This window comes from Aphidius gifuensis, linkage group LG4 (genome assembly GCF_014905175.1).
Source record: "Aphidius gifuensis isolate YNYX2018 linkage group LG4, ASM1490517v1, whole genome shotgun sequence".
NCBI lineage: Eukaryota > Metazoa > Arthropoda > Insecta > Hymenoptera > Braconidae > Aphidius > Aphidius gifuensis.
The window spans coordinates 10,482,310-10,626,488 of NC_057791.1; the positions used below are offsets into that span (position 1 = coordinate 10,482,310).

The 144,179-nt window shown below is 30.1% G+C and overlaps 1 protein-coding gene, 1 non-coding gene and 1 pseudogene across 2 annotated transcripts; all 3 read left to right on the top strand.

Annotated features, from left to right (window-relative positions):
- The first annotated feature begins 6,468 nt into the window (after positions 1-6,468).
- Positions 6,469-21,514, top strand: LOC122853845 (annotated as a pseudogene).
- Positions 21,515-22,188: 674 nt separating this feature from the next.
- Positions 22,189-22,262, top strand: Trnat-agu. The gene has a single exon. It is a non-coding gene; the product is annotated as a tRNA-Thr (tRNA).
- Positions 22,263-23,613: 1,351 nt separating this feature from the next.
- LOC122853846 lies at positions 23,614-113,412 on the top strand. Its single transcript, XM_044154260.1, has 4 exons — positions 23,614-23,727; positions 23,811-23,959; positions 71,190-71,419; positions 113,246-113,412. Exons 1-4 carry the CDS (start codon positions 23,659-23,661, stop codon positions 113,410-113,412), a joined length of 615 nt encoding a protein of 204 aa, XP_044010195.1. The 5' UTR covers positions 23,614-23,658.
- Positions 113,413-144,179: the final 30,767 nt, after the last annotated feature.

Sequence of the window (144,179 nt, forward strand, 5' to 3'; positions counted from 1 at the left end):
TAATATCTAAATTCAAATCAAATAAATATATAATTATGAATATTTTTTATATAAAAACATAATAATATATATATATATTCCCAAAAGCACAATAAATACGAAAAGATATATAAACAAAAGGTTACGCTCATCAGGAAACATGTGTATGTTGTATATATTAGCATAATTAGCATGACAGGATTTGCAGGTATGTGAAGTTAGCACATACATCATAGCACAATCAAACCGGACTATATCAGGAGTTACGTGCGAATTATATGCGTTTTTTGTGCGGAATCCGCAATTTTTGTGCGTTTTTTTTGTTTTTTATAGTCTGGTTTGATTGTGCTATAAATGTATGGGCTAACTTTACAGACCTGGGATTCGCGCCTATATCCCAACAACATATGGCGCACGCACCATCGATGCGATATTAAATACTATACTGACATATATAAAGGATTTTTTACACCATCTAAATAAGTTAGTTTTTTTGCTCTATAGACAGATGCTTTTAGCAGCTGATTTTGATATTGAAAAATAAATCCTTTCGTAAATAATTTCGTAAATAAAAATATTTTATATTTCTATTTACATATCCTGTAAAAAAAAAAACTCATTAAACTTGACGGAAAGAAAAATAAACAATAACAACATGAGACTTGGGAACATAGGTTGAAGTATCATTATTTGATTCGCGCCATCGATGCGATATTGAATACTATACTGACATATATAAAGGTTTTTTCACACCATCTAAATATGTTAGCTTTCTTGCTCTATAGACCGATGCTTCTGGCAGCTGATTTAGATAATCGAAAATAAATCCTTTCGTAAATAAAAATATTTTATATTTTTGTTTACACATGATGTAAAAAAAAAAACTCATTAAACTTAATGGAAAAAAAAATAAACAATAACATGTGACTTGGGAACATAGCTTAAAGTATCATTATTTAATTTGCGCCATCGATGCGATATTGGATACTGTGGTAAGAAAAACGCAATTTCTAAAAATGATTTCAAAGTTTAAAAAAAAGGTATAGGGGAAAGCGGGGCAAATTAGTTTTTCTCACTTATTAATAAAAAAAACATAAATAATTTTTAAAAATTAAAAAAAAAATTATTATTATAAATTTTCTTTATTGTTGTTTAATAAAATGTGATATTAATCACAAAAAATAATTTTTTTTTATTTCTCTTCATGTATAATTACGAACAATTGCTTTTAAAGCAATTTATCACCATTTTTCTCGACGAACAAAAAAAAAAATATAAAAAATGATTTTCTTTGTTCTTAAAAAAAATGCTCAAAAAATTTTCAAAAAATTTTTTTTTTTATTGCATCTATTTTCTTCCGGCTTTTTTAATCGAAGAGTGACGAAAAAATGAAAAAAAATATGAGTCAAAATATTTTTTTGGGTGTTCCATTGTGCCCCGCCGTTCCATTGTGCCCCGCTTTCCCCTACATCTCAAAAATCTGTTTTTATTTTTATTAAAAATATTCAATTAATTTATAATATGATCAGAAGACAGAATATTTTTCACATCAATCAAATAATATATTCCAAAAGGCACAAGAAACAAAGGCACGATAAAGACAAAAGGATCTACAAACAAAAGGTTACGTTTATCAGCAAGCATGTGTATGTTACATATTAGTACATTAGCACACCTGATGAGCAGGATTCGCGCCCATATCCCAACGGCATATGGCGGAGGCACCATCGCTGCGATATTGAATACTGTACTGTACTGATATAAATAAAGGTTCTCTCACACCATTCTACTATTATTGCTCAATTTTATTTTATAAGGTTGTCGAATTGCTCTGGACTTAGAAGCCATAATGCTTTGATTTAATTTTGGTTTTTAATGTTTGTCAGAGTGCCCTGAGTTTTTAAGATAATATCAAGAAAAACGCAATTTCTGAAATTGATTTTGAAGTTTAAAAAAAAAGTATACATCTAAAAATTCTGTTTTTTTTTTAAAAAAAAGTGTGATATTTAATAAAATGATCAGAAGACATAATATATTTATCTGATCAATCATATTTTAAAATAATTTCCCGAGGAATTGAAGGGTTAAGGTTAGCTCTATGCCGATAATATATAGGCACGGTAGTTAATCTCGTTTCTCCCACTTTTTTTTTTTTCTCATACTTGACGCGAGGCACTACCGTGCCTTTTGATATTAAAATTGTATTATTTACTATATAGTATATTATATTATTACCTTGACAGTTGTTATCCAATTTACACCAAATAAATATATAATTATCTAATATTTTTCACATCAATCGAATAATATATTCCAAAAGGCACAAGAAACAAGGGCACGATAAAGACAAAAGGATGTATAAACAAAAGGTTACGTTTATCAGTAAGCATGTGTATGTTGTATATTAGCACACATTAGCACTCCTGATGAGTAGAATTCGCGCCTATATCCCAACGGCATATGGCGCGCGCACCATCGCTGCGATATTGAATACTGTAGCACCAACGATGCGATATTGAATACTGTATATGATATAAATAAAGGTTCTTTCACACCATTCTACTATTATTGCTCAATTTTTATTTTATAAGGTTGTGAATTGCTCTGGACTTGGCAGCCATAATGCTTTGATCTGATTTTGGTTTTATAATGTTTGTCAGAGTGCGGTAAGGTTTTATAAGAATTTCAAGAAAAGCGCAATTTCTGAAAATGATTTTGAAGTTTAAAAGAAAAGTATACTTCTAAAAAATCTGTTTTTTTTTTTATAAAAAAGTGTGATATTGATTTAATAAAATGATCAGAAGACATAATATATTTATCTGATCAATCATATTTTAAAATAATTTTCCGAGGAATTGGAGGGTTAGGGTTAGCTTTGTGTCGATAATATATAGGCACGGTAGTTAAATCTCGTTTCTCCCACTTTTTTTTTTTTTCTCATACTTGACGCGAGGCACTACCGTGCCTCTTGACTCAAAGAAAAATAATGATAAGTAAGCTTTGTAAAATCAAATATTTCCCTCCTTATTGTATTACACCAGTACTAGCAACATTAAATGAAAAATCGTTACTTATAATTAACAACTTCCTTCTCCAATGTAAAATAAGTATATAAAAGGGAAAAAAAAAAAAAAAACAAGAAAAAGTATACTTATCAAGAGGCACGGTAGTGCCTCGAGTCAAGTATGAGAAAGAAAGTATGTGTGTTGATGAGAATATGTGTGAGATGAGATTTTAACTACTACTACCGTGCCTTATTATACATCAAATATTTTGTCCCCTTCCGTCGCGAATCTATTAGAAATTTAATTAAAATATGATAGAGTTAAATGAGGATGCTGAGGTTTGGTAATGATCCCATAAATCGATGTCGAGCTTTTTTTTTTAAAAAAAATCAGATTTTTCCGTTGCTTAATTATATTTGAAGCATAATTTTGATATTTACGGTCTTTTCATTTTTCTCAAATCGACCAGATTTCTTCCGTTCAGTTGGTAATGGTAAACTTTGCAATTATTTCTTTTCTTTTTTTTTGTGTTGCTATATTGGCTGCACTGCATAATTTTATTATTATTTTATTTATATTCATTCATAACATAACCTCCAGAATATGTTGACTCTCACGTCAAATGCAGTTTAATGTAAGAAAAAAAATAAACAACATAAACAACATAAATATATAAATAAATAATATAAATGAATATTGTTTATGATGAGCTCATAGTTCAGTAAAAAAAATCCCAAAATGCACTCATGATTCTTGACAGCATATAAAAAACATTCAAGAGTTGCTTGTCAATATGGTCCTGAAAAATGTCATCAAGAAATTCAGCATCTCATGACAAATATATTTTATTTTATATATACATACAAAACATCCACCGAAAATATTTAAGGTATTGTTACGTCTTGGTATAAATAATAATTAATAATCAATAATAAATAATAAATTAACAAATTCAATAGATGTCGAGCAAGCAATAAAATTTTTCTTTTTAATAATAAATTATTTATTTTTATTTTCACACGGAATAAAAATCCATATTTTGCATTTTTTATAAAACAATTTATTTTTATAATTTTTACATAAATTTTGGGTAAGCAGTTTTCAAAGTCACCTCTGCAACGCGAGATGCCACATCCGTTGGAGTTGCTAAATTATTATTTATTAAATGTTTAAACAATTACAATATGCTGACTACTATGGGAACCATTGCATTTCATTGGTGCAAGAAATGGCACCACTTTTCATCCCTACCTAATAATTAAATTTTATGGGAATAATTCTATTTTTAATTTTAAGGAGCGTCACTCTCGCGATGACTTCAATCTGAACAACATCTAATTAAAATTTTAATTCAATTTAATTCGAAACAAATACTTAATAAAATTTCATAAATATATTTTAAATTATTGATCATTTTAAATTGATAAGAATTTAAACAAAATTAATTTAATCCTTTGAAGAAGTTAATAATAAACAAATAATATTATCAGTGCTTAAAAAAATTTAATTAAATAACTGTGTAAAATAATTATTCCTACAAAATATACCCTTCCTAAATCCTAACATTGATTGTGAATTTCTCCGGGGTGTTGTTTTCTGTGCTACGAGTTGTGTTCCCTATTGGATTATTCGAAAATTTTCATCATCAGGCGACCATTCGGATTGACACGCTCTCTATAAATTATTTTTGGATAACCAACAACAACAAGGTAGAATCTACAAAATTTACACATTCCCTCCTAACCCGTTACCCTGTAGGGAATAACAAAACACGAGGATTTTACAAAAAACGTTAAATATCAAGTTGATTGAATTAAATTAGTCCTAATAAATTATATTATTATTTTTCAAGTTAAATATTCTTCTTTTCTTTTGTTATTTCATAGACTAATTTAATTAAATCAATCTGGTACGTAACAAAATTGGTGTCAGAAGTGGGATATTCGTAATGTGTAGGGTAGATTCTTAAACTCAGTGCAGAAAAAATTTGTTTTTTTTTGGGGTAGTAATATTTTCAGTACATTATACACACAAATGACACAAATATTCATATATATATATTTGCTATTTTAATAAATTTAAATTCTGTCGCGAGAGTCACAAATAAAGTTAAAATTAATAATTTTTTTTATGAACAAAATGTACCTTTTATATTTTAAATTTTATGTGAACAAACAAACTTAAAATTTTCTATAAATTAATCTTATTTTTATTGCGCTAAATTTTTTTATGAAGATAAATTCTCAAAATAAATTTTTTTTTTGTGTGTGTTTAAAATTTAAAAATTTTTCCGTGTTAATTAATTTGTCCGCCGGAGAAATACTTAGCGAAAATGTCATCATCTAGGTCGGGGGCCGGATCGCCCTTCACTCCTATATATGAGGAGATAGACCTACACGCTGAAGCAATGCGGGGGAGAAAAATTGACGGGGAAAACTTAAAAATTTTACTTACCGAAATACGATCATGCGCTAACGAATTTTTAGGAATAATTCCTACATTAGAAATATTTGATGTAGAAAAAAATTCAGATGGAATTGAATATACTAATACTAGAGAAACTATTGAAAAAATAAAGCAACATGCTGAATGGGGAGATAACATGGTTAATACGGTTGATAAAATCAAAGTCGCTGCTGATCTTGTTATTACCGATAATGAAAAAATGTCAAATGAAATTTTAAATTTAACAAAATTAATTTAATTCTTTGAAGAAGTTAATTACAAACAAATAATATTATCAGTGCATAAAAAAATTTAATTAAATAACTGTGTAAAATAATTATTCCTACAAAATATACCCTTCCTAAATCCTAACATTGATTGTTAATTTCTCCGGGGTGTTGTTTTCTGTGCTACGAGTTGTGTTACCTATTGGATTATTCGAAAATTTTCAACATCATCAGGCGACCATTCGGATTGACACGCTCTCTATAAATTATTTTTGGATAACCAACAACAACAAGGTAGAATCTACAAAATTTACACATTCCCTCCTAACCCGTTACCCTGTAGGGAATAACAAAATACGAGGATTTTACAAAAAACGTTAAATATCAAGTTGATTGAATTAAATTAGTCCTACTAAATTATATTATTATTTTTCAAGTTAAATATTCTTCTTTTCTTTTGTTATTTCATAGACTAATTTAATTAAATCAACCTGGTACGTAACAGTATGTATCATTTGTTCATTTATTTATTTATTATTTTACAAATTATCATTTTATAAATTTACAAGGATGAAAGTGTATTTTCATTTGATACACCGGTAAAATAATTGTTTAAAAATAATGAATTTATAAATACTTCTAAACATGAAAAAAAAAAAAATTTATAAATTATTTAATTTATACTTCTAAACATGAAAAAAAAACATTTATAAATTATTTAATTTATATTATTCAAGGAATCACCAAATGGATTATTCATCAGTTTGAAAACATTTCTTGTTTTTAGTCGTGACTTTGTTAAATATGATTAAACTTATGAAATAATAATATTACCAAATTTTACAAGTATGATATATCCATCAGTTGATTTACCAGAACAGGTATAAATAAATAACGCTAATAATAATATACAAATTGAAATATAAATAAACATATCAAAATTAATTTTACAGATAATAAAATCGATTACTGGAATATTAGAAGCTGAATCAGCAATTAAAATTGCTGAAAGAGAAGCATTAGCTGGTACATGGGATGGTAAAGCAAGAATAATAACAAAGTAATTATACAAAAAAATAATAATAAGTTTAAGTATAAATATTTATTTGTTTTTTTGAATTTTTAGACATGCAACAACATTGCCACAATTAAATAATGGTAAAAAAATACCACCAAGTAATTAGAAATGTGAAAAATGTGATTTAACACAAAATTTATGGTTAAATTTAACTGATGGTAGTATATTATGTGGACGTAAATTTTTTAATGGTACTGGTGGTAATGATTAATGATCATGTAATTAAGCATTATCGTACAACTGGTTATCCACTTGTTGTTAAATTAGGTACAATAACAAAAAAAGGTAATGGTGATGTTTATTCATATGATGAAAATGATATGGTTGATGATCCAAATTTAATAATACATTTATCACATTAGGGTATCAATATTTCAAATATGGAAAAAACTGAAAAATCAATGGTTGAACTTGAGCTTGATTTAAATCAAAAATTTGGTGAATGGGTTGCATTACAAGAAGCATCAAGTAAATTAATACCAATTTATGGTGCTGGTTATACTGGTTTAAATAATCTTGGTAATTCATGTTATTTAAATTGTGTTATGCAAACATTATTTATAATACCAGATTTTATTAAAAAATAAGTTGATGAATCAGTTAATATATTTAATGATAATTATAATGATCCAGCAAATAATTTCGATACACAAATATCAAAACTTGGTTGTGGTTTATTATCTGGTAAATATTCAATCGAACCAAATAATAATAAATTAAATTAAATAATAAAGATTATAATCGTCAAGGTATATCACCAAGAATGTTTGAAAATTTAATATCACATGGACACCCTGGTTTTTCATCAAATCGTCAACAATTGATTGTTTTAAATTTAAAGTTGAAGAATATAGTAGTTCTGGTAAAGTAAAATATTCATATAGACCAGAATATTCATTACCATTACCAATACCACTTAATTGTGCAATTAATAAAGATGAAGTTAATACATATGAAAATGATAAAAAAGCAGCTGAACTAAATGGACAATCATTTGATAGAAATAATACAATTATTAGACCACATATTAAACTATCATCATGTTTAGAATCATGTTTATATTTATTAAAAAAACAACACTCACACTTTTTTTACAACAATAAACCTAGATGGCATAAAAATCAACGTGTGAAAGAAAAAAAAAAAAAAAAATACTAATTTCACGTGATAACTATTGTTCAGTTGAGGAACAACAATCAGTAGATGTTTGTATATACTTTTTTTAAGAAAAAAGAAAATTGGGGAATCAAAAATTGACAATAAATAAATTGTAAAAAAAATTTCTTTTGGTTTTGTTTTAATACAAATTATCTTTATTTAGTTTTAGTTGAGTCTTAATTTTTTTTTAATATTTAAAAGGTTATTTTTTTTTAGTTTTTCAGTATGTTTGTTTACTTATTTATCAAGAGGCACGGTAGTGCCTTGAGTCAAGTATGAGAAAGAAACGTATTCGCGTTGATGAGAATATGTGTGATTATGAGAGTTACCCTGGTGGAAATATTACTCCGGCATTATTCTGGCATTTCTCTGTTTTTGGCCCATTTCCGGAGAAATTACTCCGGCATGAGGTTGATGGCGGAGAAATTATTCCGGTATAAAAGTAGTGGCAGATTTATTTTTCCGACATTAATCTCATGCCCGAGTAATTTCTCCGGAAATGGGCCAAAAACGGAGTAATGCCGAAGAAAGCCGGAGTAATGGCGGAGAAATATTTCTACCAGGGTAACTACTACCGTGTCTTATTATACATCAAATATTTTGTCCCCTTCTGTCTCTAATCTTTTAGAAATTTAATTAAAATATGATAGAGTTGAATGAGGATGCTGAAGTTTAGTAATGATCCCATAGATCAATGTCGAGCTTTTTTTTTAAAAAAAATCAGGTTTTTTCGTTGCGGTAATATATATTTAAAGCATAATTGATATTTACGGTCTTTGCGTTTTTATCAGTTTTCATCAAATCGACCAGATTTCTTCCGTTCAGTTGGTATAAAACTTTACAATTATTTTTCTTCTCTCTCCTAGACGTCTCTCTTTTTTTTTTTAGTGTTTATATTTTGGCTGCACTGCCAATATTAATTTAAAGTGGACATTTAGCTTTCTGAAATTTTTTTTTTCAAAAAGACTTTTGCTATTTATATTTATACTTCTTTAATAATTTATCTTCATATGTGCATCTATTTTTTTATTATTTTTTTTTCTTGTAAATAATGCTAAAATGGCTACGTGCAATAGAACTCACATTTTCTTGATTTTTTTTTAACAGATTCTGCCAGATTATTTTTACCAGGGATAGGTTAAAACAAATCAATTACAAAGAATAATAAGAACGAGGGTGCTATTCTTGGTCCCGTATTGCGGGAATTATTGCGAGTCTTGCAATAACGATTCGCCGACAAGAAATATTAGTCTTGATAGAAAAACATGAAGGTGCTTTTTGTTGCTTTCATGTAAATTTTACCTTATTTTTGCATTTGCATACCACAATGGCAGCTTCACATGAAAGCAACAACAAGCGCCTTCATGTTTTTCTATATCTTCAGATAAAAAATATTTTTTGTATGAGGTAGTCTAAAATAGACAAGCTTTGAACACCTTGTTTATTTTGATGATCAGGACGTATGATATGTTGTTATTTTTAATTGTAAACGATCAAAAGACTTTACAAAAAGATATGATATCAAACAAAAAACAAAAATAAATTTTTGTACAAAAAGGAGAGTCAAGTATTCGAAATTATTATTTTTTTTTTTTTAAACATACACTGAGAGAAATATTAACTAAGATCTACAAATGTAAAAGAAAAAATTACAAAATAAATAGTAAAAACTGCGTTCCCCCGTCATTTATAAGAATTATTCGTATATTGATAGATAATTTTTACAATAGAATTATGTAAAAAATCTGGCCATTGACTATATACACTACTAAGCCATAAAATTTACATAATTTTATTGTAATTTCTGTTTAAAAAAATGACTAAATTCACGACACTCACAAGTAAATTCTAGCAGACTGAGAATTTACCCACTACCGGTTTTAGAATTTACTAAATTTTATTATAAATTTTATTTAAAAGTTGGACATTTTTTGTGTTAAGTTCGGCAGTTTGTGCTAGATTCACGGAGAATAGAAATCAATTCCCGGCAACATTTTTTCTTTTCTGTTTACACGCTCAAAACTCGAAAACTAATTGTTAAATAGAAAAAAGTTATTCTTGATAAATTGTTTAGAAATAAATAACTAATAATAAACCTCGCTTAACCCCATACCTAGCTTCAACAGATAAGGCTGTAGAAATGCTTGAAATTACATGACAGTTCAATCATTTGTTCAATCGGTCGGCCATCTTTGTGTTATTTCGCCCCACAAACAGAATTTTTACAAAGCTATATAGTAAAAAATATTTAAGTCTATGCTAACTTTTATATGTCTACATGATAATTTTTATTATATGTATAAGAATATTTATTAAATTGTGCAGTATTTTTCATTCAAACATATAATAATTTTTATTGTTTTCACTAAACATGTATATTCTTTATTTAATTAACTCATAACTCATAATCCAAGAGATTAATCAAAAAAAGTAATTCTTCATAAATTGTTTGGAATTGAATTTTCAATAATAAACTTCACTCAACCCTATGTCTATCTGCAATGGATAACGATGTATAGAGGCTTGAAGTAACCTAGCAATTTTTTGACATTTTACACATTTTACATAATTTTATTGTAGAATTCCAACTCTCGCGGCCAGTCCCAGAATTAAAACAAAAATTACAAAGTACTATAGTAATTTCTATTCAACCATGATTTTAATTTTTAGTTAAAATTTCTCTCAGTGTACAAAAAAAGAGAATATCAAAAAAGTCAAGTACAAAAGTACTAATTTCTTTAAAAATCATTGACCCATATGAATGGTCTTAACTTTTGACAAAATTTTATACTTGACCCCGCCCGGTTCCTTTCAAATAAAATTTTGAGTCTTTCACACAAATTTAGACTCATCAATAAGAAGTGAAAAGCAGAAGCACTTCATCTGTATCAAATTAATTAATACGAATATGAAACATAATACGTATGTAATACTGAACTATCATACTTAGCCAACCACTCGTGAAAATATTTCTCCGCGATTACTTTGTATTTCTCCACGATTAGTCTGAATTTCTTTAAAATTAACCCATACGGAGAAATGTGTGAAAAAATTTTTTCAAATTTTTCTGAAATCGTTGTTAAGCGGCAAAATATGACGTCAGTAATATAGTTCGAAAAGTAAAATGTAGGGGCGCTTTTAATCTATAATGCATAAAGTCGGTATAAGCTTATCCCCCTTCTCATAATGCATATTGCATGATATATGAAACTAAAGATGTACATATGTATAAATAGATATCCGTCGTCAATATTATAAACAATTATAAAAGTGTGTAGGCTTGAAACTTTATTTGGGAAGAACCGGGCGGAGTCAAGTATAAAATTTTGTCAAAAGTTAAGACCATTCATATGGGTCAATGATTTTTAAAGAAATTAGTACTTTTGTACTTGACTTTTTTGATATTCTCTTTTTTGGTATGTTTAAAAAAAAAAAAAATAATAATTTCGAATACTTGACTCTCCTTTTTGTACAAAAATTTATTTTTGTTTTTTGTTTGATATTATTAAAGTTACACAATGTATATAAAATGATTGTAAGCTTGTTTAAAATTAATGAAAAGACTAAAAAATGTAAACTATGTATATAAATGTAAAATATATATATGATATCTAATGTATGGCCAAATGGATCACTAGGTGTGTGATCTCAATAAAGCCTTAATATAATAAAAAAAAAAAAAAAATATAAATTTTTAGGTTTGTTTGTTCATAGAAAATTTAAAATATAGAAGGTACATTTTTGTTCATAAAAAAAAAAAATAATTAATTTAATTTATTTGTGACTCTCGCGACAGAATTTAACTTTAATAAAATAGCAATTATATATATATGAATATTTGTGTAATTTGTGTGTGTAATGTACGGAAAATATTACTACCCAAAAAAAAATTTCTTTCTGCACTGAGTTTATGAATCTACCCTACACATTACGATTATCCCACTTCTGACACCAATTTTGTTACGTACCAGGCTAATTAATTTGTATTATTTATGAAATAACAAAAAAAAGAAAGAATGTTAAACAACAATAATAATAGAATAACAATTTAGCAATAATACAAATGAATGAGCCTAATATTTAACGTAATTTTTATGATCCTCTTGTTTTGTTATTCCCTACTGGGTAACGGGTTAGGAGGGAATGTGTGATTATGTAGATTCTACCTTGATGTTGTGGTTTATCCAAAATTTTATCGAAGAGAGCGTGTCAATCCGGATGGTCGCCTGATGATGTTGATAATTAAAGATAATCCAATTGGTAACACAAAACACATTTCTTGAGCCAATCAAATTAAATGGTTCCCATAGTAGTCAGCATTATTCTAATTGTTTAAACATTTAAAAAAAAATAATTTAATAATTTCAACGGATGTAGTATCTCGCGTTGCAAAGGTGACTTTGAAAGCTGCTTACAAAAATTTGTATAGAAATAAATTGTTTTGTAAAAAATGCAAAATGTAGATTTTATTTCCTGTGAATAAAAAATAAAAAAAAAAATAATTTATTATAAAAAAAGAAAATTTTTATTGCTTGTTCGGCATTATTGTATCTGTTGAATTTATCAAATTATTATTTATTATTGATTTTTAATTCTAAATTATACCAAGACGTGACACAGTAATTATTGAAACAGAAAAAAAATATAAATTTTTTCTATTTTTTTTTGTAAAATTAATAGAAATTTTTTATTATTTTTTTAGTAAAATATTGTAATAAAATATGTATCGTGTGAAGAAAAGTTCACGTAAATAATAAAAACTTGTTTTTTTTTTATAATATATTGCAAACTTTTTTTATTTGATTTTTTTGATATTTTTATGGTTTATTAATCATAATTAATTCAATAAAATAAAAAATAATCACGTCATAAAAAAATATATATATATAAAATTTAAAGCTGTTTTTGCAAGCTTCAAAATAAGTCCTCATTCAAGTATTTATTTTGAAAATTGGAAAAAGTATCATAATTTCAAATTTTAAAAAGATAAAATTACATTATTATCATTACAATTTCGAGAATAAAAAAAAACTAATCATGTGATCAAAAATGTTCATATATGAAATTGAAAGCTCTTTTCATAAGCTTTAAAATGAGCCCTGACTTAAGTATTTATCTTGAAAAATAAAAAAGTTAAAACAGTTTCAATAATTTGTAGACAGTGATCACATGTTAATCAAATGGGAATTGTTTATTGATGGGACGCTTTAAAAAAAATCAAAAAAAAAAATCCTTTATAGAAATTGTTAGTTTTGACTAAAACAACAATTTAATGGGATGGGAAGCAAAAAAAAAATAATAATAATAATTTTGACTAGGTCTAATGGTTATATACAAACATATATGGACATTTATAAAATTATATATAATTTTACAACTCAGTAGCACATTGAAGACTGACCAACCTATGACTTGCCATTCATCGATTATTATTCGGGTCACTAAGACTGATTTTTTTAATCTTTCCATGTATATAAAAATATATTAAGAACCGCTATTATGTATTTAATATTGAAAGGGTGTTTGTTTAATAATATATAACAGCTACTTATTTTTTTTTACGAAACGAAAATTTCAGGGATAAAAAATTTTTTTCATAAATTATGACAATACATTCCGGGGTATACGAAACAAATGAAATTCATATATCGGCCCAGTGTTAGTTGATCCTTGGATTGCTATAATTATAATGAATATTTAAGTAGAACAAATTTTCCTAATTTTCAATTGTAGCTGCCGTGGTTAGGTAAGTAAGGCTCTGGAGTCTCAACTAGAAGATACCGTGTTCAAGTCGTGGTAATGTCAAGTATTTATGGTCTAATTTTTTCGGTCAAATAAATCATCAAATGTATAAACAAAAAAATTAAATTGTTTAAATAATTATTAATTTTTTTTTTTATAATATTAATAAATTTTTGAAAGTCACGGCATATAAACTTGTATACAACTGTCTATGTTTGTATACAACCATTCTTGAATTTGATATATAAATTCCATATATGGTTTTATACAATTGTATACAACTTTATAAATTTGTATACAGAAAATGGCGATATACAACTGTATGAGTTTGTATACAATCATATATGGTTGTATATGGTTGTATACAAACCGTTTTTCTCGGGTTTCTTTCTATAGACAAAGTAGAATCAAAAATGAATATTTTTTTAGAATCTTTCGTTAGGCAAGCAAACCATCTTTCTTCGACAGGGGTCACGTGGAAGTTGGGCAACAAAGAAATAACAAGTAAAATGATTCCTCTGGCATGTTCAGTAAATACTCCTGTTAGATGCAAAATGTTAAATATGAAACAATATAATGGTTATTTTGGATGCACATTCTGCATGCATCCTGCTGAATCAGTTGACGATCAAAGAAAGTATGACAGTCCCACCACTTCGCACTGACGCATCTATAAAATTGTTAATGCTGGAAGCGTCTGATCTCAGAAGATTGCGGACTGATAATTTCGGTGTATGGGGAACGAGTAGTTTCATGAATCTTAATCATTTTGATCTTGTAGAGGGAATGAACGTTGATCATTTGCTTCTAGGGGCAGTTCGTCAATGGACTGATACTGTTTTGTCGTCAACCAATAAAAATTATTATCTATTCTTAATAAACGTTTGTTGTCTACTTCACCACCAGCTGTGATAACACGTACACCCAGAAGTCTGAACGAAAGAACACTTTGGAAGGGAACTGAACGGCAAGATTGGTTGATTATGTATTCACTTATTTTTTTAGATGGAATATTGAAAAAGAAATACTTAGAGCATGGGGCATTGTTTGTCGCAGCGATGAATATTTTACTTCACTCATTTATTTATTTATTTATTACACTAGAATCATTGAACGAAGCCGAAATACTTATGATCAAGTTCATGACTATGTACACTGAGAGAAAAAGTTGCTAAAATATAGCAAAATTTTGCTTGAGGTTTTAGGCTTTGATTTAAAAAAAAAATGTATTAATTTGAACAAAATATTTTTTAATTAAAGCAATTTATTTGCTTTAATTTAAGACAGTTTTTTTTTTATTTAAGAGAAAAGAGAATTAATTTAAGAGAAACTTTGCTAAAAAGGAAGCAAAAATATCCTTTAAATCAAGCGAATAAGCGGTCTAGTTAAGACAAAAGTTGCTAAAATTAAATGACATTTGATTTTATTTAATGGGTAAATCGTTTAATTTAAGGATAATATTGATTGAATTAATAGAAAATTGTTTTTATACAAATGATAAATGAATTAATTTAAAAAAATTATGAATCAATTCAAGACAAAAAGCGATCTAGTTAAGACACAAGTTGCTAAAATTGAGCGACATTTCATTTAATTTAATGGGTAAGTCGTTTAACTTGAGGAAATTATCGATTAATTTGAAAAAATTATGAATCAATTTAAAGCAGAAAAGCGATCTAATCAAGACGAAAGTTGCTAAAATTGAGCGACATTTCTTTTAATTTAATGGTTAAGTCGTTTAATTTGAGGATATTGATTGTTAATAGAAAATTGTTTTATAACAAAGAAAAATGAATTAATTTAAAAATTATGAATCAAAACGAGCGATCTGTTAAATTGCTAAACATTTGATTTATTCAATGGCCGTCGTTTAACGAGAAAATTATCGATTAATTTAAAATGGCCTACAGCATCTAACAAAATTGCTTTATCATTTAATTTGTTGTTGTCGTTTAATTTAAGCGTTATAGATAAATTAATAGAAAATTTTTTATTTTCGATTGAAATGAAAAAAATTATTTTTATTATTTTCAGTGATTTATTTTATTTTACACTTTTGAAGTTGTTAGAACCTTCGCTTGCCTAAACTCCATCTCCTATACTTTGTTTCCCACATGCGCGTTCGTATCGTTATCAGGTGAGTGCCTCTGAATGTCATTGTTATCACTATTACGGGTTGTTTGTTGCTTTTTTAGTTATTAATACATCTTTCTGTCACTTTATTTAACTAGCTTAAAGAAAAACAAAAAAAATACCTATCTCACTATAGGCACTTAGTTATTTTATTTTAGATGTCTTCTTAAAATATTTTATACATATATTGTAAAAATTTTTTCTTTTTCAAAATCAGTTGAATATTCATTTCTAATTATTTCGAGAAGACATCTAAAATAAAATAACTAAGTGCCTATAGTGAGATAGGTATTTTTTTTGTTTTTCTTTAAGCTAGTTAAATAAAGTGACAGAAAGATGTATTAATAAAAATTTAAACAATTACATGTAAAAAAAATAAAACCAACCAGCCTATCGGGATGTGATGAAACTTTTGATTCAAGGGCCTCATACTTATGTCTCTGATACGTTAACGCGCGATGGTTCAGGGGGTAACGCACTGGCTTTTAAAAGTATAGGTTTAGATAGGTTTAGATTAGGCAGAGGTTCGAGGCTCGGCTAGGACAAAAAAAAAAAAAAAAAAAAAAAAAAATTAAATCTTCAAGTGTAAAATAAAATAAGTCCTGAAAAAAAAAAATAATAAAAAAATAATTTTTTTTTTTTTTTTCATTTCTTTTAATCAAAAATAAAAAAAATTTTCTATTAATTTAATCTATAACTTGCTTAAATTAAACGACTTAACCATTAAATTAAATGAAATGTCGCTCAATTTTAGCAACTTCTGTCTTGATTAGATCGCTTTTCTGCTTTAAATTGATTCAGAATTTTTTTAAATTAATCGATAATTTCCTCTAGTTAAACGACTTGGCCATTGAATTAAATCAAATGTTGCTTAATTTTAGCAACTTGTGTCTTAACTAGATCGCTTTTTGTCTTGAATTGATTCATAATTTTTTTAAATTAATTCATTTATCATTTGTATAAAAACAATTTTCTATTAATTCAATCAATATTATCCTTAAATTAAACGATTTACCCATTAAATAAAATCAAATGTCATTTAATTTTAGCAACTTTTGGCTTAACTAGACCGCTTATTCGCTTGATTGAAAGGATATTTTTGCTTCCTTTTTAGCAAAGTTTCTTTTAAATTAATTCTCTTTTCTCTTAAATAAAAAAAAAACTGTCTTAAATTAAAGCAAATAAATTGCTTTAATTAAAAAATATTTTGTTCAAATTAATACATTTTTTTTTTAAATCAAAGCCTAAAACTTTCAAGCAAAATTTTGCTATATTTTAGCAACTTTTTCTCTCAGTGTAACTAATAAGAGTGAGTGAGTGAGTGGCTACGAGCGAGAAAAAAGATATGCTTTGAATGAATGCAAATGAATGTGTATGTGCGTTGCCAATAGTGTAGCTGATCGGTTCGCAGCGCTTATGAAAAGAATGAATCAAAAAATTATAAATGAATACATATACTCAATTGAAAATTATTATTAGTATATTTATGTTATTGATATTATTATTATAATTATTATTTTATTATTAATATCGATATTATTATTATGGATATAATGAATACCAATGATATTATTACTATTATTAAATTGATATTATTATTCTTCATAATATTATTGAAATTATTATTTTTTATAATGATATTATTGATGTCTATAACAATAGCATAAATAACAATAACAACAATAATTTCAATAATATCAATATAATATTAGTAATAATATCAATGGTATGAATCATATTAATAATAATAATAATATCGATATAATATTGATAATGATAAGATCAATACTGACATCAATATTCAAGTATAAATATTAATAATTATTAGTATTTATATTTCAAATATTATTATTATAAATGTTGATAAATATAATTAATATTATTTATATTATGACTATAGTCATTCCTAATTCCTATAATTCCTATTCCTAATTTATAATGTTATCAAAATTATTATTGACATTTGTATTCTGTATAATATTATTGAAATAATTGTTATTAATAATATTCAAATATAAATATTAGTAATTATTAGTATTTGTATTTCAAATATTATTATTATAGATATTGTTATTAATATCAATAAGATTGTTAATAAATGATAATATTATTGAAATTATTGTTCTTATTATCATTTATATATATTCATAGTATCAATAATAATAATAATAATAACGATAATTATATGAATAATAATAATATTGATAATAATTTTAATAATATCAATGGTATTAATAATAATAATAATATCAATAACGATATAATATTGATAATATTATCAATAACGATATAATATTGATAATATTATCAATATTTATAGTTTGGATATTATCGCAATATGATCGATATTATTATTATAAATATCATATTGATATCATTTATACTATAATATGGTTCTTCGATTCTTAGAAAAGGAATCGATCTTCAAGAATCGAATTTGTAAGAATCGGGTAGCCGATATATCGCCACAAAAAGTACTCGATTCATAAAGAATCGATTAAGAAATCGTGTTTTTATAATTATTTTTTTATTAATTTTCTTAATCATACATTATTTTTTATGTATACACAATATTAATATAAAAAAAAACGAATGAAATTGAATGAAAAATATGATGTTAAAAAAGAGAATATTATAAATATTAATAATAAATGATTAAATATTATTATTATTCATTAAATATTAAATAATAAATAATATTCATATTTATATTAATATTTATTATTTAATATTAATATTTATTATTTATATGAGAACTGTCAGAAGCCAATCCCCAATCATCAAGTGTCAACGAACTTTGTTGTTTCTTTCTAATTTTTTTTCTTTTTTTATTTTATATTAAAAAATAGTTTAAAATAAATACAAATGATGGCCTAGGTATAAAACCTAAAACAATGCGCTTTGTAAGGGAGAAAAACAAGACCGATTCTTTTGGCGATATTCGGTGAAAAAAAATCGTGAATCGATTAATCGGCTCTGAAAAGAATCGGATACTTGTACTCGATATGATTCGATCCAGTACTCGAGAACTTAAAAAATCGCCGAGAATCAAAGACCCTTACACTATAAACATTATCAATATTATTAATATCATCAATAATATCATCATTTATTAATTGATTGTCAATATTATTAAAGTCGTTACGAATATCTTGACGAACTGCGAAAGAAGTTTCACTTCCCTCGCGCGTACTGCTAACACACACAAATTTTTTTGTTTATAATTTTTAAATTAATTGTTAATAACAATTGCATGTGAAAAACAAAATAAAACAGTATAATTAAGCATTTAAAGATTAAACAATCGAAAAAATAACTTTTTTTAAATTTTATAGCGCTATATACCCATTGACTTTGTCTCGACACCGTTTTGATCGCGTTTCGACAGCATTTCGACCGCCTTTCGACACCGAATTGAGAGGTGTCTAATTGATTCATTTTTCATTGTTTTAAATTGTTTAAACATCATGAAGGGCTTTAGTAATGATAAATTTGCATTGTTTTTATGAAAAAATAAATTAGATCTTGCTGCATTTTCAATACGATTAGATCTGATTATATCTACTTAGATCTGATGAGATCTAGTCAGATCTAATTAGATCGAATTATATACAAGCATATATAATTCGATCTCGACGCATTTTCGATAAGATTAGATCTGATTATCAAGAGACTCGGTAGAGTCTCGCCTCAATTTTTAAAAAAGCGAGACTCTTTACCAGGCACAAGTATTTTAAGTCAGTGGTCCGTGACGTCGTCGTTTTTAATTTATCAAATGTCGTTCTAATTATTTGTTAAAAAAAATAAATAAAAATAGTTTCATTATGTATATCGATGCCTCTCTTTCCAATGAGCCTACTCTTGATTTTTTCCAACAAATTATAAAAAAGATATAAGAGTCAGTAAAAGCCAGGTATTAAATCTTACTAAAAAATAAATTTTCAAGCTGAAATGTCTAATTTCTTCGGATACGTTGCGCATACCCCGCGCCTATCCCTACTCCTGAATTTTTTTTTCATGCATATATGCGTGTGTATGCAGCCGCATGTGTTAGTTATTTATCATTGATGGTACAGTATAATCTCTCTATAGTGACATTCTCTATAGTGACATCGAGCGTCAGCGTAGAATTTTTTCCCTCACTCCAGAATGTCCCTACTTGTGTTAGTGTTTCGGTGTGTGACGTAGTATATTCTTTCTCATTTTATTATTCTATCCGTCGCGCTCACTCAATTCCCCTCGACGCTAGAGTGGGAGACGCTCTCTATAATAAATTCCGAGAATTTGAGCCCCGACGATGTCACTATAGAGAGATTATACTGTATAGCAGAATTTGTTTTCTTTTTCCTTTTATTCAAAGCGTACATATAAATAATATATATACACTAGATCTGTCCAAAAAAAAAGAATTTTTTTTTTTGTACCTTCCTAAGGTCTAAATTTGTTCTTTATGATGACACAAAAAAAAAATAAAAAAATTTTTTTTTTAGGATTTTTTTTGAGCCTGCTCATCGAGTTTTTGTATTTCCCATTTGATTAACACGCGCGCGTATGGCTGTATATCTTTGACTTTGCATAACTCAGTCAGTTTTAATCCTAGAAAGTTGATATTAGTCTCATTTTGTAGCTTATGAAAATACCCTCAAATTGTCACTGTACATTTTTTTTGTACTGTTTTTTTTTTTCGTCTCAAAAAAAGCTTGAAAATCATGATTTGCAATTTAACTGCTAAACATATTTTATTTAACATAAAAATTTTTTTTTTTATCAAGCTCAACAATTTTATACTTTCGAATAATAATACTTATCCTACTAATAATAATAATAAAATTCGTTTACAAGTTAAATTGCATATACCTATAAAGTCATGGTTTTTGAGGTTTTCTTGAAACAAAACTATTAACAGTACAAAAAAAATGTACAGTGACAATTTAAAGGTATTTTCATGAGCTAAAAAATGAGACTAATATCAACTCTCTAGGATCAAAACTGACTGAGTTATGTTAAGTCAAAGATATACAGCCATACGCGCGCGTGTTAATCAAATGGGAAATACAAAAACCAGATGAGCAGGCTCAAAAAAAATCCTAAAAAAAAAATTTTTTTATTTTTTTTTTTGTGTCATCATAAAATACAAATTTAGACCTCAGGAGGGTACAAAAAAAAAAATTCTTTTTTTTTGGACAGGTCTAATATACACGTTTTAATTTTTTTATTCTAGAAAATTAGTATTCGATTATTATTTATTATTTATTATGGTATTCACGGTCAATTTAATGTAAACGAATTACAAATATAATTTATTATTAATTTAAACAAAATAAGTGAAATAAAAACAAAACATAAATTTACAATTAATGTCGCCAAAAAGCCTCAATTTTTAAACACCTGTCTATTTATCGTACCTTTAATAATCAAAAGACGTAAAATATCCAAAAGAATGTCAAAATTTTGAAGTATAAAGTTGAATAATTTGCTGGATAAAAAAAAAATTAGGCGCTATTTCGATACATGGTATAATAATAATATAATAATAAAAACTGCAGTGCCTAATTTTTTTTTTAATTTTTTTTTATCCAGCAAACTATTCAACTTTAGACGTCAAAATTTTGACATTCTTTTGGATATTTTACGTCTTTTGATTATTAAAGGTATGATAAATAGACAGGGGTTAAAAAATTGAGGCTTTTTGGCGACATTAATTGTAAATTTATGTTTTATTTTTATATCTAATTAGATCTTATTAGATCTAATTAGATCTTATTAGATCTAATTAGATCTTATTAGATCTAGTTAGATCTAATTTGATCGAAGTAGATCTATGCGATTTTTTTGTGGGAATTAATTATTAATAATAAAAACAATAAACCAATATAAATAAATAAATTGTTATAGAAAAACTAATATTCGATTCACACATATAAAACTTGATTCGAAAAAAAGATTTTAATAATAAATTAATATTGAAAATGAAAACTAATATCGATTTTTAGGGCTGATTCTGGATCATTCAATTTGTACGCGGGTTTTCTTTTTCGACTCATTTTTTGAATGGAATAGTTATCTACACTATGAATTTTTTTTAATTTTTTGTCCTCTAGACTTTTTTAGATAATAAGTGTCAAAATTGACATTTTTTATACACAGGGATAAGTGACACTTCAAACTTTTATTATTATTCTTTTTCTACGAAATTTTTTTACAGATACTATAAAAATGTAGTACTCAAAAAGACGAATACGCTATAAAAATTTGATTTTTCTTTCTTCGGATTTTAAAAGATAGTTAACTTTCAAGCAGAAAAATTTTTTTGCTTTTCTCGTGCAAAATTTGTTTTTTTTTTTTTTTCTTTTTTTTCAAAAGTGAATTGACGAATAGAAGGACGTCGCAGTTACCTTGATGAAACTTAGAAAAAATAAGAAGCCCTGTGGTCTAGTGGTCAAGGCATTTGCCCAGTAAGCAAAAGACCCGGGTTCGATTCCCGGCGGGGAACTTCTTTATTTTTTCTAAGTTTCTGGTTTTTTTCAAGTTTAAAAATTTTGCTTGTTAGTGTGTATACTTGACATGCATAATACTAAAGAACGTGTTTTTTTAACTACTAGCACCACTAAATTTTCAGGGTCTGGGGCTAAATTCTTGACGTGATCGGACAGAAAAATCCTCTTACGACTGTTGGTCCTAAAACGATCGATTACGCAGATTGATTAACATAACTTTACATAACTCGACATTGCTTTACAATCCAGTTGCTCTTTATTAGGGTTACACATCATTTAATTAGCCGAGTCGTTTTGCTCATAAATTTTAGTACTGTTTCCGTAATAACCACGTGATGAGAATTCTCTCTCTTTTGTACCGACGAATCGGCCTTTCTTATCAAATCAAATATCGATAGATTGATAGTGTTTAATCGAACGATAATATTTGTAACTTTGTTAATAATAATTTGAACGAAAAATCAGCGAATGCTTATTAATAAATTACCTACGACGGTAAATAATTAAAATTTTGTGTTTGTTTCAAGTTTTTTTCTGAATCATTTTTATAATTAAATTGTGTATTAATTGCACGTCCATTTTCAGCTGCCGATTACCTTCTTAAATCACGTTCTTAACTGTCCTACCTTCCTATTGTTTTTCTTAAGTGAGCAGGGTAAACAGGGCTAATTAAAATTATATCTAATAGTCAGAGCCGGGAAGTTCGTCTGTTATTTCAGCTTGCCGTAAATACCATGGCAACATGGTGAAATATAGTTTAAAAAAAAGACGATCTGAACCTCGTACATGGAAAAAATGGCCTCAAAAAATGGCCTTTTTTTTTTTGGCCTCTTAAAAATGGCCCTTTAAAATGGCCTTATATTTTTGGCCTCTTAAAAATGGCCTTAAAAAATGGCCTTATTTTCTTTGGCCTCTTAAAAATGGCCTCAAAAATGGCATTATTTTTTTTTTTGGCTTCTTAAAAATGGCTTTAAAAAATGGCCTTATGTTTTTGGCCTCTTTTGGCCATTTTTTGAGGCCATTTTTAAGAGGCCAAAAAAAATAAGGCCATTTTTTAAGGCCATTTTTAAGAGGCCAAAAATATAAGGCCATTTTAAAGGGCCATTTTTAAGAGGCCAAAAAATAAGTTGTCATGATGCTTATCTATTACACGATCTCTTTTTATTTATAGATTTTTTTTAATAGATTGTCCAATTTACTCAAATATATTTTAATTGATATTAACTAAATGATTGTCATAATTTCGTTCTGCCAGTATCACCATATGTACTTGTTGTTCTAAAATATGTTTTTTTTTTTCAATTAATTAAATTTCATATTCCAGAGTCGTAAATATATATGCTCGGATGGTAATATTACATGGCGTTCTTCCACTACAACCTTTTTCTATCAAGATGTATTCGAACGATGCTCTATCAATGTTGAAACCATTGAAAAAAATTTCGATTTATCGTATATTACAGGTGTGGAATCGTGAGGCAAACTTTATGTAAGGTTTAGAAAGTTATAATAACAAAGTTGTTAATTAATTTTTTTTGGTTTTCAGATAATAGCTAAAGATGAAGTCGAAAAAAATTGTCATGAATTTATCAATTGTTTTCTCAAAAACTATCAACTAACTGAAGACAATCAACTTAAATCACCGAAATCTTGGAACATCGAAATATCAGAAAATTCAAGTATAGAAATTTATCGGTTGGTGTTTCATTTATATACCTTGGACCCAATTTTTTTTTTTTTTTTTCATCAATAAATAATCCTTAAAATATAAGAAATTTTTGAGCAAATTATAGATTTAGCGTTTTCATAACTTTTTGAGATACAAAGAGTGAAAAACACGGTCCGCGTGCTATCTCTCATGAGAGTGTATATCTATATATAGTCGAGCGGCACAGGAGACCGCATTCTTCACTCTTTATTTATTTGTATCTCAAGAAGTTATGAAAATGGTAAACCTATAAGTTGCTCAAAAACTTCTTGAATTTTAAAGATTATTTATTGATGAAATAAAAAAAAAAGAAGTGGGTCCAAGTTTGAGAAAAATCGATTTCAATTGTTTATTTAACAAATAATGGTGGGAAATTGTTTAAACAATTTTTCAAAGTTTTTTTTTGTAAACTACACTGAGAAAAAAAATTGCTACAGTTTAGCAAATTTTTTCTTGGAACTTTTTTGTCTTAAGTTGAAAAAAAAAATAATTAATTCGAGAAAAAATGTCTTGTTTTGAGAAAATATTTTTTTTCAATTTGAGACAAATTATTTTTTTTTTTTTAAAATATCGAATTAATTTAAGAAAACTTGTGATAAACTTAAGGATATTTTGTCTTTTGATTTGAGGAAAAATTTGCAAAAAAAAAATGACATATACCTAAATTTGAAAGACAAGTCATTCTATTTAAGGCAACAAGCGTTCAAGTTGAGAGAAAATTTGCTAAAAAAAATCATATATGGCTCAATTCAAAACAGTATTGATTTTTTTTATGTAAAATATTTGTTAATTAAAATCACTTGAGAATTAAATCAAAGCAACAAACAATCAATTTGAGAAAAAATTTGCTAAAATAAAATGACATATACCTTAATTTGAAAGACGAGTCATTCAATTTGAAGCAGCGAGTGATCAAGTTGAGAGAAAATTTGCTAAAATAAAATCAAAATTTGCTCTATTTATATCATTATTCACTCAACTTAAATATGTTCTTTTCTCAACTTAAATGATTTTTGTCTCAACTTCAATTAATCAATAATCAAAAGTTGAAAAAATACATTTTTTAATTAAAAAAAAAAAAAAATTATTATTTTTCGCTCACTGAGAACTTCATTTCGTTTTTTATTTGTATCATAGTTTTTTTTTTTTGTAAATTAATTTTTTGTCCCGAGCGCGATTCGAACCTATCTCCCTAAAAACCCCAAAAAACCTAATAAATTAGTTGAATCTATATATTTATGTAGTAAAAAAAGGAATATATGATTGACTTTGTTAACTTATTCAAATTAGAGTATGTATTTTATAATAAATTAAATTACATCACCACTTAACTTTTTTTTGTTATTTGTCTAAAAAAAAAAAAATAAAATAAACTTTATTCAAATAAATGTATTATAAGACGTCAAGTTTATTATATATTTAATAAATAATATATGTGAAAGAAAGTCATTCTTAATGAGGATGAAAATTTTCGGTCTTTCAAGTTAACGTGCGATGGCTTCGTGGATAACACACTGGCGTTTGGAATAAAGGTTTAGATAGATTTTTAGGGAGATAGGTTCGAATCGCGCTCGGGACAAAAAATTAATTTACAAAAAAAAAAAACTATGATACAAATAAAAAACGAAATGAAGTTCTCAGTGAGCGAAAAATAATAATTTTTTTTTTTTTTTTAACTAAAAAATGTATTTTTTCAACTTTTGATTATTGATTAATTTAAGTTGAGACAAAAATCATTTAAGTTGAGGAAAAAACATATTTAAGTTGAGTGAATTATGATATAAATAGAGCAAATTTTGATTTTATTTTAGCAAATTTTCTCTCAACTTGATCACTTGCTGTTTCAAATTGAATGACTCGTCTTTCAAATTAAGGTATATGTCATTTTATTTTAGCAAATTTTTTCTCAAATTGATTGTTTGTTGCTTTTATTCAATTCTCAAGTGATTTTAATTAACAAATATTTTACATAAAAAAAATCAATACTGTTTTGAATTGAGGCATATATTATTTATTTTAGCAAATTTTCTCTCAACTTGATCGCTCGTTGCTTTAAATTGAATGACTCTTCTTTCAAATTGAGGGTTATGTCATTTCATTTCAGCAAATTTTTTCTCAAATTGATCGCTTGTTGCTTTAATTTAATTCTCAAGTTATTTTAATTAATAAATATTTTACATAAAAAAAAATCAATATTGTTTTGATTTATATATTATTGAGGTATATATTATTTTATTTCAGCAAATTTTCTCTCAACTTGATCGCTTGTTGCCTTAAATCGAATGACTTGTCTTCCAAATTGAGGTATATGTCATTTTTTTTTTCCAATTTTTTCCTCAAATCAAAAGACAAAATATCCTTAAGTTCATCACAAGTTTTCTTAAATTAATTCTATAATTAAAAAAAAAAAAAAATAATTTGTCTCAAATTGAAAAAAAATATTTTCTCAAAACAAGACATTTTTTCTTGAATTAATTATTTTTTTTTTCAACTTAAGACAAAAAAGTTCCAAGAAAAAATTTGCTAATATGAAGAAAATTTTTTTTCAATAACAGCAATTTTTTTTCTCAGTGTATAAATAGAATTCAAACTTTTTTGTCTCTATAAATTTTTCAATGATGTCAATAGTTTTTGAGTTAAAAGGATGCAAAAGCTGGTACATTTCTTAAAAAATCCTTAAAAATTAAAACTAAAAAAAATCACAAGTCAAAATTTTTTGCTCTAGAACAATAAAGAAAATATTTCAAGTGAATTCAATTTTAGGACTTAAAATTCACGTGGATCTAGCCATATATTTTATGGATTCGAGATGTGGCAAAGCCACGTCATGAATATTTGTTGAGCAGTGTATTTTTCGCTCGCACATATTCGCTTGGTGGCTGGACTCGAAGTGAATTTTATATTCTACATATTAAGTCATAAAACAGCACCACATTGACTACGTCATACGATAGATAAATGTGGTGGGAGCATCGAAATATGCGCCGGTGCATTCCATCTCGTTACAAGCTCATTTTTTCGATGTTACGTTGGATTTCACCTTGATCATATACATACACCATACATGACCATTTATGAACAACATAGGTGTGCTTAATATGTCATTTTACTTATCTCATTCAAATTTACTATGAATGCTGTTGGAGCTCACTTTCCTGGTGAAAATAATTTTGACAAAATTCGTCTCATTTTGGCAAATTTTGTCAAATTTTTTTTGTCAATTTTAATAAATTTTTTCTTTTGATAAATTTTGGAAACATTTGACAATATTTGTCAAATTTTGTCTAATGTTGACAAATTTTGGCAATATTTGTTAAATTTTGTCGATTTAATAATTTTTTTTTTGATAAATTTTGAAAACATTGAACAATATTAGTCAAATTTTGTCTAATTTTGACAAATGTTGTCAATTGTAATAATTTTTTTTTGACAAATTTTGGCAATATGTGTCAAATTTTGTCAATTATTATAATTTTTTTTTTTTGATAAATTTTGGCAATATTTGTCAAATTTTTTCAATTATAATAATTTATTTTTTTTTGATGAATTTTGAATACATTCGACAAAATTTGGCAGAATTAGACAAATTTTCACAAACTTTGCCAAATTTTTTTTAAACTGTTAATTTAGAAGAAGCTATATGAATTTGATAATTCTTTAAAATTTATCTATAAACTGAAAGATATCGTCGAATTGTTACCATCTTTGCTAGTGATGATATCAATCAATCCTTTATAAAAAAGGACAAGACACTTTCAGTTAACTTCACGTAGCAACGTTTATTCGTCATTCTATTGGCTGACGCTATCGACACATCTATTTTCATTAGTTCTCACACACACATACACGTTATACGTTCGATACATTCAATAAATCGATATATTTAAAATAGTGGCTAAGTTAATTTAATATGCAATTTAATAGTTATAAACACTATTAAGTACACTGTAAACAGAATAATAGAAAAATACTTTGCCTCATAGACACAGATGCAATAATGTCAAGTATATTTTATTTATTTATAAAATATTTTCAATAAAAGTGCCACTGGAGTATGTTATTAAAACATTAACCAGATGCAACAATTAAATCAATGTCAAGTGTCATTGTATTCGGTGTTAACATGTTGTTCCAACTATTAACACATCAACAACAGCATATACAACATTAAAATTGTCAAAACTTAATCGGAAATATTATTAAATCAAATTCCTTTGATAAATAATTTAGTGAACTTAAAGCAACGTTTGGTATACCTATCAGTAATGCCATCAGTTAATAAAAAATTAAGATAAATTATAATTTGTCGAAAAAAATGAATGAGAAAGTAATAAATATTTACACACATACATTGAGTAAAATGGAGCCAAAATAATGGTCAAATTGTATTGATTGATTCGATAATCATTGAATAACACTATCAGCATCAATAATACAATTTGGAACAAAAAAAGCTGGGATCCACATAATAGTTTTTTAAAAAAAACGAATAATATAAAGTCGAAGTTGAGTGCCCGAAGAGCACGATCTACACGTCATTTTTTGATTTTCCTTTAACATCACATGTTGATCAACATTACAATTATTGAAATTATCTATTGAAATAAAACTTTATAGATATTAATGGTTTAAGTGAAAGATAAAAAACTGTTAGTCATTTAGAATTTATATTAATGAATTTGATATAAAATATTCGCACTGAATATCGGAATATTCATCATATTTGTTTTTGTTTATTTATTTTTATATTGTACAGTTTAATGAAAAAGGCTACTGATACAATAACAAACTTAAAATATGTAAATGCATATCTAATTATTATATGCATATAAAAAAACATACGAAAAAACGTAACTATTCCCAAACATATGACATCGACATTCAAGTTAAATAAAAACGACCGCGCAAGCGGGCGCTCAGTCTCGTCAGAAGAAAATAAAGAATAATATATTGATCAATGTTTCTCGAATGCAGCAGTCCAATTCACAGGGCAAGAAAAATTTTACACTTTCCCAGGTAGGAATTCTCGGGCTTGACGACCATGTCAGGCTTGTGCAAGGGCTGTGTATCAAGCCTCAGTAGCACAGGCTTGATACAAGCTTGTCCCCGTTGATTTTACCCGATCTCACACGGGCCTTGGTAACTCAGTCTTGTGTAAGGCCTGTTTTTTTCGCTTTTGCCCGGCCTCACACGAGCCTTGGTAACTCAGTCTTGTGTCAAGCCTGTATTTTTTTATTTTACCCGGTCTCACACGGGCCTTAGTAACTCAGTCTTGTGTCAAGCCTGTGTTTTTTGCTTTTACCCGGCCTCACACGGGCCTTGGTAACTCAGTCTTGTGTTTTTTGATTTTACCCGGTCTTACACGAGCCTTGAAACACAGCCTTGTGTCAAGCTGGTGCCCATCGTTTCACCAAGCCTCACACGAGACTTGACTTGTGCATATATTTAATAAAAAAAAAAAAAAAAAATAGTCATTAGTTGTATAAATGTTATATAAATTTTAAAGAGAAATTATCAGGCTTTGACTATTGTGTCAGGCTTTTGCGAGGACTGTGTATTGAGTCTCAGTAGAGTTTATTCATATAAAAAAGTTTCACTACATCTTACATCAATACCCCGACGGTTGACTTGATAGCGCGTTCGACTTCTACGTGAGAGACCCCGGATCGATCCCACGTCACCTCCATTTGTTTTCGTTTAATTAATGTCGTTTATTCAAAATAAAACTATCTTTCTTCTTTATATATCTATCGCGTTCACGCAGGGGAGCGTTGGGTGGGGATTCGTGAGGGGTAACTCGCTGATCAAAAAATACAAAACTTCGAAAATTAATTACGCGAAAACGAGTGGTGATAAAGAAAAACTTATGAGAACTGCCCCTCTCTAAAATATTATTTTATGTCACAAGGGCAGTGGGAATAGTGTCGGAGGGGTAGTGCGTTTTTTGGAAATTCACAAATTATTATCACTGTCCCTAGTAACATAAAATATAGTTCGATACATGTGCCCAATCAAAGAGCCCGCTCACAACTCATTTGGAGGGGAAACACTCGCCAAGGCTCGTGCTTGCCCCTCCAAATTCGTTGTGAGCACACACTCTGCCTGGGCACTTGTAACGAAATATACTATTCTACAACTTTTATTTGAATTATTTTACTCTAAAGCTAACGGGAAACGCGGCATTGATTTTTTTATTTTGAATTATTTTTTTTCAACCTTTTTTCCGGGGAATAGAAATTTTTTATTATTAAATATGAAAATGGGAGGTCATAAAATATTTATACTATTTTTCCGGCTTTCGAGGTAAAAATTTTTGAAATATGCGGACCTTTTACAAATATAGCCTGGATCATTGTGCATGTTCTGCACTTCAATTCTGAAAGAAACTTTAAAGTTTACGGTTTGCGGCCGATGTGGGCGTTAAAAAAAAAATTATGGCAATTCTATGTTGAATTTATTTTATGACAAGAGAGCTCATTTTTACATTTGAAAGCTAAAGTTAAAATCGATGACTCCAAACGGGGTCCGCGAATTAATTTGACCGATTTTGTTTATCACAGGGTGTCCTCGAATTAATTGAGGCGGTATCACCACAGGGGGTCCACTAGTTGGCTTGACTCTTTTTAATCACCCAGGAGGTCCCGAAATCTTGCCACAATATTGTTTTCTTGAAAGTTGCCATATTGGATTTTTTTTATTGACGTCTTTGATTTTCGAAAGATGCTATCTTGTGTCACTCTGTTTACAATTGTTTACCGAGCCATACTTCTCCTCAGAAGTTTCTACAAGATTTCTCCTTTTCATTTTTGCGTCAATCATAGGTGTCGACTTTTGTAATGCGTTCAAACTGTTCCCAATTTCTATTATAGCCTAGAAAAACTATTGAAAACCTGGGTAGTACAGTCGGATTGCGCTTACCACTCGGCGTCGGTGGTCGGGATCGAACCCATGACCCTCATGTCACAAAGCTCAAACCTTAACTGCCGTGCCATATCGTTGGTTATACAAAAAGAGTATAGTGACTTAAAAGTCTTTTATATTAATGAGAATAGTTGTCTTTTATTCCCTTGGTTGCCAAAACGCATCAGGTCAAAAACTCATTTCATTGAGATACCATTACGTTTATCAATTATTTTATAAATAAATAAGCAGGTAGAACGACAGACCTTATTCATACACTGAAAAAACGTTTCCACTGCAGGCATGGTACGTTCCTGCTGCCGGAGCAGTAAAGTAGACTGCACTTTAACATTAAAAGAAATGTTTAATTGAACATTTAAAAATTCTAAATTTTAATCCTAACCTATAAGTGATGTCAAAGTCGTAAATCGTATATGACCGCGCATACAGATGTGCGCATTCAGTTACCACAGCAGTGCTTTGTACTGCTCTCACAGCAGTACAGTTTACCGAGAATATACGAGTGCTTACTGTGGATTTACATGGACATCCTGCTACTGTAGCTGTCTACCATTACCGGTACAATAGACCGTGCCTGCAGCGGGAACGTTTTTTCAGTGTAACTTCAACCATTACAGTTACTGGTAAAAAGTTTGATTGTTTATTATTCTTATTAGATGTAATTGAGAAAGAGAAATTATGTAGCTTGATATTTTTCTCCAGAGTAATAATAATAACATCGACCAGCAATTGTTCACAATCAATCGGTGCCCTCAGTATTTTAATAAAGTGTGAGATAATTGATACACACTTGCAATCCAAGAAAAGTGAGAATAATTTATGATTATTATTAGTAACTGATGGAAGAGAATAAATAACAAATATTTTTAATGTTGACTTATGTGTGGCAATTAGAGCACCAATAAACAACGCTTTTTCAGGGCACATAAAGTACCACTAATACGTAACTTGAGCTGGTGATGTATTTTTGTTCAGCCTCGTTTCAATTAATGAGAAACAATCAAAGTCGGTAGTTGATGAAGAAGAAAATAGTTGTAATTGTTCGTTGTTATTTATGCTCCTTGCATTTTTCTAATTTATATTGTGATGTTGTATATGGTGTTACGTGTGTATGATCAAATACTTCATCAAATTGTGTATCACATGTTAATAAAGCTGGTTTCTAAGTTGGTGCAATATAAGAGTATAATGGTGATGAATTTATTGGTGCTGCGTAACTATTAGACTTTTTGATACAATTTTGAAGTTCCCTTTAATTAACTTGACCACCTTTGTATTGTCTTGAAATGCTTGCACCTGCTGAACAACATCTCCACTCATTGAATTCCTATATGAAATATTTGTTGGAGTAGTTAATCTATTTCTTGAGTTAGAACGACTTCTACTAATTAAATTTCTATCTCAAATATTTGTTGAAAATGACAATTTTTTTTCATTAGATAATATTAAAAGCACCGTCAAATGCAGACAAGCTTTTTTTTCCAAAACCGTTTCACAAGAAATAGATAAATAATATTGATATGTTGTGTGACACTTTCACTTTATTCATTAGCAGTATTAACGATTATTACTAATTTCTGTTTCAACCGCGTCAATACATTTTTATCGATGTCAATTTTATTTTTACTTGACATTTCTAGTTCACATCTTTCTTCATACTGGTATACTTTAATATATTCCAGACGAACTCATTAGCCGATTTTTTCAATTCGATGGAACAGTTGAATTTATGAATTTCGATATGATTTTTCTGGCAGTTCTCAATAAGATTCTTTCCTTTTCCCGAAATTCATCGTTGAAATTTTAGTCGACTCGATAATAACCGTCGATTCTACTTCAATCTGAATGTCCCCAAAACCACCATTTTATGGATTTCATGTCTCCAGTTATTGACAGTTTTGGAGACATTCTGTAAAAATAGAAAATGCACAGAAATATGCAGAAATAGTGTACTCGTTTTTGAGAATCTTTAACGATATCTGTAATCCATTAGACATAACAACAGTTTTTTTCGAAAAACACAAAAGAAAAGTTGTTCATCAAATAATTATTAAATGACCTCGAAAGCACCGTGACATACAATTTTTATAATTGTGGAATGGTTGTTTCGAGGACATATGCTAAAATTTGAATAATATAAACATATTATATTTTTTACGAGTTCTACTCAAACCTTCTTTGTGCCCACGAAACGTGCAGGTTTGGCAATTCCATAGAACCTTTCTGATAATCTCAAACCATACTCAAATTAAAACGGAATTAACGACGTAGCTTTAAAACGTCCCCAAAACCACCATACTACGAAATTTTTTTATTCGTAGAACGGTGGTTTTGAGGACTTGCAGCCTATACCGAAAATTATAAAATTAATCTTTCAAATTTAGAATATAGTCTGCTCAAAAAATCTGGGAGGTCGTCATGGTCGGGGAAAACTGAAAAAAAATATGAGCGGGTCCGTCGGGAGATTAGAAATGGGGTGGTGGGTGGGAAAGTTGCATTAGGTCGCGGGAAAGGGTTAAAAAAAAATAAAAACGTTTTTTTTTTCGGGATATCTCAGAGGGAAAAGGTAATAAGGAAAAAAAGTTCAAATAAAAGTTGTAGGGAAAAAAATTTAGGAAATTTTTGGTATCCATGTTTTTTTTTTTAAATTGAATAGTTTAGGAGTAAATTAAGGTCAAAGTTCAGGAAAGTCATAAAGTAGTGGGGTAAACAGCGGGAAGAGGAGAAATAAGAAAGAAAGAAAACCGTCACGTCTCACGCACTCGTATAGTATATAGCGCGTTTCGGTAGGCTTCGGTCGTTTTCGGAATTCGGTCATACTACTTTAGTGCTGTGTATTGAAGAAGGACAAAGGATGAATCGGCTTTTATTTTTTTTTTTTATTATTATTATTATCTTACTCTCGCGCGCTCACATATATTTCTCGGTTTTTCTTCAACTTCAATCATTTCTAATCAAACGCAAAATAGAAAAATTATAAAATTCATGTAAAATGTCAATCAACTATCAAGAAATATGATGGGTTTTTTCATTTGTCAACCAGAACGTTTGTTTATAAAATATTCAATAGATAAACAATTACGACATAGCAAACATTGGCTATACCGAGGTTGTTCATTTATTTAATATTTTATAAACAAATATTATGGTTAACAAATAAAAATTCTTATTATATTCCTCGATAGTTAATCAATAATTGTGGTAAATTTCATAATTTTCTTATTTTGAATTCTCCCAGAAGTAATTGAAGAAAAACTGAGCAAAAACAATATGCTAAATCACCGACTTACATATATTTCTGGGTTTTTCTTTAATTATTTCTAGGAAAACGCAAATAGGAAAATTATAAAATTTACATTAAATATTTATTAACTATCAAGGAATATGATGGGTATTTTTATTCGTCAACCGGAACGTTTGTTTATGAAATATTAAATAAATAAACAATCTCGGTATTACCAATGTTGAGTATGTCTTAATTGTTTATTTATTTAATATTTTATAAACAAATATTATGGTTGACAATTGAAAATTCTTATCATATTCCTTGACAGTTGATTAATAATTAATGTAAATTTTATAATTTTTTTATTTTTCGTATTCCCGGAAATAATTGAAGGAAAACTGAATAAAAAATATGCTCAATCACCGACTCATATATTTCTGGGTTTTTCTTCAATTATTTCTGGGAAAACGGGAATAGGAAAATTATAAAATTTACAACAATTATTAATTAACTATCAAGGAATATAATGAGAATTTTTTTTTGTCAACCAGAACATTTGTATATGGAATATTAAATAAATTAACATTTATGGGCTCCCTGAAGTTGATGCGCGACTTCAACGTAGAAACTTCTTATAGGCCTCAAAAGAAAGCCCTGAATTTGTAGTATTTTGTAGTGAAAAAATTAGAATTTGTAGTTCAATAGTTTTCCCTGAAAAATAATTTATTTATTAAGGTATTTCAAAAAATTGAAAAAAAACTTTCTGGAGAGAATTTTTTTGCAGGAGATAGGTTTAACTACAAATTATAATTTTTATACTACAAATTGCAGCAAAGCTCTTTGCTTAGAATAGACATTTTTTCTTTTATTTTAAACAATAAATAAAAAGGTTTATTTATAATTATTATGTGATATATTTATAAACAAATGCATAACTTTTTTGTTCATTGTCTAAAATGAAAATTGTAATATTTTTTTAATGCAGAAAGACTTACTGCAATTTGTAGTGCAAAAATTATAATTTGTAGTTTGATAATTTTCACGAAAAATAAACTTGTTTTATAAATACCTTAATATATGAATTATTTTTCAGGGAAAACTATTGAACTACAAATTCTAATTTTTTCACTACAAATTTCTACAAATTTATATATAATCTACAAACAAATTACTACAAATTCTGACAAAGATTTCTGACCCATATACAACGCCTGTATAAGTCGATTTTTGCAGGAAATTGCTTCTAACCCTTTTTTCAACCCTTTTTTTTTTAACTACAAATTCTAATTTTTTTACTACAAGATACTACAAATTCAGGGCTTTCTTTTAAGCCTTATAAAAAGTTCCTACGTTAAAGCTGCGCGCCAATATCACAGAGCCCATAAATGTTTATTTATTTAATATTTCATATACAAATATTCCGGTTGACAAAAAAAAATTCTTATTATATTCTTTGATAGTTAATCAATAATTGTTGTAAATTTTATAATTTTCCTATTTGCGTTTTCCCAGAAATAATTAAAGAAAAACCCAGAAATATATGAGTCGGTGATTGAGCATATTTTTTATTTAGTTTTCCTTCAATTATTACTGAGAAAACGCAAATAGAAAAATTATGAAATTTGCAACAATTAGTAATTAACTATCAAGGAATATAATGGGTATTTTTATTTGTCAACCATAATATTTGTTTATAAAATATTAAATAAATAAACAACCTCGGTATACTGAATCACCCACGCTTGGTTTTTTTTTTCTTTTTCTTTCATTTTTTCCGGGAAAACGAAAAATAGGAAAATTATAAAATTTACATTAATTATTAATCAACTATCAAGGAATATAATAAGAATTTTCAATTGTCAACCATAATATTTGTTTATAAAATATTAAATAAATAAACAATTAAGACATACTCAACATTGGTAATACCAAGGTTGTTTACTTATTTAATATTTCATAAACAAACGTTCCGGTTGACGAATAAAAATACCCTTCATATTCCTTGATAGTTAATAAATAATTAATGTCAATTTTATAATTCTCCTATTTGCGTTTTCCCAGAAATAATTAAAGAAAAACCCAGAAATATATGTGAGTCAGTGATTTAGCATATTGTTTGCTTAGTTTTTATTCAATTATTTCTGGGAGAACGCAAAATGGGAAAATTATGAAATTTACCTTAATAATCAAATAACTATCGAAAAATGTAATGAGAATTTTTATTTGTAAACCATAATATTTGTTTATAAAATAATAAATAAATAAACAACCTCGGTTTTACCAATGTTGAGTATGTCTTAATTGTTTATTTATTTGATATTTTATGAACAAATGTTCCGCTTGACAAACAAAAATTCTCATTATATTCTTTAATAGTTGATTAATAATTAATGTAAATTTCATAATTTTCCTATTTTTCTTTTTTCCAGAAAAAAAGAAAGAAAAAGAAAAAAAAAAAACCACGCGTTCGTGATTGAGTATACCGAGATTGTTTACTAAAGAAGTATGACTGAATCCCGAAAACGACCGAAGCCTACCGAAACGCGCGCTATATACTATACGAGTGCGTGAGACGTGACGGCTTCTTTCCTTCTTATTTCTCCTCTTCCCGCTGTTTACCCCACTACTTTATGACTTTCCTGAACTTTGACCTTAATTTACTCCTAAACTATTCAATTTAAAAAAAAAACATAGATACCAAAAATTTCATAAATTTTTTTCCCTACAACTTTTATTTGAACTTTTTTTCCTTATTACCTTTTCCCTCTGAGATATCCCGAAAAAAAAAACGTTTTTATTTTTTTTTAACCCTTTCCCGCGACCTAATGCAACTTTCCCACCCACCACCCCATTTCTAATCTCCCGACGGACCCGCTCATATTTTTTTTCAGTTTTCCCCGACCATGACGACCTTCCAGATTTTTTGAGCAGACTAATAAGGGCATTCTTCCAGACTGTAGATTGATATAGTTTTAATAATTAATTGGACGAATCGAATCATAAGGACTATCACATGAATCCGGAATATAAGGAAATTCTCCGACGAAAAACCTGTTGACTGGAAAGTCGGTCGTTCTGTTTTTTATTAACATGGAAAATGTAGACAATCTTATCCGGTTTTCCGGAACCTCAGAAATGATTGATCACCTTGAACCAGTTGCCTGAACAACCAGATACTGCCTCAATTTAGTAGCATTAGAAATTTTTGGATACCTTTGGAAAAACCGAAACTGAGTTCGTTTCGATAGCAATAACTACAACAATTTGTTAGACAATATTTGTATTTAGAGAAAGACCGTTTTCTTTATTTACGAGTTGTACTCAAACTTTCTTGGTGTCCACGAAACGTGCAGGTTTAGAAATTACATAGAACCTTTCTGATAATCTCAAACCATACTTAAATCCAAATGGAATTAACGACGTAATTTTAAAACGTCCTTAAAACCACCATACTACGAAATTTTTATAGTCGTAGAACGGTGGTTTTGAGGACTTGCAGCCTATACCGGAAATTATAAAATTAATCTTTCAAACTTAAAACAAGGGCATTCTTCTACACTGTAATTTGTTATAGTTTTAATAATTTATTGAACGAATCTAATCATAACGACTATCACATAAAATCAGAATATAAGGAAATTCTCCGACGAAAAACGCGTTGACTGGAAAGACGGTCGTTCTGTATTTTATTAACATGGAATATATAGACAATCTTATAATAGATATAAGGACTATTGCCACCGTCAAAACAGTCATCGCGTTATTTCAAAAAGATAAGTGAATTTTTAAAAGAAAAGTCCTTGAAACCAGTGCCGTAACAAGGAATTTTTGCGCCCTGGGCAAAATTATATTTTGCGCCCTATTTTTATCGATATAATATATAAAAAAAAATCATTTGTTAGGTGTATTTAACGATAATATATATAACAAGCAAAACCGCCAGAATATACTGAAATTATTTTTTTTTTTAAATAAAAATTGTTGTGGATAATAATATAAAAGTCAAAATATTTTAAAAGTGATATAGATGAAGAATGAATCATTACAAAATCAGAACAGTTTTTGTCTTCTGGCGTTGTCGCTGAAAAATTCATCTATGATGTCATCGAAGTCTATTGAAGATACAATCAATTTGGCAGAATGATTCTATTATAAAAAATATTGCAGAGAAATTGATCTAGAAAATGAAATAATTTATTTGGTTACATCCAATCTTTAGCAACAGTCGCCAATAGCTTTTTGATTGATTAATTATGGCAAATGTATCTAGGGAAAGAATGTAACCAAATATATTAATTCCTAGTCTAAATTAATTCCTTAGCAATATTTCCTATCATAAATTGAAATTATTGTCTAAAATAGCTAAAGAATTCATTTAGACTAGGAAATAATATATTTGGTGATACATTCTTTCCTTAGCAATATTTGGCAATAGCTTTTTTATTAATTAATTATGGCAAATGTTGCTAAGAAAAGGATGTGACCAAATAAATAAATTCGTAATCTGAATTAATTTCTCAGCCATTTGCCATAATCATCTCAATTTATGTCAATTAAAAAAAGAATAGGCAAACCTTTGGCATATAGTCAATACGAGCAGAATAAAAATCGGTCAATGTTAACCTGCGTTAGTGGTTAAGTCGGTTATAGTACGATGTTAGTGATAGGTAGAATTTTAGAGTATAGAGGATCGTGTCTTGGCCGTTGTCAGAAGAAACAAAAAAAAATTTCAATTCAAATTATTAAGTATATTTTTTATTTTACGTCTTATTTTGCATTTTTAATATTGTTTTAAGACGATTGTCTCTAAACGACAAATGACAATAATGAGGACAATTAACTTCAAAATTTAGAAAGACAATCATGTTTATGTAATATCTAAATGATCATAAATGACAGTCGTCAATTTCTTTCCTGAAAATATAATTTTTTTCTTAATTGTTTAAAAAAGAATATTTTTTTTTCTTGTGACGCGCTTCTAAGTGCGCCCCCTTTTACACTGCGCCCTGGGCAGTTGCCCCTCTTGCCCACCCCTTGTTACGGTACTGCTCTGATCTCTTAAATTACAGAAGTCTCAGAGTTCAATACCGATCCAGGGTAATTAGTTCTCGTGTTCAGTACTACAAAAACATACTAGTCAATCAAAATCTTACGCAGACCTGAAGAGAATTAAGGGGTCTTGGTTTACAAAACATCCTTTGTGTTGATATCGAAGAGCTTAATAAATTCTTCACATCTTTCACCTCGACTGCTGTTCAATCAGATTTTCCATCACCAACATCAATTACGTGGGCCACTTTTTACTTTCGGCAACATTAGTCTCATAACTATTGAACTAAACTCTATCAAGAAGCTGTAGCGAGATGGTAACATATGATGGTGCGCCACCTATTATAATGTATGTATGTGTGAGAGTTGATGACGGAAAGATTGGAGTAGTGGAAGGAGGAGTGAAGAGAGAGAGTGGAGTTAACGGAGAGTGTGGGCTTCGTTCACTTAGGCCATTGCTGGCAAGCAATAAAGTTGCACATATAATTTGGCTATGCCAATATTAAGTCCAAGTATAAATCCACAAATTCAAATTGTATATTTTACAACAAATTAATTGTTGCAAGCAACAATCAATAGTATATTGTGAATAATTGCAAACACTGTATTTAAATCAAATATAAATTGTGTGTATAACTGGCAATCTCGAGAAGCCAATTTATCTGGTCATTTGGTATATTGCAACGTGGATCTGGACGGCGTCCTTTTACAAAACCACGCCGCCATTATACCAGAATATCATTTTGAGGCATCCACACTGAGGTTGGAAATAAAACAATATTAATCATTGCAATTATTGGCCAAATATTCAACATCAGTTGGTACATGTACTTGGTCTGATCAACCAAGTTTCCAAGGCCAGCAAACCATCATCAATATCATCAAACCAACACCAAGATCTTCAATCATCATCCAGGTCGTAGTTGTATGGGTATGTGTGTGCTTGTGTGAATGGTTAGGGCATAATGTCTTTAAATAATATAATTAATTTACTATTTAAAATATATAAATTTCGTTTGATCTTTATCTTAAACCCAATCATTTTTCCAGGGTAAATTTAAATTATTAATAATTTGTGTTTTAAATTGAATTTCATTTTATTTTAACTTGATAATCGATAAATTTAAACACGTAAAATTGGTCTTTTAAATAACATATAATAAAATCAAAAACCCAAGTTTACAAAGCATTGAATCAAATTCAATAGGTTATGATCAAATCTTTAGAAAGATGATCTCCCTGCACTGTTACTATCTCTGGGCTCATTGTTCAATAGATCTCTTCAACAGTCAATTTTTCCTGCTATTTGGAAAAAAGTTCTTGAGAATTGTTTATCAACAACTGGTACAACATCGACACCAGCACAAGCTCATTGATGCATTTCAATGTGGGTTTAGAAAAGGTCATAGTACACAAACTGCCCTTGTAGAACTAGTAAATGACATCAGAACGAACATGGACAGCAGGAAAGTAACAATAGTAGTACTCTCTGACTTCTCCAAAGCGTTTGACACAGTTCCTCATGATCTACTCTTCATCAAACTCAAGAAATTCGGACTTTCTGATAGTGTCATCAACTGGTTCAAATCCTACCTTACCGGCAGAACACATGCAAATAAAAGTGATGGCAGTGATGGGTCTTCGGTCGATTTTTGAGTTTAATACATTACGTGTAAATTACTGAAAATTATGTAATCTTTGTAATTTACTTATGACGCCATTTTGAATGCCTATTTTTTACCAACCGTCAATGAAAAACAAGCTGTCACTTGGCTTTGACATAATATTTGAATTTGTTTAAATTTTTATTTTTTTATCGAAATACTATTGGCAAATGTTGCTAAGGGAAGGATGTAACCAAATAAATTAATTCGCAGTGTAGATTATTTTTACAGTTTTTTGACAAAGTAATTTTTTTTTAATAGAAAATAATGCGGTAAAAATAATTTAGACTGCAAATTAATTTATTTGGCAACATCCTTTCCTTAGAAACATTTGCCATAAATAAACACTGGGTGATGGTGATCGTCTTTCAAACTGGCTCTCGATAACCTCTGGTGTGCCTCAGGGTTCAATTCTTGGACCTCTACTGTTTTCAATGTATATCAATGATATTTGTCCTCAAATCGTAAATTGCAAGCGTCTCTTATATGCTGATGGGTTGCAAATCTACAGCAGTTGTTCCATGGCTGATGTAGATGAATGTATACAAAAGATATTGACAAAATTACTGCTTGAGCAAAACGAAATAGACTGTCTCTCAACTTAAAAAAGACGCAGGCAATTATATTTGGAGCTCATCGCTTTATCAACAGCATTGACAGTAAACTCGCCAACCTTGGACTGATTGATGCTCCTATTAAATTTTCATCAACTGTCAAAAATCTCGGAGTCATACTTAATTCTCAACTAACTTTTGCGGAACACATACAACAGATTGAATCTGAAACTAACTCGATCTTCTACCAACTTTACAGCATCGCTAAATACACTGACCAAGAACTTCGTTGTAAACTTCTTCATACATTTGTCATGCCTCATATTAGCTACTGTACAGTGGCTCTTCATGGTCTTGGCGCGTGTCTAGATCTTAAGCTACAATGAATTCTAAATCATGGAGTCAGGGCGGATCAACCTGTATCTGATACCAGGAGAGGACTTGGACTGTTGAGTGTAGAAAACTTGCGCTGCTTGTATACTGCAACTCTTGTATATGGTATTATCAACAACAGTATACCTGAGTATTTATCAGATCTGTTCATTGCTCCTAATACTAATAGACTTGCACGAAACCAAATGAATCAACAGGCCCTACTCATACCTAACTATAGAACTGATATTTTCAAGGGAGCATATGCTGTTACAGCACCATCTATTTGGAACTCAATTCCTTCGTCAATTCGAGATGCTGACAATATCACCACATTCAAAAACAGGCCTAAATCAAAGCTGCTTACAAATGAAACTTAGCTGCACAATCAAACACACACACACACATACACACTGCCAACTTATTCTTAAAATTGATATTGCTAACTACCCCTCAACTACTCACCCTTATTACTCACTCACTTACCGACTGATTGATTTTCATATGTACAATACTCATATATCTCTCACTTTGCATACACGTGTACTTACACACACATATTCACCTAATCAACCAATTTTGTAATTTGTTTAAAATTTAGACAATAAAACATTTATTATCAATCAATCAATCAATCTCTCACACATACACTCTATAACAATTTCGTGGGGGTAAGCGGACTGGGCATACCACTAATTGCTGTTCTGGGGGTTTCTATATATGCCACTGTTTCCAGTTACAAAGCGCAAAAACTAGCTGACTTGTGTCGACTGCGAAGTAAAAATATTGAAAGAATAAATTAATTTTTTACAATATTTCGTTGAAGATAGTATCAGGATAACGGTATTACACCCTTAACATATTCATTTATAATACATAAATATAACGATTTATTTATGTATATTAGGGTGGTTCTTATTTGGGTGATGGCAAAATTTTCATCGTGCCGCCCCCTAATATCGTTGAAAAAAAATTAAAAAAATTTTTTGGCTATGTAAGAAATTTTTATTTTTATCCTAGCTAAGATTATTAAATCATCGAGAATGAAGTCTGCTTTAAGATAAAAAAAGAAAAATTTATATGGGTCATTCCATAATTTTTTTATTACGCTTAAAGTTTGTTCGATTTCGCTAGTTTCCAACGTTTTCAACATAATATGAGTGTTATAACATTATATTTCATATATTTGATGAAAAAAAATTCTAAATAAAAAAATCTATGGGTCATTACACGTAAATTTATGAAATGGGTCATTTTTTTACACACGTTTCATGTATTACAAATTATAAGTTATAAAAGACTACAAATATTGAATTTTCAAATTCGATTGCATGATGTGTATAAACCATGGAGTTGAATAAGAAGTGTAAGCTTTACCTTTTTACTGTGTTGAAGCATAGGCTGTCGCTGAAGCCTAAAATTTCGGAGTAAGTCAGTTCGAAAACTGCCAACTGCAGCGCTGACATCAGCCCTGCACCAAAAAAAAAGACAGAACGAAATATTCTTATTCACTTTAGCCTGTACATCTATGTTTGAATACCTCCTTGGGCTATTCAGGTGCAGTTTAATTATTAATATGGATCAATTGATCGAAATATCCAATAACATCTTATTTTTTCTTATTTTTCAATAAAATTAAAGGTCATCTTATAACTCAAATTGTTCAAGGGATGTCATTTCTTGCAAATCTTTTTATAATTTTTTTAAGTTGAAACAAAAATTTTAATTTTAAGGGATTTTGTCGATTTTTCTCCGAATATGAGAATGCTTCGAAATTTATACAGTAGATTATTGAAGTACTAATACATTCTATGTAATTTTTTGGTAATTGTTTGGATGCTTGTTATTTTTTTATTAATTATCAAAGTTGGCAACTTTTACCATAGGCTATTATGGAGAATGCGACTTTTGTAAAAAAAAAGTCCATTAAAATAGCAATATCTCTAATCGACAATATGACAATGTAAAAAAAAAACTATCGGGTTATAAAATGAGACAAGACAAAACGTATGGACATAAAATAAAAGAGGTTTGGAGCTTAGTTTTTTTACAATTAATAATTCAAGTAAAAAAAAATAGGTTTTGATCAGGAATTATTGAGAAATCACAAGAGACCTTTTGTGGATGACTTAGAAACACAGTATTTCTATGAGTGCCAAAAAGACAAAAAACAGAAGAAAACTGTTGTCTTACTCTCCAATTAAAAAAATCGGCAGAACCTCTTAACGTGTTTTCAATTACACCCTTTTCAAGAATTAAATAGATAAATAAATCAATTAAATATTATACAAAAGTTTCTTTTAAATACAATAATTTCTAGTCTAAATTAATTCCACAGCAAAATATTCTATAATCGATTGAAATATTTGAGGCTAATGGCTGAGGAATTATTTTAGACTACGAATTATTTTATTTAGTCACATCCATTCCTTAGATACATTTGCCAATAGTTTTTTTTATAAATTATCAATGAAAAAGGTTGCTAAGAAAAGAATGTAATCGAATAAACTAATGCGTAGTCTGAATTAATTTCTCGGCCATTTCCCACAATAATTTCAATTTATTATAAAAAATATGGCTACGAAATTAATCTAGACTGTTAATTAATTTATTTGCGGCTTTATTCTTTTCTTAGATACATTTGCCATAAATAATTAATTAAAAAAATATTTGCAAACGTTGCCGAGAAAAAGATGTAACCAAATAAGTTAATTTATAATCTAAATGAACTCTACAGCCATTTGACACGATAATTTCACTTTAATATAGAGAAAATTGCTGTAAAATTAATCTAGACTACGATGTAATTTATTTGGTTACATCCTCTCCTTAGGAACATTTGCTGATAGCTTTTTCATTAATTAATCATGCCAAAAATAGCTGAGGAAAGGGTGTAACCAAATAAATTAATCCAAAGCCTAGATTAACTTTACAGCAATTTTTCCTATATTAAGTTAAAATTATTGTATCAAACGGCTAAAGACTTAATTTAGATTATAAATCAATTTATTCTTTCTTCGTTTTCATATTGATAAAAGATTTTTAGAAGTTGATCGATCTCTATAGTCATAGTGATATCAATTACAAAAGAGGTTTGAAAACAGTGACGGAGATGAGAGCCGTCAATGCTGCTGCTAAACGAGCTGTTTGCCTGTTTGATGAATACAATTCAATAATAACACAAAATGAAGATCAAAAGCGATTTGTCATACAGATTGTGTCAGAATACCGTTTCCTGATGCAAAAAAAAAAAACAACGGTCATGTAGAAATTAAAAAAAAAAAAATAATTCGAAATGTAGAAATTAATGTTTTTTGTTTTTTTCATTCCAAGACAATATTTAATATTTAATAATATTAGAAATAGTTTAGAGTTGAACGAAATTTCGTGGAATGACCCATAGATTCTTTTATTTTAAATTTTTTTCTATCAAATATATAAAGTATAATGTCATAACACTCATATTATATTGAAAACGTTGAAAACTAGTGAAATCGAACAAAAAAAAAAAAATTTTTAGCATAATAAAAAAATTATGGAATGACCCATATAAATTTTTTTTTTTTATCTCAAAGCAGACTTCAGTCTCGATGATTTAATATAATAAAAGATTTTTTCCATGCATAATTGACGCTTTTAGATCGATTCTTACGTCTAAGTAAGAAAACCCGATGTATTTCAAATGGGAAACTTCACCCTCTTACAGGGGGTGGCTAGGATGCAAATAAAAATTTCTTACATAGCCCAAAAATTTTTTAAATTTTTTTTCAACGATATTAGGGGGCGGCACGATGAAAATTTTGCCATCACCCAAATAAGAACCACCCTTATGTATATATACGTATATATATGTAATTATGTATTCAAAAATTGGCTGAATTTCATATTTTTATTGTTATTATGTCTTGATAACTTTTATTCATCTATGTTTTTTGTTTATTTATTTATTAACTCATCCATCTATTAATACATAAGAATAAAAAAATCGTCCCGAGTATCGTTTGTCATTCCGCGTTCGAGGCTTCAAAACCTGGTCACTGTAAATTAATTTATGTCAGGTTTCAGAGCAAAATAATTGGGTTTAGGTTTCGGTTGTTTCCATATCGTAACGTTTATTCATCCGTCACATATTTACCACCATATGTTATGAAAAGAAACATGAAAAAAAGAAAAAATTTTTTTTTCGAAAATGAAAACATGTTTCGTAGTTTATTTCGGATCATGTATCCTGATTAGGATTGAATCCAGATTCCAAATCCATTTTGGATCATGCACCCTTACGTTATCATGAAGACGACATCAGGTACCCTGATCCAATCCGGGTCCGAACCTTACCAAAAAACATTACCATCTTGATCCATTTTGGATCCGGAATGGATTTGAAATCAGGACCTGAGTTGAATTTCTACTCGGGTTGGATTACCAATGATATATGGTATATCAATAAATATACCGTAAATATCAATTATGCTTTAAATAGATATTACCGCAACGAAAAAATCGGATTTTTTTTTCTAAAAAAAGCTCGACATCGATTTATGGGATCATTAGCAAACCTCAGCATCCTCATTCAACTCTATCATATTTTAATTAAATTTCTAAAAGATTAGAGACGGAAGGGGAAAAAATATTTGATGTATAATAAGGCACGGTAGTAGTAGTTAATCTCATCAATACATATATATTTCTTTCTCATACTTGACTCGAGGCACTACCGTGCCTCTTGATGAACGTGCGCAGCGTTGTGCATTTTGGCCAAGTTCTTCATAGTGTTGAAAACTAAATCTTACGTCCATATCATCATATGCAATTGTATGCTATAATATACGACTATATGTTTATGACATGTAAATTACCGCATTTGATGTCTAACCCTGATTTAAAACGGATCAGGTTGCGCTACTCAAAAAATCCTAGAATCTTATTAAGGTAATTGAATCAAATGATTTGTTTTGTTTTCATGATATATTAAACATAAGTAAATTTGTCACATTATATATTTTTTATATCATATCTCAGGTAGGATTATGTTTTAAGGAATAATGTTGCTGAAAATTTTTCAGCTACATCTTTTACTTATTAAATAGATAAAATACATGTTATTTTTTTTTTTTTTAAATAAAAATGTCCGAGGAAAAGCAGTAGCTAAGAAATGTTGCCAAAGAATTGTGTTTTAAAATTATTAAAAGTACTTATAAATAATAAGCGACATTTCAAAATTTTATAAATAATTATTAAAGTTTGAACAAATAGCACCAACTGCAGTACAGCAATTTCAATATATCCATTTAGATCTCATTATATCTAATTAGATCTAGTTATATACGAGTAGACTGCGCCACTTTGCGGATCTGATTATATCTAAAGCAGTAAGATCTAATTTGATCTACGTAGATCTAATTTGATATACTTAGATCTACGCCATTTTTTCCTGAGCAACCATTACAAACGGTTCCTATGATAATCAGTAGTTACATACTGCTGATTTATTTTAGTTTCGTTTTAACGGATTCAAAATATTGTATGTTTTAAAACGAAGAGACAGGAATTTATTAATCTACAATTTGACAGAATGCTGATAAATATTCCCAGGTAGAAAACTTCCGTCGGCCCGACTGTCGGCCGACTGAGTGTCCCGACTTATTAAGTCGGAGAAAAGTCGGGATTTCAGTCGGGCCGACGTCGGATATTCTGTTAAATTCCCTTAAAGTAAAAAATTTAGAATATCGATTGCATTTTCCAAAAGAAACTAAATTGTTGATAGATAGACTATTTATGTTTGTAATTTGTTTCTAATCATTCTAATCATAAATATTTTTCAATAGATTAAGCATAATTTTTTGTTTTACTCGAATTAACATTAAAATGACAGCTTGAGGTTATAGTCGAGATTTTAGACGACATTTATGAGAAAACGGTTCTCATCCAATTACTGTATATCAGAAATACTAAGCCTGCTAAGCCTTTACCGGCAGGCTGCTAGCACATGTAATTTTAAATATGCAACTTTAACAATCATGTTCAAGGTGTTTGATCGGTTTGGATTAAAAAACAACAAGTTTAATAAAATAAAAAATCAGTCTTGAAGATTGTATTAGAATAGCAAATTTACCGCTTTTAAATATCCTTGTATATTGTATTGTTGACTCAGGTATATTACTATTATGATAATTATCATTATCATGTAGGAAATAAGGTAGCTAACAATACTGCTTTTCCTTGGACATTTTTTGTTTATTTTATAAATAAAATACATGTAAATTTATTTATAAAATAAATAAAAATGTCCAAGGAAAAGCAGTAGCTAAGGAAAAGATGTAGCTAAGGAATTAATGTGACTAAGAAATTATTTCCTTGAGACATAATTTTTTGGCAACATTAATTCCTTAGCTTCATCTTTTCCTTAGCCACTGTTTTTCCTTGGACATTTTTATTTTTAAAAAATAAATTTACATGTATTTTATTTATAAAATTAAAAAATGTCCAAGGAAAAGCAGTGGCTAAGGAAAAGATGAAGCTAAGGAATTAATGTGACTAAGGAATTCTTTCCTTGAGACATAATTTTTTGGCAACATTAATTCCTTAGCTACATCTTTTCCTTAGCTACTGCTTTTCCTTGGACATTTGTATTTTTAAAAAATAAATTTACATGTATTTTATTTATAAAATAAATAAAAATGTCCAAGGAAAAGCAGTAGCTAAGGAATTAATGTGACTAGGGAATTATTTCCTTGAGACATAATTTTTTGGCAACATTAATTCCTTAGCTTCATCTTTTCCTTAGCCACTGCTTTTCCTTGGACATTTTTATTTATTTTTTAAATAAAATACTTATAAATTTATTTTTTAAAAATAAAAATGTCCAAGGAAAAGCAGTGGCTAAGAAAAGATGAAGCTAAGAAATAATGTTGCCTAAAATTATGTCTCAAGAATAATTTTTAGTCACATTAATTCCTTAGCTACATCTTTTCCTTAGCTACTGCTTTTCCTTGGACATTTTTTAATTTTATAAATAAAATATATGTAAATTTATTTTTTAAAAATAAAAATGTCCAAGGAAAAACAGTGGCTAAGGAAAAGATGAAGCTAAGAAATAATGTTGCCAAAATTATGTCTCACGAAATAACCTTATACATTAATTATAGCTTACATCTTTTCTTAGCTACTGCTTTTCCTGGACATTTTTATTTATATAAATAAAATACATGTAAATTTATTTTATAAATAAAAAATGTCCAAGGAAAAAGTGGCTAAGGAAAAGATTAAGCTAAATTAATGTTGCCAAAAATTATCTCTCAAGCTTAGTTACATTAATTCATTGCTTCAATTCTTAGCTGCTTTCCTGGACATTTTTTTATTTTATAAATAAAATACATGTAAATTTATTTTTAAAATAAAATGTCCAAGAAACAGTGGCTAAGGGAAAAAGCTAAGGAATTAATGTTGCCAAAATATGTCTCAAGGAAATAATTCTTAGTCACATTAATTCCTTAGCTCATCTTTTCTTAACCACTGCTTTCCTGGACATTTTTTAATTTTATAAATAAAATACATGTATTTATTTTTATAAAAAACAAACAAAAATGTTATATTAGAAAGATGAAGCTAAGGAATTAATGTTGCCAAAATTTGTCTCAGAAATGTTAACAGTCACATTAATTTAACAACTAATTTCATAATACTACTTTTCCTTGGACATTTTTATTTATTTTATAAAATAATTTACATGTATTTGTTATAAAATAAACAAATGTCGGTGGCTATTTAATACCTTATTTACATGACAATGATAATAATCATAATATGTATTATACCTGGTCACAATACAACCAAATGTTAAAACAATCATGTATATTTTACAATATTGAACATTATTTATTTATTAAACTTGTTGTTGCTCAAACTCCCGGCTATGACAGTACGCCATTTCATTAAACTACTTACCGGAAACGCAGAGGCAACATACGGTTTAGATAAATGTCGTCTAAAATCTCGACTATAACCTCAAGCTGTCATTTTAATGTTAATTCGAGTAAAACAAAAAATTATGCTTAATCTATTGAAAAATATTTATGATTAGAATGATTAGAAACAAATTACAAACATCAATAGTCTATCTATCAACAATTTAGTTTCTTTTGGAAAATGCAATCGATATTCTAAATTTTTTACTTTAAGGGAATTTAACAGAATATCCGACGTCGGCCCGACTGAAATCCCGACTTTCCTCCGACTTTATTAAGTCGGGCGCGACACATATTTTTCTACCTGGGTTATTAAATTGAATTTAAAGTATTGGATTTCATCCGGTAAAGTTTGGCTGATGAAGAAAACCGTGATCGTATATGCGCGTACGTCACATTGTTATTTTTAAGAAAGTCTTCTAATTGAGTTGAAGTGTAGTCGAAACATAGTTACGTAGTCGCAAGTTTAACTTTGGTCACTGGTAGTCACTCGTAGTCACAGTTACTTTAATTATGTTCTGAGCTGTGATTTCCATTCATCTTACTTTTTATATTTGAATATTATTTTTGAATTTGTCTTAAAAGAATAACACAAATTTTAACATTTAACAAATTAAAACTATTCTATTATACATATATTCAAATTACAAGACGAGATATTTTAATATTTATACAAGACAAAAATTATCATTTGTGATGTGGCATAGTCAGGTCGCCAATAAAATTCAAAATATAGACTTTACGGACGCACGATTTTATAAATTGATACTGTATTTAACAAGGAATCACCCCATTACTGACGTCACACGACAGGATAATGTAGTGGGAATCGTCGACATATGCGTAGGAGCATTTTTACTTGTTACAACTACACTTTTTTTTGTTTCTTTTAGACATGTTATTGAAAAATAAACAAAACGATAAATTGTAACAACGTTTTGACTAAATTTTGACTGCATTTGTGGTACCACAAAGTGAGGGTATGAATGGATGGTTCGTTGAATTTTTCGTTAAATGTTTTCACAAATTTTAGATTGTTAATTTTACAGTAAAGAAAATATTTACGGATGTGTTAAATTGATAACGAGCTGTTTGTAAAATTCATTCTACAAATTGGAGGCTTGAATCACGCATGTGAGACAAGATATATTATATTCAAAATCGATGATTGTAAAATCCCATCATTTAAATAAATTTACCAAAGTGTAAATTTAGTTGTGAGAACATCATAATTATCTCTGAACGAATATAACAAATAATAATAATAATTAAAATGATAAAAAATAAAAATTGAGTTGCGGAAATTCCATAACCAAATATCAGAATTTGAATAATAATAAAATTGGTATACACGGGGCAACTAAACGTTGTCACAACCGTGCATATTTCATATCATAGTCGTGCATAGTTAATAGGAGAACGAGGATACTCGTACCTCACAGGCTTTATCAAATATCCTCCTATTGCCTACTCACTCTAGTGGATTAAGTAGTCGAACATAAAGTCCATCCGCAGCCACGCTGGTCTTACGACGGACCACTCTATGCATCTGACTACTCGATTATAGGTTATCCTGACAGTAAGTAACCACACTAGAGCGAGAGAGCGAGTGATATACAACGTCCTACCTATGCAGCATCGTAAATCACCCTCGGGAGCATGCACTACGCATCGGGAGCTTGGTTGGACTCATCAGTGACATTAACTAATTCAACCCTAGGACCCAGTCGACATCATCGTCTAAGTCGGCTAACTCCACCAAGGAGTCATGCCAGCTTCACCAGTGATATCAACTAGCTCCTCCATAGGAGCATGTCGACATCACTAAGTCACCAGCCAACTCCACCAAGGAGTCAGTTAGCTTCATCGGAAGCCAACCACGGGCTGTCACCAGTCCCGGTGTCATCAGCTAGCTCCGAGAGCCGGCCGATGACTGGCAGTGAGATGCCAGCGATCACCAGTTTTATGGACTGTCTGTCTCCACTCCCGTTTGACCCAGTCCATACGACCATCTGTGCGCACACCTGATGCGACTCTCCGGTGGGAGTGTTGAAGTAGGGGATACGAATGTGACGTAGCCAGGGGAGGAATTCGGATTATCCGCTCGTGGCGGATGTCTACCAAGTCAACACTGACATTCAAGCGAAAATGGATGTCACTACCGAGTCCACTCACAAACCAGTGGTATTAATTAGCGTCTTAGTCGATAAAACTTTTTAGATCAGACCTCTAATCATTTTCGGGAGCGCGAGATCTGCCAAATCTCGTTACAATATATATATGTGTGTAATATAGAAAAAATCACTTTCTTTTTCTTCTAGTCCGGCCACCAAGCTAAACGGTGCGATCGAAACTATTTATTGAAACTGTATTGGTGACGTGGCTTCGCCACCTTACAACCATTAATATATATATATATTGTATCTTGTTAAAATATCTTATCAAATAGTCTATTTGTTAGATAAATGGTTTTGTTTATTTTTTAATATTAATAATAAAATTTCATGTCTTTATTTTAAAATAATATTTAAAATAAATTGTTTAAATCATAAATGAAAAAGTAAGGTGAGGAAACACCACACCTTACATTATATAAAACACATTTATTATGTATTCTGAGATGATACCTCAAGTATTATACTTCAGGTATAATCTCGGCTCGAAGTTTAGGCGTTACGCTTTTACAGTTAAAACCGAGGAAATAAAAAACAAAATAATTGGTATTATATGAATAAAAAGATTATTTATGGCTACTTTATAATGCTTTTATAGTTTGCTTCTTTTATTCGATTAACAAAAACATGATTCTAAGTTATATTCATTTTTATATTATGATTTTCATCCGAAAATGACACATACAAATTCAAAGTTAGATTTTCAAACACAATGTTACAGTTATTATTTGCCAACAATATCTCTTACTTATAATATTTTTTTTTTTACTTTTCATACACTTTCTTAATATTGGCAAGTCATCAGCCATATTCAATTTATTTTGACGTTGTTGCGTAATTGTTATTTTCATGGATATGTCTTGGGTCATGAAAGTCTATAATATGCTTCTACCATAATCTGGCAGTCATTTATCATCTTTAATTTATTCCATTATGTATTAAAACCACGAGAGTGACAATGAAAATAAAGATAATTTTTCCATTTTTATTCATGATTTACACTATTTATACTTACGAGCACATTGGCGCGCTACGCGTGCCTGTATTCATATTTTTCAACTTATATTTATTGTAATTTACGTGTTACAATCAATTTTCACGATGTGGTTTTAATGATTACTTAGTTATTCTTTATTTCACGAAAAAATTGAAGAACAAATTCTTAATATAATTTTCTCAATTATGAAGATAAATATTATCTAATCAATTTTTGGGTATGTCGAGGATAGGTGTACGTCCTGAGATTTTTCACTGCACCCGTATTCAGAGGATGTTCTCATTAGGGCGTTTTTTTCCGATGGTGGCGTTTGTGAAGCTTTTCTATATGAAATCTATATAAAAAAAATTTTGTCAAGCGCCATCAGCGGAAAAAAAAGCCCTGATGAGAAAAATTTTGCCCCCGTGAATACGGGTGCTGACCACAGGTGATAAATTCTCTTTTAATTCTTCTAATTCTATTCCAGGCTAGCTTGTAATGAATGAAACTAAAGAAAAAAAGCTGTAAGTTAAAGTCAGATGCATTCCTTAAAATTTCGTCCTGCTTATGGCCGATCTATTTCATGTTAATTTTGGAAAAACGATTACACGATTCAGTTGTATTCCTATTGATTCTCTTCCACATTACATATAGCTAATCTATTTTGTTTCCATTTTTTAAAATCATAGAATTTTTTAATTGATTTTTATCGATTTATTTTATTGACATTTAGTCCCTCGAAGATCAATTTTTGTTTATTCGATTCATTTCGTTAGCGACAAAAAAACAAACTACATCTAACTCACTCTTTTTTTGTTTTTTTTGTTGCTAACGAAATAAATAGAAAAATAATAGAAATAAAGAAAAAAAAAAAAGAAAACTATATAAGAGTGAGTGAGAAGAAAAACGACCAATCAAATGTCCGAAAGACCGATGATGTTTGTCTTTTTTATATAAGGACTGTATCTTGATAGCATTTTCTGTATTCTCCCCACGATGTCAATGATTCAAGAATATCAATTGGCAATTGAATATCATGAACTTCTTCAGAACAGGTGACAAGTTTATTTTCGTTGTTTTTGAAATCATCATATTTTTTATCATATTATCTAACCAGTTTAAAAGTTTGATTGATTTTTTGTTTTTCAGCTTTAAGTGTACCACAGTATTTTACAGTATTAAGAACAGTCGATTTGTAAAGGAAAAAATAATAATTTTATCATGAGAATTATTTAATTTAAATTCACTTTAAAAATCTATTTATTTGAAATGTAAAAGTTTAACTGAATTTATTATTTATTTAATTCACTTTGATTTTATGAAAATTTATTTGATTTAATTTATGATTTGAATAGTACGAAAATTGTTGCAAGAGTGCAGCTCTCTAAAATTATAAAATAAAAATTCCCATAAAATTTATAAACTCAAGAAGGGATGATTAAAAGTGGGAACATTTTTGACCAAGTATATTTTACCTGTCCCACGATAGTCAGCATTTAATATTTTACTTGACAATTCTTAGCTTTATTTGTTAAATTCAACGGATGTTTGATATCGAGTTGATACAGTAAAATTGCAACTACGGCATGAGAAAATAAAAATTGAAATCAAAAATAATATAAAAAAAGGTAAAAAATATTTTTAAAATGTCAATGTTGCTAAAAATAGGAGTTGATTAATGAAAAGAAAAAGAGAAAATTTATGTGTTACTCGATATTATACTATATCCCTCAAACTTACCAAATATTATTAATTAATTAATTATTTTTAAATATTGAAAATACCAATACGTAACACTTATTAGATTTTATCTTCCCTTTTTTCACAGAGCCAAAATCAATATTTTGTTATTTTAAGATATTTTCTGAAACGCCGAACCGAATTAGTCGATGTTAAATAAAATTTATGTTTTTATTTTTTCCCAAAAACAATCACTATATTTTTTTTGAAATTCGTAGGCCTTATGAGATTCAAAACAGTTTTGTGTGGATTGTTTTTTTTTATGTTCCAAAAAAATATAAAAAGTAAAAAATACAAATTTGAAATGATATTATTTTTTATTTTTAGTATATGGACATGGTGGAAAATAACATAAAATAAGATTCATGTAACGTAACGGGAGAAATAGCCACAGGTACCTATTCGGTAGCGATCTAACTTAGTAAGAAATGGTAGACGTTCGTGGTCCACCATGTTTAGTTATGAGCGTCACTCGGACGCCATTACCAAAATGTAATGGCCAGAAGCGTAACAATGTAACCTGGCGAGCAGCCGTTATCATCGAGAACAATAACCTTGGAAATGCTAACTCGCATAACCTAAGTCAATGAGAGAACGACGATATTCGTACCCAGCAAGGCTTTACCAATCTTTACGGCTATTCTCTCACTTTAGTGCACCAAGTGGTCAAATGCAAGATCAACCGGTAGCCACGCATGGCTTCACGTCGCATCACCTTGCTCAATACTCATCCAACCACTCAGACATATGTTATCCTGACAGCAGGCAACTACATTAATGCGAGAGAAAGAGTTATATACAATGACCTACCTATAGTAGAGTAGCGACATCGTACATCACCCACGAGAGCATGTACCATAACATTGGGTCAATCCTTGTTACAATATATTGTAACGAAATTTATTATTTCGTCGGTCCTTGGAATTAATAGTCCAAACGAAGAGCTTGTTATCAATCAATGAGTTCTGATTATTTATTTGTTGTCGCTTTGAAAAAAACCAGAAACTTAGAAAAAATAACGAAGTTCCCCCGCCGGGAATCGAACCCGGGTCTTTTGCTTTCCGGGCAAAGGCCTTGACCACTAGACCACAGGGCTTCTTATTTTTTCTAAGTTTCATCAAGTTAACTCCGACGTCCTTCTATGCGTCAATTCATTTTTTCATAACTAATGTGAGTTCGTTGTTAATAATTCAAAAAGGTCACTGCTAAAGCTCTGTGGAGGGTCAAGTCTGCTATGAGTGGTGTCAATAGTGGCACATGTTTCATATATATTCGAGGTCCAGTAGCAGACTTGATACTTTAAACCTCATTTGGTAAATGTCTCTCCCTCCATCTTTCGATGAGACAAACTCGCTGAAAGCTACGGGCCGGATGTATGTGTGTGATTTTAGTTCACGATGGATTGCTAGAAATTATAATAATAATAATATTGCGATATATTATTATGGTTCCCTATACAAAATACTCATTTCACATGTAGACTATTTGCTCCCACACTATAATGATACCTGTGACGTCAATACTTCCTATAGTATAGTCGGAATGTGATATAGGCATATGTAATACACTATACTTGGTTCACGATAGCTCCCTTCAGGTTTGGTTACGTATTCCATAATCCTATCAGATAGACCACGCTCCTTTACCATTTCTAAGCTGAGTTAGGTTCACGTTTCATTCTCGTTACGCCCACGGCTGTTTGCTTCTGAGATAACCAACAATGGCTCCCCCCGGTGATTTAGAGGAGGATGGTGAGAAGGACGTGGGTAAATTCAGATTGAACCTCCTGGGGGCCTCCCCGTGGTGAGGGCCATGGTTTATGCCATTCTACGGCTCTTTGGTTTTCAGTTTTAGCTTTCTCAGTTTTGACTAGTTTTGCCAAGTCAAATAAAAGTAAAATAAGGGACTTATCTATTAATCACTTTTTTTTTGTCCTAGGTAACTTTGTTTATTTATAATAAATTATTAAAGTTGATATTTTTTTCGAGGTTAAACACGGTGGGATAGGGAGATTTTATTTTTTTTTTGATTCAACCTAAACTTTCATATAAAACTAAAAGTTTGAGAATCCCCAAAAGCTATCAGTCTGTAGAAGAAAAAAAGACGAATTTTTTAGTTAATTAATAATTCTCAGACCTAAAATATTTTGTTTATACGATTAAAAAACAACATGAAAAAATGGTTTTTTTGGTCATTTTCTTAAATTATCTCTGTGACTTGGCAACGTCGATAAAATGGTGGAAGGCGCGTAAATTCAAATGCCATATGTTTATGGAGTTCAGTATAAGCAACTATATTTTCTCACTCTGTTAAACATGCGCTATCTTTGTCACGCATTCAGTATGACAACTTAAAAAACAGGGCGGTGTTGCCACGATTTTTACGAATTTTTAAAATTATAAATAACGATAAAAAAAATATTAAAAAAATATTAATGGGTTCTTGAAGCAATTAAAATTAATAAAACGTACAAATTTATTCAATAAATCGATATTAATGACCGACAAAATGTGATTGAAATTAAAAAATTTTTTTTTTTCGAATTTGATATACCTCACTCTCTCCAATGTAAAAAGATAGGGCTTAGATTTTAGGCCACGCCTCTAAAAAAACACTCAAGTAACACGTTAAGTTTGATTCTTATATTTTCTCATAATTAATTTTAGATATTTTCCTTATCAGGAGACCCGGTAGGGTCTCGCCTCAATTTTAGAACGAAAAAAATGTATAGAACGAACGCGAACTCTCTACCGGGTATAAGTATTTTAAGTTTGTGCTCTGTGACGTCATAATTTCTAATTTATCAATTTGCAGTCTAACTATTGGCCGAAAAAAAAAAATAAAAATAGTTTTATTATATATATCGATGACCCTCTTTCTAATAAGCCTACTTTCGATTTTTTCCAATAACTAATAAAAAAGATATCAACATCAGTAAAAGCTGAAAACAAAAACTTACTAAAAAATAAATTTCTCAGCTAAATGTCTTCGTTGCCCCCACTCTCGAGACGTTTCATGTCGTATATACGGATATGTTCATCTATGCATAGTTATCGATTTTTTTCTTGTCCGTGTGTGTGCTTGTTCTTTTTTTTTTTTAATTCTCCCTTAGCTACATATAAGTATATATATAATATATATATACATGTTTCAATTTTCGATTTATTTATATATGCAAGAAGATTTGTTATTTTTTATATATAATTAATACCGTTATTATTTTATCGTTCACGGTTGAATGAAAATATGTAGAAAAATTGTACAGGTGCGTAAACCTGGCCTGCATAAGTCCTAGAAAAATTATCTAGAATATACTCATTAGAAGCGTCTTAATTTGTACCATTTTGCACCGCAATTGTTTTGATTTGTACCTTAAAATTATAGAGTAGAGAAAGGGTTAAAACCGATTTTTTTTCTAGATGACTCAGGGGGAAAAAAAATTGCTACAGACGCAAAATAATTTGTACTAAAGCCCTGAATTTGTACCTCAAAAATAACAACAAAAAAAAAAATTATTTACTCCAAAACGTTAATTAACAATTGAATATCTGCTTTAATTATTGAGGTACACATTCCATTCTAGTTCACGTTCTACTCTTTAAAATAAAAAATAAATTATTAAATTAAGCCCTGAAAGGAATATTTCTCCGCCATTACTCCGGCTTTCTTCGGCATTACTCCGTTTTTGGCTCATTTCCGGAGAAATTACTCCGGCATGAGATTAATGTCGGAAAAATTAATCTGCCACGATTTTTTTGCCGGAAAAATTTCTCCGCCATCAATCTCTTGCCGGAATAACTTTTCCGCCATCAACCTCATGCTAGAGTAATTTCTCCGGAAATAAGCCAAAAACGGAGAAATGCCAGAGTAATGCTGGAGTAATATTTCCACCAGGGGGAGCAGAATTTGTACCTCAATAATTAAAGCAGATATTCAATTGATAATTAACATTTTTGAGTAAATAATTTTTTTTTGTTATTTTTAAGATACTAATTCCTTGCTTAGTGGTACAAATTAGTACAAATTATTACAAAGTGGTACAAATCAAGACGCTTCTGATGAGTATTCTAGATAATTTTTCTAGGACTTATGCAGGCCAGGTTCACGCACCTGAATTGTACGAATATAATTCTTTATATTCTCTCTCACGAATTTTCATAAATTATTATTAATTAAACAAAATGAGTGAATTACAAACAAAACATAAATTTACAATTGATGTCCCTGGAAGCCTCACTTTTAGATGAGCTGTTTATTTTTTTATCATAGCTTTAATAATCAAAAGAAGTGAAATATAAAAAAAAATAGCAAAATTTTAAAGTATAAAGTTGAATAATTTGCTGGATAAAAAAAAAAAAAAAAAAAAAATTAGGCGCTTCTTCACGATAACGCTTGCGATACATGTTAATAATATTATAATAAAAAGCGCCTACTTTTTTAGTTTGATTCTTATATTTTCTCATAATTAATTTTAGATATTTTCCTTATTCACAATTTACCCAAAAATTTAGATAGTAAAATGAGCTAGATATTGATTGTTTGGCTACATTTACAGCTATAATAAAAAATCTAGCTAAGTAGAAAATTAAGCTGGTAAAATTATGTAGATATTGTGAGTTAGGCTATAATTAAAGCTAAGTAAGAGATGTAGCTAAGTAAAAAATCTAGCTAGGAAAAGATGTAGCTGAAGAAAAAATTGAGCTGGTAAAATTATGTAGATATTGTGTGTTTGGCTATAATTAAAGCTAGGTAAAAGATGTAGCTAAGGAAAAGATGCAACTGAAGGAAAAATTGAGCTGGTAAAATTATGTAGATATTGTGAGTTTGGCTATAATTAAAGCTAAGTAAAAGATGTAGCTAAGTAGAAAATCTAGCTAAGAAAAAGATGTGCCTAAAGAAAGAAAAAGATGTGTGTTATTGTACGCAAAGGGAAGTGAAACTTCTTTAATAATCCTAATAAATAGTAATTGAAAGATCTCTCGTTGCATTAATATATTTTTGACTAGTTGTCTTTTTCGCTCTCATTCCGAGTGAACTATTATGTTCATTCGGTCATTAACAATTATGATAGAAATTTGCAAATTTATTGATTAGTTATAATATTAAGGTTCTATGTAAATGAAATTCTAATTAAAAAACTTAACACAGAATATAATTTTGTATAAATATTTATTTATTGAACAACTAGTCAGCCGAACACTTCTATTACTATTTTATGTATACTTTTCATTTTATGTATATATAATGATATAAAAAAATGAATTTTTGATTGAAAAAAAAAAAAAAAAAAAAAAAAAACCAGAAACTTAGAAAAAATAACGAAGTTCCCTTGCCGGGAATCGAACCCGGGGCTTTTGCTTTCCGGGCAAACGCCTCGACCACTAGACCACAGGACTTCTTATTTTTTCTAAGTTTCATCAAGTTAACTCCGACGTCCTTCTATGCGTCAATTCATTTTTTATATTATATATTCATGAAATACTGAGTTTTTTCAGTTGCTTTTATCTTCAGGATTTTTATCGGCATGATATCTTTTAATATTTTCCCGATATATCAACTTTGGATGACTTAAGCTTTCAATATTATTGAATATTGAGTCAATTTCAGCCTCGTAATCTCACATGTTACAGCCTGAAAAATATAAATAAAATTAATACAAATTATAATGAAAATAAATTTGATTTTAATTTAGTAGTTATCTCTTCAATATTTGAATAAAAAAAAAGACCTGGTATTATTTGTTGGGGCATGTGGCCAGTGTTACCCGTTGAAAACTAAAAATTTTCAATACTCCGGCTAGGGCCATTGTTATTTTTATTGCTTAGACATGTTTTAACCGTTAATTAACGAAAACATTATTCATATTTAAAAGAAAGGCAATAGAGTTTTTCAAAGATTTTTTTGGAGCCTTATAAACATTTTATTTCAACTCTATGATGACATGTTTGGTCCGTTTTTTTTATTTTTCTTTCGGCGAGCCATAACTTTTGTTATAATCAAGATAGGGAGTTCGTATTAGGCTCAAATTATGCGCCTAAAAAAAATCTAGTGACGGCATTACGGATTTTTTTTTCTCTCAATAAGAGTTTTCGAGCAAAAAAATTAAATATCCGAATTTTTTGTCAAATTTTGAAGGTTTTTTTTTTTCTCAAAAACTATTATAGATAGGGGAAAAAACCCAGTATGCGGGCGATAGAGTTTTTTGAGACGCATAATATAAGCCTTATACAAAGTCTCTCTTTTGATTTCGCGTTGAGTTATTTTTTGCGCCGTTTTTAAGTTTCTTTTCGGCGAGCCGTAACTTTTGTTATAATCAAGATAGGGAGTTCGTATTAGGCTCAAATTATGTGCCTTAAAAAAAATCTAGTGACGGCATTAGGGTTTTTTTTCTCTCTCAATAACGGTTTTCGAGAAAAAAAATTAAATATCAGAATTTTTTTTTTTTTATTTTATAGTTTTTTTCTTTTTTTCTCAGAAACTATTATAAATGGAAAGGAATTTTGCAAAGCGGGCGATAGAGTTTTTTGCGACACATAAATTGAGCCTAATACGAAGTTTCTACTATGATTCTGCGTCGAGTTATTTATTGCGCCGATTTTATAACTTGTAAAATTTTCACATGAAAACGTATGTACTATTTTAAGTTACATAAATAATAATTTAAGAATGATGAAATATAAAACAGGAAAGATTCACGAACAAAAAACCTTTGGTGATAAATACTCTCTGATGGAAAGTTTAGACACCACAAATTTTTAAGTAAGAAAAAAAATTTTTTCAAAATTTACATTTTAGTTTTTTGATTAAAAACTATTATCAATAGAGCAAGAAACCTATTACGCGGGCGATAGAGTTTTTCAATGCGCTTCTTTTGAGCCTGGTACGAAGTCTCTCGGTTACTTAGTTCGTAAGTTATGAGCGTTTTTTTTTTTTCGCTGATGAACTCAAGACTGCGGCTGAGCCTATGGTTCCTAGCCTCCGTAAAAAAAAAAAAAAACAAACCGAACTATTTGATGTCAAATAAATTTAATGTCAAATATTGATCGATTTTTTCAACATCTTTTTTATGAGCGAATTAACCACAAACACATGATGGTGCATCATCGCCGCCACCACCACCACCATGTATTTGTTCTATTATGATTGCTGCTGTTTATATATGATCAATATTGTTGTTGTTATTTTGATTTCCACTCGGTACATCATTTACTAAATTATTATTTACTCCTGTTGTTGTTGTTTCATTGAATAATTCAGTATTTAATCATCTGTTCCATTTTTTTGTCCTTAACAAATTCATTTAAGATCTTGAATTTATTTCGATCATGGCAAGCACGATCATAACAAGCACAAGCACTTGAATAACCACTATCTTGTGTATTATTTGATTATTGAACAGAGTCATTTCAAATACTCATTATTTGATTTAAAATATTATTACAACTACCAGTACAAGTCTCATGAAAATTACCAGACATTGGTATAGCACCTGGTTTTATTTTAAATTTTACTGATTTAGGATTACCAGTACATTTATCAGATGTTTTTGATAATATTTCAGTGTCATTAATTGTCTCTTGAAATCCTATACAATCTCAACAACCATCTTTGCTATCTTTGCGTTCACGTGGTACCACATTATATCCACATATTATTAATTGTTGTTTGGTATTGTGATTATGATGTTGCTGTCGTATTATGTCAAGCACTTGAATAACCACTATCTTGAGTTTTATTTGTTTATTTGACAAATTCATTTTCATAACTCATTATTTGATTGAAAATATTATTACAACCACCAGTACAAGTCTCATGAAAATTACCAGACATTGGTATAGGATCTCGTCGTATTTTAAATTTTACTGATTTAGTATTACCAGTACATTTATCACATGTTTATAATAATATTTCAATGTCATTAATTGTCTCTCGGAATCCTATACAATCTAAATTACCACCTTTGCTATCTTTACGTTCACGTAGTACCACATTTTATCCACATATTATTTATTGTTGTTTGGTATTGTGATTATGATGTTGCTGTCGTATTATGTCAAGCACTTAAATAACCACTATCTTGTGTATTAATTGTTTATTTAACAGATTTATTTTCGATACTCATTATTTGTTTAAAAATATTATTATAACCACCATTACAAGTCTTATCAAAATTATCAGACATTGATATAGCACCTCGTCGTATTTTAATTTTTACTGATTTAGGATTACCAGTACATTTGTCACATTTTTCTGCTAATATTTCAATGTCATTAATTGTTTCTTGAAATCCTATACAATCTAAAATACCATCTTTACTATCTTTACGTTCACGTGGTACCACATTTCATCCACATATTATTTATTGTTGTTTGGTATTGTGATTATGATGTTGCTGTCGTATTATGTCAAGCACTTGAATAACTATTATCTTGTGTATTATTTGTTCATTTAACAGATTAATTTTAAATACTCCTTATTTGATCAAAAATAACATAATAAATTATATATTGTATATAATAAAAGTTTTGACCTTAATATTCACCTTTGTCTCTTGAATCTTTCATGAAACTAAAATTTTGAAACAAATTTTAAACAAATTTTTTTGTATCGTTGTCAAAGGAATAAATAAATAAAACAAGATAAAAAATAATTTAAAATTACTTACCTTCATACCGTTACTTTCGTTGCATCCATCTTTTGTTTCTTTTTTTTTACTGCCTATTCTAAAGAAGTTTCACTTCAAAAATTAAGTTGGTAAAATTATGTAAATATTGTGTGTTTGGCTATAATTAAAGCTAAGTAAAAAATCGAGCTAAGGAAAAGATGTATTTAAGGAAAAGATGTAGCTACGGAAAATATGTAGCTAAGTAAAAAATCTAGCTTAGTATTAATTAAAAAGTAAAAATTATTTTCAGTCCCTTTTTTTACTTTTATTTGACTTGGCAAAACTAGCCAAAACTAGAAAGAATATATCCGAATTCAGTGGCCCTCGCGGTGAGAACGTGACTTATCGTCCATACTGGTCTCCATGACCGTCCGTTGTCATTTTTATTTTTTGACTAGTTTCGTCTAGTTTTGCCAAGTTCAAAATAATGGCTTTAGAAAAAAAAAAAAAATTTTACTAAAAAAGCTAAGTTAGTAAATAATGCCCTTTGAAAAAAAAAAAATTAGATATAAAATTTTGTACTTAGCGAGATTTTTTACTTCGCTGTAATTGTAGCCGAACAATCAATAGCTGCATTATTTTACTTAGCTAGATTTTTTACTTCGCTACATCTAAGGCTAAACTGAGTTTCTTTTTTTTAACTCCATTAGTAAAATAATGTAGTGATTGTGTGGCTACAATTACAGCTAAGTAAAAAATCTAGCTAAGTAAAATAATGTAGATATCTAAGTTTTTTTTTTTTTTTTTCAAGGACTTTTTAAGTCCATTATTTTTAACTTGGCAAAACTAGACGAAACTAGTCGAAAAATAAAAATGACAATGGACAGTAATGGAGACCAGTATGGACGATAAGTCACGTCCCTCAGCGCGTATTGTAAATCTTGGCCTATAGTTCTCGCCATACAGGTCAGAGAATTGGTTACAATATATATGAGCAAGTCTGCCAACTAAGGACGTCGATCTGGGCCTCACTCTCTTGGATCTGTTGAGACCAGTATTTTTTTTTGTCATTATTTTCGGAGTTATTCTATGGGGAATTCCATCACATTCATATTTTTTTTTTTTTTCAAATCATTTTTTCAGACTTTGAGAACAAAATAAAAGTTTAATCAATAATATTTTTTTACGAAGAATTTTCTCAACTTTTCATATGAAATATTAGTTTTCTTGTATATTTATAAAAAAACTTTGAAATTAGAGTTCAAAATATAAAATGCAGTTTTTGTGGGCTTGCCCATATATTGATTTTTTTGAAAATATTTTTTTTGAAAAGCCAAGAAAATTTTACATTGATAATGCAAAATTCAGGATGGTATCTCCGTAAAAACGGCCAGAAACAATAAAAAAGTAAAAAAATGAAATAAACAATTGTTTTTAAAAAATTTTTTTTATACCTTAATGAACTAAACTCATTGTATAACGATTAAAAATAGGCCTAATCGATTGGTAATGATGCCCTGACGACGAAAATAACAATGGCCGACCATTCAGAAGAAACTTTTTAGATGGCCAACCTAAAAACTGCAAGTTCTAACAAAAAAAGTTGCTAAAATGAGATAAGTCAACTTACCTTAACGCATAACGATTGTAACTATGCCTAATCGATTAGTTATGATGCCTGAAATATTAGAATAACAATGGCCAACAATTTATAAAGAACCTTTTTTGATGGCCGAGAAAAAAATTGCAAAATTAAAAAAAAATAAATAAAAAAATAAGGTAAGTTCACTTACCTTATCTCATAATGATAGAAAATAGGTCCAATCGATTGGTAATGATTCTTCGAATATAAAAATAACAATGGCCGACCATTCAGAAAGAACTTTCTTGATGGCTGACCAAAAAACTTTGAATCTCAAGTTTAATTGTTTGGTTCTTACGATTCGAAGGAAATTTAAATTAAAAATGATTATAAATGAATATTAAATTAACTTTTTATTTAACGTTCTCAAAGTCTGAAAAATGATTTGAAAAAAAAATATATGAATGTGAATTGTGAATCTCCGAAAATAATCAAAATAATGATTCACTCAAAGTCTGAAAAAATGATAAAAAAATATAGATGATTTCACCGTCTTTATCTTCAGTCTTTAAAGTCAGTGACAATTTTCAGAAAGATCCAAGACAGTGAGGCCCAGATCGACGTCCTTAGTTGGCAGACTTGCTCATATACATTGTTGCAGTGACTTGGCGAGATATTTCTCCACTACTGAACAAAATAATGTAGAATCGGATTTTATTAAGTAGTGGGAGAACTCTTCTCTGATGGTGCTGGAAATTCTGCTGACCAAATTTACTTGTCCTAATCGGTCTCGGGTAAGTCCCAAAACCTGAGTTGGTTCGAAATCTTCAAGATGGTGGCGAGTTAGATCGAATTTAAAAAAATTTCAGAAATCCCTATTCACTCCCCTAGATTAGTGTCAGTTGATGTTTTTTCAGTAAACGAAAGAGAGTAACAGATGTTGCAAGGAAATCATCATCAAGCCTGTTTAATGAAGGTATTTTTTTTCAATTTTTTATTCCCTGAAATTTAGAAGATTTCAAGCGTTTGAAGAATGATTCATTATCAAAATTGACAGATCTTTTAGCTACTGATAAAACCACAACTATGAAAAAATTATTATCATGCTATATGCCCAAAAAAATACGAATGCCTGCAGCTGGACAGCCCCGACAACGAGCTTTTTGGACTGAGGATGCATCCAGAAATTTTATTTATTCGTACAAATAAAATGTGAATAATTTTGAAGGCACTAGGTTGTCAAATATTGCTGCATAGCAAATGGTAGCTGATAATATGGAGCTTGATAACTATTTTTATACAAGAGAACAATGTAAAAACCATTTTTATCAACTTCGAGTAGCTCACATTCGTAAAATGATAGTATGAAAATCAAAAGTAATGGAGTTGAACGAGTTCACTTTATATTTTTCGATGAATTTCATGGATTGTTTGGAAAAGAACCCAATGATAACTTTATTTACATGCTCCATCAGTAGGTGGTCTGAGTTCACCACTATACCTAAGTGCATCAAGTTTACAGGCTCCATCAGAAAAAAAAAAAAAAAAAAATGTCGGCAACAGACAAGATGATTTGAATGAAACGTACGGCCCAGGAGGCTTGTGAACGTCGTCATCGTGAAAGACTTGATCTACACAGAGGAACATTACAACAGCTAAAAAATGCTCAACAACTATTGCTAGAAAATTCAAAGCAATCAAAGTCTTCACAGTCTTCTTCCAGTGTTGTCTTATCATTTTTTTAAATTTTATATTGCATCAACTTTTTTTATTGTTTTATTAACTTTAATTTTTTTGTACTATATCTTATATTGCATCAAATTTTTTAAATTATTTTATCAACTTTAATTTTTTCATACTTTATTCAATCATCGAGTACGAGAATTCGTTATACTGAAATTTGCTTTCAGTTCATTTTATAAGACTACACTGATCATGACTTCAGTTATTGAATATTTTTAATTCATAAAATATAATTTCATTTTTTACTTTTGTGTAAAATAATCGAACTGATATAGGTATTTGAGTGTTGTTATAGATATCTAAACAGACCGTGAGATATTTTCATGTAATGAACGAAATTGATATGATAACTTCAAAATTGTGAAGTTGTCAAATTATTCAACAGTAATGTTGGTAATACTTGATTTAATATCGAGTAATTGAAATTTCCACTTAGTCTGAAATATTTTGATTTTACATTATTATAATTCTACATTGTTTTCAACAGAAAAAAATATTTATATTGATTGTTATCAAAATTAGTAAATTTAATTATTTAATGATAATAGCTCAATATTATAATATTTGAAAAAATATTTGTAAACGATGTTTATATTTATATTAATTTTTTTTGTTGAATCAAAAGCATAGAAATGAAATATAAAAGGTTGTTTACTCTTGTATTTTTGTTGTAGCATTAGTTAGGGCAATAAATAATTATATCTAGTCTTAAATTAATGAGAACATTTTTATTTACAATTGTTTGTTTATTTGATAACTTAAATTTTATACAATTATTTTATTATTAAAGTGAAATTAAGACAAAAATTGTGTAGAAGACAACTAGCTGAAACAATAGCTAGTATCCAGTCAGTTCTGTTCATATCTAAATATTTGAGCTTCTGATAGCACCCAAAAAGTAATGCTTTGTCCAGCATGTATTCTATTGAAACGAATATTGGCTGGAGTTAAGTTTCTATGATTTATATGAGGAGGTATGCACTCCCAAAACTGGGTAGGCTTTATCACCAATTATAAATTGTCCTTGATCAACAAATTTTTTCTGTTCAACACCGCTTGTTCATAAATCGGTGAGTTGATATATCGGTGAGGCATATTCCAGATCAAGCCAGATAAGGATTATTTGACAATTTCAGATCTGGCTTGATCTGGCTTGATCTGGCTTGATCTGACTTGATCTGACTTGATCTGACTTGAACTGGATAAAAATTTATTAATTTAATGAAAATAATTTCAAATTAGTCAATGCTCGATTGAATAATTTGATTTTTCTTCTTACAGTTTTAATGAAATACGATAAAGAATTCTATATTTTTACGATAAATAATTGACATCGCTCGGACTTGAACTCAATGCTTCTGGTCGGAAATTCCAGAGCCAAGTTTGATCTAGTCAGATCTGGTCAAATAAGATTTGATCTGAGTGCAGATCAAGTTTGATCTAGTCAGATCTGGTCAGATAAGATTTGATATGGGCACAGATCAAGTTCGATCTGTACCTAGATCTGATCAGATCAAATTTGATTTGATTAGATCAAATCTTATCTGAGTCAGATCAAATTGGATCTGGCCTATATTAAATTAGATCTAATTTGATCTGATTTGATCTGACGATTTTTCCCTGGGAAATTAGTCTCCAACTGACCTGTCAATAAATACAAATTAAAATGGCCCTTTAGAATACGATCTCAAAATAAACGGTTTTTTGGAGGGTAAGTGAAAAAAAAATTCGTCACGAAAATTGGGGACGGAAGTAGTGTAACAGAAACTGAAATGGAAACTGAAACGTTGAATGAAACACAGTATACATATAGCATAAGCAACGCAACATGAAACGTTGAATGGAACACAGTATACATATAGCATAGGCAACGTGGCATGAAATACAGTATAGTATAGCTTGAGAGAAAAAAAAAAAAATAGGCATGCGCATAACATTATCGCATAAAAATTATCGCTTTATAGTATTGGTCTCATGGTTATCATCAGTTGTCATAGCCGGCACCATAGCATTTTCATTGTCGAAATTTTAGAATATCAGTTGTTGTGTTTATATTTTTTGTAAGCTGTCATTCTCAAATTTTTGTTTTAAAAATTATTTTATTTCATGATGAAAATTTATTCCGTAATTTTGAAAAAAAAAAATTCAATATGGTTTTAGAATTTTTGTTATGTGGAATAATAAAAATTATTAAACTAAATACAAAAATTGTTGTATGTTCAACAATTTTTGTTTGGAGTATAACAAATTTTGTTGTATGTCGATCAATTTTTGTTTGGAGCATGACAAATTTTGTTAAACAGCACGGCAATTATTACTCTGCCAGATGAACAAAAACTGTACTACCTGCAGAACAAATATTGTAGAGTTTCAATTTCGCCTCTACTTTGTTGTGCGGCACGACAATTTTTCTCCGTGAGGTAAACCGGAAACTAAAGCAATATTTTTATTCTCTTTTTTTTTAGAAAATATATATATTAATAAGAAAAATCCTGAAGATAATTGGAAAAATTATTTTGACCTCCTGTTGATCGTAGAAGGTAATCTCAGTAATATTTTCGTGGACCCTCTTGAACTCAAACTAAATATCTATGTCAAATTTCATGTCAATCGGGCCAATAGTTTACGTGAAAGTGCGTTTTCACGGCTACGTCTTTTTATTGTATAGATGTACATAATACTATAATAAATAGGTTCATAAGTACATATATAAAAATATAACAATCAAAAATAGTATATTAATCTCTTTTTGGAATCGTTTAACATGAACGCAAAACGTTGGAAAATGACGGAAAAATTGTCTGTATCATCACAAATCTCTAATGAATCTAAAATGGATAATGATCCCAACAAATTGAATGTTGATCAAAATAATAAAAACAAAAATGGTAATATTAAGACTTCACTGCAAAAACTGCGCCTTTGGATTATAGGCACTGTTCCATTGGATTCATGGAGCACATTTTATTGAGCGCTGCTCAATGATATTCAAGGAGCACCGATATCGGTCCAGTTGCTCTGTTAATTCAAAGGTACTGTTCAACTGTATTCGTTGAGCAGCCTGAGCCGTCACTCGAATTAAGAAAGAGACACGCATACACGTAACATAACCTCTCTATATCAGTAACTATTAAACAATTAACATATATATGAATGCATATATGTTAAATATTCGATAAAATTAATAACTAAAGATATATAGAATATTTATAATAATTTGTAAATGAATATTTATGATGTAAATATCATGACATGACAGATATAAAAGTACAAATAGAGAGAGAGAAAAAATATAATGTAGTTGTGTTTGTGCATGCCTCCGAAACGCCGAAATCTGCTCAACAAATATATAGGTACAGGACCAAGAAATCAAAGGAACAACTTTAGCGGAGCAGTGCTCCATGAATCCAATGGAACAGTGCCTATAATCCAAAGGCGCAGTTTTTGCAGTGTTATTCTTCAACACTTGATTCAAATTGTAATTCAAAAATATTAATAATATAATAGGTATTCTTGAAAAAACAAAAACCCATCTAACTCTATTACTCGTCGAGGAAAATCCTGCGAAGAAATCAAAACCATTAAGTACTGAACGTGTACGACAATATCGTGATAGACAACGTTAAAAAAAATTACAGGAAAACTCTTATACTCTATTTGCTTCAACATCTCCACCTGTTTCAAGCACTCAACATTTATGGCAATACCGTGCTAGCCCAGGTAGAAATTGCCAAGACTCACAACACGGCCAAGTCTTGTCCCAATAATGGCATCCAATGCTTGGCAGCCAATCGTGCGCCATCCATGGGCCAAGGCTTGGCTAACTTATGGCTGGTTATTTGCTTACCAAGTCTTGTATTCCAATGCTTGGCCGACCGTTGGTTGAAGAAGAGTTGGCCAGCTCTTATCAAGCCATTTATCGGCCGAGTCTTGGTAAATTATTGGGTGGCCAAGACTTAAAAGAGATGATCAAGCCAAGGGCTGGTCAGCTGATCAACCATTCATCGGCCAAGTCTTGGTTCATTATTGGGCGGCCAAGACTGGAAACAAATGATTGAGCCAAGGCTTGGCTCGTTAAGGGCTAGCCAGCCATTTATATTATATTAAAATTATTTTATATACAGGTGATATAAGAAATTTTAAAATACATTATTATTTTACTTTCCTGTAATTAATTTGTCTTTTTTCAATATAAAACCTCAAAATACAATAACTTATTGCGTTAATGTTAGATTTGTTATACTTCATAGTTAGATAATAGTCACTTATGTATGTTCTTACACTTTTTTGAAAAAAATTGACACCCTTTAAAAACCTTCCGAGAAAAGATTAACTAAAGAAAATTAATATTGAAGAATTCAAAATTTCTATTCGAATTTTCGAAAGAACTCATACATTTTTCTATATTTTATATTTTTATTGATTTTTATCCATACCCTTTGATGATCACATGATTCATTAAATAGTAAATAATACGGAAAGATTTTTTTTCTTTAATTATCTGTATAACTTTTTTGTAACTTGCTTACTTATGTAAAGATTATACTTAGAGGAATTTAATACCTATCAAACAAAACGTAAAATCGCTAAAGAAGTTTTACTTCCATGTTCGTACAATAACACTCAGTGCTTTTATTATTTTTTCAGAGCTCTTACAAAGCACATCATTCTACCGAGAGTTTCAACTACGACTATCGATGTTTTAAGAATGAATGTTTCATCATTGTTTTTTGATATAAATTACTCAACGATTCTAAGCAATAATCTTGAGACTGTTGTGAAAAACCATAGAAACCAATCAGACGAAATTATAAAAGTTGCAGCGAGTCTTTCTCGAAAGTACTGTAGCATAAAGAACGAACATAAAGACTACCGTGGTAAGTTACTATCAATTATCATTGTTTTCTTAGAAAAATTTGCCAATAGCTATTTATTCAATTATGGCAAATGTTTCTAAGGAAAGGATGTTGCCGAATAAATTAATTTGCAAAATAGAATAATTTTACAGCATTATTTTCAATTTTTAAATACAATTATTGTGTCAAATATCTGTAAAATTAATCTATAGGCTACAGCCATTTGTTACAATAATTTCTTGTTATCTAAAAAAAAATGCTGTAAAAATAATTTAGGCTACGAATCGACTTATTTAGCTACCTCCTTATACCTTAGAAACATTTGCCAATAGCTATTTGATTAATTATGGCAAAAATAGCTAAGGAAAGGATGTGGCCAATCAAATTAATACGTAGACTAGATTAATTTCACATTATCATTTACTCTATTAAAATAAAATTATTGTATGAAACGACTGTAAAATTAATCTACTCTACGTAATAATTTATTTGGCTTCATCCTTTCTTTAGCAACACTTGCTATAATTAATTAATTAAAAAACGATTCAATCAGGTTTAGATTAAATAACGGTGGCGGATTCCTTTTTTTTATTTTTCTAATCAATTATATTTGTATGGATCACCTCGTAGTTTATGAGAACAAAATTTTAAATAAATTCAACATGTAAAAATGGTATCGCGCGTTAGGGCATAGGTTTAGTAATTAGAAAGATGTTTGATCGAATCCGGTTAGGACAAAATTAATGCAAAATGCGAACTCGTCTAATATTCGCCACTCTTTTACCTCCCGTATTTCGTTAAATTCGAGCCAAGGACGAAATTGAAATAAATCATAATTTACAGCCAATAAGAACGATGTTGAATACAAGTTTTTACTAGTAGTAATATTAACATTATACATCATGAAGATGATAAGAAAAAAATATTTTTACAAATTCGACTTCACAAGATAAATACTATCAGGATCTTTATTCTTGATTTTTATACATATATTGCTGAATAGCTGGTAAATCATCAAAAAGCTGGTGGACCAGTTGTGTGATTCAGCAAAAAAAATAACACAATTAAAAGTATCATTTAATAATATGTATAATAACATGTGATAATATTAATTAATTTCAGGTAAAATTAAAAAGGTATAAAGAACTGGGATATTTTAGAGATAACTAACGTGTCGCAGATAAATATTTCAATTAAGGGTCCGGATGCAATAACTCACCGAGCGCTCGAAGTCAAGAAAACGCTATGTTGCTGTGGGTGAAAAATAGGAAATAATTGAAAAATAAAGGAAAAAAATTGAAAAATAAAAAAAAATCAAAATACAGTCGTCGATAGAATTAAATAATACATATTTTTTTCCAACTAAATTTTTTTTTATAATAAATAGTCAAAGAAATATAGTATATTGTCTATCAAGAGCGCAATGTGAGTGATTGTCGCCCGCACGAAGCACACACACAGATGATGCAGAGTCGACGGGGCACGTAGACGAGGGCTCACATTGCGCCCACGTAACTCATACTATTTTTTGGCCAAGCGGGCGGGAAACACCCGTTTGTCGCCCGCAATGTGTAGGGCGACAAAGATATGCTTCGCGCCACCAATTTAGGGTGACAAACGGGCAATTCCCGACCGCTAGGACAAAAAATATAATAAAATGTATGTATACATATAATGCATATAATATAATGATTTATGTGAATATTTAATCATTAAATTTATAAGTATAAGCACATGTACGTATACTTTTATACATACATGCGCACATATGTCTGTACCTATATATCCACATGTATATATATATATCCAGTGGTGGTTTCGGGGACATTTTTTTTTTTTGCGATTTTATTCAGTAATTGAACTTTGTACATGTTACGTACCAGGTTGATTTAATTAAATTAGTCTATGAAATAACAAAAGAAAAGAAGAATATTTAAATTGAAAATTAATAATATAATTTATTAGGAATAATTTAATTCAATCAACTTGGTATTTAACATTATTTTTTAAAATCCTCATATTTTGTTATTCCCTACAGGGTAACGGGTTAGGAGGGAATGTGTAAATTTGTAGATTCTACCTTGTTTATTGTGATTAATCCAAAAGTAATTTGTTGAGAGCGTGTCAAATCGGATGGTCGCCTGATGATGTTGAAACTTTCGAATAATCCAATAGGTAACACAACTCGTAGCACAGAAACAACACCCCGGAGAAATTCACAGTCAATGTTAGGATTGAGGAAGGGTATATTTTGTAGGAATAATATTTTACACAGTTAGTTAATTGAATTTTTTTTATGCACTGATAATATATTATAAGTTATTTATTAATTTTCTCAATAAGATTAAATTTATTTTGTTATAAGAGTTTATCAATTATTGTGATCAACAATTTTTTATAAATTTTATGAAATTAAGTATTTGTTTAAATTGATTTAAAATTTGAATAAGATGTTGTTCGGATTAAAGTCATCGCGAGAGTGACGCTCCTTAAAATTAAAAATAAAATTATTCCCATAAAATTTAATTATTAAGTAGGGATGAAAAGTGGTGCCATTTCTTGCACCAATGAAATGGTTCCCATAGTAGTCAGCGCTTTCAAATTGTTTAAACATTTAATAAATAATTATTTAGCAATTTCAACGGATGTGGCGTCTCGCGTTGCAGAGGTGACTTTGAAAACTGCTTACCAAAATTTGTAAAAAAAAAAAGAAAAAAATAAATTGTTTTATAAAAATGCAAAATTTGAATTCAATTCCGTGTGAAAATAAAAAAAATAAAAAAGAAAAATTTTATTGCTTACTCGGCATCCGTTGAATTTATTAAATGATTATTTATTATCGATTATTAATTATAAATATACCAAGACGTAACATACATCAATGTACATTCATGTATCAGACGATTTTATTGTATACACCAAAATAAAAAAATTTTCATCGATTGGTACTTTTGAGGACTATCGTTATGACACTGTTTCAACCCTTCACTTACCTTATTTATTCGAATCCTTTGTATTTTAGTATTGTGTTGGCATGAATTTAGAAGGTACAAAAAATAGAAGTAGTAAATTTTACATTTTTAATACATAAAATTTAAGATTTGACACAAGTCCTCAAAACAACCGATGCATGAAGAATTTATCTATGTAATGGTGGTTTCGAGGACTTTTCTTTTCAAATTTTAATTATCCCTTTAATATAACCCAATGACTGTTTTGACGGTGGCAATAGTCCTTTTATCTATTGATTAATACTTATATTGAATAACAATTCATAAAATGTATCAGGGTCATATGATAAGGCTTCTTTGTTATCGTTTTAACTTGATGTCCCCAAAACCTCCGATAGATTTTTTTAAAAAACTATGTAATGGAGGTTTCAAGGACTTTCCTTTTAAAAATTCACTTATCTTCTTAAAATAACTCAATGACTGTTTTGACGGTGGCAATAGTCCTTATATCTATTGATTAATATTTGTATCGCACCACGTATCCAAATATACCACGATAATTTCACAAGGGTTGTAAGGCCTTGAGTTTGATACAGGGCTATCAAAGGATGTGGAGGATAGGTTGTAACTTGAAATAATAGGAATAACACTTCAAATAAATCCAAACACTGTGGCTTAAGTTCTATTAATATATTCACTTTATTATTTCACTAAAATTATAATTAATTGTATTGTATATTGTATATTGAGTTGACTCTAAAAAAGTGTTGTCATGGACAGACACTACTATTTTATATTGTAAGTATAAAGAAATCCGGTTGTACGCGAATCAATATTAATTAGAGATGTTACGTAAACGAGTGTTGAAGAGCAACTGATTTCTCAGTTTGTTGAAAATTGTTAAGTCCAAAAAATGGGTGTGTACTTAGTTAAAAAATTAGTTTTAATTGGTCAAAAATTAGTTCAAGAGAGGGTAAAAAACTAAGTGTAGGTGGTGGGATTTTTAGACATAAAATTGGGCCTTGTGTGGTCCAAAGGGTGACATAAAAAATACCATGTGTAAACAAAAAATATAGATTTTACGACCGGAAAGTCCAAGACGTTTTCATGAATTTAGTTTATTTAAAAAAGTTATAAATTTACTTTTTTATTGTCGATTTTACGATCATTCTGTGTATCGAAAATACGTTAGTGCAGTTGTTTGACAGATGTGAGATTTTCTATAATTCTTGACAAATAATGTTTTAAAAAATATGTTATAATAGTAATAGTTTACTCAAAAATCTATGCATGAGTTGACCATGTGTGGGAATATTCGAGTTTGTAAAAAAGCTATTAAAAGTACATAAATTAAATCGTTGTTTAAAGTATTTTAGAAAAAATATAAAATCAAAGTGTTAGTCACATGTTATTCTAAAGTTTGTCGTTTCACGAAGTAGCCATAAAAAACAGAGTAATGTTTAAAACTTATCAACTTATTGTATTTTGTTTAAAAAATAAAAAGAATTAAAGTCTGGTCAGTTTGGGACCGACAGACATGTTGTTCGACCCGGAACAATACTTATATTGAATAACAATTCACAAAATGTATCAAGGCCATATGATAAGACTTCTTTGTTATCGTTTTAACTTGATGTCCCCAAAACCTCCAATAGATTTTTTTTTGAAACTATGTAATGGAGGTTTCAAGGACTTTTCCTTTAAAAATTTACTTATCTTTTTAAAATAACTCAATGACTGTTTTGACGGTGGCAATAGTCCTTATATCTATTGATTAATACTTATATTGAATAATGATTCATAAAATGTATCAGGGCCATATGATAGGAGTAAAGGACTTCTTTGTTATTATTTTAACTTGATGTCCCCAAAACCTCCGATAGATTTTTTAAAAAAACTATGTAATGGAGGTTTCAAGGACTTTTCTTTCAAAAATTCAATTATCACTTTAATTCAACCCAATGACTTATATTGAATGACAATTTATAAAATGTGTTAGGGCCATATGATAGGACTTGAAGGTAAAACACTATTTATATATCTTACATGTTGTCCTCGAACCCTTTTATTAAATTTTTTAATCCGGATTATGTTGGTCGTTCTGAAGACTCTTCATAGAACTTAAACGAACTAATGATAGAAAATAGAGTACAGAGTTATGATTGTTCGGAATACGTGTATAACATCATCTACTTCTACGAAGTGGACTGAATCCGAGAAAATCGCGAGAAAATGGAAAAATATCAGAGAAAAACGGAAAAATATCATAGAATAAAAGAAATATTAGAAGAAAAATTTTTGAACTTGCAATTAAAGAGTTCGGAGAGTAAACATACAATGCGGCCATTTTTTAAGTCATACTTAACGATTGTATGAATTTCAGTTTGGGCTTCATGTTCCTAAAAGCACTAACAGAAGAAGTTTATGGTTTGGTACGTTCCGTGGACACCAAGAAAAATTAAGTAGAACTTGTAACAAAGACAACAGTCTTTTTCTAAATACCTACTGTCTAACAAATAGTTTCAGTTATTGCTATCGACACGAATTCAGTTTCGGTTTTCCCGAAGGTATCTAAGAATTTTTAATGCTATTTAATCAAGGCGGTATCTCGTTGTTCAGGCTATTGGTTCGAGGTGATCAATCATTTCTGAGGTTTCAGAAAACCGGAAAAAATTGTCTCAACTTTCTATGTTAAAAGAATTCAGAACGACCGTCTTTCCAGTCAACGCGTTTTTCGTCGGAGAATTTTTCTTATATTTTGGTTTCATGTGATAGTTCTTATGTTTCGATTCGTCCAATAAATTATTAAGACTATAATAAATTACATTGTAGAAGAATGGCCTTATTTTAAGTTTAAAAGATTTTTTTAATAATTTCCGGTATAGGCTGCAAGTCCTCAAAACCACCGTTCTACGAATAAAAAACTTTCGTAGTATGGTTGTTTTGAAGACGTCTCGAAATTACGTCGTTAATTCCGTTTTGATTTAAGTATGGTTTGAGATTATCAGTAGGGTTCTATAAAATTTTCAAACCTGCACGTTTCATGGACAGCAAGAAAGTTTGAGTAGAACTTGTAAAAAAGAAAACGGGCTTTCTCTAAATACCTACTGTCTAACAAATAGATTCAGTTATTGCTATCGAAACGAATTCAGTTTCGATTTTTCCGAAGGTATCTAAGAATTTCTAATGCTACTGAATCAAGGCGGTATCTCGTTGTTCAGGCTACTGGTTCAAGGTGATCAATCATTTCTGAGGTTCCGGAAAACCGGAAAAAACTGTCTCAACTTTCCATGTTAAAAAAATACAGAACGACCGTCTTTCCAGTCAACGCGTTTTTCGTCGGAGAATTTCCTTATATTTTGGTTTTATGTGATAGTCCTTATGATTCGATTCGTCGAATAAATTATTAAAACTTTAATAAATTACAGTGTAGAACAATGGCCTTATTTTAAGTTTAAAAGATTTTTTCAATACTTTCCGGTATAGGCTGCAAGTCCTCAAAACCACCGTTCTACGGATAGAAAACTTTCGTAGTATAGTGGTTTTGAGGACGTCTTAAAATTACGTCGTTAATTCCGTTTTGATTCAAGTATGGTTTGAGATTATCAGAAAACTTCTATGAAATTTCCAAACCCGCTCGTTTCGTGGACACCAAGAAAAATTAAGGAGAACTTGTAACAAAGAAAACGGTTTTTCGCTGAATACCTACTGTCTAACAAATAGTTTCAGTTTTTGCTATCGAAACGAATTCAGTTTCGGTTTTCCTGAAGGTATCTAAGAATTTCTAATGCTCCTAAATTAAGGCGGTATCTCGTTGCTAAGGCTACTGATTCAAAGTGATCAATCATTTCTAAGATTCCGGAAAACCGGAAAAGATTGTCTCAACTTTCCATGTTAAAAGAATTCAGAACGACCGTCTTTCCAGTCAACGCGTTTTTCGTCGGAGAATTTTTCTTATATTTTGGTTTCATGTGATAGTTCTTATGTTTCGATTCGTCCAATAAATTATTAAGACTATAATGAATTCCAGTGTAGAAGAATGGCCTTATTTCGAGTTTGAAATATTTATTTTATTATTTCCGGTGTAGGCTGCAAGTCCTCAAAACCACCGTTTTACGAATAAAAAACTTTCGTAGTATGGTGGTTTTGAGGACGTCTCAAAATTACGTCGTTGATTCCGTTTTGATTTGAGTATGGTTTGAGATTATCAGAAAGGTTCTATGAAATTTCCAAACCCGCACGTTCCGTCGACACCAAGAAAGTTTGAGTAGAACTTGTAACATAGACAACGGTCTTTCTTTAAATACTTACTGATAAGTTTTTAGATAGTTTTAGTTATTGCTATCGAAACGAATTCAGTTTCGGTTTTTCCGAAGGTATCGAAGAATTTTTTAATGCTACTAAATTAAGGCGGTATCTCGTTGTTGAGGCTACTGATTCAAGGTGATCAATCATTTCTGAGGTTCCGCACGGAGAAAAAAAAACGACAAATATTGTTGAGAAAACAGGACAAAAATTGTCGTGCCGCACAACAAAGTAGAGGCGAAGTTGAAACTCTATAATATTTGTTCTGCCGGTAGTACAGTTTTTGTTCATCTGGCAGAGTAATAATTACCGTGCTGTTTAACAAAATTTGTCATGCTCCAAACAAAAATTGATAGACATACAACAAAATTTATTATGCTCCAAACAAAAACTGTTGAACATACAACAATTTTTGTATTTAGTTTAATAATTTTTATTATTCCACATAACAAAAATTTTAAAACCATATTAAATTTTTTTTTTTTCAAAATTACGAAATAAATTTTCATTATGATAATTAAAAAGAAGAAGGAAAACAATTAAGGAACAAATTAATTCAAATTAATGCTTTGATTTATTTTTCATATTTATAATTATTAAAGATTAAAATAAAAAATCTCTGCATTAAAATGACAGATGCAGGTTATGTTTGTCATTTTCATATAATTTCATACTTTATTGTTGATGTGATTTGTTAAATATCAAGTTTGGTTATTTATCTAGTTGCTCACAAATATTTTAGTTTATAATTCAATGATTAAAATGTTATTAAAACTTGACATCTTGGGATTAATTAATTTATTTTTAAAACTTCAGTTCAAAGCTGATCTCAACTTAGGCTGACTTAAAAATTCCACACAATGCCATGTAGATATACACCGAGGCACACGAATGGTAAGACCGAGTCTTACCGATAAATAATTCGAAAATCAAATTGTTGTGCAGCACGGTAATATTTGCCTTGAAACTGGACAATATTTATTGAGCAGCCGAACAAATATTATTAAGCAACACAACAAATATTATTGGATGGTAAAAATTGTTGTGCAGCTAAATAAAATTTGTTCAACGATACAATAAAATTTGTTGTAGCACAACAAATTTTGTTTAACGATAGAACAATTTTTGTTGCAGCACAACAAAAAGCGACAGGATAGGATTTCGCCTCTAGTTTGTTGTGCTCTCACAACAATTTTTGTGGTTTTTTTTTCTCAGTGCGGAAAACCGGAAAAAATTGTCTCAACTTTCCATGTTAAATGAATCCAGAACGACCAGTCAACGCGTTTTTCGTTGGAGAATTTCCTTATATTTCGGTTTCATGTGATATTCCTTATGATTAAATTCGTCCAATAAATTATTAAAACTATAACAAATTACAGTGCAGAAGAATGGCCTTATTTCTAGTTCCAAAGATTTATTTTATAATTTCCGGTATAGGCTGCAAGACCTCAAAACCACCGTTCTACGAATAAAAAACTTTCGTAGTATGGTGGTTTTGAGGACGTCTCAAAATTACGTCGTTGATTCCGTTTTGATTAGAGTATGGTTTGAGATTATCAGAAAGGTTCTATGAAATTTCCAAACCCGCACGTTCCGTCGACACCAAGAAAGTTTGAGTAGAACTTGTAACATAGACAACGGTCTTTCTTCAAATACTTACTGTCTAACAAATAGTTTCAGTTATTGTTATCGAAACGAATTAAGTTTCGGTTTTCCCGACGGTATCTAAGAATTTCTAATGCTACTAAATTAAGGCGGTATCTCGTTGTTCAGGCTACTGATTCAAGGTGATCAATCATTTCTGAGGTTCTGGAAAACCGGAAAAAATTGTCTCAACTTTCCATATCGAAAAAATACAGAACGACCGTCTTTCCAGTCAACGCCTTTTTCGTCGGAGAATTTCCTTATATTCTGGTCTCGTGTGATAGTCTTTAGGATTTGATTTGTCCAATAAATTATCAAAACTATAACAAGTTACAGAATGTCTTAAAGAATGGCTCCATTTTAAGTTTGTAAGATTAATTTTATTATTACCGGTATAGGCTGCAAGTCCTCAAAACCACCGTTCTACGACTCAAAAAATTTCATAGTACGGTCGTTTTGAGGACGTTTTGAAATTACGTCGTTAATTCATTTTATATTTGAGTGTCGTTTGTGATTATCAGAAAGGTTCTATGAAATTTCTGAACCTCTACGTTCTGTGGACACAAAGAAAGCTTCAGTAGAACTCGTAACAAATATAATATCTTTTTATTATTCAAATTTTAGCATATGTCCTCAAAACAACCATTCCACAATTATAAAAATTGTATGTCACGGTGCTTTCAAGGACTTTCAACAATTATTTGATGAACAATTTTTTTTTTGTGTTTTCCGAAAAAACTTGTTGTTATGTCTTATAGATTACAGATATCCGTTAAGATTCTTAAAAACGAGTACACTATTTCTGCATATTCCTGTGCATTTTCTATTTTTACAGAATATCTTCAAAACTGCCAATAGCTGGAGATACGAAATCCGTAAAATGGTGGTTTTGGGGACATTTAGATTAAAGTAAAATCGATAGTTATTATCCAGTCGACTGCAATTTCAACGATGAATTTCATGAAAAGGGAAGAATCTTATTGAGAACTGCTAGAAAATTCATATCGAAATTCATAAATTCGACTGTTCCATCGAATCGAGTTTCAAAAAATTAAGTCCTCAAAACTGCCTCTGTGTGAAAAAAAAGGTAGTTATTGGTGGTTTCGGGGACATGCAATATTAAAACAGATATAATTATGTTAAATGTTATTATAAAGCATAGTGATATTTTCTTTATACTGAAATTTCACTGAGAACATGTTTGTAGTTTGAATTGAATCGTAAAAATGCATTTAGCGCAGTAATGTTGCTTTTTTATCAAAAGTCCTTGAAACCTCCATTAGATCGAAAAATGATGTTCTTGGAATGGAGGTTTCAGGGACACACGAAAAAATTCTTATTTTGGTCAATAATTGAATTTTTTCATCGAATCATTACTATTTATAGTTTAAGATGGAATCAATTGAAGATAAATCGGTCGTAATACCTACTTCACATTTCAATTTATGAAAATTTAACCTGGTAAAATAAAAAGTCCTCAAAACCACCAAAGCATATTTTTCAAATGGGGTTTTGAGGACCGTCCTCAAAACCACCAATAACTGAGATGTTGTTTTGGGGACCGTCCTTAAAACCACCAAATGTCCTCAAAACCACCATTGTATATATGAAGTAGTCCCCGAAACCACCACTGTATGTATATATAATAATATATTATATATATATGATTGATATAAATATAATAACTGATTGAATAATTGAAAAATTACATATATAAGTACATGAATGTATTTGTATGTATCCATTTATGTTACACCTATACACATTTATATTATTATGTGTACATATATATTATATGATCTCAACAAATTGAATGTTGATCAAAATAATGAAAACGGAAACGGTAATGTTAATACTTATTAGTAGTGTACATAAGACAGTTCTGGGAAACCCCCCGCTGTGTCACCCCTCCCCGCGACCCCCGCTGTGATCCGCGGTTGATTTCGCAGAATCCGCGGATATCGCCGCAGGAGGTACGGAATTAATAAACCCTTTGATCGCCGCAGGGGGTCCTTGAATTATTATCCAGAAGATGTTATAATGTTTTTTATAAGACGCCATATTGGAAATTTTTATTGACGTCATCTTTGATTTTTTTGAATGACGCCTGTCCCGAATATGTCCGGAATGTCCCGAATGTTGTAGATTTATGAATTTTCATTGATAATAATATCAACTAACATAATAAGCAAACATTTTAATATTAAATGATTCAACTTGACTTATATCCTTACCTGTCGATGATGATGATGATGATAATGATTATTATTTTTAGAATGGAAATATCGAATAAATTGATCAAGTCTTCATCATTACAATAATTATCTTTTATTGATTCTTTCAATTGACAATTTTATCTCATTAATTAACAATATATTGCTCCATTAATTTAACAGAAAATTTTGATAAATCTTTCAATAAATAATATCAGCTCTTCTTAATTCATTGATTCTTGATGATATTTCATCATCATAATTTCGTCTACTATTACTAGATTCGATTAGTATTCGCAAATGATGAACGAGCTCATTTGGATCATCCCAGTATATTAGATTTGAGCACAATGTATTATGATTTTGGGATTCCGATTCCCATTTTATGAATGTGTTGATATTTTCTGAGAATATTATCTCTAAAAATTTCCTTTGCATCTTCATTATTATCATCTAATATTTCTATTTTATCTAGTTGTGTTGATTGTATGCATTGCTCTTTAGATTGTAAGTGTTTTAGTTCCTGTTGAAATTCGCTTTTTCCAAATAATAGTTCTGTTGTTGTTATTGTTGCTGTAGACTGATCTGGTTGCTGACATTTATGATCAGTGAGCTTTCCATTTATTAGAATAAGTTTATTATTCTCATCTGTAACTGTTATTGCTCTCGCTCTACAGTTTCCTCTCCGTCGTTTAACACAATCCTAATAAATTCTATTATTTTTGTTTTTCGATTTCAGGTAATCATAACCTCCATAAGTCATTTTATTTTTTTTGAAAAATATTGATGACTTTTCCATTTTGTTCCACAATAATTAAAAAAAATGTATAAAGATTTTTCACTAGCACCAATGCGTAAAAACAAACTCTTGAAACAAGTAAAACTCCAAAATTGTTAGCAACTCTAGATAATAAAAAGAATTATGTTGCTCATTAGAAATTCAAAACAATACTGTTCTTCGAGGATGATTATCACTAAAGTTTAACGTGTTCTAAAATTTTATAAACATAAAGTAACGACCAGAACGACTAAAATAATAATCTCAAGTTGGAAAGATGATAAACGTCAGTTAATGAATGGTGACTTCATAAATAATAATTCCATTAATACAGGTGTTATTTTGTAAGATGTATCAAAAATATTTAATTCATCATCGTACATTTCCAATTTTGTAGTTGGATTTCACTTTTTTTACACCATAATCTTTATCCCTCTGTATACTATTGATTTTTCCTAAGTAATCATCTACTAAATCGTTATTTGTTTCTTCCACAAATGTTTCTTTACCTTCATCAGCAGTATCATATTCACCTTCTTGTTCATAAATTGATTCTTCATCATCAGAAGTACTATAATTATCCTCATGTGTTGAATTGGTTTTTTTATCATTCGTATTTTTTTCATCCGAAAATGATTTATCATCAATTAATGATGTTTTATTGATCGTTGTTGTTGTCGTTGTTGTTGGTAATTGTGCAGCTAATTTGTTGAGCGGTGTGACAACAGGTTCAAGATATTCATTCGCAGCTTCTGATATATTTTCTTTTCCCAATTTCAACAATTGATATTTTTTACGAATAACGTTTTGTACTTTTTCAATTTCACTTAAGAATTTTGTTTCATCAACTAGTTCTTGCTCACAAAGAAGCATGTTGGTCTTTTAAGATTTCACAATCAACTAATGGAATTTAACAAATCGTTTTGTTATTTATAGTTATAAAGCAGTCAAAATTTTTTCTATATCTTCCTTTATCTATATCTCTATCTTTATCGATACACAGAAAGCAATATGTTTCTTTCCAACAATCCACACACATCCGACGGAATTTACTATACTCCATATCAATGTTCACATGATCGTGATGTATATGCTTTAAATTCGTATCATCTTGTGGAAAGATAATCAGAAAATTAATATTATCGCGTATCAAATGTTTAGGTATTCGCGCATATAATTGACATAAATAAAATGAATCAACAGCTTTATGTCTTCCCATACAAAAAAATACTTTAATATGATCCTGCTTTTCAGTTGCAACGTCATCAAATATAAACAGAGAATTTGGTTTTGCTTCGTCAACTGGTACGACTTGATCGTTGTCAGAAAATTTAGAATAATTTATTTCTTCAAGTGGTTCTAGTAACTTTTCTAAATATTGATATTTTGTTTGGTATAATGATTTACTATAAATATAAATATTTGCAAATCGTAAACCATTTGGATCAACAATTAAACTCATTAAAGCGTTGGTTTTACCACAATTACTTCCTCCAATTATCGCACATCTTATTGTATTTGGTAGTAAATCACCATATCGGTTTTCTATCAAACCATTACCACTTTTTGATGTAATTATATCAAAGTTTATAACTGGTAATTTTAAAGCTTGTTTCTGGTATTCCATCGTGATGAGCACTGAGCTCAAATCCTATAAATTCAGCCGTTTTATACCAAAGCAAATCAGTCTGCTATAAACTATGATTGAGCATACATCTCAAAAGAAAAAGAACAAAAAACGTTGTGGAAAAGGAATACTCAATAAAATAATTAACAAATTACCATTCGAACTTCATCTACCTGGTTATTCATATTGCGGACCAGGTACCAAGTTAGAAAAGCGTTTAACAAGAGGGGATCCGGGAATTAATCCTTTAGACGCAGCTTGTAAAAACCACGATATTGCTTATTCGAAAAATCGCAACGATATCAAGGCAAGAAACGCAGCTGATGATATTTTAGCTCGTGAAACAGCTAAACGTATTTTTTCCAAAGACGCAAGTTTAAGTGAGAGAGCAGTAGCTACATTTGTTACTGGAGCAATGAAATTAAAATCAAAATTTGGTATGGGTTGTGTTAATGAAAAAAAGAAATGCACGAAAAGAAAACTATCAACTTCGCTAAAAAATAAAAAAACAAAAAAGAATACCGGTGGAAAATTAATAAAAAATAAAAATCGCACTGTTAAAAAGAAGAATATCAAGAAAATATTATTTTCAAAAATCGTACAAGCAGCAAAACAAGCAATGAAGGGATCAAATAATTCATCAGCTGCAATTAAATCAGCAATAAACGGTGCGAGAGCAGCTATTAAAACAAATGGTGGCAAGAAAACTATTACAGTACCTAGAGTTTTACCAGTTGCTCAACATATCGGTGGTGCACTACCACTTTTAATTCCGATTTTCTCAACTATATCAGCATTGGGTGGATTAGTTGGTGGAGCATCTGGCGTTGTCAAACTATCAATGCAGTAAAGACGAGTAAAGAACAATTAAATGAGAATAATAGAAATAATAAAATGATGGAATCAATTGTCATAGGAAAAAGACTTTATTTAACACCACATAAAAGCGGTATGGGACATTATCTGTCTCCAAAAAACTTCAACTGATGCTACCAAAAAGAGCTTTAACGACGGTGATTTATTAAAATTTGCTGAACAATCAAAAATTGCTAATTTTCGTGAAGTTTTTATGCGAAATGATATGTCAAAAGATGGACCATGGAAACAAGAGTGTGGAATCATTAATTTAGATGATAAAAGAAATCCTGGAACACATTGGGTAGCATATAAAAAACTCAATAAAAATTCAGCAATATACTTCGATAGTTTTGGCAACTTACAACCACTGAAAGATCTTGTCAGTTATCTTAATGTTGGTAGCATCAATTATAATCATAAACGTTATCAAGATTGCAATACGTATATCTGTGGACATTTATGTCTCGCATTTCTCACTGAAAAACTATAAAGCAGAGAAAAAGAAAATTTCCAATTAGTTATTTATCGACCTTGAGAATGAACGATACATTTACTTTAACTCTCACCGGTAAATCTTCAGTCTTAGAAACTGATTACTTTCCACCAATACAATTATCAAGTGAAAAAAATTATTCATTAGCACTAATTTCATTTTTATCATTTAATTCATTACCAAATATCGATCATGAAAATAATATAATTTCATATTTTGACAGTTATGATAGAATTGAAATACCAACTGAAAGTTATGAAATGAATGATTTAGCTGCTTACTTAGAAAAATATCGAATCAAAATTACACATAATAAAAATACTTTACATTCATATATTACAAGTGAAAGAGACAATGATTTTGTAAAACCAAAATCACCAGCACGTTTACTAGGATTTACACCGAGACTATCAGTGCCGTAACAAGGGGTGGGCAAGAGGGGCAACTGCCCAGGGTGCAGTGTAAAGGGGAGCGCACTTAGAAGCGCGTCACAAGAAAAAAAAATATTCTTTTTTAAACAATTAATAAAAATTATATTTTCAGGAAAGAAATTGACTACTGTCATTTATGATCATTCAGATATTACATAAACATGATTGTCTTTCTGAATCTTGAAGTTAATTGTCCTCATTATTGTCATTTGTCGTTTAAAGACAATCGTCCTAAAACAATATTAAAAATGCAAAATAAGACGTAAAATAAAAAATATACTTAATAATTTGAATTGAAATTTTTTTTTGTTTCTTCTGACAACGGCCAAGACACGATCCTCTATACTCTAAAATTCTACCTATCACTAACATCGTACTATAACCGACTTAACCACTAACGCAGGTTAATATCGACCGATTTTTATTCTGCTTGTATTGACTATATGCCAAAGGTTTGCCTATCCTTTTTTTAATTGACGAAAATTAAGATGATTATGGCAAATGGCTGAGAAATTAATTCAGATTCCGGATTTATTCATTTGGTCACATCCTTTTCTTAGCAACATTTGCCATAATTAATTAATAAAAAAGCTATTGTCAAATATTGCTGAGGAAAGAATGTATAACCAAATATATTATTTCCTAGTCTAAATGAATTCTTTAGCTATTTTAGACAATAATTTCAATTTATGATAGGAGATATTGCTAAGGGATTAATTTAGACTAGGAATTAATATACCGAGTGTCCCATTTTAATTTATCAATGGATTTTTTTCAAAAAATATAGCTCAAATTGTAAAATGTTTTAAGTAAAAGCTGTAGGGTTTGGAGGGGGACGAAGAAAAAAAAAAAAAAAAAATCGAAAAATCCAAAATGGCGGAGTTTCCGGTATAAACATAGTTTTTTTAAATGGATACCGCATTTTTTTTTTGAACCAAAACATTTTCTACATCAAAACTAACACTTTCTATTTGAAAATTTTTTCGATAAAATCACTTTTTTTTCAGGCCGATTTTATCTGTTTATGGATTTTCCTGAAAAAATATGGCTTTAATTAAAAAATGATATTTAGAAAAGTTGTAGCGCCCAGAAAGACGGAAACGAAAAAAAAAAAAAACTTTCGAAAAAAAATCAAAATGGCGGAGTTAGAAGCATAAACAAAGTTTTAAAAAAAAATCGATTTTTCCGGAAAATTTTATTTAGAAAAAGTGTTAGCCTTGATGTGAACAATCTTTTAATAAAAAAAAATTACACCTAACCTCGAAAAAAAATGTTCTTACCGGAAACTCTGCCATTTTTAAATTAAAATTTTTTTTTTTTTTTTTGTCTTTTTTAGCAGTACAACTTTTTTAGATAAAATTTCTTTATTAAAGCCATATTTTTTCAGGAAAATCCATAAACAGAGAAAATCGGGCTGAAAAAAAGTGATTTTATCTAAAAATTTTTCGAATAAAAAGTGTTAGTTTTGATGTAGAAAACGTTTTGGTTCAAAAAAAAAATGCAGTATCCATTTAAAAAAACGATGTTTATACCGGAAACTCCGCCATTTTGGATTTTTTGAATTTTTTTTTTTTTTCTTCGCCCCCCTCCAAACCCTACAACTTTTACTTGAAACATTTTACAATTTGAGCTATATTTTTTGAAGAAAATTCATTGATAAATTAAAATGGGACACTCGGTATTTGGTTACATTCTTTTCCTAGATACATCCCTAGATAATTAATTAATCAAAAAGCTATTGGTGACTGTTGCTAAAGATTGGATGTAACCAAAAAAATTATTTCATTATCTAGATCAATTTGTCTGCAATATTTTCTATATTACAATAGAATCATTGTGCCAAATTGATTGTATCTTCAATAGACTTCGATGACATCATAGATGAATTTTCCAGCGACAACGCCAGAAGACAAAAACTGTTTTGATTTTATAATGATTCATTCTTCATCTATATCACTTTTAAAATATTTTGTCTTTTATATTATTATCCACAACAATTTTTATTTAAAAAAAAAAATAATTTCAATATATTCTGGCGGTTTTGCTTGTTATATATATTATTGTTTAATACACCTAACAAATGATTTTTTTTTTTATGTATTTCATCGATAAAAATAGGGCGCAAAATATAATTTTGCCCAGGGCGCAAAAATTCCTTGTTACGGCACTGGAGACTATTGAGGGCTAATATAGAATATGAATCAAATTACCCGATTAATATTTTAAAAGGGAATACATTGAGAATTGAGTGCAACATTACAACAGGAGTATACGTGAATCAACAAAAAGTTCATACAATATATAACTTTTTTCCTGCTGTACCACCTGGTTATAAAATAATTGAAGTACCAACTAATCCAATCTATTTATCAATTACTGTTAAAACCATTGATCATTTACAACTAAAAATTGTTGATCAAAACGGTAAATTAGTGAATTTTCGTGGTGAAACAATAACCATTACGTTACATTTAAATTCATAGAAATGGGAATTCGCTTCAATTCACGCGCAATAAAACGTGGGTCATCGAATAAAAGCAGCACATCATGGGCACCTCCAGTCAGTCTGAATCAAGCAGTCAAGAAGTTGACACCTCAGAATATAAATTACCTGCAGAGTCTAGGTCTAAAAGTAAAAAAAAATTTTGGAACTTTAATTGGATAAATATAACTTAATTGTTTTACACGTCAAAAATGATGAAAATATTCTCGATATAAACGCGCCAGATCAATTTAACAATAAAATATCCAACTATGAGCTACATGGTCATCAGTCATTTGGATCAACCAGTTTCGATAATAGTGATGAAATAAGAATATCAATACAGAATCAAGATTTGTTTGTTCTACCATCAAAAAGCTATATACGTATGAGTGGAAAATCAACGCACCAACGTGCTGCTCCAAATGCGAAAGATCCACTTGCTAATATTTTATCTTTAACATTAGTAAATAATGCTATGTTTTTTTTGTTTGATGAAATGCGTTATGAATTAAATGGAGTTTTAATTGATAAATCAAAGAATGTTGGTATAACATCTACAATGAAAAATTATTTGACATCAAGTTCAAGAATGAATTATGAAAATGCAGGGTGGATAAATCAAAATGGTATGAAATTAATAAATGATGATGGATATTACAAAAATTAAATGGCTTGTACCATATATAATAATATCAAACAAAAATAAAATTGATATAATGAAATATATACAAAAAGATCCTGTCATTTCTATTAGATTTAGAAGTTGGAATTTATATGAATATCCATTGCTGCCATAAACAACTCATCATATATGGACAGTGATAACTGCAACTCAACTGGAAAAGCCGCGTTATGTTATTCTTGGTTTTCAATCAAATAGAAAAAATGATTGGCAAAAAGATGTAACACATTTTGATCATTGTAAAATAACAAATGTTAAACTTTATCTTAATTCTCATATTTTTTCATATGGGAATTTGAATCTTGATATTGAAAAAAATCAATTTGCTTTATTATACGATATGTATGCTAATTTTGCAGAGTCTTACTATGGCTCAAAAATAGATTTAGTGACAAAAGATAATTTTATTAAAAAATCTCCATTAATTGTTATTTATTGTAGTAAACAAAATGAGTTTTTAAAGACTGGTACGTTTAGAATTTGAATCGAAAGATAACTTTCCTCAAGGAACGACAGCATATTGCTTAATTTTACATGATAAAATAATTGAATATAGACCAATAAGTGGAATAGTACATAAGTTAACATAAATTAATTGTAACTAATGATTTTTAATAAATAAAAAAACAATTGAAAATAATTTGGTTTTAGTGTCCAGAGGATAGCGTGCCAAACTCTGATGCCAAAGGTCCGAGTTCAAATTCTGGTTATGGAAAATATTTTTTTTTCCCTTAATAATAATAACACAAGATGGCGTCTTTCAAAAACCAAAGATGACATAAAAAAAAACCAATATGGCGTCAACAAAATCCAATATAGCGACTTACAGGAAAAAACCAATATGGCGATTTACAGAAAAAACCAATATGGCGATTTACAGAAAAAACCAATATGGCGCCTTACAAAAAATCGGACCCCCATGGTGACATTGCTCTAATTACATAATTACTGAGAGGACCTCCCCCCATGGTGATTTGATCCAATAATTAATTAATTGATCTAATTAATTAATTGAGGGACCCCTGTGGCGATTTGACCTAATTAATTAATTGCTCTGATTAAGGACCCCTGGGGTGATTTGACCTAATTGATTAATTAATTGCCCTAATTAAGGACCTCCTGGGGCGAGGCCTCGCAGATTCCACGAAATCAAGCGCGAATTACAGCGGGGTCGCAGGGGAAGGGGTGGCACAGCAAGGAGGGAGTGGGGTCACAGCGGGGGTGAGCCAGAACTGTCCTATGTACACAACTCTTATTCTTGAACACTTGATTCAAATTTCAATTTAAAAATAATATTATTAAAACTAATGTTTGTCATAGGTATGCTTGAAAAAACGAAAACCAATCTAAATCTATTAGTTGTCGCGGCTCAAGTTCGCCATCCGGATTCAACTAGTCAAAAACCACAGAAAAATCCCGCGAAGAAATCAAGGCCATTAAGTACTGAACATGTACGACAATATCGTAATAGACAACGTTTAAAAAAATTACAAGAAAACCTTTATGCTCTATTAGCTTCAACATCTTCACCTGTTTCAAGCACCCAACGTTTACGGCAATACTGTGCTAGACAACGTGAAAAAAAAATTATAGGAAAATCCCAATGCCATATCAGTCCTAACACCTACCATTTTATCAAGTACTGAACGTTCACAGCGATATCCTTCTAGACAACGATAATTCATGACAAAAAATTTATAATAAATAGTTAATAAAATGAACAATAATATAAATACCGACCGTAATATAAATTGTCAAAAACAACAGGAAAATCAATAAAAGAAACTTATAGCTGAGTCGTAACCGCAATCACTCCAAAAGAAGTGTCACTTCTCCCGCGCGTACTCGCAACACGCATAATTTTTTTTTATTTTTCAATTTTTCCTATTTTTCACCGACAGAAACGTAGCGTTTTCTTGACTTCGAGCGCTCGGCGAGTTATTGCATCCGGACCCTCAATTGTGAACGTGAAAATGATAGATATACGTCAATGATAGATATACCGGTTACATCAGTTATGACTAGTTAATGAAATTGGTTGTGTATTTTTCAAAATTTTTATGTAAAAAAATTCAATTCAACAGAAAATAAAAGTAAAATATTGTTAACTAGACACACCGAGTGCCTAGACAAGTTCGTATTACGATAAATTGATGGATTAAAATAATACATTTTGTTGTTTGGAAAATCAAACTTGAAAAATACTCATAAATAAAATCTGTGCTTTTTTTCAAATTTCTGTGTTAAAAGGGTTAATTTAACAAAACATAATAGTACAATATTTTTAGCTAGACGCATAGATGGCCTAGACAAGTTCGAATTATGACAAAGTGATGGAACAAAATGGTACATTTTGCTGTTTGGAAAATCAAACTTAAAAAACGAAAACACCGATCATAAAACAAATAATAAACAGCAGGAACATTCTGAAAATTCTAGAAAAACTCGTTAAAATCAGACTCATTGGAAGTTAAAACTGATCTTTTTTGTTACACGGTAATCCGCAAATGCATTCCGATCGTAAATAAAATAACAACAAAAATATTTTAAAATTCTCAAAAATCCGTGTATAAAAAAAAAATAACTCCGTTGCATTGAAGATCAGAATTGTTTTACCATTGTTTTCCCCGGCCTCACACGAGCCTTGTTAACACAGGCTTGACACAAGACTATTCCCGTTGTTTTTAACCAGCCTCACACAGGCCTCAATAATCCAAGCCTTTGTCGAGCCTAGTGATGCCGCGAGACGAGACAAGAGTCTGCTTTCTCTCGTCTCGTCTCTTGTTTCGTCTCGTCTCTCGTCTCGAATAATCTCGTCTCTCTTCAGCTATCTCTCGTCTCGTCTCGTCTTCTCTCGGTCAAAAATTTATTCTTAGTAGTTTTATTTACAGTATAAATAATAGATTCATTACTTCGATTTTTTAAAAATTTTTTAATACAAATTATTTATGCTTAGATATTATTTGGATATTCCGGTAATTTTCTGCGAGAAACAAATATAAAATGAAGAAGAAAAATGTGTTATCTACTGTACTACAAAAAAACGAGAAGCAATATAAATAATATTATAATCAACATTGATGAAAAAATACAAGAATTTGTTATAATAGATTAAACAAAATTATGAAAGTGTCTAAAGTATAATCCCTGAACCAAAAAAAATCTTTTCAATAACAAGTAATATAAAACGGGTCAGAAATGTATTATAAGTAAATTAAAAATATATATAAATTAAAAAAAAGAAAAACAAGAACTAAATCATTTATCTCTCGACTTTTCTCTCGCATATCGACATCGGTGTCTCGTCTCGTCTCGTCTCTCGCGACGAGAAAAAATTTGTCTCTCGTCTCGAATTTTATCGTCTCTCGTCACCTCTCTCTCGTCTATCGCGGCATCACTAGTCGAGCCTGTGTTTTTTGTTTTCCCCGGCCTCACACGAGCTTCGTGTCAAGCCCGTTTTACCAAGCCCCACACGGGACTTGACTTGTGCATATATTCAATTAAAAAAAAAAATCATATTAATCAGATCTATAAATTGTAAATAGAAATTTTAAATAACAATTATTATGTTTTGACTATCGTGCCAGGCTTTTACAAAGACTGTGAATTGACTCTCGAATAAATTCATTCATATAAAAATTTTTGACTGACTCTTTCAGTAATACCCCGGTGGTTGACTTGATAGAGCATTGGAGTTCCACGTGAGTGACCTAGGATCGATCCCCCGTTACGCCGTTTATTTTCGTTCATATAATTATCGTTAATTCAAATTGTATCGCGTAAAAAATAATAATGTCAACTTAATAAATTAATAATAATTGTTTATTTATATTTTTTTATAATTTTTTTTGCAAGCCGGTGTCAAGCCTGGGAACACAAGACTGTGTCGAGCCTGGGAACACAAGCCTGTGTCAAGCCCAATACACTAGCCCGACACCAGCAAATACATCGTGAAAATTCCAGACTTGACACAGACTTGTGTCGCAGGCCCGAGAGTCGGGTAATCAGGCTTGTCCTAGGCTTGTGCCCATCGTCACTTCCTACCTGTGATAGATAAATAGATTCGTGTATGTGTGTGGCGTAGTATATTCTTTCTTATTTTATTACTCTATCCGTCGCGCTCACTCAATTCCCCTTGACGCGAGAGTGGGAGACGCTCTCTATAATAACTTTTGAGAATTTGTACCCTGACGATATCACTATAAAGAGGTTTTATTGTATAAATATTAGGCTGATTTGATTTTGTATTTTTTTTTTTTCATTTCAAAGACACTCTCGGAATATCGTCGGTATTTCAAAAAAATGACCCAGTCAAAATTTGAGCCCAAAAAAAAAATTTCGTAAAGGGTGCTGTCCTCAAATTTAGTTTTTCCATTTAAATAACATAGGAAAGTAACAACAATTCCAAATAATCTAACTTGCCGCTTCGAATTCAAATTTAACGATATCTAGACTAATGTTTTCTGAAAGAACGCAAAAAAATACATATATTTTAGTTACCAAAAACTAAAATTTACTATGAATAAGGTGGTACTAAGTATCGAAATTGAAAAAAATTGAAATTGAAGTTTTTTTTAATTTTTTTTTCTTACATACTATGGAATAACTCATACAATTCTTTACTCAAATAGCTTATATATTAAACTTATTTTGTAGGTTCTTAAAAGATCCATCTGTTAGTTATTTTATATTTGTTTCTTTTATATTTTATAATAGGAATCAAGTTGAAATTGTAAAAAAAAAAAGTTAAATTATTTAAAAAAAAATTTTCAGTAACGGATTCGTTCTATCGAAAATTGAAAATTTCCAAAACTCCGGCGAGAGCTTGTGTGGTTCCTCTCGATTATAACAAAATCATTATAGTTTCATTTTTTTAATAATTTTAAATTATATAATTGAATGTTTTTTGTATTTTTTGTGCTGACGTGACCCGCCAAATTACGTTTATAAATAAAATTGCAGATGAAAAAAATTTGAGGTTATACTTCATGTAATAAATGATTTTATTAGATTCGTTTAAGAAATAAATCAACACAAATATAAAAAAAATAGATCATTCAATTTACTTTTTTTTAACTGAACAAGTATTTTCCTTTGAAACGATTCTGTTCAAGGTTGTTTGTAAATAATCAAATTTTTTCCTGCCTCGGCTTCTTTTAGATACTGATTGTCAAAGTTGACAACTTTCATACACGAGAATAGGGCGAAACAATTTTTTCCTTTTCTTAGCAGCATATAGTAGATCCGTTGTCTACTCGAAAACTTATTTTTTTCTATCAAATTGTTGATAAGAAAAAAACGAATATAATTTGAAAAAATAAGTCATGTGTGCCACGGATCTTAAAAGTTATTCGAGTTTAAAAAAAAAAAATATTTGCTTCCTCGCGGCAAGTAATGCACACAAACGTGACACACACAAGCATATAAGGTAGCTGTGTACTATACTTGCTAGCTAGCAGTAGTGTTAGTGTCTGTCTGTGTATGGACGGACACACTCAAAAGCCGGTTTTCGAGACAGGAGCGCAACAAAATTTCAGGTACCCGGGCATGAGATTTAGCGTTATGATATACGGGCCCCTCAAACTACAAATATTGGTTCAAAAATGACTTTTAAAAACAGCCTTAATACTTTTATTAATAAAAATTTGTCCATGGTAGGTTTTTCTTTCAATAACATGATAATTCAAATAACTGTTTCATCGATCAAGCAAATTATAACCGAATTATATAAAGAAAGTTTTACGCATGCACTGTAACTTTTTTTTTTTTTTTAAAATGTTTAAAATAAAAATCGGTAATTGCTTATATTTTGGATAACTTTTGAACAAATTAATAAAGTTATATTCAGCTCAAAAAAATTTGATAATGAATTCCTGAGAGCCACCCTGCCTCGATATAATTCGCTAAAATCACTCAATTATTATGAGCAATTGCTGATATCTAATTAACGAGTGATCAGAACAAATTTTATCAAAGAGAGTGGCTCTCGATATCAAACAGACAATAAATTCAGGACCACGCATACAAGAGACGAAGTGATGAATTGATTCACTTGGGCCCTGGGTACGTCTATCTGTTTCTTTCCGTAATGTTCTTTGATAGTCTGGGTCAGGAAAACTATCACGAAATGCTTGTCTGGGGACCTCCCAGTTCCCGAACTCCTCAGTATGAGCCATGAACCAGGTTAAAGCCTCATCATGAAGGCAGAAAGATAAAGCTGATAGGATTCCTTGATCAGTGGCACCAGTGACCACTCAAGTCTGATCTATTCTGAATAAGAATTCCTTGACATCTTCAATTGGTTTACCAGCGAAGCGAAGGTATCAATTCATTAGAATTCTGAGCATATTCTTTCCACGACGATGATGAGGTTCAGAGATTTAGAGGTCTTCCACCGAGGGACTGATTACCTGACAACGAGGTTGAACATGATATTTCAAGTGATGCTCAGGATAATCCTGACGTCTTGGAATAACTGGTGGTCTATATCAGGGGACTGGTCAGATTCAGGTCGAGATGGTGGTTCCAGGTTAACAACTGGTTCTTCAGGTGAAGCCTGTATAAGTGTTACCTTCACTAGATTTCTTTTACCATAAAGATCAACTGTTGGTTGGTTGTCCAAGTCACTAGTTGAATGAGTTAAGCTAACAGAACTTGTTAATAAGTTGGTTCGAGGTCTGCCTCGAGTATCGTCACTAATCCTTCGGCCATTTTGGTCAATCAGTTGGTTGATTCCGATTGATCAAATCTAGAAGAACGATTAAATAATTAACCGTTGATTCTAACAAGGCTAGAGCAAGCTAATTATGTTAAAATTCAGGACACAAAAATTGGAATGACAACCAGATGGTCAATCAAATGATGTACCAGTTGGCTAATCAAATGGTTGATGAATTCAGTAGTTAATTGATCAGGTTATGTACCAGTTGGTCAGTCTAATGGTTGATCCGCCAAGACTCATCAACAGTATCAAGCCAATCAAGCTTCAAAGCAACCAATTATTAAACTTTATAATCAGGATCAATAACAATAAAAATAATCTTTGATAAATTAGCAATAAAATCTAGACCTTATGATAATCTGTCAAGAACTCGGATCGACCAAGATCTACGTTCAAAGCTAAGTAATTAAATACTACGAGTTAGACCAGTTGATGATCAATGGGATTTATCACCGATAGGTCCTGGATTAGCCGTGTACCAAGTGAATCGAATGATCAACCACTAACCTGAGACTCAACACTAACACGCGGATCTGATAAGTCTGGACCTGGATCGACCAGATACCACGAGAATCCAATGAGTCTGGACTCGGTTCAGCCGAGTACCAAATGAATCTATTGATCAAACTGGATCCTGGATCAGCCAAGACCAAGTGCTAATAACACGAAAAACACGAGAGGTCTTGGATCGTTCAGGTACCATGGATTCTCTGATTCGTCAAATCTAGTACTGGATCGACCAGTGATTTGTCATAATTGGCTGGGCATATTGCTAATGTTGTATGATACGTGTTGTTTGTCAGTTTACAAGGATTGTTATCATTATTGGTTGATTAATATTATTATTATTATTTTGGCAAAGTGTAGTCGTAGTGCCTACACGTGGATATAGCTACAATTTGTATTCTCTGTCTTTCTGCGTTACCAACATAATGTCTATCCAACATTCTCCGAAGTGCCGCAGAACGTCTCTCTCGACAACAGATGAGGTTGAAATCACTGATGCTCAACTTGCATCATCATCAAGGAAAATAAACTTTACTAATGTAAACACTGGCATTAAAGATGTCAATTTAAAATTGCCATCTGGCCGGCCATCCAAAGAGAGCACTGAACTCTTCTCACATCTGAGCACACTATTTGATGAACAGAAAGCGGATATAAATAAATCTATTTAAAAGACATATCACAGGCTAGAAATTTAGAGCTGATGTTGTTGAACTAATTGATAATAAGATAAATGATAAAATAAATAATAAAGCTGATAGTTTACGTCAAGAAATTAAAATTGATATTAAAAATGAATTAACGGTTGTAAAAGATCAGCTTACTGAAATTAGCGATAATTATAATACAAGAATTAAACAATGTGAGACTGGTATTGCTGAATCTACAAGGTTGATGGACAATATCACGTGTAAGTTCAATGCTATTGAAAATTTATTTGCTGACAATACCAAAAAAATCAATGAAGAAATAGGGGATAGAATTGAGAGAATGAACAACATAATTACAGTTGGTATACCTGAGGCACCTGGTGATAATTTGTCAATTGATGAAAGAAAGAAACTTGATAAGGGTAAGATTGAAGAATTATGTAAATTAATTTTCATGAATAATCGTGAAATAAGCAATATAAATTATACGTTTACTAGAATTGGTGCATTTAATAATGTAATTAGTAAACCACGTTTGATAAAGTTACATTTTAATAATTAAACATCATGTTATCTGTTTAAGCAGAACTTTTTCATGGCGCTCAAATCGGGCTCAGTGCCTCCATGGGTAAAACGTGTTTTTATAAACGACGACCTGACACATGATCAACAGTCTCGGAGACGACTGCTGGCTCAGCTAAGACTGACAGGAGACACTGGCAAGGTTGTGAGAATGGTGCATGGTACATTCGAAATTGTTCCAAAGAAAATTGTGAAGCAACGTCAAACTCATCAACCAATTGCTTCGACATCAAGTCAACAGCTATAGCATCAACGTCAACTAATTCATACTCATCAACAATATATAAGTCAACATTACCCAATAGAGCAACTGATACAGACCACATACAACAAATATTTCATAATGCAATACATACACAAAATAAAACTTACAACACTTGTAATTCTCCAAAGTATTTTTATGCTCTGATCTAAACATTTACTACCAGAATGCTTGTAGCATTAACAACAAAAAACAATTAAATTTATTACTTGAATCATCAATGGTTTTATACAATTGCTTCACCATAATTGAAACATGGTTATCTAACAGGATATCATCAGGACATTTTTTGATTTGAGTCTATATAACGTGTATAGAAGTAATAGAACTGATCCTGGAAAAAAACGTGGTGGTGGTGTTTTGTGTGCCATCAGTAAGCAACTGCTGTCACACCATATACAATTACCACCTGTACTTGCAAACATGACACAAATCGATACTCTTGTGGTATCAATAAATATTAATAATATCAATATCAAAATAATCACTCTATACATTCCACCATCAGTGGTAAACATTTCAAATCACTTATTTGTTGACTACTCGTATCATCTTCAAACGTATCTGCTAAAACTTGACACTAAAATAATTATCGTTGGTGATTTTAACCTCCCACAATATTACAACAGTCTTGTCGATAATTTCAATATTAATTGTGACGATAAAATACTGTGTCTTCAGAACTTTGTTAATACATTACAACTAAAACAAATGAATAGTGTTTTGAATATCAATATGAGATTACTTGACCTAGTATTTGTTAATTTTGAGCCAGTAACATTATCTGAATGTCAACCGATCATGCTTATTGGTAAATACCATCCTTCTTTACGTATTAATATTGACTTGTCAAAATTAAATTATAAATGTAGGGATAATACCACGTATATTAATGAACATATATATAATTTCAAAACACTAAAGGTAGAACAATTTAAATAACAAATGAGATCAATTAACTGGTCAAATATTATTGGTAGTCTGGATGATATTACAGATGTAAATAGTAGGTGTGATCTTTTGTATCAAATGATTGAATCAATATTAAACAAAAATTGTAAATTATCATTACGTACTTGTAAAAAAAAATATGTTTACCCCGTTTGGTACTCAAATGATTTAAAAAATATAATTAAACAAAAACATGGTATTAGAAATAAGTTAAAGTCTGGAAAGTGTGATATTACAAGTAATATGTTGCAAGAAAAACTCAGAAAAATTAGGTTGATGATTAAAGATAGACTAGTACATGATTATAATATATATAATAGAAATATAGAGAATAATATTAATAAAAATCCCAAATTATTGTGGAAGCAAGTCAGATCGTTTAATCAATCCAAGAAAAATATTGACCAGATAATTGTTAATGGGGATTTAATAACTAATAAATATGATATAGCTAATCACTTTGCGATCTCATTTAAGAAAATTTATAAACCAATGATTAAAAATATTAATGAACTATGTTGTAAACTGATAGAAAGCCTTACCTGTGAATATAATGATTACCCAGTTATTATTGAGATGAGTGACATTGCTCGTGTTATGACTAAAATGGATAATAAAGATACACTTGGAATGGAGAACATCCCTGCATCACTAATAAAATTATGTCCTGATGCCTAACTTTATCCGCTATATATATTATTTAACAAATCGATTAAAATGGGTATTTATCCTGCCAAGTGGAAAATATCAAGGGTATGTCCAGTCCATAAAAATGGTGATACTACAAATATTGTTAACTACAGACAAGTCTCGATTACCAGCGTTCTCTAAGATCTTTGAAATTTGTATCTATAATATTATTTTTTCATACTTCCATCCAGTAGCATCAAGGAACCAACATGGTGATTTACCAGGTAGATCAACCAGTACTAACTTGGTTGATATTCCAAATTTCATTGGCACAAAGTTAAGCGTTGGGGGTCAAGTAGATGTCATTTACACTGATATGTCTAAAGCTTTTGATGTGATTGACTGGCTGATACTCATAGATAAATTGATTACAATCAGTATACCTACTTGTATTGTAAAGCTAATTAAATCATACCTGACGGACAGAAAGTGTGCTGTGTACGTTAGAGGGTGTGCATCATCAGTATTTTATTCCCCAACAACAGGTGTACCTCAAGGGTCTAATCTTGGGCCTTTGTTATTTAACATATTCATCAATGATTTACCAAGTTACTTATCATGCTATGTATCTATGTATGCTGATGATGTTAAGCTTTCTCTACCAGTTAATAATATTTCTGATTGTTTATATCTACAGAACAATATTAATATGTTTGCCACTTGGTGCGGGGTGAATAAATTACTGATAAATGAGGGAAAATGTAAGATCATGTCTTACACTCGGTCAAGATCACCGATCTTGTTTGATTATAATATTAATGGTAAATGTCTAGATAGAGTTGATAATTTCAAGGATCTTGGATTACGTTTTGATACCACTTTTAGATTCAATCAACATATAAATGGGGTTGTCACAGAATCATTTAAAATGTGAGCAAAAATAAAACAACTGAGCCCCCCTCAAAATGCCTTACCCGGGATTTCAATAATAAGTACTATTTTTTTATAGTTCTTAAGGATACAAGAATACGTTTTCGTTGTTTTTTGAAAATTTCGATTATTTTAATTGTTATTAATAAATGAATTTTTTGCTAGTGTTAATTGAAAAAAATGATATCTATTGATCTGCTAGAAGGAAATAAATAATTTTTATACAGAATATTGAAAATAAACCGATCTTGTTAAAAAAATATTAACAATTTTTATAAACAAATGGAAATTCTACTACTTTCTCCCTCTTTTTTTACATTTTTTTATTTTACCTTTTTTATTCTCCATTTCATTACGCAACTTTTCACGTTAAAAAAACTCATTAACATTAATATTTAAAAAAGTTATCAATATTTTTCTAGTGCGTCGCGCGACCATTAGTAAGGAAAGTACTGCGCGCGAAGCCTTAACGGTGGCTCTCAATTTGTTGTTAAATTAATAACTCAATAGATAATTAATAAAAATACCCAAAAATTTGCATAAAACTTCTTGATATACTGCTCAACAATATTGCCACTGACAAGTTACTCGATTTTAAAATTTCTTCGACTTTTTTTTCATTCGAAGTTAGACAAATTAAATTTTCCATCAGCACAATACAATAAATAAAAAAAGTTAAACAATATAAATAAATAAGTTTTTTAATATCACTATTGCCATCGCGAGCCTATAATAAAGCTACAGTCAAATTTTCAAGTCAATTTATTAATTTTTAAATAAGTTATCACGAGTTATATGTTTAAAAAAAAAGATTCTTTTCAAAAAAAAAAATTTTGTTTTTATTTTTTATTGCATTAACTAATTATGATACAAAAAAATTTACTTGAATGAAAATGTATATTTTTTAGTTTTATATATCACTGTATTTTTTTTCGATTTTTCATTTTCCACCGAAACAATGTCTTCGAGCGCTCAACGTGTTATTGCATCTAGACCCTCAATTATCGCGCGACGCACTAGAAAAATATTGATAACTTTTTTAAATATTAATGTTAATGAGTTTTTTTAACGTGAAAAGTTGCGTAATGAAATGGAGAATAAAAAAGGTAAAATGAAAAAATGTAAAAAAATAGGGAGAAAGTAGTAGAATTTCCATTTGTTTATAAAAATTGTTAATAACTTTTGCTAATTTTTGATTTAAATTTATTATTTTATTTTTTTTAAAAAGATCGGTTCATTTTCAATATTCTGTATAAAAATTATTTATTTCCTTCTAGCAGATCAATAGATATCATTTTTTTCAATTAACACTAGCAAAAAATTCATTTATTAATAACAATTAAAATAATCGAAATTTTCAAAAAACAACGAAAACGTATTCTTGTATCCTCAAGAACTATAAAAAAATAGTACTTATTATTATAATCCCGGGTAAGGCATTTTGAGGGGGGCTCAGTTGTTTTATTTTTGCTCATGTTAGGTTTCATTAACAGACTGTCTAAAGTGTTTATATATGATAATTTTATATCTTGAATAGTTATCAAATTATCGATATTTTTTTTTAAATGTATACAATTTTTTTTTTTCAAAAAAAAAGTCAAAATTTTTGTTTTTTTTTAAAAAAAAAACTGATTATCATTGATTGTCGCGTATTGTTAAGCACGAATATATATTTTTTACTTAGCTATATTTATAGCCAAACACACAATATCTACATAATTTTACCAGCTATATTTTTAACTTAGCTATATTTTTTACTTAGCTATATTTATAGCCAAACACACAATATCTATATAATTTTACCAGCTATATTTTTAACTTAGCTATATTTTTTTCACTCAGCTACATCTTTTCCTTAGCTCCATTATATTATCAATTATGAAAAAAATTATCATTAACATTAGAAAGATATCGATAACTCGAAAACTATTCATGCGATCAAAGAATTTTATTAGTTTTTTTTCTCCTTGATGAGTTTAATCAATTTCCATTATTAAATTAATGAAAAAACAAAAAAATCGAAGATATTCGAGATATCAAAATTTTTTTTGAAGACATTTTTTCCTCCTCGACGAGCTCTATCGATTGCTATTTTCAAATTTGAGAATTAATCGTTATTTCAATAGCTCTATGACATATATCCGATAAATAGCCGTTTTTTTTATATTTCAACTCCATTTTTAACCACTTTGCGCATTCGTAGGAATTTTTTCCGTATTTTTCCCGTAATCCTGAGAGAATTTCCTATAAGAAACCGACAAAAAAACATGTTGTCTCGGCTATCGGAATCTTGCCCGCGTGTGTAAGAGAGAGAGGTCTATGCATACTCAACAGGTCGAAACCCGCATGGGCCTGTTGACGTGCACAAAGAAAAAAAATATACAACGCTGGTTTAATTAATAATTAGATAATTAATCCGGATGACAATAATAAATATACAATAATTCATAATTAAACAATATATTAACCTAATGCCAACTTTATAAAGCCGGTTTTAACAATGGATTTTTAACTGTTTGGTTATCCAACAGATCAAACGAATACTAGTGAATAACTAAATCTATTTACCTTATTCTTTCGTTGCCACTGTAGTACAATATCTCTTCTATATATTGGCACAATTCTTAATAATTAATTTTACTTTCAAACACAATTATAAACAATTTATTTCTTACGGCGTCTGAGCTGTCAGTTTGTCACCATGGCGGTCTATATTCAATCAACGCGAGAAACGAATAAGATGTCAGCCACCGGTTAACCGGCTTTTTCCAACTCTTCCCTCGCATGAGGCTTGCACATGCGCATAATAGAATTATACGACCAAGCATGAGAAACACGTCTAAAGCGTAGATAAATGAATTTTAAGGCTACCTCACTCTAACAAAATAATAATATAATATTTTTAAAATAATAATTAGGCAATATTGCGTTACTATAATTTAATTAGATAATCTAGAGGAGTTTTTAACAATTAATTCGCGAACTTTAAGAGTTACTATCGGACTGAATTTCAATAAACAAATTAAATAACGGAGTTTTTACCTAAAATTAAATATTGTTGATATCGCGTCGCGTAAAATCATTAAATAAATATTATGACAGAGTTGTCAACGAGTTGTTATAATTTATTACTAATATTGCATCTAGCTAACCTGACGGAGTTGTTAATAATAATTATAAACAGAATAAAATAACCATAACAAGCATGTCCCTGTTTGGGCGCCATTTGTAACATGACATTTCTGCCAGTTATCTTCTCGGACCGCTTGTTACCGTCATTTTACTCGTAAATTGTCCATGAAAAATAAAAAATCCTAATCTAAAGGGGACCTCGTCCAACAAAATATCAATTAATAATTATCTAATAAACTAATTCCAATTATCAAAAGTATTAAAAGTATCATAATCAACTTGAGGATCAGCCTTGATTTGATCATAAAATCAAAGCTAAACAAAAGATAGCACATGATGGTTGATCCACCATGTTCAACATACAAAAATAACCTCGAACTCACCGTCGCCAGACGACTGGTTAAAACAAAGGTCTAGTCAGTCTGACGTCTCAAAGACAAGAGAGAGAATTTTTTCTGTTTTAATAAATCTTACATACGAAGTGCACACACACAAGTTACATACACGCAGAGATATTGCAAATTATAATAAATCATGTGCAAGTCTGTCAGGTGCTCATAAAAAATGCAGGCAACAGTGGGAATATTGATAGGTTATTTGATGAGATTACAAAGTTTGCAAGTACGAGGTGCAGGTGCATCTTCAACAGTTGATATATCAAAAGATACTACCGAAAATTACATCGAATGGCAAGACTTAGAAAATGTATTCAGAAACAGGATGAAGACTAGTGTTATAGTTAATTTAAAACATAAAGATTTAAAAGACTTTCTTTCCGATGCTAAAAAAAATGTTAATTAGTCAGATAGCTCTTATGTTACAAGATAAAAATGCACTAAAAGTCAATACTATATTAGCTTTGAACTACGAAATTGAAAAACCATCTGATAATAGTGTGCAAGTTGAAACAAAATATTTCAGTAAAGACAGTTTTGAGGTTTTACAATTATCAAATCTAAGTCAATTATTCAAGGAAAATTTTGAACATTTTATAGAAGATGTTGAGGAAACTGCATAAAATCTTTCATCTTGAAATCCAAGTAAATGATTACATACCACTGCAAGGTGGTAATTCATCTTTCGTTGAAATGCCAGCATGGATACTGAAAACACACTCAGTTGTGAACGTTCAAAATTCAGATAATTTTTGTTTTATTTGGTCAGTTTTGGCATGTCTATACAAAGCACCCAACCATGTTGACCGTGTGAGTCGATGATGATGATGAGTTTGTGTCAAAAAACGTGTTCATATGAGAGCAAAGTGTGTCAAAAGATCAACTGTAAGACAATTAACTTCTAATGACTATAAGAATTGTTTAATGAATCATGTTACTTTAAAAAAGTCAGAAAATAGTATAAGATATTGTAAACATGACGTAACGACAAGAGCAATTGGAAAAATAGCTCTGAGTTGGGAAGATGAAAAACGTCAGTCAATTATTGGTGAGACTGACACTTTGCCTTGGGGCTATATACCTGTTGAACGAATGTGTTTTAGTGAAAGTATATATAAAAGACAATATGAATAATGTAAATAAAAATAATTGTTAGGAAGTAAATACACATTGACATTGACATTGTTTTTTTTATTTATTAGTTTATTGATTTTCTATCAATTGATTATGATATTGTCAAATCCAAGATATTTTACAGGCATCCTATTCCCTCGACTCTTTAAAACTTTTTTAATCAAATAAATGTCGGAATGACGAACTTTTTGTATAAAAGCTTCCTTGTATTGGATTTCCTTGATAGTCTTTGAGCTTACATGTTACAGGTGATGTTTTATTAAGTTTAGTAATTGTGAATATTTCGGTTGTCCAATTTGGTTTATATCCTTTATCAAAGACGTGCTTATGTTTACTTATTCTTACATATTGATTCAATTCAAATTTAATTTTAACATGACAATGATTTAAACTTTTAAATACAGTTTGTTTTGATATTTCTATAATTTTACCAATAACTTAAACAGGTTTCATTTGAGTTGTGCGATGTTTTGTATTATTATATTTTTTAATTAATTCTGGGAGTAATTTCAACCATTTGAAATTTCCTTGCATGCTAAATTCAAAAAACATTTTGTTTTTTAGTGTTATATTGAACTGATCAACTATTGATGCTTTCAAATGAGTAAATGTTGAATACATTGTAACCGATTTTCTGACCTGCACGGCGAGAACTATCGGCCAAGGTTAGCAACGAGGATTTCTCACCATCCTCCTCAAAATCACCGGGGGGAGCCATGTTGGTTATCTCGGAAGCCAACAACCGTGGGAGTCACGAGAACTAATTCGGGACCCTAACTTAGTCTTAGAAATGGTAGAGGGGCGCGGTCCACCTGATTGGATTATGAAATACGTAACCAAACCTGAGGAAACTATCGTGAACCAAGCATAGTGTATTACATACGCCTATATTACATTGCGACTATACTATAGTAAAATACCTACGTCACAAGTATCGTAAGTGTGGGAGCAAACAGTCTACATGTGAGATATGTATTTTGTATAGGGAACCATACAGCGATCCATCCGTGACCAGGTCTTACACATACGTTGCCATTGCAATAATAATATATCTCAATATTATTATTATTGTTATTATTTACAGCGATCCATTCGTGAACTCACACATACACATTTATGTGCGATGAATATAATAATAATTATTATTATAATAAGAGAACCATATAGCGTGATCATTAGTATTAGTCCTTCATTGGAAATTCGGACAGAGTTTCACCAGGACTTAACGTCTGATACCTAGGGAACCTTTACGAGAGATCCAAACGATGTCGAGAGAACCAGTAGTGAACCAAGAGAGCCAGTCAAGAGAAGAGAAGTGATCAGTTCGAGAGCCAGACAAGTTGTGTCGTCTAACGATAGCGTTCTGTGCTAAGCTACTGTGAGTCCTCTGAATCCCCACTCGCGCGCTCTCCCACCTATCGTCCCGGACATGCGCAGCACGCTTTCCTAGCCCGCAACACGAATAGGTATCCGATCCAGCCCGTAGCCTTCGGAGAGTTCGTCTTTTTGACGGATGGAGGGGAAAACTAGCACCGGTCGAGGTTTAACGTATCAAGTCTACTACGGGACCTCGAATATATACGAAACATGTGCCACACTGACACCACTCGTAGTAGACTTGACCCTCCACAGTGCCCATGCGGTGAACCTTAGAATTATTAACAACTAACTCCTATTAATTGTTAACAATTCAGTTGACATGCAAATAAATAATTAAAGCTCTTTTGTTAATTATTTATTTCGAGAACCAGCGAAATAATAAATTTCGTTACAACATATACGACATATACCTTTTTTGAATATTGATTCCATTGCTAAAGATATCTCTCTTCCAGTTTTATTCCAAGTCCAACAGCCCAGCTGAATTTTGAGAAAATATCGATGAATGTCAAATTATAATTGTAGCCTGAGTTGACTTTCGAATGTTCAATCATTTTAACAAAATCAGCTCGCCACGTTTCAAAAAAAAAAAAACCGTTTACCACCGCCTTTCACTCACTGAGGCACCATTTGACTTTATTAGACGTCGATGACGACCCATGACGACAAATGACGACTCAACCTCCGCCATCCTTCAATTCGGCAATTGAAAAATCGTTTACCACCGCCTTTCACTCGCCGAGACACCATTTGACTTCATCAGACGTCGATGATTTGAAATGGCAGCATTTTTTAATTTTTTTTTTTTTTTTTGGTAAAAGAGTTTTTTCAGCTAATTTTTCCCACGAGTCAATAAATTTATATACAGGATGAAGCGTAAGTCGCTAACAGTAGGTATACTACGAGATTGTACGTGAAATTTTATATAGTGAATGTTTTTACAGTTTGGGTCTACAACGCTTTATGCTTGAGTTATCAACGTTTTAAGTTGACCAATCAGAATCCGGCGTCGAAAATTATTATCATTATGGCGTCTGAATCCACGTGTGTAATTACGTGCCATGGATTAAATTGTTTTGTTTTTTTAATTAATTGAAAATTCGAACGCAAGATGTAGCTAAATTATAAATTTGCTGGATAAATGGGCAGCTGCAAACTCACACACAATACTCACACTAATCATAATAAAATAATCATTTTTAATTTAAAATCACATTCATATATTTTTGATCACATTATGTGACGCAAACGAGATTAACTACCGTGCCTATATATTATTGGCATAGAGCTTACCCTAACCCTCCAATTTCTTGGAAATTTATTTTAAAATATGATTGATCAGATAAAAATATTTTGTTTTCTGATCATCTTATTAAATCGATATCACACTTTTTAATAAAAAAAAAACAGATTTTTTAGATGTATACTTTTTTTTAAAACTTTTCAAGCAATTTCAGAAATTGCGTTTTTCTTGATATTTTCTTAAAAACTCAGGGCACTCTGACAAACATTAGAAACCAAAATTGAATCAAAGCAATATGGCTTCCAACTCCAGACTCCAGAGCAATCTGACAACATATAAAATAAAATTCAGCAAGAATAGTAGAATGGTGTGAAAGAACATTCATTTATATCAGTACAGCAGTCCAATTCAGAGGGCAAAATTAATTTTACATTTTAGGGCTTTTTTTCCGGTGGCGGCGCTTGAAAAACGGCTCTTGTCAAACCTCTATGCTGAATGTAATTCATGACTAGAGAGCTCATTTTTTTTGTGTTACGTTGGAGTTCACATCGATGTATATGATTATGAGTTATAACATATGTATGTCCATTGTGAATTAATTGGGGCGATCAGAGCCATACTGACTCAAGCTCGAAAATAAAATTTGGAAAAAATGATAAAATAGTATAAGAGAAAGCAATATTGATATGAACTTCGAAAAAAAATTTGTTTTGGTAACCTATCATTATTAATATATTTATTAATTTTTTTTCTCTTGTAGAAAGACAATTGATAATTTGTTTCATTGCATCATCTTGAAAATTGTAAGTTCCCTAAAATAATTTGAATAAAGTGCTGTCATCTAACGTATCAAATGGATTGGATACTTTACTGATCATATTATTTCTTCTCATATTATAAATTGTAACGAAATTCATTATTTCGTGGGTTCTCGAAATAAATAATCGTCAGAATGGATATGGATTATTTATTTGTTAACGTTTGCGTGTTAATAACCGATGGGAGTTGGTTATTAATAAATAAAGGATCACTAGTGCAAGGCTCTGTGTAGGGTCAAGACTATTATAAATGACATCAATGGGGCGCCTGTTCGGTGTTTATAACAAGTCTTGATACACCAAACCTTATTGTGGCGAATGCCCCACTCCTCCATCGAAGAGATGAACTCACCGAAGGCTGCGTACAAAGCCTGATCGTAAACCTATTGAACTGCGGGCTAGGAAAGCGTGCTGCGCATGTCCGGGGGCGATAGGTAGGAGAGTGCTACTGACTGGGGCGAGAGCTCACAGCAGCTAAGCACTGAACGTCGTCGTTAGACGACACAACTTGTCTGGCTCTCGAACTGATTACTACCTTCTCTTGACTGGCTCTCTTGGTTCACTACTGGTTCTCGTGACATCGTTTTGGATCTCTCGCAAAGGTTCTCTAGGTATCAGAAGTTAAGTCCTGGTGAAGCTCTGTCCGAATGGCAGACTAATACTAATGATCACGCTATATGGTTCTCTTATTATAATAATAGTTATTATTATATTCTCGCTACATAATGTGTGTGTGATGGTTAGACTATCATGACACATAAATGTGTATGTGTGAGTTCACGAATGGATCGCTGTAAATAATAACAATAATAATAATATTGAGATATATTATTATTGCAATGGCAACGTATGTGTAAGACCTGGTCACGGATGGATCGCTGTATGGTTCCCTATATAAAATAAATATCTCACGTGTAGACTATTTGGTGTACATATATGATAGATGTGAACTCCAACGTAACACAGAAAAAATAAGCTCTCTAGTCATGAATTACATTTTACATAGAGGTTTGACAACAAGTTTTTCAAGCGCCGCCATCGGATAAAAAAAGCCCTAAAGTGTAAAATTTATTTAGCCCTGTGAATTGGACTGCAGTATCTAATATCTCTTCGATGGTGCGCGCGCCATATGTTGTTGAGATATGGGCGCAAAACCTGCTTATCAAGACGAAAATTATATATATAATCATTATCATGTGCTAATCAAGAGGCACGGTATTGCCTCGCGTCAAGTATAAGAGAAAAAAAAGTAGGGAAACGAGATAACTACCGAGCCTATGTATAAATAATCGGTATAGAGCTAACCCGTCACCCTTCAATTTCTTGTGAATCATTAAAAATATGATTGAGAACAGATAAAAATAATCTGTCTTCTGATCATCCTATAAATCACATGTTAATTTTAATGACAATGAAAGATGGTTGCTGTCAGTGAGAACATTATCATAAAGTACCGAAGCTAGTGAGAATGACGACATCAATCCGACAGTCAGCTTGTGCACTGATCTCATACAAAAACGACTTAAAACCGACACACGACTATAAAGATTTCTGAGTCACGAAAATGAAGAGTAATAAATGCATTTGAAAAATAAAATGATATGTCTTAAAATTTCTAAATAATATTCTTATAATTCAAGACACATTAGAATTTTTTTTAAATAATTTTTTTATTGAAAAAACTCAATTCTCTTTGTGTATTATAAGTGAGGTTATGCTGTCAGAATCATCTGTACACTACTGTGAGACTTTACAATTCTCACCCAATTCCGACACACGACTGTGAGATTTGTAAATCCGACAGACGTACGACAGTATATTTCTGATTTGTATTTTTCAATATAAAAAATCATTTTATCACTAAAATATAGAGATACACACGAGACGAGACGAGATTTGTTCGAGTCTTGTCTCGGTCTCGAAAAATAACCAAAACAACAGTCTCGTCTCGGTATCGTCTCGGCTGAAAAAATCAGAGTCTCGTCTCGGTCTCGTCTCGAGTAGTCTCGGCTGTATAAATATAAAGTAAACAAAAGTAAACTTTTTTTTTTATTATCAATACAACATTTTTGAATATATACATCCTTGTAATATACCTATGCATATAAAGTATTTTTTTTTCTTTTTTATTCTTTTATAACGTATGAGTACTTAATTAGTTTTTTTTCAATTATTAATCAACAATGAATATTGCATTTATTTTATCTCAAAAATTACGTATTGATTGTAATGAAAAACAAACAAAAAAAATATATAACATGAATATAAATTAATAATAAATAAACCAAGTTTAAATTAAAAAAAAAATGCTTATTCATGCTCTGATTTAACATATATAATGAAGATGTTCTTTATTTATTTCGTACGTCTAAATCAAAATATAATTTACCATTATTTTTTTAAATTAAGCTGGATTTCAATTTAATTTTTATTCATCTCATATATTTTTTTGTTTCTTTATAGTTATTATATAGATGCAATATGTATACGAACTTAATACTAAAAAAGGCACCACAAAAAAAAAAAAAAAAAAAAAAAAATTAAGATAACCAAATTTGATATCATAGGGACCTATGGGCGGGGTTTGACCGGTCCCACACACATTTATTGTGTAAAATCTTATCCGTGAGGCAATATGGCGCATTCCAAACGATTTTACTATAGTATGCTATGGTCAACAAGCTATACTATATAAAATTTTTAATGTGACTTCAATCATTTGGAAATAGTTCACTGTGTGCCACCAGATGCCATGGTGAATAAGTCAGATCCCTATTGATGACACGGCAAGACTCTCGCGAGAAGTCTTGGACTTATGCTAGTATCGTCTCGGTCTCGTCTCGTGTGCATCTCTATTAAAAATTTTTGTTTAATAATAAAGTATAAATATTCATAAATATTTGAATAACTTTGGGCGTATTGGATTTTTTTTTAAAATTAATTTACATTTTTAATAAAGTACAAAATGAAAATGATATATATAAATTAAAAAATTATTTTAAAAAAATTCTAATGTCTCGTAAATTATAAGAATATTATTTAGAAATTTTTAGACATAATATTTTATTTTTCAAATGCTTTTCACTATTCATTTTCGTGACTCAGAAATCCTTATAGTCATGTGTCGGTTTTGTGTCGTTTTTGTATGAGATCAGTGCACAAACCAACTGTCGGCATTTTTGCTAAGGAGATCTTCAAGCTTGGTTAAGAAAAGATTTATCAGTAGGTTCAGTTAATTATTTTGTCAACTGATACAACAAAAACAATTGATATAGATGTGTCCGTAGCTTTTTATTAATTTAAATAAATAAATGCTCATAGGAAAAATGGTAGCAAAGGAAAAGAAGTTGCCACATGTTAATTTATACAGAATTAATCTAGCCAAAGATATTAACTTGTAGGCAACATCCTTTTTTTAGCTAATGTTTTTCCCATAGCTTTTTATCAATTCAAATAATATTCATAATTTTAATTATATTTATAATAATACTTAACATTCTTTCATTAAAAATCTTTGCCAATGGCTGTTTTATTAATTAATAAATAAATTTTATTTTAATAATTATTAAAAGAGCCATTGGCAAATGTTTCTAGTGATGCCAAATAAAAAAAATTGAATAAAAAAATTGTTTCAAGAGAAATATCCCGCCAACATACATTTGCATTTCTTAAAAAAAATGCCCTTAACGATATCCTACACAATCCTTAGGTAGATATTTTTGCGTTTTTTTTTTTTTTAATGCCATTCAACAAAAACCCAATTAATTAATTCGTTGAAACTTGGAGGAATCTCAAAAGCTCTGTGGCTTAGAGGACTAAGGCAGCTGTCCAGAACAGGCTCGGGTTCGTATCTCGGCGGGAAATTTGTTTTTCATTTTAAGTTTCTATTCTTCTAAAAATCATAATTCACCAGAAATCTTTTCCAGTGAATATATTAATATTTGCCTTTCCTATCGAAAGTGAACCTAAATTGTTACATCACATGGCTGACAAAGATGCTTAAAATGACATTTCAATAAAATTATCGATTTACTTTGTATTACAGATTGTTACCAGCGTATTGTGTGGGCATCTGTTTCTGGTATGTTGGATCATGTTGTGCTTTGGTGGTCTCACGAAGGGCTTGCAATTTCTAACAGTCGTGACACACATCATCTCAAAAACTGGCTTCATCGATTTCTTCAATCGCCTGATAGTAAATTACTAGAATAATTTGTTCTCACGATTTCTTTCTAAGTTATAAAATTTAACGTTAGCAGTTATACAGGGCCGATTCTGGATTAGTGGTGAGGGGTCAAGGAGGCAGGAGTCGGGGTCGGGGAGTCAGATCGGAGATGTGAAACGATATCGTAGTCTGACACGTCGGAATCGGGAGGTCAGATTGGAGGTGTGAATGATATTGTAGTCTGCTACCATGTATCGGGGTGTCAGATCGAAGGTCGAAATCTCAAAGTGTTAAAAGATATTATAGTCTGACCCCATATTTATTCAATCGTAATTTTAAAAGTTAAAAAATTCTGAGAAATATTAATCTCGAAAAAACTTCCAGAATATTCTTGGTTATTTATTTTGCAGGGGCAAGTTATATAAGAACGCCAAGTTTTTTGTTTGAGAAATTAGTCAATTGCAAACTCTCGTGCACGTAACATCTGAATTAAAACTGAGTGATTAAACTATTGTATAAAAATGGCAATTTTCGTTGTCATACACTATTCTGGCAACGTGATGTACCATTTGAAGGTTCATTCAAAAAAATCAATGGAATTTAAGAGAAAGCTGATTTTATTTGTGTCAAAGGATTAGGAAAGAAAAAGTGGTTAGATAATATTATTAAAAAATAATGAAATAAAAAGTTTCGAAATTAAGAATGGCCGGTATCGTAAAGTTTGTTACTCTAAATTTAAAAGAACTTTTGAAATGAAAATAGTTATGCAGTAAGCGTAAGAGCATCAACATGATGAGTGAAATGTTCGATAAAAAAAAAAAAAAATCTGTATCAGATTACAAAAGCTACCAATGCGATACGCCATAAACAAAAAATGTTAAAAATAAATCAAAACGCTTCAGAAAAATGTGCAAGTAATATATTTAAGCCTTTTATAACACCTTTGGAGGAATTGGAAAATCAAACAACAACATCAAGTGATATAAAAAACGAAGTAAATAATGAACTTGGAAATAATGTTGTGAAAGAAAAACAAGCAAAGGAGGAAGATGATTATGATAATGATGTTTTTTATAAATCGTTCGATAAGTTTGATAAAAATTCTGTAAGAGAGTCACTTGATCAAACATTTTCTACACTAGATACTTCTTTTTCGAAAAATAATGAAAAATATATGAAAAAGGTCGATGTCAGTAAAAGTCGATCAACAGAATTTCTAGTACGGAAACTTGATAATAATCTTATGTTTTAAAACTCAAATATTAAATTTGAAAGTAACGAAATCTTCATTGAAGATGAAACTTATGTAGAGACACCAGGTTTATTGGAACTCCTTTTCAATTATAAAGTTGATGACTCATTAATAAATAATGATGATAAAAAAATTTTTATCAAAATTATTAAATTAACAAGTGCCCAGTATAGATATTTCAAACCTCATAGTAGACTGAGAAAAGAAACAAATGCCAAGTATGAAAATATATTTCACCATTCATGTAACTTACAACAAAAACTGGAACATCGCTACCTCGTTATAAGGTTACAAACAAAAGTAATAAATTTGATTACCTTCATTGGAATGTTCCAAATGAACTTATTGATCGTCTTCAATTAATGTTGGCTTTTCAAGCGGCCGGTAATCTAAATGATACTAATGAAATCTTTCTCATAATTAAAGAACTGAGAGAAGCTGGCATTATTTATTAATTTATAAGCATATCACACTTAAGCTCAGTTGCTCATCAGCTGTCAGCATAAGAATAGATATTTTTGGACGACTATCAAAAAATAAAAGTTCATTACAAAGTGTTCTAGGTCCTCCAGGTGATGGTTTCAAACGAACATCAGATGGACATTATGAAATCAATAATAAACGATTGTGTAATGTTGCTGATCCGGTAGAATCGAATGATGCAACATCTGTTAAAATTACTAAGACTATCATAAAAGAAGAAACACGAATTTTATATCAATTCAATAATTCCCTACGAGATGATGTTGATAAAAATAATATAATAGCAAATTCACTTCAGTCTCAATTTCAAGAATTCATCAAGAATTATCATGTTGAATTTGAAACAGCACAAAGTCTTTCACTCCGCAATATAAAATCCATTCAGGCATTGGAGTCCAGATTAACTTTATCGAATAGAGCCTTTGAGAATTTCTAACTAAATTTTGAAAAATCACTGAACACATTGAGCACTGAAATTTAAAATTTGGAAATTAAAATAATAAAAAAACTTACAATCTCGGATATTCATATCAGGACACTTGAAAATCGTTCGAATGGATCATAAAAAAGCAATAGTTACTCATGAGCTACACAGATGCGCTCGGAGGAATTATACTTGTTGTCATGTTGACATTAGAGGATTGGATGAAACTTGGCAAGCAGATCTAGTTGACATGCAAGCTTATACATCTGTTAATCGAAACTATAATATTTGCTCGCAATTATTGATGTATTTTCTAAAATTTGCATGGGCTATACTAATAAAATCAACAACTGGAAAAAATGTTACAGCAGCAATGAAATTTGTACTTGATAAAGGACGTATTCCGAAAAATTCACATGTTGACCAAGGAAAAGAATTTTACAACAGGGAATTTGAAGCTTTTATGCAAAAACAAAATAAATGTGTACTCAACATACAGCGATCTCAAAGCATCAATTGTTGAACGTTTCAATAGAACTCGGAATAATGAAATGTGGGAAAAATTCACTTATCCAAGAACCTACAAGTGGTTAGGAATTTTATCGAGTCTGCTTAAAAAATCCAATAACTCAAAAACAGAACAATAAAAATAAAACCAATAGATATAAATAAAACAAATTAAAAGCAACTATTGAAAAATGTTTATATAATTTTTAAAGTAAATCGTAATATTATAAATAAATTTAACGTTGGTGATGAAGTTTGAACTAGTAAATACAAAAATATTTTTTAGAAAGGATATACACCAAACTTTACAACAGAAAGTTTTACAATCAAGGAAGTAAAAAATATGGATCCAGTGACTTATAAACTCATTGATTATGAAGATCATACAATTGAAGGAGGATTCTATGAGAAAGAATTAACAAAAGTTAAATGTCCTAATATTTATTTAATTGAAAAAGTAGTGAAAAACGTGGTCATAAATTATATGTAAAATAATCCGGTTTTGATGACTCGCACAATAGTTGGATAAATGAAACAGACCTGCAAATAAAATATATATTATAATTTTGGAATAAATAAAAAATCATATCATTTTCATCATCTTTTTATTTTACAACCCCATGGCACAGTAATAGTAGTATTTGGTAACAATTGTCTCTTATCATCTAACCAACTTAATGCCATTTTCTTTTGTGCTATAGTATTTACTTCATGTATCTTACTTCTAATTAAATACAGAGTTTTTGTTGATAGTTCATGATCGAAAAGACATTTTTTATAATCCTTAAAAGTAATTTCTTTTAGATTTGAACTTTTTACCTCTTTTGCTCTTTCAGTATCTTTTTTTTCTCCAAGAACACGAAATGTATAGAGTTTAGCTCTTAAACCAATAAATTCAGTTATAATTTTTCCACAGCTTTCATCATGAGTCCAAGTACTTTTTTATTTACACGAGGCATTTCGAAAATATTATTTTCAGAATAATCTGGAGTATCAAATTTATCTAAACTTTTTTTTATTTCTTCATAAACATTATAATTAAAATTAATATTGGATGTATTCTATTTGATGTCAATCTGTATAATTCACGTTACATTCAGGATGAGCTTCGCCACAAAGTGTCCGGTGAAATGATCGTGATCGAGATGCTTAATGTCTGTCGGTAAAAATTCTTTTTTACAAATATGAAATGTTTGAGCTATTCGAAAGTTCATAATTTCTTTATTAGTAAGAGGTCTTATTGGTATTGGATGATTCTAAATATTATTAACTTGATGAGTCCTCTTTTGAAGTTCTTTGACCAACTATTCTATACAATCAGGACCACAATAGGTCATATATTCTGACAAAGACTCGTCATTGAACAATAGAAATAATAGGCAGCACTGTATGGTCGATGATTGTCCAAATCATTCTCTCCAGGTTCCAAAATACATTCAAGATCTCTATAAGGTAAACGTGGGGGTTCGTGACACAGTTAGAGCTGTGACAGAGGTTATTTTATATTTCTGATAATTACTCGCTGAAATAATTAAATGTAACGATTGAAACGTATAAAGCAACTTGTTCTTGATCAAATAAAATTTAAATTATAGCTATAGTTAATAATTTAATATTTTAAAAATTTAATTTTAAAATACCTCTAAATGTCCCGGTCTGTGACCGCCTCAAAATCTTGTAAAACAGTTCGTGACATAACGTGAGGGGGTTCGTGACAACCATAAATAAAATTTATTAAAATAATAAATAAGTAAGATAAATATTTGTTTTCAACTGAAAAATAGTTTATTAAAAAAGTATAAAGAGTTAGAAAATATATTTTCGTTTAATTCATATTATTCTTTTTGGGATTTTTTTTTTTTTTTTCCATTTTTTTGGCATCATTTTGTTCTTTTTTTATTTTTCTAAGAGCTCTTGCTTTTTCTAGTTCTTGTTGATGAAGTTGTTTCTTCTTTATTCTCTCTTCTTTTTTTTGTTCTTTTACTTTTTCTAATTGTACTTGTGTTTCATTCTTTTTTTGTTGATAATTGACCCATTCGTCTGATGTCACAATAGATGGTAATCTTTCTTTGTTAGCTTTTCTCATACTGATTTGTTTTTTTTCTTCTTGACTTTGTGGCCACATGAGAACATTTTTCAATGGTGACAAGACATTGGCAAGAATAATTCTTTTATCAGAAAATGAAGTCTCTGATTCTTCAACAATTAAATCAAGTGTCTGTTGTCTTTTAGTTTCTGACACTTGTTGAATATTTACACCAAGTATTGGTACCAAAATATTATCTTCACCGACCTCAAATGTATTGTTTAAATTATTTTCATCAACAATTATATCATTATCAATGATAATATCATCAGGTATTGAACTGTCTACCTCATCAACAAGAACGGTTACCTCCATATCCATCAACTCTTCATTAACATCCTGAAAATATCCAAAACAAAATATGATGAAAAAAATTAAATGATAAAATACGTTGCAGATCATTTAAAAAATCAATTTAACAAATGTTTAAATAAGCGAAGGAACCCATACCCTCTCATGGTTACCATGTGTACCACCTGTTTCTACATCATCTTCAACTATATCTTCTGCAACTGATTCAGCAGTGGTACCATCTGAATTTAACATCATTTTAATTTTTAACCAAGTACCAAACAAACCATCATATTTTATGTCTCCATTCCATTGCTTTTGGCACTCACATTTCTTAAATTCATCAACAACCTCTGTGTTCATTGTACTTTCAAAAAAGTCTAAATGGCTTTGTATTTTATTTTTATCAATCTGAGGTGGTGCATCTGGTTGTATAGTTGGATCTTGGTTAGTTTTAAAATATTTTTCATAGTCAATAGAATTAGGTGTAAATGGGTGAAGTCCAGTTGACCTAAACCCACTTTTTAATACTTTATTCATATCAACACCTTGTATTGTTTTTTCTAATAACGAAGAGAACTTTTCACGTGTTACACGTTCACCTCCATTGTCTAATTTCCATTGAAGAACATTTTTTTTCCACATAGCTTTTAATGGCCTAAATACTGCAACGTCCAGAGGTTGGAGTATATGGGTTGCATTAGGATACAGAGCTACAAGCTCAAAATTCTTATCTCTACAAAGTTGACTTAGTGGATATGTCATATGCGATGAATGACCATCTACAAATAAGACAACTGGAAACTGAATGTTTTTTTTTACAAGCCAAGGGTACAAAACATTACCAATATATTCGTAAAATGTTTTAGATGTCATCCACCCATTATCTGAATGGCCAATTCCCCAACCTCGAGGCATACATGTAGCTATGTTTGTAGGTAGACGTTTGTATGGAAACATCATCAATGGAGGTGCTAATTCACCAGCTGCGTTACCACAAATTAAAATGGTTGAACATTGCTTGTCATCATGTACATGTGTATACACTGTTTTTTGTCCTTTTTGTGTTAAAACAGAACCACCTTTTGGATTCAAAAGAAAAGCACTTTCATCACAATTATATACTCTAGATCCATCAATATCTAAAAGATTTGTTGATGACAAATAATTTTTCACTTCATCAAACCAGAATCTTATTTTAAATTCAGTTACTGAGGCACGATTGGCTGTTAAATTTTGAGTAATTCTTTCACTCAATTGTGGATGTCGAGTCATGAAATTGCTGAACCAACATCGTCCGGGAGTATTATTTTTAAACATTGTTTTTTTTTTCATTGACTCTAACAACATATGTACACTAGTCTCAAGTTGTACTTTAGTGATAGGAATACCATGTTTACTCATATGAATAATCCAATCAACTCTCTACTTCATTGCCTAGAACACATTGGTAGTGTTGGTGGTAATGGTAATTTGAGGTGGCCTTTTTCCATTGCATTTATATAGCAAAGTTGTTCTTGGTATATTTAGTGTTTTTGACACACTATAAATAGGGTGACCATCTTTTACTAATTGTAGTCCTTCATTTAATTCTTTTTCTGTGTAAGTTTTTTTTTTTGATTTTTTAGAACTCCTAGAAAAATTTTAAAAAAATAATAGAATTATTTAATTTGTTTTTTTATTCAAGTTAAAGAGATTAGGAAAGACTAAATACATGTGTAATTAAACATCATTGTCCCTCATAAAAAGTTGTATGAGCAAATTAAAGTCAAAACGATCTCAGACCCCCGCACGATCACGAACCCCCACGTTTACCTTATATAACAAATGGTACTGGTAGTTTGAGTTGATAATTTTTGAATTTTAATATATTTTCACCAATTTCTGGTAGAATCATTCTTACTTTATTGTTATTTTTACAGTCCGCCAAATGTTTTTTATATGAGTTTTCAATCTTAAAATGACAAAGTCAACGATCACATAACCATTTTTTATGATTATTTTTTGAAATTTGCGAACTGACAAGTCGAGGTAAATTTCGTATCAAAGCAAAATGAAATATTGGTTCACAAGTTAACAGTTCACTATTCATAATAAATGAATAAATTGTTGGTTTCAGCGAATCATTTTTACTCAAATATACAAGTGATACTTCACATTGTTTATTATTATCATCAATACCGTAGACATTGATTGATAGACCATTCATAACCTCAAACTTTGAAATGTAACGTAACGTTATTAGAAAATTTATCCAATCATATTTTAAAACTGTTCTAAAATCAGGGTATGACGAAACTTAACAACAATTTGTTCTAACTGGATGTAATGCTGCTGTGACTGCATAAAAATCATCATTTCTTATATTTATAACTGCCTTTTTCGATTAGATACTTTTTGATAGTTCAACGAATGTCGATAAAGCACCTCTGAGTGGTTCATACTGATTGATATTAATCATGAGATTTACTATTGCTCTAAGTGTCCACCCAGAATCTTTCTCTTAAAAATCTTCTAATTTTGTGAGAAATTTATTTATTAAATAATCGTTGAACCAATTATTTATATCAGTTGTTGGTAAAATTACTTGATTTTTTGTTTTAAAATATTTTGTTTCATCATGAGTTTCATTATTTTTCACCATTCAAAGTTCACACGCTAATACACCATTTACTTTCAAATTCCCATTATTTTTAAGAATATTTTTATTACGGCTAATTGTCATTTTTCTTGAATCTTCCAAAAATAATTGTAAATCGGTTCAAGATTCACTATGGTTCCTGATCTGATACATCCTTTAAAAGCTGAATTGCCATCTAACCCCTTGACTCTATGACTTTTTATTATTATTTCTCATGCCAGCACTATTTTTTGTTCACTTTTGAACTTTTCATTCAACGATCTCACCTGAGATATTGTCGTTTGTATTCTTATTTTCTCACTATTAGTTTTCGCAGTTTTTAATGCTTTGTTCAGAAGCTGGATATTTTTTCATTCAAATTTTAACCAATTCGCAACTTGTTCCGGTGTACGAATTATTTCGTATGCTTGCTTCATAACTTTTATTAATTTAATCCTAACGGTACGACCCAACCTGTTTTGTGGGTTAGAATCACGTTATTTTGGGGTTAAGTTTTTATAAGGTTCCTTCGTGGTTGGATAACTGTTACCTGACGGTTGCAATGTGCGCAAAATCAACTGTCTCTAACCGCGTTATATAATGGTTATTCTGAGGTTAGGTGAACCGTAGACCAATTTGCTGTAACCGTTATTTGACTGTTCAATAACTTTGGTTGGATTTCGGTTACTTTAAGGTTTCCCTAACGATATGACCCAATCACTCTCGAAAGTTGAAATCAGGTTTATTTGAGGTTTGTGGTCCAGCTTCTAGTTTTATAATATTTCCGTGGCTTGAACAAGGTTTATCAACGGTCAACTAACGGTTAGTTCCAATTTGGTTATTTTAAAGTTTAAAAATGGTTTGTTTTTAGTTTTTTTTTCGCACGTTCCAACCTTAAGATGACCGTTTAATAACGGTTCATGAGGGGTTGTGCCAAACCGTTAGGGAAGATACTGTTCTGAATTCATTTTGATTGTTATTGAAGTACTTTCCTATCAAAAGGAGTAAAAAAACTAAGCGTGCTATCTACGCCTCACGCTTTGTATAGAACGAGTTTTTTTTCACGAAAGATCAAGAATATATTGAAGTAATCAAGGATCTTCGAAAAAAATTGAAAATGATCGATTAATCGATATTTTTACGAGATTAGTAGATTTTCGAGATAATTATCGATCTTTCAAGAATGTTCTGGACTATTCTGAACTTTAAGAAAATCTAGTGCAATTTTTTGAGGCTCTTGCGAACACTCGAAAACATTCTCGAACATTTTAAAACATTCCAGAACATTCTAGAACATTTTCTGACGATAAAGAGAGTGCGATCGAAATCATCATCATCAATTCAAATCAACCAATTGATTAATATTCATCGTGTAAAAAAAAATAAGGTATATACTTTTCTTTTTCTTTTCATTAATCTATTATTTCATATAAATTTTAATACTCATTATTTGCTATTTTTTAAAATTATTTTTACAGAAAACATGGATTTTTTATCAACAATCAACGAAGTTGCTTCTGCCAGTAACCATCGACTATTGAAAAAGCTAATACAACACTTGGAGCTGGGTACAAAATTACTGAGATACGAAAAGCGAATACAAAATATAGATGGAAAGTTATAGTGACAATTCGAAATGAATTTGATATATTTTTTCCCAACAAATTATCTATGACTTTGGAGGCAGATGGAGGATTTAAAAAAATGAAAGTGCCAGTGGATGCCAACAATCTTGGGATGCGAACTGAAGAAATTGCCTCTAACAGTTATAAATGTGAATTTATTGCTGTATAATTCATAAAAAAAGTCTTAAAAAAAGATCAAGAGTATAAATAAAAACAAAATTATCTGAATTATGATAAAATATATGTGTTTAAATAGAAAAAAATTTCAAATTGTATACAAATTGTAAAAAAAAAGCTGGCTGAATTATTTAAATTTTGAATTCAAAAAAAATTCTAAAATACATACAGAGAGAATTATAAAAAATAAAACAAAGAAATCCTTTTACTGAAACTTAAAAAAAACAAAATTATTTCAATTCAAATTCAAATTCGATGAAAAAAAAATACCCTTATATTTTATTTTTCTATTTATTCATGATATTTTTTTTTAAAAAAAGAAAAACACCCCGATTCCGACGTGTCAGACTACGATATTGTTTCACACCTCCGATCTGACTCCACGACTCCGACTACTGCCTTTTTAACCCCTCACCACTGACGCAAAACCGGCTCTGTATAACTACTAACGTTAAATTAGTTAAAGATAGTTTAGCATAAATGAAAAACCGTCTGTCAAATTTGTAATTTAAATTTAAAGCAGTAAATCTATTAATTACAGTCAGTGCTGATATCATGCCAGCTTTCATGGGTTTATGCGATGCCTTAAAAAGCCATGTTACCACAACATGTTGGGATGAACTGTTTAGGATAGCGTATACAAATGCTTTTGAATGTAACTCTAAAGCATCTGGAAGTGAAGTAAGTATGAATGTATTTAATTATTGATATCTTTGTAATTTATATTTTTGCCGTTATCAAAATAAGGCTTGAACACGTTTCCAATGTTATATTTAAATTAAAACTTGTGTGGAAACCTATTTTTAAATCTATCTTTGATGAAGCTCGTACAAAAATGGATCAAGCACTGTAAAGTTTTCAGTTAAAAATGAGTTACAATATTCTTGTGATCAAAATCGGGTGATCAAAAATATAAATGTGATTTTAAATTAGAATCAATTATATTTTTTGATCACATTATGTGATTTATTTATTGGTCACATTGATAGAATGATCACATAATGTCATCAAAAAAAATATAAAAGTATTTTAAATTAAAATGTGATCAAAAAATAAATCACATAATGTGATCAAAAATATAAATGTGATTTTAAATTAAAAATGATTATTTTGTCATAATTAGTGTGAGTGCTGTGTGTGTGAGTATGCAGCTGCGCATTCATCCAGCAAATTTATGAGTTAGCTCTATCTGGCGTTCGAATTTTGAGATAATTGAAAAAACAAAAACATTTTACTCCATGGCGTGTAAACACACACGTGGGTTCAAACGCCATAATGATAATAATTATCGACGCTTGATTCTGATTGGTCAACTTAAAACGTTAATAACTTGGGCACAAAGCGTCGTAGACCCAAAATTTAAAAATATGTACTATTTGAAATTTCACGTACAATCTCGTGGTATACCTGACATGCGCGACTTACGAGACATCCTGTATAGAGCTACTTTAGTTGATGTTATCCAGTCATAAATATGTCGGAAGTTTAAATCATTGATATTTAGTGTAAAGATCTTGAAATGAATACTACCCAGAAGAAATTTCTGTCTTGACTTTGCACAATAAATTTATTAGTCATTGTATGTTTGGTCCACCATTTGAGTACGTGAAACATAAAAAAGGAGCTCCTCGACAAAAAATTATCATAAAATTGATTCGGTTACATACGAAATACCTCACGAAAATTTACAACCATTAATTAAAAAAATTAGTGATCTTGGTAGAAATATTTCTGTCAGAGGTGAAGAGAAACGTATGTTTCTACCGCAATATTTGCAAGAACATTATAAATTCAGAAAATATATCGCCACAGGTTTGATACTTTAAACCTCATTGTGGTAAAAGTCTCCCTTCCATCCGTCAACGAGATGAACTCTCCGAAGGCTCGCTACGGGCGGATCGTAAACCTATTCGTGTTGCGGGCTAGGAAAAGAGGAGTGCAAGATTGGGAGAAGAGAGCCCTCAGTAGATTAGCACTCAACACTGTCGTGAAACGACACAACTTTTCTGGCTTTTAACGATCACTACCTTCTTTTGACTGGCTCTCTATGGTTCACTACTGGTTCTCGCTATATCGTTTGGATATCTTGTAAAGGTTCTCTATGTTTCAAAAGTAAAGTTCTGGTGAAGTCCACCGGCGGGGGAACTTCGTTATTTTTTCTAAGTTTCTGGTTTTTTTTTAAAAGTTAGTTTTTTTCAGTTAGTTTTTTTTCGTAAAATTTAATTTTTTTTCTAAGTCCCTTATTTTGAAATTGGCAAAACTAAACGAAACGAGTCAAAAAAAAAAAAATACAGATGGTCATAATGGCCATAATCTGCAATTAGCCGCCACGAGGCCACCATGGGGTGCTCGGGCCTGAGTTCGGTATCAGCCTCATAGACAATTTTTTCCCAAGAATTCAAATAATTTGAAAAATATTTAAGTTCCTAAATGAAAAGTAAAAAAATAAATAATCGATTGATAAAGATGCATTAAGTTTTTTTTCCTGATATCTGATGAACACAACTATTTAAAAAATTTTTACAAAGTTGAATAGAAAAAATTAAAATATAATTTTTTAATTCACTACCTTACGATTATCTGACTCCCATTTACGACTACTCCCTGGTGTTTTCAAATTTCAACATTCTTAACACATTATGTATAGTTTTATAAAAAAGCGTCTATAAAAATTCTATCGCTCTAGTAGTAAAAAGCATGATTTATTCAGTCATTTTTTTTTCTGAAAAATGGAAAAAAAAAACATATTTTTTTTTTTTTTTTTTTTTTTTTTCAAGGAAAATACTACTCGTACGAAAAAATTTATTCAAAAAAGTTATAGAATTTTGAAAAACAAGTTTTTTAATTCTCCCTAACAGTATGACCCAACCCGTTTCGTGGGTTGGAATCAAGTTATTTCGGGATCAAGTTTTTATAAGGTTACTTCATGGTTGGATAACTGTTACCTGACGGTTGCAATGTGCGCAAGAACAATTGTCTCTAATCGCGTTATATAATGGTTATTCTGAGGTTTCGTGAACTGAAGACCAGTTTGCTGTAACCGTGATTTATCCGTTCAATAACTTTGGTTAGATTTCGGTTACTTTCAGGTTCCCGTAACGATATGACCCAATCACTCTCGTAACTTGGAATCAGGTTAGTTTCAGGTTTGAAGTTCAACTTCCAGTTTTATTTTATTTCAGTGGTTTGAACAAGGTTTATCAACGGTCAACTAACGGTTAGTTCCGATTTAGTTATTTTCAGGTTTAAAAATGGTTTGTTTTCAGTTTTTTTTGCGCACATTCCAACCTCGAGATTTTAAAATTTAGTTATTAGTAAAAAAAAAAAAAGTGACCCAACAGATGATGCTTTTTTCTGTGAAGGGCGATAAAGTTTCAATAGATGCGTTGTTTAAGCCTAATAGAAAGTCTCTATTACAATTTCATCAAAAGTTATAAGCTTGCCTATTTTTCTAGTAAAATAATAAAAAATAGAATTTTTGAAAAATTTTGGTTATTTTTCTCTCAAAAATAGAAAAAATTGACTATTAAAATCAAAATGTACTTTCTGAGGGGCTACAGAATTTTGAACACCACTTTTTTTAAGCCTAATTTGAAGTCAATCCGTTGATTTTAACAAAGATTATAGCTTGCCTTAACTCTACGTAATTCGAACGAAACAAATAATTATGTTTGAGTAAAATAAAAATGAATGTATCTCGTTAAACTCGAAATTCTTAAATGATTTTATTGTTGATGAACTATTAAAAATCATTCAACATACCGGCATTGTTGAAGAGGGAAAGAGAACGCAACGGATCGGATTTTGAAGATGAAGGTATTGTTCAATTGTTTCTTAAGCTGTCATACAGAGCAGGTCCTTATTCTCAACAACAAACACTGATAGATTTATGTTATATTATACCTTACACTTTTTTGACGTTCAACAACTTTTTTAGCTGTCTGAAAACATGTCTTGATGAGTGTTTTTTGAAAATTTTATACATTATGAAAAGCATCTTCTAATTTCCGTTTTTTAACACTTGTAAATTTTTTTCGCAGTTCACGCACACGTGATTTTAGTGATTCAATCAGAAAAGCTAATATCGTAAAGGTAATTATAAAAGGAACACGAATAATACAGAATAATCCTCACAGTTCACGTTAATAACAATTTATTTTCTGTTCAAAAAATAACATCGACAAAGAAAAACATATCCAATTTATTCTAATATATCTAACATGACAGCCAAGAAAATGACAGCTATGTAAATAAAAAAATTGTTATATATATCGTAAATGATTTTATGTTACAAGGGAAGTGAGAATAATGTGTGAATTTCCAAAGCGTAAGAGGGGTAGTGCGCTTTTTGGAAATTCACACGTTATTACCACTGTTCCTAGTAACATAAAATATAATTCGTTACATGTGCCCAATCTGAGAGCACACTTGTAACAAAATATACTATTTCTACCGGTAAAGTAGAAGCGTCAGTTACTATGCAATCAACAAGGAATTCTCACGATCTTTTTCTCTTACCACCAGGAGGGAGCCAGCTGGTGTATAATGGCAACCAGTGGACCGGGAAATTTTACAAAACGGGAGCAATGGCTGCCGACGGCCATTTCGGTAATGACTAGTTTAGTAAGAAATGGTAGAATGGCGCGGGTCAATACGAGAACGAGGATATTTGTACCTTGCAGGCTTTACCAAATATTCTTTTGTTGCTTACTCACTCCAGTGCACCAAGTGAACGAACACAATCCATCCGCAGCTCAATTGGTCTTACGTCGAACCACCTTGTACATTTGACTACTTGATTATAGGTTACTATGACAGCAATTAACAACACTAGTGCGAGAGAGCGAGTAATATACAACGTCTTAGCTAAGTACCCTAGTGACATTGTATATCATCCTCAAGAGCATACCATACATCGGGAGCATGGCTGGACTCATCGGCGATATCAACGAGTTCTACCCAAAAACCTATCAACGTCACGTCTGACTCGGCTGACTCCACCGAGGAGTCTAGCTTAACCAGTATCATCAACTAGCTCCACCATAGGAGCATGTCGATGTCACCAAGTTACCAGCCAACTCCACCAAAGAGTCAGCTAGCTAGCCAGCTCTTGTCACCAGTCCTGGCGTTCACCAGTTTTATGGACTCGCTCTCCCGCAAAATCAACCGTGAATAAAATCATTCTGCAACCCCTTGTTGTCATTAAACCGCGGATTAAAAATAAGGCATATCTTTACACTACTGATAGTTGAACTTGATTGAACCAATAAAGAGATGCGTGGTACTAAGTCCAACAAAATGTAATATAATAAAACAAACGTGTCTTTACTTTGAACTTAAGGCTGCAACAAGTAAAAGGGAAGATAATGATCTCCGTGTGGGCTACTCAGTCCTTGCAAAAGATCAGCTTTCCAGTCTAGCCGTAAACAGCGTTCGCTCCGCACTTCAGTAGTTGACCGAATTTGAAAATTTTTATTTTCTTTTAAAAGACTCAAACTAACTATGATATAAGCTTATAAAAAGAATTTTCATTTGAAAAACAACAATTGAAATAATTGTTTATTGTAAAACTTTTAGTTAAAAATTGAATTTCTATTTCAATAATTGATTGATTTTTTTTTCTTTATTTTAAAGAAGGCAAGAGAAGATTCAATATTTGAAAAAAAAACAAATCAATTTATAAACTTGAAAAACAACAAAAAAATTAATTGTTTATTGTAAAAATATTATTTAAAATTGAAATTCTCATTCAACAATTGATTGGATTTTTTTTTTTTTTTGTTTCAAAGAAGACAAGAAAAACTTCAATATTTAAAAAAAAAAAAATCTATAAACTCGAAAAACAACAAAAAAATTATCTGTTTGATGAAAAATTGAATAATATTATATATGATTATAAAAAATTGAATTTCTATTTTATTAGTTAATGGTTTTTTGATTTTGATTTTTTTTTTTTTTCAAAAAGGAGAAGACAAACTTTGATATTATTAAAAACAAATGATTTATTAACTTTATAAACAAATAATTTTGTTGTTGTTTTTCAAGTTTATTAATTTTTTTTTTTTTTTTTTTAATATTGAAGTTTGTCTTGTCTTCTTCAAAACAAGAAAAAAAAAAAAGAAATCGCAATCAATTATTAAAATAGAAATTAAATTTTTAAATATTAATTTTACAAAAAATAATCAATTTGATTGTTGTTTTTCAAGTCTATAAATTGATTTTTTTTTTTTTTTTAAATATTAAAGCTTGTCTTGCCTACTTTGAAAGAAGAAAAAAAAAAATTATTGAAATCGGTCAACTATTGAAGCTAGTATCCAATAGCTAATATTAATTTAACAATAAACAATTGCTTTTGTTATTATTCTTTGGCCGTGGATGCTTCGAAAACGAATATCTGTTCAGAGTTTGATTTGAAAAAAAAGAAGATATATATCTAAAGAAGACAGATATAGTAGGAACCGAATGAACGAGCGTGGCCGAGTGTGACCGAGTGTGAGTGTGACATTAATATACTTCCCTCTCAACTTTCCTCTGAAACCTTTAGCTCCCCCACTGGCTACCTGATAAAAAAAATAACGACAAAAAAACAACGATAAAATTTCAAAATCCAAAATAAATAACGACAAAATTTAAAAATCCGAAATAAATAACGACGAAATTACAAAATACAAAAAAAAACAAATTCATATATCAACATTCTTTAAAATTTATTTATATTTACATATTTTATTAATTCTAATTATTAATGTAAAACGATGTATTACATGTAAATCGTCACGATGTTCAATCAATTGAGTGTCATTTAAAACTCATGTTCGTTGAACTGAACGTATTAAACTATTAATTTTTGCAAACCTGGTAGCAACAAGAGATTCAACAACTCCAACAACAATTTTCATTGTATTTTCGTTTGATCGACGAGCTCTTTTTTTAATAATATTCTTGACTTTTTTAACCTCAATTTTTAATGAATCACGTGCATGTTCATGTATGTTATCGATACTTATAATGTCACCTAGATAAAATAAAATAAAAAATTATATCATCTACAAAATTTATAATGATTGCTTTAGCTAAATATATTCGACTTATTTTTTTACGGAGACCTTATTTTTTTGCGGAGGCTCAGCCGCAGTGTTGAATTCATCGGCGAAAAAAAAAAACGCTCATAACTTACGAACTAAGTAACCGAGAGACTTTGTACTAGGCTCAAAAGAAGCGCATTAAAAAACTCTATCGCCCGCGTGATAGGTTTTTTGCTCTATTGATAATAGTTTTTAATCAAAAAACTAAAATGTAAATTTTGAAAAAATTTTTTTTCTTACTTAAAAATTTGTGGTGTCTAAACTATCCATCAGAGAGTATTTATCACCGAAGGTTTTTTGTTCATAAATCTTTACTGTTTTATATTTCATTATTCTTAAATTATTATTTATGTAACTTAAAATAGTACATACGTTTTTATGTGAAAATTTTACAAGTTATAAAAACGGCGCAATAAATAACTCGACGCAAAATCATAGTAGAGACTTCGTATTAGGCTCAATTTATGTGTCTCAAAAAACTCTATCGTCCGCTTTGCAAAATTCCTTTCCATTTATAATAGTTTTTGAGAAAAAAAAAGAAAACTATAAAATTGAAAAAAAAAATTCTGATATTTAATTTTTTTTCTCGAAAACCGTTATTGAGAGAGAAAAAAACCCCTGATGCCGTCACTAGATTTTTTTGAGACGCATAATTTAAGCCTAATACAAACTCCCTATCTTGATTATATCAAAAGTTATGGCTCGCCGAAAAAAAACTTATTACCATGAAAGTGTGTTTCCGTAGTATAGAAATTGATTGAGAAAACCGGCGTTAGTCGAGAAAATGATTCGATTTAGACTCAACTGTTACGTGATCTTTGAGTTTGAACGTGACTACTACCTTGTCCCGTTTTCGGTAGCACAACTATCGTTTATGTTAAAACATGAAAGGTGGCTATTTGTAGTTGCTAATGTAAGACTACCTTTATTGTATTTGGTCATTTTTCAGAATACGAATACTGGAAAAATGTTTTCTGATGTTTTTAAACTACTTGTTACACTAACTGATGAATGGAAAGTCAGTGAAAAACGAATAATAGGACCATTTTTTACAAAACTTCCGCTTTCTGAAGAGATTATTGTACTACATAGATTGGATCATTCAATTCACAGTATGACATTATGGATGATTCAAGAATCACGGAAGATTGCGTATACTTGGAATTTAGGAAATTTTTTCCGTCTCGTGAAACAAGATCTCTTCAATTGCATTGACAACTTGTCTCAGATGAAGGTATTTGTAGTTTTTTTTAACATTTATCAGTTTGTAAATAATTAAGTATCGGGATTAAACTTTGATGGATTGAACGTGACTCGGTAGCTAGCTGATTATTTGAAGAGCACAAATCATGACAGTATCAGCGTTCATGTTTACGTATGTTGGTACATGCGGAAAAAAATCGTTTCTGAAGTTCTTCAAAATTTACAACTTTTGAAGGTAAGTTATTCATTATCCATTTTCCGCAACAAAGAAAACATCCAGGATAAAATTGATTAATTTTTATCAACAATAGCAATCGCCTTCAAGATGTAACAGTATTCTGGCCAAAATTTGTCGAATAGTGAGTCTAGCAAATTTACATATGTGTTTTCCCAAATTAGAGTATTGGAAACAAAGAAGCAGGACAATGCAAGACTCAACAGCACCCAGCTCATATGTGGATACTTACTTAGGTATGTTGCTGACATTTTGTAATGTTATTTATATTTATTTGATCATGAAATACATCGTGTATGAAAGAAAAAAAAAATATAACTGGCAATCTTTCTGGGATTTTACATCTCTAAGAGGTCATGTTCTCTAACTCAATTCTTCATGGTGAAATCAGTTACATTTTTTTAATTCAAGATAACCATTTGATAAGATGGGATCTATCGAAGCACTACGCGTGCCTTTATTGGAAATTTTTTATCTATATTCATTATAATTTAGGTATAATGAGGTTAGGTATAATCGATTTTTACGATCAGTTTTCTCTTGATGATTAGTTGGTTATTTTTTGTTTCACAAAAAAAAAAAAAAAAAATTATTCATATAATCTTTTTATTTATAGAGAAGAATAATAATTAATATTATATGGATAATATTGTTGAATTATCTAATTAAAATAACCAGAGGCTAACACATTTTAATTAGTATGTATCTTTATTGAGTAATCAATTGAGACTGAGAGACTAAAATTAAGTACATTAGTTGAAAAAATAATTAACAAGAACAAATGAGTATATGGTTACTAGGTGAAGGTCTAGGATGGGTAACAAGTGAGTGTTGTTTAGTGTGAATGCTGTAAATATAAATAATTAATTCATTTGTTAATTAAAAACATAATTTACTCAAATTTCAACACTCCCCCTCAAATTTTGTTTTTAATATTAGGTAATTTTAGTACTGTAAGTGAACGAACAAAAAAAAAAAAACAAAAAAAAAAAATTAATATTTAATGATGCTCATTCCAATCAAGGTTCTTAAATTTTGGAACCTTCCTTTAGCAAGTGGTTTTGTGAATATGTCAGCTTGTTGAAGATCTGTGTTGATATAAACTGGAACAACTTCTTGTGAGTTATATTTATCAAATATGAATTTGTACTTGATGTCAACATGTTTTGATTTGGTTTCGAATTGGCCATTCTTGATCCATGCAATGGCACTTTGATTGTCAATGTATAATTTTGGTGGATCTGTTTTTTGTTGTGTTAATTCATAAAGTAAACAATTTGCCCAAGTTAAGTTAGTGGTTGTCTGACATGCAGCTACAAATTCTGCTTCAGATGTAGATAAGCTAACTGTTTTTTGTTTTCTGGATGACCATGCAATTGGAGAGTCACCAAGTTTTATGAGGCATCCTGAAGTTGACTTCCTTGATATTTTATCACCAGCAAAGTCAGCATCAGCATAGCCTTTTAACTCCAGATTGTTATTATTATTAAATTTAATACCAACATTAATTGTACCTTTTAAATATTTCAAGATTCTTTTTACTGCATTCCAGTGTACTTTCTTTGGTTCTGAACAAAACTTGCTGACATTATTAACTGCAAAGGTAATATCTGGACGTGTTATCATAGATAAAAATAGCAAACTTCCTACTGCCTCTCTGTATGGAACATTTTCACTGCAAGTTTTGCTTAATTCTTCTGTTGTTATTTGACTTAGTTCTTGATGATTATCAGCTGGTGTACTTAATGGATGTGCATTTTCTATGTTAAATTTCTTTAATAATTTTTGTGTATATAATTTTTGATGTGCAGTTATGGATCCATCTGGTTCTTTTATTAATTGTATTCCAAGAAACATATTTAATGTTGATTCTTTGATTTCTAACTTCATTTTCAAATATTTAAGTAAATTTTCAACTTTCTTTTTGTCTTTTGAAATAATAATTCCATCGTCAACATAAAGTGCTAGAATAATACACTTATTTAGATCTTCATTAGACTTAAAAACACATGGATCAGCTTGTGTTGGATGTAAATTAAAATCTTCAAGGCAATTGGTAAATTTCTTGTTCCAGCAGCGTGGTGCTTGTTTAAGACCATATAGGCTCTTTTTTAAAAGGCATATTTTATTTGTACCATCATCATATCCTTCAGGTTGTTTCATAAATACTTGTTCATTTAGCTCACCATGAAGAAAAGCAGTTTTCACGTCAAACTGTTTTGTATACATTTCTTTTACGGTTGCAATTTTTAATATCATTCGAATAGAGTCAAATTTAACAACAGGGCTGAATGTCTCATAGTAATCAAAGCCATCTCGTTGTTGGAAACCTTTTACCACCAGTCTGGCTTTAAATTTATTTATTGAGCCATCAGAGTTGTTTTTAATTTTATAAACCCATTTATTTTGAAGTATATTCGCCTTTAGTGGTGGTTCTACTAGTATCCAGGTGTTGTTGGATCGTAGTGCCTCCATTTCTTCCTCCATTGCGTTTTTCCAGTTGGGCCAATCTTTTTTGATTCTTGCTTCATTTAGACTTTGTGGTTCTTCTGATAAAAAGGTTTGAGCTTGACAGGCAAGCATTAACATACACACTTGACCTTGACCATCACTTTTACAATTGTCACAGACATAATCATTGTTTTGGATATTTTCTGACATAGTTAAGCCAACACAATCTAAGTGATACCACTTTTTACATGTATTTATGTCACATTGTATCCAATCTATTTTATCTGTCTTTGGTTCAATACATGTATCAAGTGCACAGCGTTCTTCATTGATATTTTCTTGACTTTCATTCACATTTTCAATTTCTTGATGTTCTTCTTGGTCTTGTTGGTGATGAACTTGATTTTCTTGATACATTTGTGCATGATCTTGGTCTTCTTGGTCTTCTGAGTATATATTAACATGGTCTTCCTGATAAACTTGGTCTTCTTGAACTATTCGTTGATGATCTTGGCCTTCTTGTTGATGATCTTGATCTTCTTGGTGTTCTTGTTGGTAATCTTGGTCTTCTTGATGATGATCTTGATCTTCTTGGTGTTCTTGTTGGTAATCTTGGTCTTCTTGATGATGATCTTGATCTTCTTGGTGTTCTTGTTGATGATCTTGGTCTTCTTGTTGAACTTGGTCTTCTTGAACTTCTTGTTGATGGTCTTTTATTATTCTTGATTTTGTTTCGTTAAAAATAACATCTGTACATACTTCAACTTTGTTAGTATCTTGAAACCAAATTCTGTACTGTTTTTCCATTTCACCATATCCAACCATTATTCCTTTTCTTGCTTTAACACCAAATTTCTTTCTTTTTATTTTTGGAATATGGACAAATACTTCAGTACCAATTACCTTAAAATTATTTAAATTTATTTTCCTTTTAGTCCATAGTTCTGATGGTGTTTTATTTTTGATTGAACTTGTACCTGTTTTGTTTAATATATATACTGCTGAATTGACCATTTCAGCCCATAGACTTATTGGTAAATTTGCTGCATGAAGCATTGTTCTTGCTGATTCAACAATAGTCCTATTTTCTCTTTCAGCTTTGCCATTTTGCTCAGGTGTGTATGGTGTGCTTCTTTGATGTTTGATACCATTTTCAAATAATAAACTTTTAATTTGTTCATTTATAAATTCACGACCATTATCTGATCTCAATGTATTTATTTTCTTTCCTGTTTCCTTTTCAACTCTATTTATGTAATTTTTAATACATTCAGGTACTTCATCTTTACCTTTAATGAAATACACATGACGGTAATGTGTATAATCATCTTTTAAGACTAAAAAATATTTAGATTTACCCAGAGATATTTCATCCATATATCCACAGACGTCAGTATGTATAAGTTCACCTATTTCAGTTGATTTTAAAGAGTCAGTTGTTTTATATGATCGTCTTTTCATTTTACCAATAACACAAGCTTCACATAGCTCATGTTTTGCTGATGTATATATTCCCTGTGTAAATAAAAAATTTTTAATATGTGCATGATGTTGGTTGCCTAGTTTCTCATGCCAGTTTTGAAGGCATTCTTCTTTACTAACAAATGCACTTGTAATTTGTGGTTTTAATATTTTAATTTTCATGACAAACAATCCTCCATCTCTTTCACCTATCACTTCAATATTATTATCTTTCTTTAATAGGCATTTTGTATTGGTTGTAGTCATTGTAAAATTTTTATCTAGAGCACTAGTCACTGAAAATAAATTATACTTTAGTTCTGGTATATATAAAACATCACTTAGATGTTTATCAACCCAATTAACGCCATTGAAAGCTTTAATATTGATAAATCCTTTTGCTTCAGCATGAATTATGTTACCATCACCTATTTTAATTGCAATTTTTGTTTCTAAAGGTTCAAGATTAGAGAACCAATCTTTTTTACTTGTCATATGATGGGTAGCACCAGAGTCAATATACCATTTTTCATTTGACATGGTACCTGTTGATACTGATAATAATACTTCTTGGATAAGTGCACCACCAGTTTTATTATTCTTCCATTTTTCTTGTTCATCTCTGTTCTTTTTAAAACAATCTCTTGCCCAATGTCCAGGTTTATTACAGTGGAAACAGTTTCCCTTTTTAATTATTTTATTTCCAGTTTCATTGTATTGTGGTTTCTTTTTATTGTAATTTTTATTAAATTTCCTGGCAGCAAATGCTTCACCAGTTTCAACTGTTGCTTTTCTATTTGATCTGGACTCTTCAGTCTGTAATCTGGCAATTAAATTAGTGAGTGTACGATCTGCAGCAGCTGTTGACTCCCAAGCAGTACAAAAATGACTTAAACTTGGTGGTAGTGTTAACAGTATCTTCATAATTATCATGCTGTCAGATATTTCTTCACCTAGTGATTTTAGTTTACAAGCTAGGTCTTGTATTTTTTAAATATGCATCAATATACTGTCACCATCTGTTATAGTGATAGTAAACCACTCTTGTTGTAGCATGAAAGTATTTGTTTCTGTTTTATTTTCATAAACTTCATGAAGCTTGTCCCACATTGCTTTGGCTGTTGTACAGCTTGTGATATGCAGCATCACCTTTTCACTCAAACTTGTTACAATTAATTTTTGAGCTTTGCCTTCTTGATCTTCCCACTCCCTGAGTGTGTTTCTGAATTGAATTATGTTTGCTTGACGTGCAGCAAGAGTTTCATCTTCAATTTCTTCAGGCATATGAGGCTTGGGATTTTCACCTTCAACTATACCTAATGCCTTTGATGCCAAGAAAGAAATTCTCATTTGAAATTTCCATATTGCCCAATTTTCTATCCCTTTTAGTCTCAGTATTTTCCCTGACTCTTGTTGTTCACTCATGTTAAATTCAGTATTTTTGCACTTTGCACTGAGGCTGGCTAATTGAAATTTAATTATATGAACAGCAATTATATTATATATATATTTTGTGTTAAGCTTCTGGGCCCATAACCTGTTGAATTATCTAATTAAAATAACCAGAGGCTAACACATTTTAATTAGTATGTATCTTTATTGAGTAATCAATTGAGACTGAGAGACTAAAATTAAGTACATTAGTTGAAAAAATAATTAACAAGAACAAATGAGTATATGGTTACTAGGTGAAGGTCTAGGATGGGTAACAAGTGAGTGTTGTTTAGTGTGAATGCTGTAAATATAAATAATTAATTCATTTGTTAATTAAAAACATAATTTACTCAAATTTCAACAAATATCAACAACATCTTTACATGCATAAGACATACAATTTTTCGAAGATTTGGATTCCCTGCATCACTTTTGGAGAAAAATCCATGCTTCAAGTGGAGGACAGGATATTTCTTTAAAATTTCCTCCGTTTGCAGATAATGTACTCTATATTTATTCTTTGAAATTAGTTATGGCTAGCTTATAAAAAATTATATTAAAGGAGAGAAACTGTAATTCGGGGACAGATGTATTTCTATTGATTTTCGTTTATTTATAGCTAATCTATTTTACGTTTTTTTTTTTTTATGATAAATGACAGGCCAGTTTGTAAAAATTTAAAGTAGAAAGAAAGCTGTTAGTCGAAGATAGGCGTGTTTCTCGAGATTTTCTTCTGCTTAAAGCTGATAAATTTTATTTTATTTTTTTAGATGAATGACAGCCTAGCTTGTAATAAATCAAAGTGAAAAAGGAAAGTTATAATCCAATTGTATTATATATTCACAAATCGGCTGGTACTCGGGAGGAGTTTAATCCGCTTATTTCTCGGAAGATGGAGCAAACTTGGCAATTGCATGTCATACTAGAACTACTAATCTAGAATATACAAGTTAATAATATCGAAATTCCATTCAGACCCATCTCATGAATCAATATCAACCCTTTAAAAAAAATAAATCAAATGTTTTGCTTGTATAGTTTTTTTTTTACATATAGATTCAATTTTATAAAGTTGCGTTTTCCATTCAAAAGTCCAGATTTTTGTTATTATGTTGGTATAACAACATTGCATTCTTTTTCTTTTTCAAACCTATTTTTTCTCTATAATCTTTTTTTTTTTCTTGTAGCTTTCAAATTTATAAAGTCCAGATTTCTATTGTTACGTTAGTAACAACTTTTTGTGAAGTATGCGTCAAAACTCAAAACAAACCAGTATAGGTCAGAGTTACAAATCAGTTATTTCGAGGCTGAATTTGAAAAATTTCGTATTACAAAAAGACTTCACAAAAAGATGTGATATCTCAACAAAAAAAAAAATGAAGTTTATATTCAAACAAAAAAAGTGTAAAGTATTTGGAATCGTCAATATAACTGTGAGTATATTAATGAAGATATGATACCAGTACGAAATAGTCCAGTCAAAAAACTTCGGAGTTTGTCAAATTTCTCAACAACAGAAATGAAAAGTATGGGTAGGTTCCTTGAGACTAGCTGATTAAAGATATGTAAGTCGTTAAAATTCTAGAATTATAGTCCAGTCAAAAAACTCCGAAGTTTGTATGATTTCTCAATAAACGAAATAAAAAATATGGTTCGGTTCCTTGAGACTAGCTGATTAAAGATATGAGAAAAAAAATTGCATCAACCCACGGGAAAGGGTCGATAAAAAATAAATAAAGTTTGTTTTCAAAAAAACACATAGAAAAAATGATTTTACAGAGATAAAGTTCAGTAATTTTTTGTAGGGAAAAAATTTGCAATTTTTTGATTTTTTTTGTTCTTTTCTTTATAGAAAGGTTGATTTAATATTAGGGTTCAAAGTTTGAAATTAATCGCGTAATCGTTGTGTGTAGTGAGGGAGCTCAAAGTTTCAGGGGAAAGTTGAGAAGGAAATATATTGATGTCGCGCTCACTATCGGTTACGCTCAGCCACGCTCGTTCATTCGGTTTCTACTATATGTCTTCTTCAAATATATATCTTGGCTTCTTTCTTTCAAATCAAATTCTGAGCCGATTTTTGTTTTCGAAGCATCCGCGGCCGAAGAATAATAACAAAAGCAATTATTTGATGTTAAATTAATATTAACTATTGGATACTAGCTTCAATAATTTTGACCGATTTCAATAATTTTTTTTTTGTTTTAAAAGGCTTGAAACGTGCTATTATCTTATTGAATAAAAATAATTATCACTTAAAAAACAACAATGAAAGAAATTGTTTTTTGTAAAATTATTATTTTAAAAAATTAAATTTCTATTTTACTAATTGATTGATTTTTTTTCTTTTCTTTATTTGTTTTAAAGGGGACAAAACTAACTTTAATAATACTGTAAAACTTAAATTTTTTACTCGAAAAACAACAAAAAAAATAATTGAGGGTCCGGACGCAATAACTCGCCGAGCGATCGAAGTCAAGAAAACGCTATGTTGCTGTGGGTGAAAAATAGGAAAAATTAAAATTGAAAAATTAAAAAAAATTAAAAATACAGTCGTCGATAGAATTAAAAAATACATATTTTTCTTCAAATAAATTTTTTTTTATAATAATTAGTTAACGAGATAGAAAATATAAACGAAATTTAATTTTACAATGAGCAAATGATTTTATTGTTGTTTATCAGATTTAGAAATTGTTTTTTTTTCTTGTATTAAAGTTTGTCTTGTCTATTTTTCAAAACGAAATAGAAAAGAAATGAATCAATCACATTAAAATGAAATCTCAATTTTAAATAATATTTTTGAAATGAATAATATTAAATAATATTATTCAAAATTATATTTCTATTTTAACAATTGATGGTTTTTTTATTCTTCTTGTTGAAAAAAAAAGACAAACTTTAATATTATTGAAAACTAACGATTTATAAACCTCGTAAACGATTAATTTTTTCGTCGTTTTCAAAAATTATACATTTTTTTTTTTTCGAAAAAATCGAAGTTTGTCTTGCCCACTTTAAAACAAAACAAAAAAAAAAAAATAGAAATCGCCATCGATTATTAAAATAGAAATTCGATTTTCAAATAATAATTTGACAATAAACAATTAATTTTATTGTTGTTTTTCAAGCTTATAAATTGTTTTTATTTTTTCAGATATTGAAGTTTGCCTTGTACCCTTTGAAATAAAGAAAGAAATCAATTATTAATATAGAAATTTAATTATTAATAGTAATTTTACAATAAATAAATAATTTTATTGTTATTTTTTAAATGAAAAAAGTTTTTTAATGAAAATAGTTTTTTAGTTTTTTATTTAAAGTTTAGAACTTCAATATGACTGTAAAAAAAAAAAAAAATTATCACTCAAAAAAACACAACAATAAAAACAACCGTTTTTTCTAAAATTATTATTAAAAATTAAATTTCTATTTTAATAATTAATTGTGATTCCTTTTTTTTTTTTTTTTTTTTTAAAGTGGGCTAGACAAACGTCAATTTTTCTGAAAGAAAAAAAAAATTATAAATTTTTAAAACAATAACAAAATACATTTAAAGTTTGTCTTTTCCTTGAAAAACAAAAAAAGATAAAAGATACATTGATTGTTAAAATAAAAATTTAATTTTCAATAATATTATTTATTATTCAATTTTACAATAAACAAATAATTTCATCGTTTTTCAAGTTTAGAAATTGTTTTTTTTTCTAATATTAAAGTTGGTTTTGTCCCTTTTAAAACAAATGAAAAAAAAAAAAAAAATCAATTATTTATTAAAATAGAAATTTAATTTTTAATGATATCTTTACAAAAAACAATTTTTTTATTGTTGTTATTTAAGTGATAATTCTTTTTATTCAATAAAATAATAGCACGTTTCAAGCCCTTCAAAACAAAAAAAAATTATTGAAATCGGTCAACTATTGAAGCTAGTATCCAATAGTTAATATTAATTCAACAATAAACAATTGCTTTTGATATTATTTTTCGGCCACGGATGCTTCGAAAACGAAGAACGGCTCAGAGTTTGATTTGAAAGAAAAAAGGAAAGATATAAATTTGAAGAAGACATATAGTAGAAACCGAATGAACGAGCGTGGCTGAGCGTAGAAGAAGACAGTGTAACATGACAAACATGACATTTTTGCCAGTTATCTTCTCAGACCGCGTGTTACCATCATTTTACCTGTAAATTGTCCATTTTAATAGCAAAGCTCAAATCCAATAATCCAACGAAAATATCAATAATAATTTGTATCCAAAAACGTAATAAATAAAATCAGGGGTTTTCAAATAACCTTAAAACCGGAAAAAGGCCTAACACAATCTTGCGCTCAGAACACAATCTTACCTGGACAAAATACAATCAAACAATGAATAAAACAACCAAAACAAGCAATCTAGAGGAAAGCCGCAGGGTTGCTCAGTGTGTAGGTTTTAGTAGAAGGGCCAGATAAAGCTGTTATAATAATTAAATCCTGAAGATGATAATTAATAAATACCCCAAAAATAATAACAAAAGACACAATTAATTCATTCACTTTATATTTATTCATCAAACACAACGTAACTCAAATACCAACGTAACTCAAAATACAAAATAACTAATCCAATAATATCTCAAAAATCCTAATCTAAAGGGGACCGCGTCCAACAAAATAATTATTAATTAATAATTAATAAACTAAATCTAATAAACGAATGTATCAAAAGTATCTTAATCAACTCGAGGATCCGCCTTGAGTTGATCATAAAAATCAAAGTTAAACAAAAAGTAACACATGGCGGTTGATTCACTATGTCCAACATAGAGAGAAATAACCTCAAACTCACCGTCGCCAGACAACTGGTTAAAACAAAGGTCCAGTCAGTCGGACGTCTCAAAGACAAGAGAGAGAGAATTTTTTCTTAATTTCTATACTCAATTTTAAAATACCGAAAAGAAGGGGGATTTGCCCTACATCACCTGATGTGACTTGATGTTGATGATGTCGCTAGTTGGAGGGTCGTACCATCGCCTATGTGGCTCAGCCTTTAAGGCAACGAATCGTTACAGCCTCCTCCCCAGACTCCTCCAGCAACGACAGCAATCGACATCTTTGTCAGTTCGTTAAGCTCATGGTGACCTGCAACATAGTCTTAACCTACTAGGAATAAAAAAATATAACAAAGCTAGTTAAGAAAAAAGAAGTCTTTATTAAACCTAGTTGACACTGAACATAATGAGTCTTTTAGCAACAGTCATCCCCGACTGATAACAAGATAAAACTAAAAGTGTCCTCCTCTGCAGTGTGGATTGCCACACTCGCAGTGATAGGTTGGTTGAGGTCCTGGATAGCCAGGGCCTTCACAGCCTCCAATGTTTTGATTATACTGTCCCTGATAACCTGCCCAACCAGGATAGCCTGGTGGAGCAACGTTTCTTTCAACTCTGTTCTCCATGGTGAATCCAGGTGCTGCATACCGAGCAGTACGAACCTCACGATATGGATAACCTGGTTCTGGATAACCATATTGAGCAGGTGGTTGATATTGGACAATATTACTATCAACTGGTCGACCCGAAATCCAATCACTAGGTCCAACTAGTGGTGGTGGTGAATCAAATCTGGTTGTAGTAGCAGCTGGATGTTGGCGAATCAGCTGGTGACTAATTTGTTGCCTACGTGCCCATTTATTAGGTCCAGCCATTGGTGGTGGTAATGGCTGATCAAACACTGCTGGTGTTGTTGGTGCTGATGGATAACCAGAATCAACATCGGTTGCTATACTAGCACGTCTGGTTGGGTCTGGTGTCATCATTGAAGCTGCTTGTTCTTGCTTCTAGCTGACCTCCAAAGCTCCAGCAATTTCAGATACTGGCTTGGCTTCAGTTTGGACAGCTGTTGATTTCATTTTTGGACCATCAGCTTCTCGCTTAACAGGACCACCTGCAGTTAAACCTTTCGAAGAAGTACCCGTTGATGGCTTCTTCCGATTTGGTTTATTTCTACTGGTTGATGTTGGATTTCCATCAGAAGGGTTAGTTGATGGTCTACTGGCTCCAGATGTCTAATAAGCTGGTGATGTTGCATTTCCAGTAGGTGCACTATTTATTGTTGTTTTGCTGTCTCCAGGTGACCAATAAGTTGTTGACCTTGGTTCAGGTGCTGACCCTGATGATGCTGGAAGTGGACATCCACTTTTTGAATTAAATGGTGGTCTATATCCGCCCTTTGCACTTGGTGGTAGATACCCAGCTGTTCTAGTTATCACTGGTGTAGTATTTACAGCAGATGGCTTTTACTGGCTCATGAAAGTACCAGCAAGTAAAGGATCAGTTATTTCTGGTTCCTTACTGTGTAGAGCTGACTCATATTTGTCCATCACCTTTCTTACTTCTTGATACATTTCAGTTTTCAAGACTGGGTGAGCATATGCCGAATCAAAATCAACATCCGGTGCAGGTGCTAAAGACTGCGGTCTTCTCACCACTACTGGTACGATTAACTCTTCACTTGGAACCTGTACCGGTTCAGGTTTTTCCTCCGGCAGCTTTTTGTGAGGTTTAGCTCTTTCCAGCATACCAAATTTAATTTGAGCGTAATCTACATTCTCAACAGTTTTTATGCTCGGCTTGGGTTTTAAGCTAACATCCAAGCTCGGGACCTCAGTGAATGTTTTAAAAACTGGTTTAGGTTTAACCCATCCAGCTGGCTTACGTAGTGGATCTACTGCTGTAAAAACTGGATAGTATAGATCATCATCAGTTCTTCTAATATCCAAGTCCAGTGGTATGATAGGATCATTCAAATTAATTGAATTCAAGTTCGGTGTGGTGGCTGCTGGACAAGTGACTGGTTCTTCCAGGTCTATCACCCCAATATTCTCAGTCTGTTGTGGTGCTAACTTATTAGTTCGAGTGACTGGCTCTTTCAGGTCAGTCAATTCAACAAGTTTTGGCAGTGTAACTGGTTTAGATATTAATTCCGCAGTTTGTTGTGTTGATAACTCAGCTATTTTAACAACTGGCTCTTCCGGCTCTGCTGGTTTTGGACCAGTTGGTATATCAATCCTTTCCAATCGGACTTCAGGAATACCTTGGTTAAGTCGTACGAGCTTGGTAGGGACAGATTTGAGTGATGACGCTTCAAGATCGGAATCTCCACTAGGAGTGCAATCTAACGTGTCCCCAGCAGAATTCGTTTCCATCTTATCCAAGATCTCAGAGACGTGATCATTGTCGGTCAACAGACTATCTGTATCTGCATGATCCAACATAGTCTCATCAACAGTTGTTGAATTTACAGCTTCATTAGTTAGTACATTTACAGCTTTATCAGGTGGTGAATTTGCTGGACTTTGTGATGTCATCAGCTGTTAATAGGCTGCAGTAAAGGCTGTTGACAAATCTGGATTAATGCCAGGAACTTTACCAAGTTCCTGCTGATAGGGCTTTAAGAAATCTAATTGGGCGGACGAGGTTCTCGACCAGTATTGACGA

Bases quoted from the DNA above. Each gene is read 5' to 3' on its own strand.
- LOC122853846 (XM_044154260.1), top strand. From the start codon at position 23,659: ATGTATTCGAACGATGCTCTATCAATGTTGAAACCATTGAAAAAAATT. The intron at 23,728-23,810 runs GTGTGGAATCGT...TTTGGTTTTCAG, and splicing joins CGATTTATCGTATATTACAG to ATAATAGCTAAAGATGAAGT. The intron at 71,420-113,245 runs GTAAGTTACTAT...TTTGTATTACAG, and splicing joins CGAACATAAAGACTACCGTG to ATTGTTACCAGCGTATTGTG.